General features: G+C 41.2%; 1 protein-coding gene, 1 long non-coding RNA gene and 3 other non-coding genes across 5 annotated transcripts; 2 read left to right on the top strand and 3 right to left on the bottom strand.

The window, feature by feature from the left end:
- Window positions 1-40963: 40963 nt before the first annotated feature.
- On the bottom strand, window positions 40964-101008 carry LOC105726385 (uncharacterized). Its single transcript, XR_010337597.1, has 3 exons — window positions 100530-101008; window positions 70243-70337; window positions 40964-41847 (listed from the first exon to the last, which is right to left on the bottom strand). It is a non-coding gene; the product is annotated as an uncharacterized LOC105726385 (long non-coding RNA).
- A 23368-nt stretch (window positions 101009-124376) lies between these two features.
- TRNAT-CGU (transfer RNA threonine (anticodon CGU)) lies at window positions 124377-124450 on the top strand. Its single transcript has one exon. It is a non-coding gene; the product is annotated as a tRNA-Thr (tRNA).
- A 4594-nt stretch (window positions 124451-129044) lies between these two features.
- On the bottom strand, window positions 129045-129116 carry TRNAA-UGC (transfer RNA alanine (anticodon UGC)). The gene has a single exon. It is a non-coding gene; the product is annotated as a tRNA-Ala (tRNA).
- Window positions 129117-137444: 8328 nt separating this feature from the next.
- TRNAA-UGC (transfer RNA alanine (anticodon UGC)) lies at window positions 137445-137516 on the top strand. Its single transcript has one exon. It is a non-coding gene; the product is annotated as a tRNA-Ala (tRNA).
- A 1653-nt stretch (window positions 137517-139169) lies between these two features.
- Window positions 139170-140267, bottom strand: LOC135269292 (transcription initiation factor TFIID subunit 13-like). The gene has a single exon (XM_064363134.1). It carries the CDS (start codon window positions 140244-140246, stop codon window positions 139872-139874), a length of 375 nt encoding a protein of 124 aa, XP_064219204.1. The 5' UTR covers window positions 140247-140267; the 3' UTR covers window positions 139170-139871.
- Between the last annotated feature and the right edge of the window lie 3912 nt (window positions 140268-144179).

The following is a 144179-nucleotide window of genomic DNA, read 5'->3' as shown; positions in this document are numbered from 1 at the left end:
TCACTCTTTTTGAAGAGGTCCTTCACATCTTTTGTTAGTTGTGTTTCTATGTATTTTATTCTCTTTGTAGCAGTTGTGAATGGGAGTTCATTCATGATGTGGCTCTGTGTCTATTATTGATGTATAGGAATGCTTGTGATTTTTGCACATTGATTTTGTATCCTGAGACTTTGCTGAAGTTGCTTATCAGCTTAAGGAGATTTTGGGCTGAGACAGTGGGGTCTTTTAAATACACAATCATGTCATCTGCAAATAGAGACAATTTGACTTCCTCTTTTCCTAATCGAATAACCCTTATTTCTTTTAGTATTAAAGCAGAGTGAGATGCACGTCTCAGGAAATCAGCTCAGAAATTGCAAAGGCAGAAAAGAATCTCACCTTTTTATATAACAAGCAGATATAACCTTTAACGTACAGCTTCTCAAGGTAAGCAATAACTTGTCCTCAAGGGGACTTTACAGTCCCATTTGTCACACACCCTTCATTTTAAATTTTCTTAGTCATTGGGGTAACCATCTGTGTTAGACAACTGGCTTTATCCAAAGAAAAAATAAGCTTTTATATCTTTATAAAAATAGATTGTCTTGCAACTTGGAGTAAGACACCTGCTGAACTTACCCTCCCAGCCTCCTACTGAACCTGAGAAATGGAGGTGTCATCTTCCTTGATAATTATCAAAGTGATGATTCCCAGGCTTTGAGAACAGCATCCTTGGGTCTTAAAACTAACAAGAGACTAAGTTATCTTTTAAGAATATTTACATACATTTCAAAATGACAAAGATGTACAAGCTTTCTAAAGTAAATGCCCTAAGCAAAAGGTGCTTCTTTTCTTATTTTTAATGTGGAGAATATATTAGTCAGTTAGTCATTATAGGCTTCCTAACAAAACACTACAGATTGGGTAACTTAAACAACAGATATTTATTCCCTCACTGCTCTCGAGGCTGAAAGGCCAAGAAGAAGGTGCCAGTGGGGTTGGCTTTTGGTGAGACTGCTCTTCCTACCTTGGAGACAGTTACCTTTTCACTCTCTCCCACGTGGCCTTTTCCACATGCTCAGGGAGAGAGATCTCTGGTGACTTCCTCCTCTTAGAAGAACACCAGTCCTGTCATCCTGAAGCCCCATCCTTGTCATCTCATCTAACCTCAGTTAACTGTTTAAAGGCCCTTTCTTCCAATAAAGTCACACTGGAGGGTATGACTTTCAAGTAGAAATTTAGTGTGGGGCACAATTCAGTCCTTTACATAGAGTTGAGCTGATTGTTTGTAGTTGGCATTTGTCCTTATGGGAATAACAAGCCAGGCTGAATCCTTCTCATCGTGGGGCATGTGTTAGAAGAAGAGGTGATCATAAGAGAGTCCATGTATCACTTGCAAGTAATAATCAAGGAAAGAAACAGTGATGAGCGAAGGCCCTTGGCTCAAGGATGAGAAGAGACCAGCCAGCTCCTGGTTAACCAGGCAGTAAATTATGATTTGAAAATAATGGAGCTTGAAAAGTAAATTTATGGAAGCAAAATCATCCAGATAATCAGTGATATAACTAAGCTGAACAGACTATAAGCCATCAATCAATAATTTATGAACATTCCATTTACAGATTAATTCACTTATGCACTCAACATTTAATCACCCCTCGATTCATTTTACACACCAATATGGCTAAAAACTACCCAGATAATTTTTTCCTTCCATCAATCACTTACTACCACTGTAGATTTTATGAAACTATTTATTAGGTTTCAACTTAGATTTCAATTTGAACTGTTGTGTCATGTTGATTTTGCACAAATACTTATGAGGGAAATGACAGAATTCTCCTCCTACCAGTACAGTTCACGAAACCCATGAAACATTTATATGGCTTGATGCATCGTATGTGCTCAGTTTATGGTGAGAAAACAGTTATCTGTATTTCTTTTTAGTTCTAAAAAACAACCACCAACTAATTGATATAGTATAACTCACTCAAAATGACTGAAAGACAGTCTGGACAAATTTAAAAGATTATGTAGTCTTATAATTTCCACATATAGATAGTAAACTTGCATCTGAGTAGTTTGGAACCAGTTGTCAGGACCTCAGTACTTCACTCTTCTCAATTTATGGGCATTCTGTTGGTAGTGTGGATTTTCATCACTGGAGGCAGATGTCACACTGCTCCTCCCCTCAGGCAATCTGGCTTAGAGGAAGGCAAGTGAAGGCCAGATGAGACTGAGCCTCCACCCAGCTCCCCATGCCCATCCAAGCCTCTGATTCTCTACCCTGTGCATCGTCTCTACACAAACAGCAAGCATCTTTCTACTTTATTCAGTCAAATAGAGGGTAGACCTCTTCATGTAAGATATTGACATGTTCAGTAATAAAATACTTGAAGTCAGGTTAGACATATTTTAATGACTGAGTCATATTTTAAAGAAATGAAAGAGATGATGATTCATTGTGCATTTGTTATACCAAGTTTCAGACAAGACTAACATTGGCCCTGGGCACCAAGCTTGTGTGAATCATTTTAGTCTCAGGAAGACAGGTTTTGTACTGTATTCTGTATTAGGCAGAATCAGAAAGTAGAGAGATTGGAGGGTCCTAGATAAGATGATAGAGAATGGGTAGGACACCCTTCTCCTGACCAGCAGACTGCTGGTTAACCTCGACTTTGGCCTCACCTAGCTTCGCACATGGTTCATCAACAGCAGTGAGGCACAATGCATTATCTGCTGAAATGCAAAGGAAACGCTGATACATTTTAAATTTATTTCCTCAAGCAAATTGAACTTTCCCTTAAAATATGGTGACATTATTACTTTAAATCTTGGCTCTGCCACTTACTATGTGTAACATTGAGTAAGTAATTTAACTTTTCTATGTCTCATTCCCTCATCTGTAAAATGAGGTTGACAGTAGTGTCCCCTGAGGGTGGTTGGTGAGAACATTAAATCAATCAAGATACGTAAACCTCCTAGAACAATGCCTCGTGCATAACAAATACTTCATAGGAAGATTCTTTGTTATTTTATTTTCCATAAGTGATTGGGGTACAGGTGGTATTTGGTTACATGAGTAAATTCTTTAGTGATTTGTGAAATCCTGGTGCACCCATCCCCTGAGCAGCAAACACTGCGTCGTATTTGTTGCCTTTGTCCCTTGTATCTCCCCCCTCCCTCACGTCACCAAAGTCCACTGTGCCATTCTTAAGTCTTTGCATCCTCACAGCTTAGTTCCCACATATCAGTGAGAATGTGCAATATTTGGTTTTCCATTCTTGAGTTGCCTCACTTGGAATAATAGTCACCAGTCTCATCTAGGTCATGGCAAATGCTGTTAATTTATTTTCTTTTTTTTTTTTTTGCTGATAATACTTAATGCTCACCCACGAATCCCACAAACACTATATAATGCTAGTTATGCACCAAGGGCTAGGGAAGTTCCTGGCACCTGATATACTAAACACTTATTTTATTTATTCATTTTTCTATTGGGTCTATTTTAGCCAGATAAACTCTTTACTGAATAGCTTTCATTAAACAACATCAACAGCAATCTTTAAGGTATGCAATGCATAATAACTTTAGAGCAAATTAATGGACTGCATTGTAAGTTAATATTATGGCAAGTAGAAAGCTGTAATAATTAACAATTTGAGTTCTGTTTGTTACCTGGAATTAGGCAAGTGTGTGTGTGTGTATGCTTGCCTAACATATTTACATATATAAGTGTATGTATATATGTATGTGTGTGTGTGTGTGTGTATATATATGTGTGTATATATATATATATTTTTTTTTTTAAAGGGATGGGGTCTTGCTCTGTCGCCCAGGCTGTAGTGCAGTGGCACAATCATAGCTCAATGCAGCCTATCACCATGAACTCCTGGGCTCAAGTGATCCTCTTGAGCCTCCCAAAGTGTCTGGATTACAGGCATGAGCCGCTGTGCCCTACCTATATTTTGACTTAACGTTTTATAATGTATTTCATTGTAATTATTGAGAACTATAATTCAAGTTATTATGTGATTATATTATACAATTTTGAGCAATATCCTAATATCCCTCAATGTGCAAAATCCTATACTTATTTTGATTATGACAAAGAAGAAAGGGATAGGAAAATGCAATTATCACTAATATTTTTTCTTATTGTTAGAACATCCAGTAAATTCCCAATGCCACTGTGACAAAATTCTATAGCCAATAACATATTTTCTTTTAATTAAAATAAACAGTGATCTTTTTTTTATGCTTTTGTTTTGTTTTGTTTTGTTTTTTTTAAAGAGAAAGAGAGAGAGAGAATAGGAAGGAGGAAAAAGGAAGAGAAAGAGAGAGAGAGAATGGGGAGGAGGGAGAAGGAAAAGAAAGAGGGAGAGAGAATGGGAGTATTGCTTTCTTGCCCAGGCTAGAATGCAATTTAGTAATGGGTATTGAAAACCTCTTTTATACTGATAATTATACTTAATGATGTAGTCAGGAAGGAATAAGGGAAGAAGATAACAAATAAACAGCCAACCAATATTTAATTTAAACCTATGAAATGCTATGCGATTACTGAGGAGTGATTTACTTCCAATTATATAGTCACCTTTGGAATAGGTGTGAGGTGGTAATGTATGTTTTGTGTATTTGAAGTGGAGAGTTCTATAAATGTTTATTAAGTTTACTTGTTCCGGGTCTGAGTTCAAGTTCTGAATATCCTTGTTAATTTTCTATCTCGTTGATCTATAGAATCGTTAGCTCTTCTTGTTGCATTGATCCTTCTGCCATTATGTAATGTCATTCCTCGCCTCTTTTGATCTTTGTTGCTTTAAAGTCTACTTTATCAGAGGCGAGAATTGCATCTCCTGCTTTTTGTTTATTAGTTTATTTTTACTCTCTGTTTGGTTGGTAAATCTTCCTCCTTCTCTCTGAGTCTTTGTGTATTGTTGCATGTAAGATGGGCCCGGAAGCAGCATACCGATGGGTTTTGGCTTTTTATCCAATTAAAATATATATAAGTTTAATACCGGCATTTGATGCTAGCTGGCTGTTTTGCCCATTAGTTGATGTAAATTTTTTATTGTGTTAAAGTTCTTTGCTTTTTGATATATTTTTGGAAAGGCTGATATTGGTTGTTCCTTTATATGTGTAGTGCTTCTTTCAGAAGCTCTTGTAAAGCAGGCCTGGTGGTGGTGAACTCTCTAAGTACTTGTTTGTTCGCAAAAGATTTAATTTTTCCTTCGCTCATAAAGCTTAGTTTGGCTGGATGGGAAATTCTGGGTTGAAAGTTCTTTTCTTTAAGAATGTTAAATATTGGTCCCCACTCTTTTCTGGCTTGTAGGGTTTCTGCTGAGAGATCTGCTGTAAGTCTGATAGGTTTCCCTTTATGGGTAACCTGAACTTTCTCTCTGGCTGCCCTTAGTATTTTCTCCTTCATTTCAACCCTAATAAATCTGGCGATTATGTGCCTTGGGGTTGGTCTTCTTGAAGAATATCTTTGTGGTGTTCTCTGTATTACCTGGAGTTGAATATTACCCTGCCTTGCCAGGTTGGGAAAATTTTCCTGAATGATATCCTGAAGAGTATTTTCCAACTTGGATTCATTCTCTTCATCACATTCAGGTACACCTATCAAACGTAAATTAGGTCTTTTCACATAGTCCCATATTTCCTGGAGACTTTGCTCGTTCCTTTTCATCCTTTTTTCTGCATTCTTGTCTTCTCGTTTCATTTCACTGAGCTGGTCCTCGACTTCTGATATCCTTCCTTCTGCTTGATCAATTCGACTGTTTAAACTTGTGCATGCTTCGCGAAGTTCTCGTGTTGTGTTTTTTAGCTCCATCAATTCACTTATATTCTTCTCTAAATTGTCCATTCTCGTTAACATTTCGTCAAACCTTTTTTCAAGGTTCTTAGTTTCTTTGCATTGGGTTAGAACAAGTTCTTTTAATTCACAGAAGTTTCTTATCACCCACGTTTTGAAACCTGCTTCTGTTATTGGAACACACGTGTAATCTATTAAGCCTTGTTCCGTTACTGATGAGGAATTGCAATCCCCTGTAGAGGGAGAGGCATTCTGATTTTGAGTATTCTCTACCTTTTTACGCTGGTTTCTTCCCTTCATTATATATTTGTCCGTCTGTCGTCTTTATAATTACCGACTTTCTAACTGGGTCTCTGATGTCCAACTTGTTGATTCCCTGTGCCGAAATCTGAGCAATCCACTGAGCCGGCCAAAACAGCGGTGTTAAGATTGATGGTGCTTTTCTGCCCGGGAATCTCCGGACTCTGCACCAAGAACTGGCGTGCTAAGGCACCAGCAAAACCGCCACGCCGGCCACAAGAGTCGCCCTGGCGACCCGTGGAGCTCCTCCACTGGGAATCTCCTGGTCCGTGAGCAACTAATATTCGTCTGAAAGTGTGGCGTCCTCTCATTCTTTGCGCTTTCACTGGGAGGTACGTGCCCGAGCTGCTAATCATCAGCCATCTTGGATCTCTCAATTTATTCCTTTTTTTGGCTGAGTAGTATCCCATCATGGATGTATGCCAGTTTCTTTATCCTCTCATTGATTGATGGGCATTTGGGTTGGTTCCATGATTCTGCAGTTGTGAACTGTGTTGCTATAAACATGCGTGTGCAAATATCTTTTTCAAATAATGACTTCTTTTTTCTGGGTAGATATCCAGTAGTGGTATTGCTTGATGAAATGGTAATTCTACTTTTAGTTCTTTAAGGAACCGCACCCTGTTTTCCGTAGTGGCTGTACTAGTTTACATTTCTTCTAGCCGTGTAGAAGTGTTCCCTGATTGCCGTGACCACGCCAACATCTACTGTTGCTGTTGTTTAAATGCTTTGGTTATGGCCATTCTTGCAGGAGTAAGGTGGTATTGCATGGTAGTTTTGATTTGCATTTCCCACATCATTAGTGACGTCGAGCAGTTTTTTAACTGCTTGCTAGCCATTTGTATATCTTCTTTTGAGAATTGTCTATTTATGTCTTAGCCCACTTTTTCATGGGGTTGGTTGATTTTTTTCTTACTGATTTGAGTTTGTTGTAGATTCTCGATAGGATTCCTTTGTCAGAAGTATATATTGTGAACATTTTCTCTCACTCTGTGGGTTAACTGTTTATTCTGCTGACTATTCTTGTTGCCATGCAAAAGCTCTTTAGTTAGGTCCCAGCTATTTATCTTTGTTAATATTGCAATTGCTTTTGGGTTTTTAGTCATAAAATCTTTGCCTAAGCCAATGCCTAAAAGGGTTTTTCCAGTGTTACCGTCTGGAATTTTTATAGTTTCAGGTCTTAAGTTTAAGTCCTTAATCTGTCCTGAATTGATTTTTGTACAAGGTGAGAGATGAGGACCCAGTTTCATTCTCCTACACGTGGCTAACCAATTATCCCAGCACCATTTGTTGAAAAGGGTGTCCTTTCTCCACTTTATGTTTTTGCTTGCTTTATTGAAGATCAATTGGCTCTAAGTATTTGGGTTTATTTCTGAGTTTTCTATTCTGTTCCATTGATCTATGTGCCTGTTTTTATAGCAGTACCATGCTGTTTTGGAACTATGGCCTTATATTTTGAAATCAGAAAGTGTGATGCCTCCAGATTTGTTCCTTTTACTTAGTCTTGCTTTGGCTATGTGGGCTCTTGATTGTTTCCATATGAATTTTAGAATTCTTTTTTCCAACTATGTGAAGAATGATGGTGAAATTTTGATGGGAATTGATTGTATCTGTACAGTGCATGCATTTGTACATTGCAGTATGCCCATTTTCACAATACTGATTCTACCCAGGCAGGAGCATGGATGTGTTTTCATTTGTTTGTGTCATCTCTGATTTCTTTCATCAGTGTTATGCAGATTTCCTGCTAGAGATCTTTCCACCCTGTTGTTAGATATAGTCCTAAATTTTTTTTTTTTTTTTTTTTTGGCAGCAATTGTAAAAGGGTTTGAGTTCTTGATTTGATTATCTGTTTTGTCACTGCTGGTGTATAGAAGAGGTAATTTGTGTACATTAATCTTCTATTGGGAAACTTTGCTAAATTCTTCTATCAGTTCTATAAACTTTCTGGAGGAGTCCTGTGGATTTTCAAGGTAGATGATCATACTGTTAGCAATCACGGTCAGCTTGACTTCCTCTTTACCTGTTTGGATGCCTTTATTTCTTTCTCTTGTCTGATTGCCCTGGCTAGGATTTCCAGTACTATCTGGAAGAGGAATGGTGACAGTGGCCATCCGTGTCTTCTTTCCATTCTCAGAGGGAATGCTTTCAACTTTTCCCCATTCAGTATTATGTTGGCTGTGGGTATGACACAGATGGCTTTTATTAATTTAAGGTATGTCCCTTGTGTACCGATTTTGCTGAGGTTTTTAATCATAAAAGAATCCTGGAGTCTGTTAAATGCTTTTTCTGCATCTATTGAGATGATCATGTAACTTTTGTCTTTAATTCTGTTAATGTGGTACATCACATTTATTGATTTGCTTATGTTACCCCATCCCTGCATCCCTGGTATGAAAGTCACTTGATCATGGTGGATTATCTGTTTGATATGTTGTTTGATTTGCTTAGCAAGTATTAAGAATTTTAGCATGTGTGTTTATCAAGGACACTGCTCTGTAGTTTTCTTTTTCGGTTGTGCCCTTTCCTGGCTTTGGTAATAGGGTGATGCTGGCTTCACAGAATGAATTAAGGAGGGTTCCTTCTTTCTCTGTCTTGTGGAATAGTGTCAAAAGGATTGCTGCCAATTCTTCTTTGAGTATGTGGTAGGATTCTGATGTGAATCCTTCTGGTCCTGGACTTCTTTTTATTGGTAATTTTTAAATTGCCGTTTCTGTCTTGCTACTTGTTATTAGTTTGTTTGGGGCATCTAATTCTTTCTGCTTGAAGCTAAGAGGGCTGTATTTTTCCAGGATTTTATCCATCTCTTCTAGGTTTTCTAGTTTATTTGTGTAAAGTGTTCATAACAGCCTTGAGTGATCTCTAGTATTTCAGTGGTGTGAGTTGTGATACCTCCTGTTGTGTTTCTCAGTGAGGTTACTGGGATTTTCTCTCTTTTCTTGGGTAATCTTGCTAATGGTCTATCAGTTTACTGATCTTTTCAAAGAACCAGCTTTTTGTTTCATTTATCGTTTGTATTTTTGTTTGTTTCAATTACATTGTCTGGTGTTGGTTATTTCCTTTCTTCTTCTGGGTTTGGGTTTGGCTTGTTATTTTTTTCTCTCGTTCCTCGAGGCACGACCTTAGATTGTCTGTTTGTGCTCTTTCAGACTTTTTGATGTAGGTGTTTAGGGCTATGAACTTTTCTCTTAGCACTTCCTTAGCTGTATCTCAGGGGTTTTGATAGGTTGTGTAATTATTGTCATTGAGTTTGATAAATTTTAAAAATTTGATCTCCATTTCCTTTTTGACCCCACGTTCTTTCGGGAGCAGGTTATTTAATTTCCATGTATTTGTGTGGTGTTGAAGGTTGCTTTTGGAGTTTATTTCCAGTTTTATTCCACTGTTGGTATGAGAGAGTGCTTGATATAATTTCAGTTGTCTGAAACTTACTGTTCATCATTTTATGGCCTATCATGTGGTCTGTATTAGAGAAAGTTCTATACGTTGTTGAATAGAATCTGTGGTTGTTGGATGAAATGTTCCGTATCTATCTGTTAAGTCTCTTTATTCCAAGGTATAGTTTAAATCCATTGTATCGCTCTTGACTTTCTGTTCTGATGGCCTGTCTAGTGCTGTCAGTGGAGTATTGAAGTCCTCCTCTATTATGGTCTTGCTGTCTACCTCATTTCTTAGGTCTGTTAGTGATTGTTTTATAAATTTGGGAACTCCAGTGTTTGCTGCAGATATGTTTAGGATTGTGATATTTTCCTGTTGGACAAGGCCTTTTACCATTATATAATATCTCTCTTTGTCTCTTTTAACTGCTGTTGCTTTAAAGTTTGTTTTGTCTGATCTAAGAATAGATCAGACACCAAAACCCCTGCACAGTTTTGGTGTCCTTTTGTATGAAATGCCTTTTTCCAGCCTTTTACTTTAAGTTTCTGTGAGTCCTTATGTGTTAGGCGAGACTCCTGAGGCAGCAGAGGGTTGGTGAGTTCGTATCCATTTTGCGGTTCTGTATCTTCTGAGTGGCGCATTTAGGCCATTTACATTCAATGTTAGGATTGAAATGGGAGGCACCGTTGCAGTCATTATGCTCTTCGTTGCCTGCATACTTTGTGTGTTTTTGTTTTGTTTTGTTTTTGCTTTTTACCTTGTATTTTTGTTTTATGGGATTTGTGTGATTTATGCTTCTAAGAGATTCTGTTTGGATGTGATTCCAGGATTTTGTTTCAAGATTCAGAGCTCCTATCAGCAGTTCTTGCAGTGGTGGCTTGGTAATGGTGAATTCTGTCAGTGTGTGTTTGTCTGATAATGAGTGTATCTTTCCTTCTTAAGTAATGCTTAGTTTCACTGTATACAAAATTCTTGGCTGATAAGTGTTTTGTTTGAGGAGGCTGAAGATAGGGCACCAATCCCTTCTAGCTTGTAGGGCTTATGCAGATAAATCTGCTGTTAATTAGGTAAGATTTGTTTTAAGGTTACCTAGTGCTTCTGTCTCACAGCTCTTAAGAGTCTTTCTTTCCTCTTAACTTTGGATAACTTGATGGCAACCTGCCTAGTTAAAGACCTTTTTGTGATGAATTTCCCAGGTCTTCTTCATGCATCTAGTATATGCATGTCTAGGTCTCTACCGAGGCCAGGGAAGTTTTCCTCAATTATTTCCCTAAATATGTTTTCCAAAGTTTGGAATTGTCTTCTTCCTCAGGAATACCAATTATTCTTAGGTTTAGTCATTTAAGATAATCCCAAACATTGTGGAGGCTTTGTTCATATTTTCATACTCTTTTTTCTTTGTCTTTGTTGGGTTGGGTTAATTCAAAGTGTAAGGTATATTGCTGAGTCAAAATGAGGAAACTGAGGCCAGTGTGAGAAAATGAGAATCCAATTTATTCAGCTCCCGAGTGAGGTTCTGTGGTCCAGGAAGGGGCCAGAGAAGTCACACTGGGCTTCTCAGTGTGCGGGGTTTTATAGGGAGTGGAGGTAATTGATTGATCTTTAGGGAAACAAAGAGCAGACAGTTTCTTTGGTGAGGAGGGTTGATTGATTATTAGGGAAACAAAGAGCAGACAGTTTCATTGGTGAGTTTCATTGGTGAGGGGGTTTGATTGATCACTAGGGAAACAAAGAGCAGACAGTTTCATTGGTGAGGGGAAGTCAAGGTGCTGATGGGGTGAGCTACCATTGGTTGCCAGGCGGGACTACTGGTGGGTTGACCGGCTGGGGTGGTCAATGTTAAGCTGCTGTTGGACAAATCTTTGGCGGGCTTTTTAAATTTTGAAGGGGTCGAGTGAGGAATGCAGGACTGGGTGTGTGGAGCCTGCATAGAGAGACCAGATAGGAGTGGGTGTGGGGAGCCAGCATAGAGAGGCTGGCACGGGGAGAGATAAGTGTGTCAGCATGGAGAGGCTGGCACAGGGAGAGATAAGTGTGTCCATTTAGCTCCCAGCAAGGCAGCCGGCCTTACATCCCAACCTTTTTGATGATATAGGATGCCGCTTCTTTCTGGCTACTTCCTGCTGAACAGGGGCAGAGTGGTGAGGTTAGTTGGCCAGTGCCTTGGTTGGGAGTTGGACATAGGGGTGAAGTAGCATCTGATTTACAGCCACTCTGGAGATTTTTCATGTGAGCTTGTAAAAACCTAAGAAAGAACGGGGCCAGCAGTAGTAGAGGACAAACCACGATTAGGGGAATGATAACAGGAGCTAGCCAGGTGAATATGGGAGATTGCCACCAGTTAAGAGGAAAGTTTGGCACACTTGGGGTTCTTCGGAGGTCCTCCTTGAGGTAATAGAGAGCATTGACATTTTCTTCTATTAGGCCTGCTTTATTGATGTAATAGCAACACTGTTTTTGGAGAAACAGACTGGTACCTCCTTTTTCTGCTGTTAGTAGGTCAAGGGCCCATCGGTTTTGGAGAGTTACCTGAGCTAGTGACGTCATTTGTCACTGGAGGGAGGCCAGGGAGGCAGCTGATGCTTCAATGGCCACACGGAGTTTGTTTTCCAGTTGAGCGGCTGAAGTGACACTGTAGCTTAAGATGCTGCCTCTAATTCCAGCAGCTGCTAAAGATGATGCTAGGGAGAGGCTGAGTACTACTGGGAGGAAAACAGCTTGTTTGTTTTGGCACTGAGGGGAAGATGGAAGGAGGGATAGGAATTTAACTTGTTTATACACCTTTAGTTGCGGGACTAGGGTGACGGGCACACAGGGGAATGGGGAGGAAGTTTTGATAATTTTGGTTAGGGTTCCATTACACTAAAAGTATTTTTTTTTGGTGGCATGTAGAGGGAGGTTTTTATTTTTATTGTGGTGTTGCAGCTGGGACTGGAGCTGCTGGCTGTCTTATAGCAGAGAGAGAGAAATTTTGAGTGTATTTTGAACAAGGGGATATTTGTTAAGGTGGTGCTAAGCCCTGTAGGTGACTGTGACAGATTGAAGTTGGACCGGAGGGGAACTGCAGCTAAGGGGGGGAGTTGCTGAGAGAGGCGCATAAAAAGGAGTGAGTGAGGTTTATGGTTTTGGTTAAGTTTAACATGTTGGCTCCCTGCTGTACTAGAGTTAACTAGGAGAAAGGATGAGAGGTGTTATTTGAGGGTTTGATTTGGTTGGTTAGGGTGGCTTTATTTTCTAGGATTGTATGGCTTACAGAGCCAAGTTGTTTTATAACTTTAGGGATAATGCAGGTATAGGACTGGAATATTAGCTATGTTTCCTGGGGGTGTCTTTGGCTACCACATACAAGGGCTCAGCCAGAGTAGCGAAGTTAGGAATTCAGTGATGGAAAAATCCCACAAATCTTAGAAAGGAGAGGGTTTTGTTCACTGTTTCCTGGGGGGATGCAGTGCAAGTAGTGCCTTCTGATGGTCTGTTGTTAAGCCCTTAGTTTGGGGAGTAAGGTGAATACCTGAATAGATTACCGAGGTGACTGACAGCTGTGCTTTGGAGGGGGAAATCTGGTATTCCCTACACCCAAGGAAATTAAGGAGAGCGGCAGTATGCTGCCATGACATGGAGAGGGAAGGGCTGCAAAGCAGCAGGTTGTCCACATACTGTAAGAGGAGACTAAGCTGAGGGAGGCAAGAGGTTAGGTTAGCTGCTAATGCTTGTCTAAATATGTGAGGGCTGTCTCTAAAGCCCTGGGGCAGGACTGTTTAGGTTAACTGCTGCGAGAGGTTAGTGTTGGGATCGGTCTAAGTAAAGACAAAGAGGAAATAGGACTTAGGGTGAAGAGGAATGGTAAAGAAGGCGTCCTTGAGGTTAAGGACTGTAAAATAAGTAGTGGAGGGAATGTCTGATAATAGGGTGTGTGGATTGGGAACTATAGGGTGGAGGGGAATTACTGCCTCATTGATAAGGCTCAGGTCCTGAACCAGGTGAAAGCCGCACGGCTTTTGGACTGGCAAGATAGGAGTGTTGCAAGGGGAACTGGTAGGAATAAGGAGTCCCTGTGCTAGGAGTTAGGCGATAATAGGCTTTAGGCCCTGGTGGTGGGTTTTTGAGATGGGAAACTGAGGACGTGAGGGAAGGTGGGTAGGATTTTTAAGAAGTATCTTAGCTGACATGTGATGTCTGGCCACTACAGGCTTAGAGGTATTCCATACTAAGGGATTAACTACATTAGAAGGGATAGGGGGTTGAGACAAGGGGTTGAGCCCAGGCATAGGGTCAGTTAGGAGGGGCAGTAGGAGGTGAGTGGGTGATGGGTTTGAGTATGGGGGCCAGTAAGTTGGAGAGTGGCCCCCACAGGTTGGAGAATATTTTGTTTTAATAGGGGAACTGGGCATGAGGGTATGATTTAAAAAGAGTGAGAAAAGGGGTGTCCTTGGAGGACACAGCCTAAAGGATGAGTTTGATTAGGGCAGGAAGGCTCTTTATTAATTCCCATAACTGAAACTGGGAAGGTGTACTAGGCCCTGAGTAGGAAGGCAATACAGAACAGGCAACCCCCATGTCCATTAAGAAGAAAATGGACTTACCTGCTCCTCGTAGTGTTACCCTGGGCTCAGCAAGGGTGATGGGGGTCTTTGAGTCTGGGTTGCGTTAATCATCCATGAGGCCAAAGAGTTCAAGCAAAGGGACTACATCCTTTGGACTGGCTTGCCCCTCACATGGAGATGCAGGGGGTGAGCCTGTAGTCCAGAATGGGCAGTCTACCTTCTAGTGTCCAGTTTATTTGCAGATCGGACAGGGTCCGGGAGGTGGTCATTGACAGGGGCACTGCCAGTGTCCCTCTTGGCCACATTTGAAGCAGGGCCTGGGCGGGACCTTTGAAGCAGTCTGGGCAGGTCCTAGGGGACCTTTTTGGAGGAACTTTGAGGAGTTTCCCCCACCAGATGCTGGACACGCTGCCAGCCTTAGGGCTGCTATGATAGCTTGGGTTTGGAGGCTTACCTGTTGCTGTAAATGGGCCTGGTGGACGGCCTTAGCCTTTTCCTCCTGGCCATTAAAAACTTTAAATGCCAAGTTTACCAGGTCTCATATGGGAGTTTGGGGGCCCTCCTCTGCTTTCTTTAGTTTTTTTCTAATGTTTGGTGGTGACTGGGAGATAAAATGGGCCACTAGGAGGGTGGTCCCAGCTGGGGAGTTTGAGTCTACTTGGGTATGTAGGACTATAGCGTTGGTTAATTGGTTAAGGAAGGCAGCTGGGTTTTTAGTAGGACCCTCAGTTATTTTATGCAGCTTGTTATAATTAAGTACCTTATGAGCTGTGCCTTGCATGTCCGCTAGGAGTCACTGCAGCATTTGGTCTTGGCGGTGGTGGTTATTTTCATTAGGAGTAAGGGTAGAGGACAGAATTACATAAATGTTGTGCTAGGTTAAGTTATAGGCCTGAGCGAAATAGGGAAATTCCTTAGTATAAACAGTAGGATTGGTGGAGAATGACTTTAGGCATTTCTTAATGGTGGACAAGTTAGAGAAAGGAACGTGTACCCAGACTACACCTTCCATTCCAGCCATCTTGCGGAGAGGACAAAGGAGGGAGTTCTCATTAGTGGACGCGTCATGCAGGTGAATGTGAGCACTAGCGGGTGGGGTTACATTAGGACTCGGGAGGGCAGGAGGTGGCTGTGGTTTTGAAAGGGGAGGAGCAGAAGGGATTTGAGATTTGGTATAGAGGGGACAAAGGGGGGAACCCCCATTGGTGGGAGCACTGTGTGAGTGAGTGTGGGTGCTGACTGGAGAGGTTAAGACCTGGGGAAGCAGGAGGGATTTGGGATTCTGCATAGGGCAGAGGATTATTAGGTTGGGTTGGGGGTAGGGAGAGTTTGTCAGACAAGTCAGGATCAGAGAAGGAGGAGGAGGAGGTTGCCTGTGGGGCTGAAGTCAGTTTGGGTAAGTCCTTTGCTAGGAGCACCTGAGCCGTAGTACAAGAGGAACAGAGGTTGGGGTGGGCATGGAGATACCAGAATGCTTGGATGTAGGGAACCTCAGCCCACTTGCCGTTCCTTTGGCAAAAATTGTTTAAATTAATGAGGACATTAAAGTTAAGCATGCCCTCTGGAGGCCACTTGGACTGATTGTCCAGCGGATATTGTGGCTAGGCTACAGTGGAGAGGAAGAGTAGCTTTTTTTTTTTTTTTTTTTTTGTGAAACAGGAGGATTTTATTAAGGTGGCCACTGGCTCAGCAGATTAGCATCTCAATACTAAGCACCCAACAAAGACAGGGCTTGGCTTTTTATACATGAAGTACACAGTGGCACTAAAACAAGTTTGAAGGCATAGAACAAAGGCAATTCATTAAGCAGTAATAGGTACTCAACTTAGGCTTACGTGTGACAGTTGCTATGTGACCCAGATGTTTGCTATCTGTAGAGCTCAAGGATTTTAGCGCAGGCCTTATCTATTCCCTTTTGCTACAGTTTTCAGAAAGCCATAGTCCTGCCTGCTTGGGCATTTCTCACGACCTTCACTGTAGAAACTTACAGTTATCAGCAATAGAGAACAAGAATACAAGAATTTGTAAACTTATAAAACTTGCAAAGCAGGATACAATTTTACGGGAAGGGAAAAAACTCACTCACACATTCACTCAGGAACAGGAGAAAGTGAAAATATTTAAGCAGGAACTGGCTTGCCAAAGGGTGAGTTTTGAGGTTAGGAGCCAAGGTCTGATCCAGGCCCTAAGTAGGGCCTGGAGGAGTAAACAGGTCTTCTGATTACCCAAGCCTCACTCACTGCTGCGGAGATGACCGGTAGGCATCCTGGACTGCACTAACAAACACTGGAGAGGGTTCAGGAAGATGGGGACATCTCCCTCATGTTCCTGACCCTCAGCAGACCCCTTACGGGGGGAAGACAAGAGCATAGGGATTTCTCCCCTACACTCAGGTCCTCGGAACAGAACCAGGGCCCTGGGCCCATGGCAGGGAGGAGTCCCTGACATGGCCATGGTTATAGACAGGGAGTCCAGAGGCAGGCAGCGGGAGAGGCTATGGGCAACAGAAGTCTTACCTTGTGGTGGAGTGGCTCCCTGGTCCAGCTTCAGGTGGAGAAGTTGGTTTCCCCCTTAGGAGGGGGGGTCTCACAACTCCTCCCGGGTTTCGGCACCAGCCGTAAGGTATATTGCTGAGTCAAAATGAGGAAACTGAGGCCAGTGTGAGAAAATGAGAATCAAATTTATTCAGCTCCTGGGCGAGGTTCTGTGGTCCAGGAAGGGGCCAGAGAAGTCACACTGGGCTTCTCAGGGTGTGGGGTTTTATAGGGAGTGGAGGTAATTGATTGGTCTTTAGGGAAACAAAGAGCAGACAGTTTCATTGGTGAGGAGGGTTGATTCATTATTAGGGAAACAAAGAGCAGACAGTTTCATTGGTGAGTTTCATTGGTGAGGGGGTTTGATTGATCACTAGGGAAACAAAGAGTGGACAGTTTCATTGGTGAGGGGAAGTCAAGGTGCTGATGGGGTGAGCTACCATTGGTTGCCAGGCGGGACTACTGGTGGGTTGACCAGCTGGGAAGGTCAATGTTAAGCTGCCATTGGACAAATCTTTGGTGGGCTTTTTAAATTTTGAAGGGATCAAGTGAGGAATGCAGGAGTGGGTGTGTGGAGCCTGCATAGACAGACCAGATAGGAGTGGGTGTGGGGAGCCAGCATGGAGAGGCCGGCACAGGGAGAGATAAGTGTGTCAGCATGGAGAGGTCAGCATGGGGAGAGATAAGTGTGTCAGCATGGAGAGACCAGCACAGGGAGAGATAAGTGTGTCAGCATGGAGAGGCCAGCACAGGGAGAGATAAGTGTGTCCATTTAGCTCCCGGCAAGGCAACTGGCCTTACACAAAGTCCTTATCTTCGAGCTCTGAATTTCTTTCTTCTACTTGTTCAATTCTATTGCTGAGACTTTTCCAGAGCATTTCATGCTTCTAAAAGTATGAACAAAGTTTCCTGAATTTTGGATTTTTTTTCTTTAAGCTGTCTATTTCCTTTAATATTTCTCCCTTCACTTCTAGTATCATTTTTTAGATTTTTTTTCACAGGGCTTTACCTTTCTCTGGTCCCTCCCTGAGTAGCTTAACTAACCTCCTGAATTCTTTTTCAGGTGAATCAGGGATGTCTTCTTGGTTTGAATCCATTGCTGGTGATCTAGCGTGATTTTTGGGGTTGTTGACAAGCCTTGTTTTGTTATATTACCAGGGTTGCTTTTCTGGTTCTTATTGGGCTGGGCTGTGTTAGAGGTAAGGTCTAGGGCTGAAGGCTGTTCTGATTTTTTGTCTCATGAGGTTCCTGTGGTGCAGTATTCTCCCCATTTTCCTGTGGATGTGGCTTCCTGTGAGCTGAACTGCAGTGATTGTTGTCTCTCTTCTGGGTCTAGCCACCCGGTGAGTCTACCTGGTTCTGGACTAGTACTGGGGATTGTTTGCACAGAGTCCTGTGATGTGAACCATCTTGGGTCTCTTAGCTGTGGATACCAGTGCCTGTTCCAGAGGAGGTGGTGTAGGGTTCAGTGAACCCATGAGGGTTCTTAACTTTGTTGATTTAGAGATCTATTTTTGTGCTGGTTGGCCTCCTGCCAGGTGGTGGCGCATTCCAGAAAGCATCAGCTGTAGTAGTGTGAAGAGAAACCCTTGGTGGGTGGGGCCTTAGAACTCCCAAGATTATATGCCCTTTGTCTTTCCCCACCAGGGCAGGTAGGGAAGGACCATCATGTGGGGCAGGGCTAGGTGTGTGTGAGTTCAGACTCTCCTTGGGCAGGTCTTGCTGTGGCTGCTGTGGTGGGTGGGAATGAGACTCCCAGGTCACTGGAGTTGTGTATCTAGGAGGATTATGGCTGCCTCTGCTGGGTCATGCAGGTTGTCAGGGAAGTGGGGGAAAGCTGGCAGTCACAGGCCTCACCCAGCTCCCAGGAAACCTGAAGGGCCAGTCTCACTCCCTCCATGCCCCCTGCAGCATCCCTCAGTCTTTTTCCAGGTGAATGATGAGTCGGGTTTGAAAACTTGCTTGAGGGTTTCCTTCTTTCAGCTTCAGCTTCTCCAATGGGGATGTGTGTTCCACTTCCACAGCTGGGTCACTCATAGTATTTCAGGTGTCTCCGGGGTCCTGCAGAAGGAGTCTGTTTTCTTCAGAGAGTCTGTGGGTCCTCTCAGGATTGCTGGTTTGTTCTTGGAGTGGATCTGGAGTTAAAATTCACAATGGAAGCCTCCACATGCTGCTCTGACTGGAGCCACCACCTAGTTCTGCCTCTCTTATGCCTTGATCAATAAGTAGATCCCTGATGATGGAATTTGTGATTATTTTAAGTTACCTGAGGCAATTGTGTTCAGATCTTATTTTGCCACTAAAACTGCTTTGGAAATACATTCTCTACCAGTCAAGCTATGAGTGGTTTTAGTGATGCAATTGCATAACAGTTTCTCCAGAAATACTTAAGAATTCTTGGACAGTTTCTATTTGTGTCATTCTTTGGTTTATTTGGACAGATTCCATTTTCCCATGAAATATACTTGATCTTGTATAGAAATGTAACCAAGTAATTGAAAAGTAATTTTCCATTCATTACATTATTTAATCTCTTAAATGATTATATAAAATAGATAACAAATTTCTTCATAGCATAAGAAATGCTACATATAAAAATGCCTTTAAGAACTTGAAAATAAATGTTTTAAATAAGAGTTTTGGTTGTCTTCTTGAGTTTCGTTTATGTGTTTTTACTAAGCTTATTGGTAATTTTGGTCCAAGACCCAGCATGACTGAGTCTAGTTGAATTGGACATGGTTTGAACTACTGAGTCTGAAGGTTAAAACAAAAATACATGTTGAATTCCATCTCAGAGATTATATTTATCACAAAGTTGTATGTTTTTTATGGCATATAAATATGCTTTTCCCAAGTGTGGGTATTCTTTCTACCAAAAGTACTACATTAAAAAGAATAATTTCTATATCCAATGCCAAACATGCTTCCCTGTGAATTGTAGATAGTTTGTTTCCCACAAGGGAGGTGACTATGGAGGCCAGCTTTGTTGTTTTTAGTTTCATGGGATTTTCTTCCAGGAATTGTAATATAGAGTATGACCATGATGCAAACTTAAATGACGATAAGTCCCAGGCTTGCTTTGAGGAGTTACCACTGATATGCATATGCACACACCCCTGTGCAACAAAAACTCCAGAGGCCATGAGAGCACCACCAGGTTTATGTATGACCAAGATTGGAGGCACTGTGGAGGTGGGAGAACTGGGGATATTGTTTGGATGTTTTGTGTTTTCCAACTCTCATGATGACATGTGATTCACCCAGTGTTGGAGGTGGGGTCTAGTGGGAGCTGTTTGTGTTATGGGAGCAGATCTCTCATGAATGGCTTGATGCCCTCCCCATGGAAATGAGTGATTTGTTGATCTATTAGTTTAGCTGGCTAAGAGTCTGGGACCTCCCTCTTCTCTTGCAATGTGAAACACATGCTTCCCCTTTGCCTTCCACCATGAGTAAAAGCTCCCAGAGGTCTGACCACTAGCTGGGCAGGTGGTGGTGCCATGCTTGTATTGCCTGCAGAACTGTGAGCCAAAGAAACCTCTTTTCTTAATAAGTTACCCAGTCTCAGATACTCCTTTACAGCAATACAGAATGGAGTAACACAACTGGGAAGTCCCGTCCTCGGGAGGTGCTGTCACTAATCTTTTTGGCACCAGAGACTGGTTTTCATCTTGGGCAGCTTTATCCCAAAACCAGTTGGGATGGTTTTGGGATAAACTGTTCTGCGTCAGATCATCAAGCATTAGTTAGAATCTCATAAGGAGTGCACAAGCTAGATTCTTCACATGTGCAGTTTATAACAGAGTTTCTGCTCGTGTGAGAATCTAATGCTGGCTGATGTAACAGGAGGGGGTCTCAGGTGGTAATGCTCACTTGCCTGCCACTTACCTCCTGCTGTACAGCCCAGTTCCTAGCAGGCCACAGACCAGTCTCAGTCCATGGCCTGGGGGTTAGGGACTCCTGCTCAGGAAGGTAAGAGCCAAGGGCAATAGCAATGTGCCAGTGAAGAATCCTACCAGGTGCACTAGGAGGTGGCTTAACATGTTTGGAATCCAGGGTCCCCTGGTAGAAAGACATTCCACTGGGTCAGGCACGGTGGCTCATGCCTGTAATCCCAGCACTTTGGGAAGCCGAGGTGGGTTGATCACGAGGTCAAGAGATTGAGACCATCCCGGCCAACATGGTGAAACCGTGTCTCTACTAAAAAATACAAAAATAGCTGGGTGTGGTGGCATGCGCCTGTAGTCCCAGCTACTATGGAGGCTGAGGCAGGAGAATTGCTTGAACCCAGAAGGCAGAGATTGCACTGAGACGAGATCGTGCCACTGTACTCCAGCCTGGTGCCTGGCGACAGAACAAGACTCTGCCTCAAAACAAAAAAATAAACAAACAAACAAATAAAAGACATTCCACTGAACCTGCAGGTCACAGTTTCTGTGCATGTAAGGGTTTTATTTCACATAGCCCAGGGGTTGTGGTCCTCTGCTTATGAACCCCAAATATGTCTGGGGTAAGACATGGAAGGAGAGGGAAGATTGTTGGGCATGGAGAATCGTCTCTGAGACGCTGCAGAGGAGGCAAGAGAGTTACCCCAGTGTAACACATAAGAATTACAATAAAGAATTGAATTTTGATCTTTGTCATGGACTAGTAACCTACATGACACATACTAAGAACTCAAAATATTTGAGTAAATAAATTAGTGAATAATGTATTAACACATACTGTAAGAGATGAGGAGACTACTAACATTAATGATAATTTCAGGTGTTAAAAAACAAATATGTACATATTTTATTCTGAGGGTCTAAAAATACATTATATCTAGCTAATAATGTAAAAATTTTCCCAATTATTCCTAATTTTTATGAAGCACAATAATGACTTTTTTTTAAATTGAGGCATCAAATTTGTTCCAGGGGGATACAGACTTTGTCTTAATATTTTACCAGTGAAATAATCGTTTGAGTTACCTAAGAAAAGAATATGATGCCTTTTTTAGATGATTACATAATAGAAAGTAGTCAAGTTTTAAGATGGGTCAGAACTTTCCAAGCATATTTTACAAGACTCCTACAATGAGTGGAAGATTTTAACCTCTAAGGTCCTTTTGTAATTCTAAAATTCTATGATATTGCTTTGGGATTTAAAAATTGAGTGAAAAGTTGTTCGCATATGGAGAGAGTTCGATGCTCTCCAGAGGCACATCCAGGCACAGCACATGTGATTTGGGTGAATTAAAGATCTGTTGAATCAACTTGAAGGAAGTAACACAGGGAAGGTTTGAAGTTTTCTCAAAAGAATTCAATCGATATTGATTTAGTTCAAGCACTGTAAATTTTAAGTTGTAAAAGCCGAGTCAATTTCTATTAATTTGATGTCATAACTCTTACTAAGCATTCTAAATTTGCTACCATTTTAAAAGAAAACTTGGGGTCTTTCCATATCAGAAAATAGTTTAAGCAAAAAGATTAAGCTCTGAGGGTTTATGTGGAAACATTCATGCACTTGCCGTCTAGTCGGCACTCAGGAATGTTAGCTGTATTGTACTGAGGCACAAACATGTATTTGCCAAGAGTTTGTTTTCCTTCAATAACAGCAGGAGTATTTGTTTTGTTCATTTCTGTACCCTGGGCCCCTGGTGCTCAACAAGTATTAAACGGAAAATCAGCAATTGTGCTGTGGTAAAATAATGTAGTAAAATACTATTCAAATCATATGCTACTTCTCCCCACCAAATTTCCCATAAAAATCACACATTTCAGTAATAGCTCACTTTACTGTAGCAAATATGTTCAAATTCATGATAGTATCTGGTCACACCTATATAGGTAGATAAATATTATCATTCTCATCTTATCAGTGGGGCAAAACAGGTTCAGAGAGATTAAATAATCACATTAGTGACTAGGATACACATCCCTGCTTCAAGATTCCCTGTTCAGAACATTTCTAATAAACATGAGGGTTTATGCCAGCTTCAGAGGTACAGATCAAGGAAAGAGAAAGCCTGAACATTTTCTTTTGCATTTGATGACTTTTTGCTTTATTTTGCTTTGAACTTTGTGTCTTCTGTAAACCTGCAGTGTGATCTCTATTTCTTCAGTATCTGCTTGCAGTCATTGTTACATTTTTATGTTGTCTGTGGATAAAAATGTTAAGAACTAATTCTTTCTGGTAAGAACTGTCCAACTTTGGACTCCGGTAAGACTGTCCAACTTTCTAAATGTAAGATTTTTCCCAAGATACTTATTCATGATGGATCTAGGGCACTGGAGGAGCCTCAAGAAAGCCATTGTTCCTATAGTAGTAAAATGTTCCAGCTACCCAAAACACATGGTTGTCTACAAGATTTTTGAAATTTCCTTTAAGAAGCTTAATTCAGTGGTTAGTTGTGCAGTGAAAAATTATTCCCCACATATAAATAAATTTTCTCTGGGTCTGTGTGAAGCCTATCATGTCACATGTGTCTGTCCTGTATGGAAATGAAGGACATCTGCTTCTTTGCTTCTTGAGTAATACTTAGAACATTAAAATATTACATTCTCCTCACTTGTATTTCCTCCGACCTCTTCTGAAGAATTGCTATTATACTTGAAGAGAACAATAATTATCTAGGCCACTTAAGTTAAAGACATTAGGAAGATTAACTTCTTCTCTTGCTTTTGTAGTAATTCTTTTGAGTAGTTTTGTTTTTTTAGGAAGAAATTTTTTAGGTCTATAATAGCAGGTATATGGCCATTTATTAACCTCTTATTCAACCAGGGAATGTGGAACAAAGAGAATAATGGACACCATTCTTCAGAATAGTTTATGATGTAATTTGGCAGGCTATAATAAATAAGTGTGGTACAGTGAGAGAGTCATTTCATGGTAACACATATTTGTGTGAGAACATGGCAGGCCCTGGACTATTTCTTGATCTTATCAAAGCGAGACCTCTCTAAATTCTGCAAGAATAGTATCATTATCTAGGGAACACTGTGTAGAAAACGTGTATCTAGGGAGGGATTGTAATGAAGGCACATGATTTAGGTATGACAGGATTTTTCCATGAACATCAAATGGTGTCACCAAAGGCAAAGATGTATGAATGAGCGAGCTGTATTCAGAGTATAGGGAAGTGGGCCAGCTTATACATCTTTGGTGATATCATTTGCCTTTGGTGATACCATTTGAATGAGCCAGCTTATCTGGGCCAGCTCAGCTGGCTCATTCAAATGGTATCACCAAAGGCAAATGGTATTACCAGATGAGCTATCTCATGTGACTGGTATCACCAAAGGCAAAGGTGTATGAACGAGCAAGCAGTATTCAGAGTATAGGGAAGTGGGCCAGATAAGCTGGAGCAGAAGGTCCAATTCAAGAACAAAGATGAGCTCAGCTAGTTTATGTTAGATTATAGGGGGCCTTTGAGATTCCTTTGTCCCTGTGGTACTGTCCTATTTCTAAATGCACAAAAATTGTCAGATCTGAATACTCAGTTTAACTCACTTTTTTATACCTTATTTTTCAGATATTTATCGATCAATAACATGTCTGCATTATGGATTATTCTCACCAATCAGTGTTTGGTTTATATCTCTTCTACAAAAAAAGTATTTTATTTTTGAAAACAAATCTTTGTTTTTTTCTGTGTTGATTCCTTTATTTTTTTTATTGTACTTTAAGTTCTGGGGTAAATGTGCAGATCTTGCAGGATTGTTGCAAAGGAACACACATGTCGTGGTGGTTTGCTGCCTGCATCCTCCAGTCACCCACATCAGGCAGTTCTCTCAATGTTATCCCTACCCAACCTCCCCACTCCCCACTGACCATTCCCTAGCTCCCCACCCCCCAACAGAAACCAGTGTGTGGTGTTCTCCTCCTGTGCCCATGTGTTCTCATTGTTCAATACCCAGCTATGAGTGAGAACATGTGGTGTTTGGTTTTCTGTACTTCTGTCAGTTTGCTGAGAATGATGGTTTCCAGATTCATCCATGTCCCTGCAAAGAACAGGAACTCATCCTTCTTTATGGCTGCATAGTATTCCATGGTGTATATGTGCCACATTTTCTTTATCCAGTCATCATTAATGGGCATTTGGGTTGAGTTGAGTCTTTGCTATTGTAAACAGTGCCACAATGAATGTATGTATGCATGTGTATTTATAATAGAATGATTTACAATCCTTTGGGTATATACTCAAAAATGGGATTGCTGGGTCAAATGGAATTTCTATTTCTAGATCCTTGAGGAATTGACACACTGTCTTCCACAATGGTTGAACTAATTTACACTCCCAGTAACAATGTAAAAGTGTTCCCATTTCTCCACATCATCTCCAGCCTCTGTTGTCTCCAGCATTTTTAATGATCACCATTCTAACTGGCGTGAGATGGTATCTTGTTGTGGTTTTGATTTGCATTTCTCTAATGACCAAAGATAATGAGATTTTTTCACATATTTGCTAGTCTTATAAATGTCTTCTTTTGCAAAGTGTCTGTTCAGATCATTTGCCCACTTTTGAATGGGTTTCTTTCTTTTTTTCTTGTAAATCTGTTTTAGTTCATTGTAGATTCTGGATTTTAGCCCTTTGTCAGATGGGTAGATTGCAAAAACTTTTTCCCATTCTGTTGGTTGTCAGTTCACTCTAGTGATTGTTTCCTTTGCTGTGCAGAAACTCTTAAGTTTAATTAGATCCCATTTGTCTATTTTGGCTTTTGTTCCCATTGCTTTTGGTGTTTTAGTCATAAAGTCCTTGGCTATGCCTATGTCCTGAATGGTATTGCCTAAGTTTTCTTCTAGGGTTTTATGGTATTAGGTCTTATGTTTAAATTTTTAATCCATCTGGAGTTAATTTTTGTATAAGGTGTAAGTAAAGTGTCCAGTTTCAACTTTCTTCACATGGCTAGCCAGTTTTCCCAACACCATTTATTAAACAGGGAATCCTTTCCCTATTGCTTGTAGGGCTAAGGGCCCCACAGGGTCATGGGGTGTTCCTTATGCTGTGCTGAGGTGCAAGATCTGAGAATCAAAGAGACAGGACACAGAAGTACAAGGAAAATTGGCTCAGGGGAGCCACACCACCTATAAGCAGAGACAGGCGAGACCCTGAATATCCAGAAGCATCTGTATTTATTGTGTATAGGTTAGGGGGCAGGGTAGTGAGTGAAGTCATCTTTAAGGATAGTGATAGGGTTGTGAGCAATAAAACAAGGGGTCCACCCCCATTAGGTCACCTAGGCTAGGAGATGGACAGTGCACAGCAAGGGGTCCATTCTCATTAGGTCATTGAGGTAAGGAAGTGGGCCATGTGCACTAAGGGGTCCACCCCCATTAGGTCACCGAGGCATGGAGGTGGGCTGTGTGCAATATATCTGTCTATGGCATGCTACTTCTCAGAAGATTTATAGGAGGATGCTTAAGTCACACAGCAGTGACAGAGCTGTCAGGATCTACCCCCACCTGCTGGCAGCTCCCAGTGAATTCTATAGGAGGATGCTTTTTGAGCCAGCACAGTAACAAGAGCTGATAAAGTTCACAGTCACCAAGGTGCAATTATCCGGAGGGGTTTTGAGCCCTAGAATGCTCAAGGGATTGCTGGTCTGAGGGCATCCCTCCACAAGAACTGGAGCAAGGTCCTACAACTCCTTTATCAGGAGGAGTGACTCTTGCCCCAAGCCTGCCATAGAGCGGGTATCTTTGTGATACTGAACGCTGCCACCTGGGCCATGGATTCTTGTCCTGGTTTAACTGTTTTTCCCTAAATCATGCTCTGCACTGTGTGTGCTCCAGACACTCCTCCGACTATAAGCTGCTTATTCCTTAATTCATGCTCTGTATTGTGTCTACTCTAGGCATTCCTCTGATTATGAACTAATATATATATATATATATATATATATATATATATATGGAAATAACTGAGTGGTAAGATACTCTGTAGGCACTCATTCTATGAACTAATGTATGATTATATGATTATATATAGAAGATTATATAAAAGGAAATAACTGAGTAATAACACTATAAATTGAGATATTCTTCAAGCCCTAATTCTATGAACTAATATATGATTATATACAGAGGATTATATAAAGGAAATAACTGAGTACTAACACTGTAAACTGAGATATTCTTCAGGCCCTAATTCTATGAACTAATATATGATTATATAGAGAGGATTATATAAAAGGAAATAACTGAGTACTAACACTATAAACTGAGATATTCTTCAGGCCCTAATTCTATAAACTAATATATAATTATATACAGAGGATTATATAAAGGAAATAACTGAGTAGTAACACTATAAACTGAGATATTCTTCAGGCCCTAATTCTATGAACTAATATATGATTATATATAGAGGATTATATAAAAGGAAATAACTGAGTACTAACACTATAAACTGAGATATTCTTCAGGCCCTAATTCTATAAACTAATATATAATTATATACAGAGGATTATATAAAGGAAATAACTGAGTAGTAACACTATAAACTGAGATATTCTTCAGGCCCTAATTCTATGAACTAATATATGATTATATACAGAGGATTATATAAAGGAAATAACTGAGTACTAACACTGTAAACTGAGATATTCTTCAGGCCCTAATTCTATGAACTAATATATGATTATATAGAGAGGATTATATAAAAGGAAATAACTGAGTACTAACACTATAAACTGAGATATTCTTCAGGCCCTAATTCTATAAACTAATATATAATTATATACAGAGGATTATATAAAGGAAATAACTGAGTAGTGACACTATAAACTGAGATATTCTTCAGGCCCTAATTCTATGAACTAATACATGATTATATATAGAGGATTATATAAAAGGAAATAACTGAGTAGTAACACTATAAACTGAGATATTCTTCAGGCCCTAATTCTATGAACTAATACATGATTATATATAGAGGATTATATAAAGGAAATAACTGAGTAGTAACACTATAAACTGAGATATTCTTCAGGCCCTAATTCTATGAACTAATATATGATTATATATAGAGGATTACATAAAGGAAATAACTGAGTAGTGACACTATAAACTGAGATATTCTTCAGGCCTTAATTGTGCCAGGATTCTGCTTAGCTCTCCTTCCTCAGTACCTATATTGGGGGTTACCCACAGTTGCTTGTTTTTGTCAGATTTGTCAAAGATCAGATTGTTGTAGATGTGTGTCATTACTCAGAGGTCTCTGTTTTGTTCCATTGGTCTAGATCTCTGTTTTGGTACCAGTACCTTGTTGTTTTGATTACTGTAGCTTTCAATACCCTTTATGTCTTTTTCTTGCCTGATTGCTCTGGCTAGAAGTTCCAATACTATATTGAAGAGGAATGATGAGACAGAGAGGGCACCCTTGTCTAGTGCCTGTTTTCAAAGGGAATGCTTCCCGTTTTTCCCATTCAGTATGATACTGGCTGTGGGTTTGTCATAAATAGCTTTTATTATTTTGAGATACATTCCATAGACACCTAGTTTATTAAGCCTTTGGCTTCTTAAAGAAGGTGGAGACGGCCAGTGCTCTGCCCAGGGTATGACAGTCAGCTCTAGTTTATTTTTCCCATTTGCAAAGACTTGTCACCCATAGTTGCAGGTAGCACTGGCCTTATGTCCATGAATGATGTTTATACTGAGAGGAAATGTTCATAATTTTGCTGTTATGAAGGAGAAGGAGGAACAGCATATTGCAAGCAAAATATTTAAGCCATCAAATGTAGAGGCTAGATCCCACAAGCCCTGAGGCAGGAACAAAAAGCCTCAGATGATTTCCATATACATAATGCAGAAGAAAGTAACTAGAAATGTAACTGTAGTAGTTATTAGTTATTCATATGTGATCTTATTATACATAGGTGATCTTAATTCTTTTACTAATGCCTCTCAGGTTGGAAGTGTGAACCTGGGGTGACATTGTGAAATGAATGACACTAAGGCAAGATGCTCTAAGTTCTCTATCACACCCACATAAGGGCTGCTGGAGGGTGCGTTGGCTGGTCAGCAGTGCCAGCACTGGGAAAGCACCCACTGTTTAGCCAGCTAGGGAAGGAGATGTTCAAAACAGCTGAGATGTCTCCTTCCCCGGAGGAGTCAAGAGAAAACTTCACTTCTCCAAGCTGTTGTGGTAAGGCCTGATGGCTGTCAATTAGGCCCACAGATATCCTATGGTATAGCTAGAATTCAAATGCCAATCTTTCAGATCACAAAGTATCTTCCAGTAGAGTCATTTATGTATATATTATATTTACTTCTCTGGAAGTAAAGGATGTGATGCACTCATTTTCTTTTTTCACTTTTTTGTTTATATTTCTCAACAGGCAGCAAACCGGCAGGTTTTATGTGTTAAATGATGAAATGTTTATTTTTAGTCTATATTTTTTATATATTTCAGATAGCAAAGTCTTATTCAGGACTGCACAATGATAAAAAACAGAATACACTCAGGAAGAAAAGGAAACTGAGGGTTTACTGCATTACATCCTCTGCTTTTTGTATTTGCTGAAAAATGAAACTATATTCTCTATTTCTCTTCTGACAAATGTGATTTATTCTGTTCATTACAGTTCCTTATCTTGCTATGCTGTCCTTGGTAAATTATGTTAGATTAGACCAATTCTTGATTTAAAAGGTCAGAACAGTACATTACCAAGCCCTGTGGCCTTTTCTGTAGAATAGTTGATTTGTGTACGCCTGCTTCCTGCAGAGTGTCTGCCTCAAAGTGATGGTGAGAGTTACATTTTACTATTTCAACAGTAGCTTCTGATGTTTCTGGGGCACTTTTTTTTTCTCTCACAATGAAGTCTCTGGTGTTAAATGAGTTCTCAGCCAAATGTCCTGGACCCTGGGAACTACCGCTGATAATTGTCGTCATCTCTTAGGTGTATTTGCATTGTTGTCCATAACGAAGCTGATTTCTTTTAATTTTTTTAAATGACTTTCTTACTGCTGCTTCCTGAGTATTTTGCTGGGTGAGCATTCTTGATTGATTACTGGAATGAAGTCAGTCCTGTCTTCTGCTGTCACCCAGGTACCAATTACTGGATCACTGTGGACAGTGCTCCATCAATGCACATTACCAATTTTCCTCTCAACACTGTTCAGTTACTCACTCACATGCTCACAAACTCAGCAATTTGTTCATAATAGCTATTTGGCGGGGTGGATAACATCCTGGTCAAAATGACTGGGCCACATCAGTGATGTATATATTCTCCAGATAGAGAAAGAGCAGGGTTTTAAATCAATGAACTGAATTTGTCATCTATATTTTCCTGAGACTATCTGGTTCTTGTTTATATGTTTAAACATTTTAATTAACAAGCGCTACATGTTTCTTGGAAGCAATTCAGATAATGAGAGTGTATGATAGCAAAGCTAATACACTCAGTCAACACCATCTCTGCGTGCATTGTTTATTCTTCCAGACCTTCAATCATACATACATAATACTTCCTTCTTCCCCAGAAAATTGTGTAATATACATGTATTAGTCCAGTCTCATGCTGCTAATAACGACCTATCTGGGTCTGGGTAATTTATAAAGAAAAAAGGTTTAATTGACTCACAGTTCAGCATAGCTGAAGAGGCCTCAGGAAATTTACAATCATGACAGAAGAGGAAGCAAACATGTCCTCTTCATATGGTGACAGGAAAGAGAAGTGCCGAGCATCAGATCTTGTGATAACTCACTCACTGTCATTAGAGCAGCATGGCGGTAACAGCCCTCGATTGAATTACCTCCTACCAGGTCCCTCCCATGACATGAGGAGATTATGGGAACTACAATTCAAGATGAGATTTGGGAGGGGACACAACCCAACCGTATCAGTGCATATTGAATCACCTTAAAATAGATCTTCATATTTTATACAGAAGAGTTCCTTCACTCTTTAGTGAGGAATCTAAGAGTATGTGATGTCACACTGAGAGACTGTGAATTCACATCATATCATACAGTATATGATGATGTGCTATTTTACTAATAGATATATAGATTGTCTTTAATTTTTTTTTTTTTTTTTGAGATGGAGTCTAACTCTGTTGCCAAGGCTGGAGTCCAGTGGAATGATCTTAACTCACTGCAGCCTCCACCTCCAGGGTTCAAGAAATTCTCCTGTTTCCACCTCCCGAGTAACTGGAATTACAGGCATGCACCACCATGCCCAACTAATTTTTTGTATTTTTAGTAGAGATGGGGTTTCATGATGTTGGCTAGGCTGGTCTTGAACTCCTGAACTCAGGTGATCCAGCCGCCTCTAAAAATGTTAGTCATATGTGTCTTTGTTCAAGTGTTTCTGTAACACAGGTTTATAGAAAAGAAATTGCTAGGTAAAAGGGGTGAATAGCTTAATATTTTAATAAACAACCACCAAAATAATAATAGCTAGCAACTGGACTTTTTACATTCTTTACAAATGATAACACATTTAATGTTTACAACAATTGAATTAGGTAAGTACTATTACTCCTACTTTACAGATGTGGGAATTGAGATTAAGTAACTTGCTCAAGGTCACCTAGCTGATATGTAGCAAAGCCTGGATTCAAACCCAGGCAGTATGGCCCAGAGACCATCATGTACCTGCTACATACACTGCATCACAATTAGGTTTCATCTCCAAAACTGGCATTTCAATGTCCAGTTTTTTTTATCAGTTATTTCATCAATTTGACCAATAGTAAGTATTATTAAAAATTTTAGGTTTGATCTGCAGAAAATCACAGAACACACAATGAGGTGGCGTATTAGGTGACAAAATGGCTGGGATGGAGAGAATAGAGTAGCTACAAGTGGCTATCAGTAGTTTTGGTTGGAGTGATTGGGGAAGCTATGAGAGATGGCAGAGCTTGGAAGTGGAATAGTATTTGTGTATGTGGAAGGAAGGCTTGTAAAAAGGGATATTGTTGAGTGCGGTAAGAGGTAAATTTAGTTATAATTGATAGGGGAACAATTTCTAAAGCTTAGGCTTAAATTGAAAATTTTACTCAAATCAGCAAGAGCCCTTAGGTTTAGAAGGAGGTGTTAACAGGATGTAATTTGTATATTGGGAACCTTTGTCCTGCTACACTAAATAAAATGAAATAAACACAGACTAAAACTATGAAAAGAACAATGGACATGATTTAGGTTCTGGTTAAGGTCAGCAAATAAAAACAAGATAAATCCCATGGAGTTTCCAATGAGTTGAGCTTGAATAGTAGGAAAATAATGTTACCGAGGTTGAAAATGAGGAAGGTAAGCACTTGGAGGTATTTTGAGAATATGAAAAACTAACTTTGAGGTTCTGTTAAGATGAAAACATGCAAGGATTTTCCTTAGGCTATTAGAAATGGAGTTCAATCAAAAGATCAGGGTAGGGACTAAGAATACACACATTAAAAAGGTGAAAGTTTGAGAATAGAGAAAGAAGAGTAGAAAGCCGAGAGCCCACATGAGTGGATGGCACATAACAAAAAGCTAAAAGAAGAGAAAGAGGAAGCCACAGTAAGTAATGGAAAGAAGGAGATAGGGAAGCCCAGGAGAAAAAGACTGCAAGAAAGTAATCGACCACATGCAGGCCAAAGACACAGCAAATACCAAGGACCTGAAATAACACATCTAGCTGACTGAAAAGGAGGTCACTAGACTCCCAATTTTCAGGAAAATTATGCTTGAAGAGAAGAGATAGGTGAGCAGAGATGGACAGCACATTAAAGAAATCTGATTAAGGTAACATCTAAAGGACTCAGAAGGTCCATGCATAGGTTGGTTGAGTTCTTATTTGTGAAATGATCTCTGGGGGAACTTCTAAGAATCCTGAAAGATTCAACTACTTTAAACTCTTCTGGAAAATTATATGCATATATTGTTTGAAACCCCTATGATTGTGAGTTACACATCCCTATTTCTTGATAACTGTCATGCTTTAGCCATTATTAAATCAGGCTCTCTTAATACAAGTTTTGAAATGGTTTAACTACATTTATTTTATTTTTATTAAAAAAGTAACATGCAATTGGGAAACAATAGAAAATAGAATATCAAGATAATACTCAAAAAATTAAGCTTTTATTATATTTTCTTGTAGTTTAACCTTTAAATGCTTCAACAGGCTTATACACAATTACATATCCATTTACATTACCTTGCAACATAAGGATTTTACATAATATTAACTCATGAATGACATGTTACAATTGTTGCATTGATCACATGGATATCTCATTTAATAATTTACTCAGCAATTACAAAATAAGTTTCTCATTTTCAACCAGACTTTTATAAAACACCATCTTTCACGTGTGTTTTGAATAGAATTTCAGAACTGAAATTACTAAAGTTAAATATGCAGGACGCATTAAACCTAAGTTACTTTCCACCTTGAGTCATTGTTTTAATTTCTCTTCCCATCAGTAGTGCACTTGAGAGTTACGTTTTTCACCAAATCTTTAGCATTAGGTGGTTGTATTTGTTTAAAATATATGCTAATGTGATAGGCAATACTAGATAGCTTATTTAAATGTTACAAAGTTTTTAACCACTTAAATTTCTTTCTGTGAATTGTCTGTTTATTACTTCATTTATGCTGGCAACTTAGAGTTTATCTATTTGTATAACTTCTTTATACATTAAGGATAGTAACCCTCTGTCTGTAACACCTCTTGCAAACATTTTCCCAGTGGACAAATTGATCTACAAATGTTTTCTGTTTTAAAGTTTGCATTTTGATTTCAAGCTGCAAAAGATTTTCCATATATAGATATCAAATGATTCTTCCATATTGCCTTTTTCACAGTTCCATTTTGCAAGTTTACCTTTTTCCCTGGTAGTGAAAAATTCTCCTAGAACATTTAATTGAATAATTGCACTCTTTCTCACTGACTCTGTTGCCACTGCTATCTTAAACATGCTGGATTTCTGTGCCACTCATTCTAGTCTGTCTGGCTATTCAAGTCCAGGATTAGATGAATTTAATCACTGTTGCTTAACAAAATGCTTAAATATTTTATAGAATAAGTTCTTAGTTATTGTCATTGCATTTCTTAATGAGCTTTGGATGTTTTGGAGGAAATTCTGATGAGAACTCAATAAAACAACAACTAAATACACAAATAAATGACATCCATGAGGTATTTTTTAAGTGATACATTGATTTCTTTCTTAATTATTCTTTTATGTCTAAACCAAATTTCAGTGTCTTACCACATTCTTGATCCATACTTTTTGTAACTTAAACTTGTTTTTCCATTTTTAATATAAGCATATTGTCACAAAACTGTCTCTATTTGTAAGAATTATATCAATTTTTATTATTGCCTTTATATTTTCAGACCAATTTATTCTATTTTTACATATTCTTATTTTGGTTGCTTTAAAGTGCAATTTTTAATGATTTACATGTGGATATAAAATAGGTTGTTGTTGCAAAAGAAGTGGATATTTTTGAAAAATCACATTTAAAAACTATCTTCTAAATAGAAATAATCTAAGTTTTGAACATGAATGAGCATTGAATTTTATCAAATCCTTTATTATAATGTGAGATATTTATTAGGGTAATAGTTTAAACCAACCTTTTCTTGTTATTCTAAGTTTTGATCAGCTTTATTTGTTCAAAGGCTTGCATGTTTTTTATTATAATTTAAGTTTGGGGTACATGTATAGAACATGCAGGTTTGTTACATAGGTATACACATGCCATGGTGCTTTGCTGCATCCATCACCCCATCATCTACATTAGTTGTTTATTCTAATATTATTCCTCCCCGTCCTCACCAAACCCCTGGTATCCCTCCCCGATCCCCTCATCTCCCAACAGTCCCTGGTGTGTGATGTTCCCCTCCCTGTGTCCATGTGTTCTCACTGTTCAAGGCCCACTTATGAGTGAGAACATGCGGTGTTTCGTCTTCTGTTCTTGTGTCAATTTGCTGAGAATGATGGTTTCCAGCTTCATCCGTGTCCCTGCAAAGGACATGAATTCATCTTTTTTATGGCTGCATAGTATTCCATGATGTACATGTGCCACATTGTCTTTATCCAGTCTGTCATTGCTGGGCATTTAGGTTGGTTCCAAGTCTTTGCTATTGTGAAGAGTGCCATAGTAAACATATATGTGCATGTGTCCTTATAATAGAATGATTTATAATCCTTTGAGTATACACCCAGTAATAGAATTGCTGGGTGAAATGGTACTTCTGTTTCTAGGTCCTTTAGGAATCATCACACTGTCTTAGGATTTTTGCACCTCTATGAATTGGCTCAGTGGGGCCCTAATTTCATGCTCTCCATGTGACTTCTCTTTAAATGTTATATTCACATAAAATAGGGGATTATTACTTTCTCTCTACATAAAACAAGACAATTTAAAAAAATTGTAGAAGCAGACAACATAATTATCCACATAGAAAACATAAATAGATGAAACCACCTTGTCATGTAAGTACCTATGCAACAACTCTGCATGATCTGCGCATGTACCCCAGAACCTAAAGTACAAAAAACAAACAAAAAAAAGCAACCATTAGGAGAGTGTTTACTCACTACAAAACAAACAGCTTTTTTTTCCCTTCATAATAGCAAATTCATATATAATGTTATTCTATAAGTGTTCCGACTGCTACTTCAGCATAATCTCATTTGTTTAAAGTGTTGCATAAGAGAAAAAGTCTTACGCCTTCTGGGATAAGAGCTCTGTGATGATGAGTGTCATTTCAGAGATATCAAGGGGACCTGAATTAGATGATAATGATGTAGCAAAAGGAGAATGGTGGCACGATTTTTTGTCCTATCTTGCATTGATCGAATTGCATTATTCCAATTGAACTTCTCTATTATAGTAATAAATTTCTTCCTCCAATACTTCTTTTTAAATGCCTCTGCTTATTTTTTTTCTATGAAGCAATACTTTCATGCAGGAGAAAATGGCCTGAAAAAGACTTTCTTGGAGAAAAGCCCGGATCTTTAGTTTCTGAAATGTGCTCTCAGTCTTTATACCCAAACTAAACCTGGTATTTTGGTTTTAGTTCTGTTCATGTGATGAGTCATAGTTATTGATTTGAATATGTTGAACCAACCTTGCATTCTACAGATAAAGAGTATTTGATCTTTATAATTAGTGATTTGATGTGTTTTTGGATTCAGTTTGCCAATATTTTGTTGAGAATTTTAGCATTAACATTCATCAAAGATTTCAAGCTGAAGTTCTCTTTTTTTGTGTGTCTCTGCTAGGTTTTTGTATCAGGATGATGCTGGCCTTATAAAACGACTTAGGGAGAAGTCCCTCCTCCTCAGTTTTTTGGAAGAGGTTCAGTAGCAGTGGTTCTAGCTCTTCTTTGTACATTTGGGAGATTTTGTCTGTGAACCCAACTGGTTCTGGGCTTTTTTGGTTGGTAGGCCTTTTATTACTGATTCAGTTTTAGAACTCATTATTGGTCTGTTCCTTTGCTTGTCTAAAATGGATCTTTTTTTTTTTCTTTTGTTAATGAAAAATGAAATGGATCTTCTCTTTCACTGATGAAGCTTCATGTGGCTGGATAAAAAATTATCGGATGCAAATTCTTCTCTTTAAGAATGCTGATCGTAGGACACCCATTACTTCTGGCTTGTGGGGTTTCTGCTGAAAGGCTTGCTGTTTGCCTGATGGGTTTCCCTGCCTAGGTGACATATCCCTTCTCTCCAGCTGTCCTCAGTATTTTTTATTTTGACCTTGGAGAATGTGATGAATATGTGTTTTGGGGATGGGCTTCTTATGCAGTATTTTGCATGGATTTTATGCATTTTTTGCATTTGAATTTGGCCTCCAATAAGGCTGAGGAAACTTTCATGAAAGATATCCTGAAATATATTTTCCAAATGGCTTTCTTTCTTGGCTTCTCTTTCAGGGATGCCACTGAGTCATAAGCCTGGTCTCTTTATATAATCCCATATTTCTCAGAGGTTTTGTTAATTCTTCTTTGTTATTTTCCCTTTATTTTTTCTGACTGAATTAGAGAACTGGTCTTTGAGCTCCAAGATTCTTTTCTCAGCTCGATCAATTCTGCTCTTAATACCTGCAGTTGTGTTATGAAATTCTTGACAGGAAGTTTTCAGCTATATCAGATCAGTTTGGTCCTTCTTAAAATAACCATGTCACCTTTATCTCCTGGATTGTTTTATTCTATTCCTTAGGATTTTTGGCTCGTGTTTTGACTTTCTCCTGAATCTTGATGATCTTCATTCCTACCCATATCTGAATTCTATTTTTGTCATTTCGGCCTGGTTAAGAACCATTGCTGGGGAAGTAGTACAGTTGTTTGGAGGTAAGAAGACATCCACCTCTTGGAGTTGCCTAAATTCTTGTGCTAGTTCTTTTTCATTATTGTGGGCTTATGTTCCTTTAACCTTTGACATTGCTGTCCTTTGGATTTTGTTTTCCTTTTATCTTTTTGATGTTCTTGGGGGTTTAATTGTGTTGTATGGAAGGTTCAGTGCTGGAGGCACTCTGGTTGGGCATCCAAAGATATACTATAAGAACACACAGCCAGGCTGGGGTCCTGGAATAGGCCAGCTGACAAGGGGGATCTCAAGTTGGACTGCTTCATCTCACAGGCAAGGCCATCTTGCTCTGTTCAGGCCTAACAGTTCCTCTAAGGCTAAAGTCTCCTAAGGGCACATGGTGAGCCTTGGGATATAAGCATTCCTGGTCATACCCCACTGAAGACATTTCTGCACCAAACCCCCTGGGCAATGCTTAGGCTGGAGCCCTACCCCAGCCTTCTCTAAGCAGCTCACCCTGCTAGCTCAAGAGTCTGTAGGCATCATGGGATCTGTTGCTGCCATGATTCCAGGGGTCCATATCAAGAGGAGGTCATTCCTTGACTGTTCAATTCACCCATTCCCCAGTAGTCACTGGGGCCCAGGAAGGAATCCTGGTGTGTGGTAGCCCCAGGCAGAGTTTTCAGCTTCCTCTTCCTTCAGCCCAGCATCTGTGTTCTCCCTCTATTCTCAATGCCTTCCCTCTGAAGATCTGCTCAGACTGCACCAGTGTTTCCTATGTCTTAGTCTCTCCATGGGGTATGTTCTTGCTGGCTGTAACTATTCAGCCATCTCTATTTTGTCCAGGAAACATTTTGGTTGGTTGTTCGCTTGTTTTAAGTCAGGGTCTCACTCTGTCCCTAGGCTGGAGTCCAGTAGCAAGATCATAGTTCACTGCAGTCTCAGCCTCAAACCCCTGGACTTATGTAATTCTCCTGTCCCAGCCTCTGGAGTAGCAGGAACTACAGGCACACAATACCACTCTGGGGTATTTTTTTTTTTTTTTTTTTTGAGATATTGTCTCCTTACATTGCCCAGTTTGGTCTCAAACTCCTGACTGGAAGCAATTCTCATGTGTTGACCTTCCAAAGCACTGAGATTATAGGCATGATCCAGGGTACTTAGCTCCATTCTTTTGAGTTAAGCATTTATTTTTATTTTATTTATATGAGTACATGAGGATATATATTTTTTAGCCAATAAGTACCGATGTAGAGTGTTTTCATTATTAATTTTAGAAATTGTGCATGTTGTCATTAGTCTATTCAAATTGTTTAATAGAGAGGCTTTTACTTTTGAAGTGAGAGTTTTACAATTAAAATTAATTGCTAGTTTTAGTGCAATGTGTTAAGATAATGTTTCCATCATTTTTATTTTGTAGAACTAATTGACTTTTCTTTGTTATTCATTTTTCATGAATGTTTCATATGTGGTTAAGAACAAATGGTGATGGATTGTTAATTTGATTGTGATAATCATTACAGAATATGTCTATCAAATCATAACATTGTACATCTTGAATATGTACAATCTCTGGCAATTAATTACTTTAAAATACTTATTTTTTTAAGGTTATATATTTGAAATATATATATATAGATTCGATCTACCTTGTTCTTTTATATATTTATTTATATTTTCTTAAATTTACCTGTGTTAGACTAAGAGTGGTGTTCTGAGTGTGTTTCTATGAGTTTCTCTTTGTATGTTTGTCATTTCTACTTGATGTATGCCATTGCTGCGGGATTTTAGTGTATAGAATAATAACCAATACTTTTATTATAAATTTTCCTTCTTAGTATTACAAAGGATTTTTTTGGGTTTTTTTTTTGCATAAATTGCACTGTATGTCTGATATCAGTATTGCAAATCCTGTTTTCTCCATGTTTGCATTTGTTTCACATGTTTGTGTATTGTCTTTTATTCATAATATTTCTGGATTATTTTGTTTTAGTTGTATATATATGTCGTGCATAGAGGGTAGATTTTTATTTTGCTTTGAGGATGAATCTGAAATTTTTTTGTGTGTGGTAAGTTGTGGCATACTTGTATAGATCATGCGGGATTGTTACATAGGTATATACAGGCCATGGTGGTTTGCTGCATCCATCCCCCTATCATCTACATTAGGTATTTCCCCTAATGTTATCCCTCCCCAGAATGTCGTGTTTTCTTCCCCTTCCCCCATTATTGTAAGTTTCCTGTGGCCTCCCCAACCATACTGAACTGTGAGTCAATTAAACCCTTTTTCTTTATAAACGACCCAGTCTCAGGTGTGTCTTTATCAGCAGCATGAGAATGGACTAATATGCCTTACGTCTAGGTGGATGCAATATTACAGTCTCCATGTATTTCTCAGCTGTAGTCCATCTAGGGATGATGTCGAATGTGTCAGTGGCCCAAGCTAAGAAAATCTGTGGTAGTGGTCATTCTGCTTTGCCAGAGGTGGGCTTGCCACGTTGCTTCTCAGGTCAGAGGTGTGTGTGTTTATAAGGTGAGTTAACCAACTCGCAGTCTACTTCACTGTGGTTAGTACCACAGGATTGTTAGTCTGGCCAGGGGCATGGATATACATTTACCTGGCCAGCCTTGGGGTGTGACTGCCAGAAGGCCTTTGGAGCTGTTTCATAAGCTCCAGAAGTAGCTGTACTGGTACTCAGTGGGACAGGGGTCAGGCTCGGTATCAGAGGACCTTGGGTTTGTTTTTGAGGCCCAGGATGCAGCTGAATGGTGTCTCTGCTAGCCTGGGGGTGTGTTGAGCATGAACATCCTGTGGGGCTCTTTCTCAGACCTGGCACATGAGTACACAGCTGCTCAGTCAGCTTGGGGTCATTTCATCCAGGGGCAGGCTATTGGCCTGTGTATCAGGCCCAGCACACAGGCACACAGCTGCTTAGTTGTCCTGGGGGTTCAGATGGGGATGATTCTCAGGCTCAGAACATGATTGTACAACTTCTTGGCTGGCTTGGGAATATACCTGATGGAGGTGGACCACAAGGCTTTTTCTGAGGCCTGTGACACAGGCACAGAGATGCCCAGCCATACCTTATAGGGTGGCCTGCAGGGATATTTTTCAATCATGGAATGTGGGGTTACAGCTGCAAGGCTGGCCTGGAGGTGTGTCTCCCAGGGACAGCCTGTGGGGCTGCTTTTTATGTCTGAGATTTAGGTGCCCAGCTCTTGATTAGCCTGGGCATGTGTTTGTGAGAAGTGGTCCAGCAGATTCCTCCTGAAGCCCTCAGCATGTGTGTACAGTTGCTGTGCTCTCCCAGAGGTATGTCAGCTTCTAGATGACTCACAGGCTTTTCCTCCTTTGGGAAAGACATGCAATAGTTTGGCTGCTTCAAGGAAGGTTTGCCCTGGGCAAGACTGCCAGACTCTTCTTCCAGTAGACACGATGGCAGTGGGAGTTGGTTCCTCTGCTGTGAAGGACAGAGTTCCAGGCAATCCTGGGCTCAGGCTCTGCACAGCTAGGGTTGTGTTATTTAGCCACCTGTGTGGGCTTGGAATAATGAAAATGAAGCCCCAGTGCTGAAGAGGTGCAGTGGCTACTGGACCCCAGACCAGAATACACTCCAGAGGTAGCCCTTGTCTTAAGATGGTGCTCTGCTACAGCAGCTTGGCTTACAAAGGGTGGTTGGGCAGGGGAAAGTATATATTTTATGCTGCTAATCCAGAACAGTGCAGCTGTGTGAATTCCTGTTAGCACTCCAAACTGGACTCAGGGCTTGCAGGGACTGTGGGATTCTCCTGTGGTAAGAACTGTAGGTATTTGTGGTGGCCATGAAGGCCGATAGGATTCTTCTGCTTACATTTTCCCATAGAGAATTCCCTCCTGTCTCTGGGACAATCCAATCCAGGTGGAGGGGATGGGGCTACAGAGGGTAAGTGTCTACATTGACACCCTCCTGGGCTTCCAGTCACCATGCTCTTTTCTTGTAGGAGAGATGAGTGTCAAATATCACTAGTCAGCCATCTTGCTAATTGTCATTCTGTGTATTAATTTTGTATTCTGCAACTTCACTTAATTAGAATAGATGAATTAGAATAGAATTATTAGAATAACCATTCTGATGTCTAGACTTTTAATGAAATCTTAGAGCCAAATATTATGAAGAGTATTATATATGATCAAAAGAGCTTAGAGATTTTATTTCTAAATAATGATGTTGCATAAAGGAAATAAAAAGGCAGAAGCTACAATACAATGCTGCATGTGCTCAATATACATCCATTTATTAAAGCATATGCCAGAGGATTGCATCACTCCATGCATTTAAAGAAGTCATTAACAAAGCAATGGCCTAACAGTTTAACATGAATTAGCCAACCTCACTGGTCTGTGATTTTACACTCAGTAGCAGAATGGTTCTGACAGTCATGATACTAATCACTTCTGTTCTTAACATATTAGATCAGCTTGTTCAGAAAGCACAATCATTATAACAGTTTCTTGTTTCTGCTTTTCTAAGTAGTCTCTAAGAGTTATGACCATAAGTTATTAGAAACTACTTGTTTTACAGCCATATATTTTGGCATAGATTCTAAAAAGTCAAATCAGAATGTAACTGGGTGTTCCAGGTTCTTGGTCCCGCCGCCCCAGGAATGGAGGAAGAGGCCCTGGAGGAAAGAGAAGTAGGGAGAGGGAGAGAGAGGGAACTCCCATGCTGCCGTGGGAGGGGATCCAGAGATGGAGTCCATACAGGTAAGGGGCAGTGGGACTTTTAATCTCGGAGTTACTCCCGCCCCATTCAAGTCCTAGTCCAGTGAGAGAAGTTCTTCCAAATTCCTCTGAAGTGACTGATTTTTGACTCTGATGCTGGATTGGTTGCCCAGCCCACGGTCCTCCCATAGCTTTTTGTGGGCTTTCTAAACAAAGGAAGCTCACCTGAGAAGTCTGCCTTTCTTGTGCCAGTGAAAGTTAGACAAAGAACTCTAGGCTCCAGGATGGAGACGTAAAAGAAGGAGGGTCAGGCATGTCACTGGGAGGTTCTTGTCTTTGAAACCATGCCCCGTGTGGACCTGGGAAGAGAAGTTAATACATTCCCTCAATAAGAATACAGAAAATGCAAATATTAACAAACTGTTCTATATTCAAAATGCTTTAATAGCATTTCTTCACAGTGATGTTTCAGAAAGGTTGGAAACTGGTCAGCAGAAAATATTTTCCACCATTTCTATTTTAATTTGTATGCAAAATCACAATATATCTGCAACTAGAAAATTACAAATGGTTTCTAGACATGACTGCCTCTCCAGATATGGTAGTATGGGTATTTGTAAGATATCTATGATGAGGTAAATAAATGGAAATTGAGTAACAAATGTTTTCTAATCTGTGGACAACATAAACTAATTTAACAAAGACAACTGATGGGAAAACTCAAAAGACTAGTTTTTAAAATTAATGTGAAATTGGTAAAGATATGAAATAAACATTTTAAAAGGTGTTCTTCATATTTTACTTTACATCATCATTTTGGCACTTCATGGAACATTTATTTCCCAAAGACCAGAGCTGGTATAAAAGTTCAGAAGTTTTTTCACATACCTCGTAGACATTGTACATGAGTACTGGCAAACACTGAAATGTAGTGAAATAAACATTGCCCTGTATTTGCATAGGCATGCTGTAGTCAAACAGTTATAGTTATGCATTTAGCTTGCAGTGTTTGTTTCAAGCACTCCTTTCAGTAGATCTTGCTTCAGATTTATGTCTCACGAATTTTTTAGCCACACCATCACTGGTCCTCAGAGTATTCTAAGGATAGTCAAACCAGTTTCACCCGTAGAGAGATTTTTCAGAAGAGTATATACCCTGCCCCATAGCTTCCCTTTTCTGCTGTTCTGTAGCTGAATGACCATCATTCCGATAATTTGATCTTCTCTGCCAAAGCAGTAATCCTTAACTGATAGATGAAGTTCAAAAGCCCCTGGTCGATTTTCCCTTCCCAGAATTCTGTGTGGATTAAAAATACAAATTTTGAGCAAAAATTTTACTTCTTCTAGGCATCAATATGGTTCTAAAATACTGCTGAGAATTGTATACATTGGATCTGATTATTATGTTGGCAAATAGAATATCAGTGTATTTTAACACCTTAAATTTGACTTAGAAGGCTAATTTTAAAATGACATTTGCCCTATGCAAAAAAAAAAAAAAAAGGAAATTAAGATACTATGTTGCACTTAATCACTAGAGGCCGGGTCTCCTAATTGCAGCTACAATGGAGTTGGGCAGGGGTCGTGGGTACTAGGCCCGAGTAATGGGTTCCTATTGGTAGAATTTCTATGCCATTTCACTATCAGTTACTACTATCACTTTACCTCCAAATCCTGGAGAAGCTATTAATATCTAGGGGCCTTTTCTCAGAAAAATACACTGCATAGCCTATCAAGCACTATTCACAAGATGCTAACTTGGATACAAATCTCCAGAGTAAATAAGTTCCAGCAGAGCCTGGTGATTCAATGCCAGTTCTTTGCTTTGCCAACAGTTAGACCTGTCAAGTGTGTGGCGTCTCTAACAACCACCCAAGACAGCTTGTCGGTGTAGAACTGAACATAATAAAGAAGGCCCAGTGCCAACAGGGCAGACATAGTCTCCCACCACCCCTTATTTTTGTCCATTCTCATATTCTTGACTTTCTAATGAATGTACATCTATTTCTTAGCAGTACCAGTTTTCGAATTCCTTCCTTTTATAGGCGATTTTCTTCTGATGACACATTTTGCAGAGTCAAACTTTCATTTCCAGGCAACATTGGTAACTAACCTTTGTACTTTAGGGAAAATCTGAAATAGTGTGAAAGAAAAAATGGAAGTCCAGGGATAAGAGTAGAAGAGCAAAATATGATAGGAACCAGATCTCCTGAATTTAAAATGCTGCCTTTAAGTAGATCACTGTGTTATATCTAAGAAGAAACTTTAGTTGGGTCAAGGTTTTTGTGTAGGTTGGAGAAGTAGATAATGAAATGTTGTACGCTGATTTATTAGCAGGCAGTGTGATCTATTAGGACCCTTTGGATTGATAGTGTAGGATACTCCAGTTTTCATAAGTAATACGAGAGTGAAGTATTCAGAGCAGAGTGCTGAAAGGACTATGGGAAATCACGAACACACATCCTGACTTCTAAGGGACTGTTTTGGTGTGTAAATTCTTGGGGCTTTTTCCTAGGCTAGATTATTTATAGAATTAAATGACATCTCTAGAGAGTCTGACAGGCATCTCCAAATTAACAGATTTGAAACACTGTTATTTTTTCTTCCATCTTGGTAAATTATGATCTTCCCAACTACACATGGCAAAACTGAGGGTTCTTCCTTGACTCTATTCAGTGCCTGGTGTCTCCCACTTGCTCCTGTGGATCAACCCTGCTTTTTGCACTTTGCAATAGAAAACTCATCTGTTGGGACTGTCTCAGTAGGGTTTCTTCTTACTTCCAGTAGATTTTGGCCAAAAGGGAACCCCATCAAGAGGTCAGCAGTGCAGAGTGAGGTCAGGGTCTTTATTTCGCTGGCTCTTTGCCTGTGAGCCTGCTTTCCTCCATGGAATATCACTGCCGCTTCTAAGGTGGCTGAGGACTGAGTATACATCAAGTTCTGTTTCCAATTTTAGTAATGACTCTTCCTCTCTTCTTTTCAGGCCTAAGAGTGCTAATGGCCTGGTTACTGTTAGCCCCAGGTCCCATTATTACTTAAATTTCCCTGCAGTTACCACTTTGTAAATTTCTCTGTAAGTAAGCTCATTTTGAATTACTCTAAATTGAGCATTCGTGGGAATTCTCTTTCATGTTCTACCTCCAGCCTATGGCAAGAATCTACTTTCAACACATTATACAGAATCTTCCACATCTGTTTCCCTACTACGATCTGGGTAGTCATGAATAGCTATTGCCTGGACTATGGCAATAGCCTTCTAACTGATCTTTACATGTTTGGTTGTACTGCCGTATAATTATTTCTGTACACAACAAACAAAGATGTAAATCATGTTGTTCATCTCTTCGTTAGAAAACCCTTCAGTGGAGCACCTATTAAATTTAGAATTGCAAAGCCCTGTGTGATAGGGCATCAGTACCTTGACTTCCTGTCCAAAGTAATTGGATGTCACTCTTTTATGATGTGATGCTTCTCAAATACGCCAGGCTTGCTCTTGCCTTAGAGTCCTTGTACTAACTATTTCACTTCTCTGAAATGTTCTGCTCTTCCATGCTTGGCTGACTTTTAATTTTTACAGGTTTCAGTTTAAAAGTCAACATGCTCAGAGAGGCTTCCCTGACCACCCAGGCAAAGCAGCTAGTCATAGTACTTACCACATAGTTCTGCATGTGGTATTTAATAACATATGATGAACTTTTGTGACTTATCGTACATTCCTCATTAGTAGAAAGTAACATGCATGAGTGCACTGCAAAAGATCCATTCAGAGATCTCCTGTGATACATACAGCTAATGACTATAACATTGGCTAATATGTGGTAGGCACTGAACAGATAATGCATGGAAGGGAACTGAAACCACAGCCTTCTTCATTTTCCTTAGCCTTTCCCATTCTGAATCCCTCAATAAGGCAGCTGTACAATAACTGTTGCCTGGTGGAATAAGTAAGGAGGGTTTATGACTTAAAACTGAAGTGTTTTATTGTATTTTGGTGATCATGTGTTGTTTTTTCTTTTTATGCCTTGTTTTCTCTTCTTGTCTCCAAGATTGGGTCCCAGTATACAAAAATCCATGAAGGGACAGAGCATTGCTGTGGTCTGCCAGTTGAGGTCATTAATAGCAATCACTATAAAAGGAAAGGAAATATCACATTTTACAAACAAACGTGGAAACAGTGAATTTTTTTAAATTATACTTTAAGTTCTGGGGTACATGTGAAGATCTTGCAGGATTGTTACATAGGTACACACATGCCATAGTGGTTTCCTGCATCCATCCCCCTGTCACCTACATTCGGTATTTCTCCTAATGTTATCCCTCCCCAAACTCCCCGCTCACTGCTATTCCTCCCCGAGCCTCCCAGCCCTCATCAGATCCCAGTATGTGATGTTCCCTCCCTGTGTCCATGTGTTCTCTTTGTTCAACACCCACTTAGAAGTGAGAACATGCATTGTTTGGTTTTCTGTTCTTGTGTCAGTTTGCTGAGAATGATGGTTTTCAGTTTCATCCATGTTGCTGTAAAGGACATTAAGTCTTCATTTTTTATGGCTGCATAGTATTCCATAGTGTATATGTGCCACATGTTCTTTATCAAGTCTACCACTGACAGGCATTTGGGTTGGTTCCAAGTCTCTGCTATTGTAAACAGTGATGCAGTGAACATAAGCGTGCATGTGTCTTTATAGTAGAATGATTTATAATCCTTTGGGTATATACCCATTAATGAGATTTCTGGGTCAAATGCTATTTCAGTTTCCAGATCCTTGAGGAATCGTCACACTGTCTTCACAATGGTTGCACTAATTTACATTCCCATCAACATTGTAAAAACATTCCTATATCTCCACATTCTCTCCAGCATCTGTTGTCTCCAGATTTTTTTAATGATCGCTGTCCTAACTGGTGTGAGATGGTATCTCAATGTGGTTTTGATTTGCATTTCTCTAATGACCAGTGAAGATGAGCATTTTTAAATCTTTTTTGGCCACATAAATGTCTTCTTTTGAAAAATGTGCATATCCTTCACCCACTTTTTGGTGGGATTGTTTTTTTCTTGTAAATATGTTGTAGTTTTTTGTACATTCCAGATATTAGCCCTTTGTCAGATGGGTAGCTTGCAAAAATTTTTTCCCATTCTGTTGATTGCCAGTTTATTCTCATACGTGTTTCTTTTGCTGTGCAGAAGCTCTTAAGATTAATTAGGTCCCATTTGTCTATTTTGGCTTTTGTTACCACTGCTTTTGGTGTTTTAGTAATGAAATCTTTGCCTATGCCTATGTCCTGAATGGTATTGCCTAGGTTTTCTTCTAGGGTTTTTATGGTGTTAAGTCTTATGTTTAAATCTTTAATATGTCTGGAGTTAATTTTTGTGTAAGGTGTAAGGAAGGGGTCTAATTTCAGCTTTCTGAAAACAACCAGTTTCCCCAACACCTGTTATTAAACAGGGAATCCTTTCCCCATTGCTTGTTTTTGTCAGGTTTGTCAAAGATCAGATGGTTGTAGATATGTGGCGTCACTTCCAAGACTCTGTTCTGTTCCATGTGTCTATATATCTGTGTGGGTACCAGTACCATGATGTTTTGATTAGTGTAGCCTTGTAGTATAGTTTGAAATCAGTTATCATGATGCCTCCAGCTTTTTTTTTTTTCCTTAGGATTGCCTTGGCTATGCGAGTTCCTTTTTGGTTCCAGATGAAGTTTAAGGTTCTTTTTTTCCAGTTCTGTGAAGAAGTTCACTGGTAGCTTGATGTGGATAGAATAGAAACTACAAATTACTTTGGGCGATATGGCCATTTTCACAGTAGTGATTCTTTCTAACCATGAGCATTGAATGTTTTTCCATCTGTTTGTGTCCTCTCTTATTTTCTTGAGCAGTGGTTTGTAGTTTTCCTTCAAGATGTCCTTCCCGTCCTTTGTTGTATTCCTAGATATTTTATTCTCTTTGTAACAATTGTGAATGGTAGTACACTCATAATTTTGCCTTCTATTTGTCTGTTATTGGTGTGTAGGAATGCTTGTGATTTTTGCACATTGATTTTGTATCATGAGACTTTGCTAAAGTTGCTTAAGGAGATTTTGGGCTGCGATGATGGCATCTTCTAAATATAAAATCATGTCATTTGCAAATAGAGACAATTTGACTTCCTCTTTTCCTAATTGAATACCTTTATTACTTTTTCTTGCCTGATTGCTCTGGCCAGAACTTACAATCCTATGTTACATAAAAATGGTGAGAGAGGGTACCATTGTCTAGTGCCAGTTTTCAAAGGGAATGTTTTCAGTTTTCGCCCATTTCAGTATGATATTGACTGTGGGTTTGTTGTAAACAGCTTTTATTTTGAGATATGTTCCATTGATAACTAGTTTATTGAGAGTTTTTACCATAGAATGCTGTTGAACTTTGTCGAAGGCCTTCTCTGCATCAATTGAGATAATCAGGTGGTTCTCGTCTTTGGTTCTGTTTATCTGATGGATTACTTTTATAGATTTGCATATGTTGAACCAGGCTTGCATCCCCGGGATGAAGCCTACTTGATCGTGATGGATAAGCTTTTTGACATGCTGTTGCATTTGGTTTGCAGGTATTTTAACTGAAGATGTTTGCACCAATGTTCATTATTGATATTGGTTTGAAATTTTCTTTTTTAGTTGTATGTCTGCCAGTTTTTGGTATCAGGATGATGTTGATCTCATAAAATGTATTAGAAAGAATTCCCTCTTTTTGTATTGCTTGGAATGGTTTCAGAAGAAAAGGTATGAGCTCCTCTTTTAAGTCTGGTGGAATTTGGCTGTGAACCCGTCTGGACCTGGACTTTTTTTTGGTTAGCAGGCTATTAATTGCTGCCTCAACTTCAGACTTTGTTATTGGTCTATTCAGGGATTTAACTTCTTCTTGGTATAGTTTTGAGAGGGTGTAACTGTCTAGGAATTTATCCATTTCTTCTAGATTTACTGGTTTGTATGCATAGAGTTGTTTGTAGTAATCTCTGATGGTAGTTTGTATTTCTGTGGAATATGTGGTGATATCCCCTTTATCATTTTATATTGCATCTATTCAATTTTTCTCTTTTTTTATTATTAGCCTAGCTTGTGGTCTATTTTGTTGATGTTTTTAAAAACTAGCTCATGGATTTACTGATTTTTTTGAAGGATTTTTATGTCTCTATCTCCTTCAGTTCTGCCCTGATCTTAGTTATTTCTTGTCTTTTGCTAGCTTTTGATATTCTCTGATCTTGCTTCTCTAGCTCTTTTAATTTCGATGGTAGGGTGTTGATTTTAGATCTTTCCTTGCTTCTCATGTGGGCATTTATTGCTATAAATTTCCCTCTAGACTCTGTTTCAAATGTGTGTCAGATACTCTCGTATGTTGTGTCTTCATTCTCACTGGTTTTGAAGAACATCTTTATTTCTGCCTTCATTTCATTATTTTTCCAGAAGTCATTCTGGAGCAGTTTGTTCAGTTTCCATGTAGTTGTATCATTTTGAGTGAGTTTCTTAATCCTGAGTTCTAATTTGACTGCACTGTGGTCTGAGAGACTGGTTGTTATGATTTCCGTTCTTTTGCATTTGCTGAGAAGTGATTTTATGTGGTCAATTTTAAAGTACAATGTGGTGCTGAGAAGAATGTATATTCTATGGATTTGGGGTGGAGAGTTGTTTAGATGTCTTTTTGGTCTGTTTGGTTGAGATCTGAGGCTGTTTTTACATATAAACCCAACAAAGTAAGCCACTCATTATTTTAAAAAAACTCTAAGCCAGTTGTTAGAAATCACATGAAAAAAGAAATATATTGTGTGAACTGTAAGAACATGCTGACTTAATAGGTAAAGTATGATTGTTCAATGAATATCATGGTAACAACTACAAAATGTCCGACACAGTAAGTATTGAAATTTAATCAGTGTATTTATATATTGTGAATAATGCAGACTAAACATTAGTGCCATTCATAATTTTCTATTTCAAACCAAAAGTTTGGGTTTCATTAGGAAATTCTGAGCATGCCCTAAAATAATTATGCATATTTTTAAAAAGGCAAGAAAGTTACATTGCTGATATCAGTATTCATGCAGAAATTTAGTGTAAGGCCGGTGCCTCCTTGGGAGCCAAATGGACACGCCCTTCTCTCTCCGTGCCTAAAAACTACGTCATCATTCTGAGCACATTGCTCAGCATTTGCCCTCTCCACACAGGCTCCTCTTGACCATTTCCGCATTCCAATCTCAGCCCTGCACCCGACATAAATTTTGAAAAGGCCTGCCAAGAGCCTGCCCTATGGTAGCTCCCCTGTATGTCCTCGGCCAGCCCCTCATCTGTGCTCACTCCCTTCATACCCAATGGAAATGCCCCCACTTTGTTCACCTCGCCTGTCCCCATTCTTTTAATACCCAATAGAACTACCTTGTCTTTGTTTCCCCCATAGTCAATCAGCCACTTCTACTCCCTATAAAACCCCACACCCCAAGAAGAGAAGCGCAACTTCTTCGGCCCCTCCTGTCGGACCGTAGAACCTCGCCCAGGAGCTGATTAAATTTCCTTATTCCAATAACTGGCCTCAGTTGCCTCATTTAAATCTCAGTTGCTTCATTCAAACCTTACAAGTTGTAAGACCCCTCCCCTCCTGGGGGAAACTGACTCCTGCACTCAAAGCCGAACAGGGGAGCCTCTCACCTTGAGGTAAGACTGCTGTTACCCACAACTTTTCCTGCTGGCTGCTCCTTGGACTCCCTGCTCGAAAACGCGACCACGTCAGGGACTCCCCCTCCCCTCTTTCGCTGCAGGCCGGGGCCCTGGCCTCATTTTGAGGACTTGAGCATGGCAGAGACATCCCTACGCTCTTGTCTTCTCCCCGTAAGGGGTCACCTAGGGTCAGAAATCTGCGGGAGACGTCCCCTCATTTCTGCACCCTCTCGTACTCACACTGGGCAGTCCTACCGATCATCTTCACAGCAGTGGCTAATGTTTGGATAATCAGAAGCCCTGTTTACAACTTCAGGCCCTGCCCAGAAGCAGGACCAAACCCCTGGTTTACACCACTAAAACGTCTATCTATCTTTCCCGCTAATTGAGTAACTGCCACTTTCAGTTTCTCTTCCTAACCTCAGCACAAGTAAGCGGATAATTAAGTAAATTATAAGCGGCAAATCCAGATTCGGCTGTATTCTCAGCTCCTGTTTCTGCTATCTCCTAACTCTCTCTCTCTCTCTCTCTCTCTCTCTCTCTCTCTCTCTCGATGGCTGCTGGCGGCCGTTTCCCACTTCTAACTCTTTATCTCCCTCTCTCTCTCTCTCTCTAAATAATGGCTGTTTCCTGCTTTATGGAGTAACTGTACTTTCAGTTTCTCTTCCTACCCCCAGCACGAGTGAGTGGGTGAGTTTATGTGTAGTCCCACAGCCTAACAGCTACGGGGCTTGTGTGGGCCTCCTCTTTCAAGCTGCTCCCAACCCCCCTCCTCCTCCTCCTCTTTCAGGCTGCTCCCAACCCCCCCCTCCTCCTCCTCTTTCAAGCTGCTCCCAACCCCCTCTGCTCCTCCCAACCCCCTCGGCTCCTCCTCCTCCTTCTAACATGGCCTCTCCTGTTAGTGCCCACACTCGCTCACACAGCACTCCCACCAATGGGAGTTCCCCTCTTTGTTCCCTCTACACAAAATCCCCAATCCCTCCTGCCCCACCTCTTTCAAAACCCCAACCTCCTTCTGCTCTCCCAGGTCCTAACATAGCCTCTCCTGCTAGTGCTCACACTCACCTACACAGCGCTCCCACCAATGAGAACTCTCTCCTTTGTCCCCTCTGCAAAGTGGCTACAACAAAAGGTGTCATCCAAGTACACGGTTCCTTCTCTCTAATTTAACCACCATTAAAAATGCCTGGGGTCATTCTCCACCAATCCTACTGTTTACACTAAAAATTCCCCTATCTCACTCAGGCCTATAACTTAACCCAGCTGCCTTCCTTAACCAATTAACCAACGCTATAGTCCTACATACCTGAGTAAACCCAAACTCCCATACGAGACCTGGTAAACATGGCATTTAAAGTTTTAATAGCTGAGAGGAAAAGGCTGAGCCCATCCGCCAGGCCCATTTACAGCAACAGGTAAGCCTCCAAACCCAAGCCATTGTAGCACCCCTAAGGCCAGCAGCTCGCCCAGCGTCTAGTATAAGGAACTCCTCCAAGTTCCTCCAAAAAGGTCCCCCAAGACCTGTCCAGACTGCTTCAAAGGTCCCACCCAGGCCCTGCTTCAAATGCGGCCAGGAGGGGCACTAGGCCTAACTGTGCCCCCATCCAGGTCCAGCCCCTGGACCCTGTCCTATCTGCAAACAGACTAAACACTAGAAGGTAGACTGCCCATTCCGGACTACAGGCTCACCCCCTGCATCTCCATGTGAGGGGCAGGCTGGTCCAAAAATGCAGTCCCTTCGTTTAAACTCCTAGGCCTCATGGACAATTGATGCAGCCCAGACTCGAGGACCCCCATCACCCTTGTCAAGCCTAGGAAAATCCTGCAAGTAGTGGGTAAGTCCATTTTCTTCTTAATGGACATGGGGGTTGCCTGTTCTGTATTGCCTTCCTACTCAGGGCCTAGTATACCTTCCCAGGTTTCAGTTATGGGAATTAATGGAGAGCCTTCCTACCCTAATCAAACTCATCCTTTAGCCTGTGTCCTCCAAAGACACCCCTTTTCTCACTCTTTTCTAATCATACCCTCATGCCCAGTTCCCCTATTAGGATGAGATATTTTCCAAACTGTGGGGGCCACTCTCCAACTTACTGGCCCCCATACTCAAACCCATCACCCACTCGCCTCCTACTGCCCCTCCTAACCAACCCTATGCCCGGGCTCAACCCCTTGTCTCAACCCCCTATCCCTCCTAATGTGGTTAATCCCTTAATATGGAATACCTCTAAGCCTGTAATGGCCAGACATCACATGCCAGTTAAAATACTTCTTAAAAATCCTACCCGCTTTCCCTCACATCCTCAGTTTCCCATCTCAAAAACCCACCACCAGGGCCTAAAGCCTATTATCACCTAACTCCTAGCACAGAGACTCCTTATTCCTACCAGTTCCCCTTGCAACACTCCTATCTTGCCAGTCCAAAAGCCGTGCGGCTTTCACCTGGTTCAGGACCTGAGCCTTATCAATGAGGCAGTAATTCCCCTCCACCCTGTAGTTCCCAATCCACACACCCTATTATCAAACATTCCCTCCACCACTTCTCATTTTACAGTCCTTAACCTCAAGGATGCTTTTTTTTTAGCATTCCCCTACACCCAAATTAAATTAATATTTCCTCTTTGCCTTTACTTAAACCAATCCAAACACCAACCTCTCGCAGCAGTTAACCTGGGCAGTCCTGCCCCAGGGCTTTAGAGACAGCCCTCACATATTTAGACAAGCATTAGCAGCTAACCTAACCTCTTGCCCCCCTCAGCCTAGTCTCCTTTTACAGTACGTGAACAACCTGCTGCTTTACAGCCCTTCCCTCTCCATGTCACAGCAGCATACTGCCACTCTCCTGAATTTCCTTAAGTCTAGGGAATATCGGGTTTCCCCCACCAAAGCACAGCTACCAGTCACCTCAGTAATCTATTTAAGTATTCACCTTACTCCCCAAACTAAGGGCTTATGACAGACAATTGAGCAAGTACACAAAGCATGTGCCACTTACTCTAAAGTCTCGTCTCAGGGTGGCTTAAGGCTACAGTTCCCTACTCACAGATGCAGGGCAAATTACCAGCCCAAGACTAGCAAATTAACTTTACCCATATGCCCTCTCATGGCAGGCCTTTTTTAGTTTCTCACAATCTCCCAGTACAACCACCTCCTCTAGCTTCCTACCTCCCCTACCTCTCTCTCCTCCGCCACTTACTCAGGGAACATGTGGACTGCACTCTTCCCGCAGTTCCAGGACTGGAGGACTCCCATCTAGCATTACCTCTCCGGCCAGGTAACAGCGTTCTCCTCCAGGAACTCAAACCAGAGTCTCTGCAGCCCAGCTGGTCAGGACCCCACATCATTGTCCTGACCACCCCAAGTACCGCCAAACTTTTAGGCCACACCCCTTGGTATCATGTGTCCCACCTCAAATTGGCCCCCAAGAATCACCAGTGGAGGTCCAAACCCTTAGGTGCCACTCGCCTTCGCCTCACACAAGGCCCTTGCTCATTACCCTCTAACCCTCCAAACCTTTCTCATCACAATCGTTCTAGTCCTTCCCCTTAATGCCAGTCCTTACTACGTCTGGTGGTTCTACCTTCAAGGGTCCTAAACAAATAGCCCCATCACTAAAACTCATTACCTCGCCCGCAGACTGCCAACCCACAGGGTGCCAGTCAGCTATAAAGCCCAAATTCCCGCAATCCAAGTCCAACACTATTAGGAGTTCTAAAGATGCCTTTACCCTCTGTTTTCTATATCAGCAAACCCAGGACCGCTGTAGTTTATAGAATCAGACCTATGGTGGATGCCCGTACACTAATTGTGTTATACGCAAGCCCTTTCATACTGAAGGCTCCCCACCTAGTAATATGCTCCTTCTCAACAATCAAGGTAGAGTGTCTCTTGTTATCCGCAACCCCTGGAACATCCGCTGGGAAAAGGGCACTGCAAACAAAATCTACTCCTAGTTTCAAAATAGCCACCCCAGTGGCACGTGGCTAATATATTAAATCTATACCTACACTCTGCCCCATAAAAATAAACCAACTTAACTCATTCAGCAACACCATCCAACAAAATGAAGGAAGCCACCTTAACTAACCAAATCAAGCCCTCGAGCAACACTCCCCAGCCTTTCTCATGGATAACACTAGTACGGCAAGGTGCTAACATGTTAAGCTTAACTAAAGCCAAAAACTTCACAAATTGTTTTCTATGTGCATCCCATAACCAACCACCACTTAGCCGCAGTTCCCCTCCAGACCAAATTCAACCTGTCACAAACGCCCAGAGGACCTACCACCACCTTAACGGAAATCCCATTATTCAAAATACACTCCCCCTCTCTCTCTCTCTCTATGTTATGGAACAGCTAACAACCCCAGCCTCAAGTGCAACACCACAGTGAATGTAAAATCTTCCCTTTATGCGCCCCCAGGAGGATACTTTTGGTATAATGGAACCCTAACCTAAGTTATCAAAACGTCCTTCACGTTCCCCTGTGTGCCCGTCGCCCTAGTCCCACAGTTAAAAGTGTATGGGCAAGCTGAGTTCCTGTCCCTCATCGTACCATCCCCTAATCACCAGGACAAATGAGCAGTCTTCCTCCCAATAGTAATAGGCCTCTCTTTAGCATCCTCTCTAGCAGCAGCTGGAATAAAAAGTGAAGCCATAGGTTACAGCGTCACTTCGGCCGCTCAACTGGAGGACAATTTCCGGGTGGCCATTAAAGCATCAGCCACCTCTCTGGCATCTCTCCAGCGACAGATAACATCACTGGCTCAGGTAACTCTCCAAAACTGGCAGGCCCTAGACCTGCTAATGGCAGAAAAAGGGGGTACCTGTCTGTTTCTCCAGGAACAGTGTTGCTATTACATCAATGAAACAGGCCTAGTAGAAGAAAACGTCAATACTCTCTACCACCTCCAAGAAGACCTCTGAAAGAAACAGAATATACAGGGGCTCTTCCTTTAACTGGTGGCGATCTCTCATATTTACCTGGCTGGCTCCCATTGTCATTCCCTTAATCATAGTTTGTCTTCTACTAATGTTAGCCCCGTTCTTTCTCAGGTTTTTACAAGGACGCATAAGGGAAATTTCCAGGGTAGCCATAAACCAGATGTTACTTCACCCCTATGTCCGAATCCTGACTGAGGCACCAGCCAACTGACCCCCCCACATTGCCCCTGTTCAGCAGGAAGTAGCCAGAAAAGAAGCGACATCCTATATCATCAAAAAGGTCGGAATGTAAGGCCGGTGCCTCCTTAGGAGCCGAATGGGCACGCCCTTCTCTCTCCGTGCCTAAAAACTATGTCATCATACTGAGCACATTGCTCAGCATTTGCCCTCTCCACGCGGGCTCCCCTTGCCCATTTCCACATTCCAATCTCAGCCCTGCACCCGACATAAATTTTGAAAAGGCCTGCCAAGAACCTGCCCTATGGTAGCTCCCCCGTATGTCCTCAGCCAGCCCCTCATCCGTGCTCACTCCCTTCATACCCAATGGAAATGCCCCCGCTTTGTTCACCTCGCCCATCCCCAGTCTTTTAATACCCAATAGAACTACCTTGTCTTTGTTTCCCCCGTAGTCAATCAGCCACTTCTACTCCCTATAAAACCCCACACCCCAAGAAGAGAAGCGCGACTTCTCCGGCCCCTCCTGTCGGACCTAGAACCTCGCCCAGGAGCTGATTAAATTTCTTTATTCCAATAACTGGCCTCAGTTGCCTCATTTAAATCTCAGTTGCTTCATTCAAACCTTACATTTAGTAGGCTGTTTATCTAGACCTGAAGTATACCTTTTACAGTGACTTTATGATCGCCTGTTCCTGGGGCAGCAGTGATGTCACATGAACAGTTATCTGACCCACTGTACTTTGTAGGAATGACCTGAAAATAAGCAGAAGTTTACTAGCCTGAACTTTCAGATGAATTAATAATGGACAATTTCATGCTATGCATAAGACTTAAAATTTATTATTGGCAATGAATAGTTTTTTCCATTAACAGCACAGAACAGGTGATGATAAATACTCCCTAAAGTTTGATATGCAAGTTTGAGGCTTGAATGTAATAATTAGCCCATTAAACTAAAATTTCATTGGGCCTGCAGAAATCATAAGACACTCTGTTACTCTTGTGATGGTTCGAAGAGCTAGTGATTGATTTATTCACCACTTAATGAAGTTATATGCATTGCTTGTGCACAAAAATGCAGCATTGCTTTTTATTACTTTAAAAACTTTTCTACAGTGTGCCATACCAGAGCACTGGGGACAGAAAGGTAGCTTTGTAGGGTACCTGCCTTCATGAAACTCACAAATAAATTGTATTATGTTTCCAAGGTCTACCAATAGTATTTAAAAAATTCAACTCTATCCTGGATAAGATTAATCAGGGGTTAAATGTATTGTATTGGAAAAGGCTTGTGATTTTCAGATAAACAAATTGAAATCACAGTATGCCACCACTGATTCTGTGATTCTATTTTCTTAAGCTTCTTAAACGTCTATTTTCTTATTTGTAAAATGAGGTAACACACACCTCTTACTATATACACATTAACATATCATTTATGGGCCGGGCGCGGTGGCTCACACCTGTAATCCCAGCACTTTGGGACGCCGACGTGGGTGGATCATGAGGTCACGAGCTCGAGACCATCCTGGTCAACATGGTGAAACCTCATCTCTACTAAAAATACAAAAAAAATTAGCTGGGCATGGTGGCGCGTGCCTATAGTCCCAGCTACTCAGGAGGCTGAGGCAGGACAATTGTCTGAACCCAGGAGGCAGAGGTTGCGGTGAGCCGAGATCACGCCATTGCACTCCCACCTGGGTAACAAGAGCAAAACTCCGTCTCAAAAATATATATATATCATTTATGAACATACAAAATTTTCCCCAAACTGAAGCACATGCTCTAGCTATTTTGCCTACAAATATATCATGGAAGTCATTCCAGTTCAGTGTAGATAAAGCTGCCACTTTCTTTTCAATGGCCTGGAATATCACAGAACTAACTACAAAGTAAATGTTCAGCGACAACATGCTTGGAAAATAAAACATTATTTGACCTTTCATTATATGAATTTATAATTTCACCATATTGCAATTGTTTTTAATTCCTTGCTATTATAAACTATAAGGAATCATTATCATGTTACAAGTTGGTCTATGGTATAGTTTTTAAAAGCATAGTATTTTTGTCAAAGTTATGTGAAATTTTAATTTCTACCCATAGAGATTTTAACTTTTGCAATCTCAATTGCAATGCATGAGATTAATAGGATGTTATTTTCATTAAAATGAAGGGTAATGCTGATAAGCCCAGAATAAAAGATTCTGAAAGACTTTCAGTTTCTATCTTGAGAGAATCAAGATTTGGGCCAGAACCTTTCAAGAGAACCTGCTGAGATGAGCCATTTCACCAGAGGGGCCTCTCTCCTTGCCACAGCCATATGATGATAAAAGGACCGGAAGATAGCAAGTGGTCACTTTGGACATAAGAATTAAAATAGCAACAGCTCTTCACACTAACAAAGTATATAGTGAGCCCTCACCACTAAAGGTCACCATTGAAGTACAAATGGAGTCATCTTTTTTCTTTCCTTCCTCCTCCACACCAGGGAGACTACCACCAGGAGAAAGAGGGCAACTGTACGTGAAAGGAGGTCACACCTTTCTCATTTACCCTTTTTACTACTGAAGGCACAATTATAGGCTGCTTTTAGGAGAGAGGTTTTTTTTATTTTTTTGAGACAGGGTCTCCCTCTGTTGCCCAAGCTAGAGTGCAGTGATGTGATCATTGCTTACTCCAGCCTCGACCTTTAGGGCTCAGGTGATTCTCCCACCTCAACCTCCCAAGTACCTGGGACTAGAAATGTGCACTACTATGCCTAGGCCTCCCAAAGTGCTGGAATTACAGGTGTGAGCTGCCATTTCCAGCCAAGAATAGAGCTTTGGACAAAAGCTTTAATGTGAGCACAATGAAACCTTAAGAAATGAGTAATGTTCTAGCAGCACAAGTAACTAATACAGTATGAACCTGTATTGTGATATCCAAAGTGCTGCACCTGGGCAAAACATTCTAAGACACACAAGATGTGAGTTTCAGTTTGCTGCCCTTCGTTATGGAGAAAGACTATTCTATTTTAAAACAAGTAACATCTAAAGAAATGTGCCTAAAATCTTTAAAAAGGGACTCTTTAAATGTTTACAATGTAAGTCTTTCCTTTCTCAAATTGCTTGTCTGTGGTCTTCCACTTATACACCCTACCTGTGTGTGTTTTTAAAAATAAGATATTGAGGGTTGTATTGACATCAGAGGAGGAGGATTTAAAAATCTTGCTTACATAGTCAGCAGTGCCTGAACACTTTTCTGAAACCTCCTGGGGGAAAATATTTACTAGACTCTCAAAATACATTATTTCCTTTTCTAAGACAAAATGTGAAATTGACTCTTCAATTAGGTCAAACATAGTCTTGAGAACTGACTTTGTGAGGTAATACAACCCTAAAAAAGTGCAATTAGGAACATAACTTTTCTGACAGTTATGGGTAGAAACAAGCTAGAAAGTGTTGATTAGCAGGGCTCTTACTGCTTAACTGTCATGCTGTTTAGATTTTTAGTTTGGAACTACAGGATTGTGCTTTCGTGGCCCTGTGTTTATACCATTCGCTAGTACTCATGCTGTATCTAGTATTATAGTTAATTATGCAGATTTTTCTCCTTAGCTGTATCTGTAACAGAATGACTTTTTATTAATAATCCACACTTCTCATTCATACAATACAATCCTTTGATGTGCATTACATGGATAATTAAATATTTGTTGATTACATAGGCTGACAGTAGTTGCTTCCACAATTTAAACAACGTTAGTATCCCTCTAACCAGTTCAAATTTCAGTTATTATGGTATATGAAAGGACAGACTTCACAGGCTAATTCTGTAGACCACTCATCACTCTGTGGATTGCATATACATATCATTAGTGACCAATCCCTTCTTTCAAATTAGGTGATTGGTCACTGTGTATCTGTTCACACAGACAAAAGTGTGGTCACCTTGTCTCCCAGTTATAAACCCGTGTGATTGTTTTACAGACCTGGAAAATCAAAAGATGAAATTGGCCAGGAAAGAGGAAAAGCGATAATGCTAGAGTAAACCATGCAAAAAGTGCACATGGGTTGACTGAAGAAATTACTGACCGTTGGAATACTGACACTACTGCCATTGGAGAGACTCTAGGTAAGCATCCAGGAGATTACTGAAGCTGGGGTTTTAACATCAGTGAGGAAAAAGATACAGATATCCTAGCAAAATCTGCATGGAGAAAAACTCACATTTAAGGAACTGAGAGATAGGTGATGACATTAGAAGCTGAAAGGATTACAGTGTTGGTGGATCGTCAGAGTCCTAAGTTTGGATCCGTTTCCGAGGCATAGAAAACATGCTCACCACTTACATTACCAGGAGAAGTAAAAGGCAAACGCTGTTCAAACTACTCTTAAAAAGACTTTTACAATAAAACACTCTAATTCTAATGTACTAAACAAATATTTTCCTGTATTTTAAATTTCCATATACATTTATAAATGGAAGTAAGTTTTTTTGTTTTGTTTTTTGAAAAACTGTATGTAAAGGTCACAGAATTTTAAGTTTTTTCATAAGTTATCAGGATTGCTTTGCACAGCTTGTCTGCAGCTATTTTCATAGTCCTGTATTACTGTGAAAAGAACCATACATATACTTCAGTTGATTCATTTACTGCTTTTGTTGATACTGAAAGTGTAAACGCTGCTTCATTCAGTCCCATATGTGTTATACTGTGCGGTATCTTTTACCTCGCATCTGGAAGGTTTGCTTCACTATATCCTTGAATGTATGTGTGGTGAAATTTGTCAATTCCAGGATAAAAATAACTGAACCAAAGCATTTTGAAGCTGAACACAGGATATCTCAATCAACTAGTTATTTGCCCAAAAGAGCAAAAAAGCAGCCTCTATTTTCATATTAATATTTTATGGAATATGGAAATAATCTAACATCATACTCTTTATTCAATAAAGTTTTAGTGAGTAGTTGAGAAACATTTAATGAGAGGCTATGCCTGTTGCATAGTCTTGCTTATTCTAAATCAATAGCAGTTGGGCTACATCTCAAGTCACCATCTGTGTGTCTACAACATGCCCTTCATCACTAACATTATTGGGTCATGAATACTTCAAGAATGAGTAGTGCCCACGTGAGTATACACTGACAAAGGGCAGGAAGCTGAAAGAACTGATTATCTGCTTTATTTCAACTTCTCTTTGGAAGAGCAGCTTTTAAGGATTAAAAATTCCTGCTTACTGTCATTATAACATGGGATTAATAAGCACTTTGTGTCTCTCACCTACCATACTCTTAATATGCTATGTGAGGGAATGAACAGTCTCACACATTTAATAAAGACTACTCATATAATTCTTTTGATTGGTAATGACCTACAAAACATGAGATGGAAAAAAATCACAGCTTTTCAAATGATCCCTGTAGGTTAACCAATTGCTTAAGTTTCTGACAAGTCATAATCTGCCCCATGCACCTTTGCTGGGCCCACAAAGCAAGGAGGTGGACTGTTTTCCTGGCTGCCTCCAAGAACACAGAGTTGTCTCTTCCCCCGGCTCCCTCTGCTTCCTTCCTGTGAGGAGCAGGATATCAGCATTTCTCATCTTGCCCCCAACTACCTGTTACTGAGGCAGAGTTCCAGGCAAGTGCAGGTGAGGGGTGAGGGCTCCCTTCTTCTGCTCAGCCTGTGTTATGCAACAGAGGAAACTGAAAATACTAAGGCCATCATCACTCTTCTCCCAGCACAGCTGGTGGGGTGATGGTTCCATGTCAGAAGAGGTAAACCAAGAAGACCCCAGTCTGATGTCACACCCCTGCTCCCCTAACTGCACTAAGGACTTAGCTAGAGCAGAGAGAAGCTTGGCATCATTCTCACCTCCAGCTCCAGAGCTGTCTCAGAGATTCTGCCCAGGGGAGATGCAGGCCATATGACAGGTAGCTTCTAATCTCTTCCTGAAAGAACTGACTTCATTTGCAATAGAGAGCGGAGAAGTTCCAACCTAAGGGTCCTCTCTGCTGAAAGGCAATTGATTCATGGGTCTAGGTCTAAGGACAATACTTTCTACATGGTAAACTGGCCAGCTTGTCTTCAGGAGAGGACAGGAGAATAAAAGAGCTGGGAGAAGTCCTGCTGGGGTCAGAACAAATCTCAAACATGAACCTCAGAAACTGTCTCCAAAGGAGTCACAGTTTGATTGGATTAGTTTATAAAAACCTTTATGCCTCAGGGAATTGTTGAAAACAACAGAATGATTGGCAGCCAATTAGCAGAGTTAAACATCTAGGAGTCAACAGGGAAAGAAAGAGAACTGTCCCAATACTGTTCATCCCAGTCATCCAGGGTGACTGTGGTCATACCCAAACCTGTGCCTCCCTAAGGAGCAACATCAGAGGCTTAACACTGTGGGGTAGGGGTAGGGAGTAGCGGGTGGGAGAAATAGACCTCACTAATCACTGAAAAATAAGCAAGTAACAAAAACAAGTCTTAGAGGGAATGCCAGTACCTGGTGCTGATAACAACATATTACTAAAATGTCCAGTTTCAAAAAAGTATTGCAAGCCATATGAAGAAACAGCAAAGTATGACCGATACACTGAAGAGAAGAAGGCAGTAGAAACTGCTTGTGAGAGTAACCAGATACCATATTTAATAACAATATATTTTATGATGGCCATTATACAAATATGTTCACAGAACTAAAGGAAACAGTGATTTAAGAGGTAAAGGAAGGTGGGATGACAATGTGGCATCAAATAGAGACTGTTAATAAACAGTAATTATAAAACGGAACCAAGTGGAAATTCTGGGATTGAAAAGTACATAACTGAAATAAAGCATTTACCAGAGTGGCTCAAAGTGCATTTGAGGTAGTGAAAAAAAAACAACTTGAAAATAGATTGATAGAGGGTATCCAGATGAAGAATAGAGAGAAAAAATAATACAAATCAATACAAAACTGAACAGAATCTCAGAAAGAAAATGTGGGAGATTATCAAATACATTAACATAGACATAATGGGAGTATCAGAAGGGGAGGAGAGAGAAAGGAGGAGAATAAATATTTAAAGAAACAATGGCTGAAAAGGTATGTAAAATCATATTGAAATATACAGATTTATAAAGTAAATGCTCATAAACTCTCACCCAGTACTGTGCTCATCACCCACTGTGAGGTAACCAGTGTCACAGTTTGGCATGTACTTTCCACTATGCTCATGCAAAAATAAGCAAATATACATATATTTAGTTTTATATATAAAATAAATAATATTTCATCATTTGGATACAGCACAATTTATTTAGCTATTTCCCTATGTAACCATTTCCCTGCCATATTTTTAACAACTACAGTTCTGTTTATCTAACTGACATTATTATGTTACATTTATTCTCAACCACATTCAGCACTATTTTTGAAGACCACAGCAAGACTTGCATTGGAACAGGTTTAATAGACTACACTGTCATTTGTAGGACATGGACCAACCCAATTTGAATATTTATGTGTGTGGGATTATAGTGAGAAAGTAAGAAGCATGAAAAAGATTTTTTCAGTATGTCATTTGGTTCAGCCTGATTGTCCATGTATCAAGTGTGATTCTGAAAAAGTTTTAGACTTTGATTGTATGGTCCAGAAAAATAGACAATGGATTTTCAGGTCTGGGGTTGACTTCTAACTTAGTCACTTTTCAGTTAACCTTGGCCAGAACATAGTGCTAGGCAGTAACCAATCCCAAAATTTCAGTGGCATACAACAGTAAGGAGCAGTTTAGCTCACATGTTGGTGGGGCAGCCTGTGTGTTTGTTGAATGGGTGATAGATTGATCTAGGCTTGGCTCAGTGGTGGTGGGGCAGCCTGTGTGTTTGTTGAATGGGGGATAGCTCTAGGCATGGCTCAGTGGCAATGGCTCTGTTTTATGTGTCTTTTTGGGACCAGAAGGCTAGACTGGTGATGGCAGAGGGCCAAGAGAGCAAGTCCAGTGCAAAAGCACATTCTAAGCCTCTGTTTGCATCTCATCTGCTAACATGCCATCAGCAGAAACAAGTCACACAGCTAAACCCATAGTCAAAGGGCCACTGCAAATTTACATGGCAAAGAGGATACACAGATGATTCTATTACTGGGGAGGGAGTAAAGATTTGGAACCATATCACAGTCTATTGTAGTCAACTACTAGCAAGTTATTTTGTGTTATGTGAAAGAAGGAGATGATACTATCTACCTTGTAATTTTTTTTGTGAGGGTTAATTGCAATATTTTATGTACATCCCTTGACATGTTATACATAATCAATGGCTGTCAATTTTATTCCTTTACAAAAGCTATAATGGATATTATAATTCTTTTATGTTCAACATCTTATATGATGCTGGCCAAACTGATAACATTTAAAAGTATTAAATAATTAAAAATTCTTTTCCTAACACACTAGTAAAATAATGGATATTTTTCTTTTATGTTCCACTTGCAAAAATATTTTTGCAAGTTGAATCCAGAGTGTATGGCCATTTTGGATACTGCTATTTTAAATTTTCTTCTATCAAAACATTATCTGAAGTTTCTACCTGCTTTTCCATGGATCCCTTCCTGTGGTTGTGTGATAGTTTGTCATTTGTTGGACCATAATGAGGCAAACTGTTTCATGGTGAGGTTTCAAGGCCTCTTTTTTTTCCTGTGGATTTTGGGTTCTCTATTTACAAGTCCTGCCTGTAATAAACAAGTCAAACTGTAATAAATAACCTTGATCTAAGAGAATGGTGGCTGAGGTTGACAAATTGACTGAATCAGGATTCAGAAAGTGGGTAATAACAAACTTCTCTGAACTAAAAGAACATGTGCTAACCCAATGCAAAGAAAATAAGAACCTTGAGGAAAGGTTAGACAAAATGCTAACTAGAATAACCAGCTTAGAAAAAAACAAACAACTTGATGGGGCTGAAAAACACAGCATGAGAACTTCACAAAGCATACACAAGTTTCAATAGCCAAATCGATCAAGCAGAAGAAAGGATATCAGAGATTGAAGACCAACTCAATGAAATAAAAGGAGATGGCAAGATTAGAGAAAAAAGTGAAAATAAATGAACAAAGCCTCCAACAAATACAGGATTATGTGAAAAGACCTAATCTATATTTGATCAGTGTACCTGAATGTGATGAGAAAAATGAAATGAAGCTGGAAAACACTTTTCAGGATATTATCCAGAAGATCTTCGCCAACCTAGCAAGGCAGGCCAACATTCAAATCCAGGAAATACAGTGAACAGCACAAAGATATTCCTCAAGAAGAGCAACCCCGAGGCACATAATCATCAGATTCACCAGGGTTAAAATCAAGACAAAAATGCTAAGGACAGACAGAGAGAGTTTGGGTTATCCACAAAGGAAAGCCCACCAGAATCCCAGCTGATTTCTCAGCAGAAACCCTACAAACAAGAAGAGTCGGGGCCAATATTTAACATCCTTAAAGAAAATAACTTTCAAACCAGAATTTTGTATCCAGCCAAACTAAGCTTCATAAGTGAAGGGGGAAAAAATCCTTTACAGACAAGCAACTGCTGAGAGATTTGAGCACCACCAGGCCTGCCTTACAAGAGCTCCTGAAGAAAGCACTAAATATGAAAAGAAACGACTGGTACCAGCCACTGCAAAAGTGTGCCAAATGGTAAAGAGCATCGATACAATGAAGAAACTGAGGCAACTAATGGGTAAAACAACCAGCTGGCATCAAAATGGCAGGATCAAATTCACACATAACAATATTAACCTTAAATGCAAAAGGGCAAAATGCCCCAATCAAAGTACACAGATTGGCAAATTGGATAAAAAGTCAAGACCTATTGGTGTGCTGTATTCAGGAGACCAATCTCACTAACAGAGACACACACAGACTCAAATAAATGAAGGAACATTTACTAAGCAAATGGAGAGCAAAAAAAATCAGGGGCTACAATCTCTAGTCTGATGAATGGACTTTACACCACAAAGATCAAAATAGATGAAGAAGGACATTACATAATGTTAAAGGGATCAATGCAACAAGAAGGGCTAACTATCTTAAATATAAATGCACCCAATACAGGAGCACCCAGATACATAAAGCAAGTACTTAACGACCTACAAAAACACTTAGATTCCCACACAATAATAGTGGAAGGCTTTGATACTCCACTGTCAATGTTAGATCCCCAAGACAGAATATTAACAAGGATATCCAGGATGTGAACTCAGATCTAGACCAAGCGGACCTAATAGACATCCACAGAAGTCTCCACCCCAAATCCACAGAATATACTCTAAAATTGACCATATAATTGTAAGTAAATCACTCCTCAGAAAATGCAAAAGAAGAGAAATCAGTTTATCAGACCACAGTGCAATCAAATTAGAACTCAGGATTAAGAAACTCACTCAAAACCCCATAACTCAATGGAAACTGAAAAAAATGGTCCTGAATAGCTACTGGAAAAAATAATGAAATGAAGGTAGAAATAAAGATGTTTTCAAAACCAATAAGAATGAAGACAAAACATACCAGAGTATCTGACACACATTTAAAGAAGTGTCTAGAGTGAAATTTATAGCAATAAATGCCCACATGAGTTGCAAGGAAACATCTAAACTCAACACCCTATCATCAAAATTAGATTAGCATCCTCTAGCTCTAGAGGAGCAAGATCAAAAAACTTTGAAAGCTAGCAAAAGACAAGCAATATCTAAGATCAGTGCAGGACTGAAGGAGATAGAGACACAAAAAGACTCAAAATACCAATAAATCCAGTAGCTAGTTTTTGAAAATATCAACAAAATAGACCACAAGCTAGTCTGATAAAAAAGAAGAGAGAGAAAAATAGAATAGATGCAATAAAAAAATAGATGCAATAAAAAAATTAAAAAATTACATGCCCCACAACCCTAGGGCATTTTCCTACAATGGAAAGTGGATAGGGTGAGGAGGCCAGGGTCCTGAGGGCATTGATTCCAGCCTTGGCACGTGGCCCCACCTTCTTTGAATTGTGGGCTCAGAGGTACCTCCCTGCAAGTTTATACTCCTAGGTTAGCTTTATAATCAGGCCTATATTAATGGAACTCTTGCTAGGGAATATTGATGCCCATCACCCAAATCTCACTGACCTGGCTCAGAGACTCGCTGGTATGAACCACCCTTCCTGGAAATCCACATGTCTTTATGGTGGTCACTAAAGGCATGCAGACAGTGAGCTTGAGTACCCATGATGCTAGTAAGAGTGATTAAGCCCAGCACATGGGAGGCCCCAAACAGATGATCATGCATCTTGGGCACAAGGAAATTATGAGGTGCTGTAATGGGGATGCCCCAGGGCTTGCACCATAAAATGGGGGATGCCCGAGACTTAGCAACTGCAATTAATAACCAGGGATGTGGGTGTTCCTGTATTTGATTTCAGATGGGTGCTACTCTTCCCAAGATAAAGTCTCCTTTAAAATGCATCCTGGGGAACTGGAATCAATTTGACACACAATCTTTGAAGAAGAAACGGTTCATTTTTCTCTGCTGAACAGCATGGCCAAGATATCCCCTGCCAAGTAGAGAAACCTGGCCTCCTAAGGGAAGTATCCATTATGACACCGTTCTACAATTAGACCTGTTTTGTAAGAGCGAAGGTAAATGGTTTGAGGTCCCCTATGTGCAAGTTTTCTTTTCTCTAAGGAATAATCCTCAGTTATGTAAGGGCCTGTTCCCCATACCCTACTAACCCCTTCTCAGGGCTACCCCCACATTTGGGATTCCCTGTGGCTCCACCCTCAGCCTCTATTCCCTGGAGGCTGTCCAGACCTCCTTAGCTCCAATAATCCAAAAGGAACTGGAGAGGCCGAAACAGCCAAGGCCTCTTAGGCTACTAGGATGCCCAGACTCTGCCCCCTACAGGCAGTAGGAGGAGAATTCGGTCCAACTAATGTGCACACTCCCTTTTCACTTTCTGACTTAAAGCAAATCAAGTGGATTTAGGAAAATTTTCAGATGACCCAGACTAGTACATAGATATTTTGCAGAGCCTGCATCAGTCCTTCGAATTAGATTGAAAAAATATGTTATTGCTTAATCAAACCCTGAACCAGCAATGAGACAGAGGCTGCTTTAGCAGCAGCTCAAGAGTTTAGGGACATCTGGTACTTTAGTCAAGTACATGATCAAATTACACCAGAGGAAAATGATAGATTTCACACAGGTAGACACGTAATCCCTAGCATGGACCCTCGCTGGGATCCTGACTCAGAATGGGGGGCCTGGAGTCGTGGGCACCTCTTGACCTGCATATTTGAGAGATTAAGGTGAACTAGGAAGAAGTCCATGAACTATGCAATGTTATCCACCATAACTCAGGGAAAGAAAACCCCACAGCTTTCCTTGAATGAATGCAGGAGGCCTTGAGAAAGTATACTCCCCTGTCACCAGACTCCATCAAGGGTCAGTTAATACTAAAGGACAAGTTTATTCTGCAGTCAGCAGCAGACACTTGGAGGAAGCTCCAGAAGCTGGCCCTGGGGCCAGAACAGAATCTAGAATGATTAATAAACCTAGCAACCTCGGTGTTTTACAATAGACACCAGGAGGAACAGGCTAAAAGGAACAGGAGAGATCAGAGAAAAGCCACGGCACTAGTCATGGCCCTGAGGCAAGCAGGCCCAAGGGGCTCAAATGAGGCAAAGGCTTGGGTTAGCCACCAGTCTGGCAGAGCTTGGTACTATGGCCTAATGGGACACTTTATAAGGAATTGTCCCCAGAGAAATGGACACCTCATCCTTGCCCACTGTGCCAAGGGGATCACTGGAAAGCCCACTTTCCCAGGGCCTGAGGTGGCTAAGCAGATGACCCAACAGCAGGAATGAGGATGCCCGGGGCAAGTGCCAGCCCAAGTCCTTATCCTCACAGAGCCACAGGTAAAGCTGACCATAGAGGGCCAGGAAGTTCATCTCCTCCTGGACACTGGTGCGGCCTTCTCCATTTTACTCTCCTGCCCTGGACAGCTGTCCTCCAAGTCTGTAACTTTCCGAGAAGTCCTAGGACAAGCAGTCTCCTGATACTTCCCCCAGCCCCTAAGCTGTAATTGGGGAGATATACTCTTCTCTCATGCCTTCCTCATCATGCCAGAAAGTCCCACTCTCTTACTAGGGTGGGACCTATTAGAGCAGGAGCCATTTTCTATATGAACATCATCAGGGAGGAAATCCCCCTCTGCCACCCATTATTTCAAGATGGGATTAATGGTGAGGTTTGGGCAATGGACAGACAATTCAGACAGCCAAATAATGCATGCCCAATTTGAGTAAGGCTAAAGGATCCCACCTCTTTTTTTTTTTAAACCAAAGACAGTACCCCTTAAGAAGAGAAGCCAAAAAGTGGCTACAGGATATTATAAACGACTTAAAAGCTTACAGTCTAGTAAAGTCCTGCAACAGCCCTTTTAATACTCCAGTTTTAGGAGTACAGAAACCTAATGGACAATGGAGGCTTGTGGAAGATCTCAGGCTTATTAATGAAGCTGTAATTCCTTTATACACGGCTGTACCTAACCCTTACACCTTGCTCCCTTAAATACCAGGAGAGGCATAGTGGTTTACAGTCCCAGACCTTAAGGGTGACTTTTTCTGTGTACCATTACATTCTGACTCCCATTTTCTGTTTGCCTTTGAAGACTGTTTAGACCAGAGTTCTCAGCTTACCTGGACAGTGTTATCCCAGGGCTTTCGAGATAGCCCCCACCTGTTTAGCCAGGCTCTAGCCCAGGACCTTAGTAACTTTTTATATCCAGGTACTGTGGTTCTTCAATATCTGGATGACTTACTTTTAACTGCAAACTCAGAAACCCAGGGTCAGCAGGCCACCCAGGACCTCCTAAACTTCCTTGCCACCTGCGAATATAAGGTTTCCAAACCACAAGCCCAGCTTTCTAGGGCTTATCTTGTCTAAGGGCACTTGTGCCCTTGATAAAGAATGTCTCCAACCCATACTGGCCTTCCCCTTCCAAAGACCTTAAAACAGTTGTGGGAATTCTCGGGATTAACTGGTTTTTGTCAATTTCCCAGATGTGGTGAAATAGCAAAACCCCTACACACACTGATTAAAGAAACCCAAAAAGCTAACACCCATATAATACAATGAGACCCTATAGCTGAGGCAGCCTTTCAGACTCTAACGCAGGCACTACTGCAGATTTCAGCTCTAAGCCTCCCTACAGGAAACAACCTCTCCCTAAATGTTTCAGAAAAGTCAGGAGTGGCACTGGGGGTTCTCACTCTGACTCAGGGGACCACGCCACAACTGGTGGCCTGCCAAAGTAAGGAAATCGATGCAGTAGCCAAAGGCTGGCCACACTGCTTGTGAGTTGTAGCCATGGTGGCTATACTGGTCTCAGAAGCGGTTAAAATCATGCAAGGGAAAGATCTAACTGTATGGACTTCACACAATGTGACTGAAATTCTGGCCCCTAAAGGAGGCTTATGGCTGTCTGACAATGGCTAACTCAAATATCAGGTCTTAACGCTCGAAGGGCCTCTACTTCAGCTGCGCACATTTGCAACCCTTAACCCAGCTACTTTTCTTCCTGAGGAAAAAGACACAGAACATGGCTGTCAGCAGGTTACAGCTCAGAACTATGTGTCTCAAGAAGATCTCTTAGAAACTCCTCTAGCCAATCCTGACCTTAACCTATACACTGACAGAAGTACATTTACAGAAAATGAAGTTCAAAAAGTAGTCAATGATCAAACAGTGCTTACAAGTAATTCCCTTCCTCCCAGAACCAGTGCCCAGCTGGCAGAACTGGTAGCCCTCACTCAAGCTTTAAAATTAGGAAGAGGAAAGAGAATAAACGTGTACACAGATCCCAAATGTGCTTACCTGACTCTGCATGCCCATGCTGCCATACGGAAGGAAAGAGAGTTCCTAACCTCGGCAGGAACCCCCATTAAATATCATAAGGAAATTTTAGACTTACTAAAAGCTGTCCAAGAACCCAAAGAGGTAGCAGTCTTACACTGCCGGGCTCACCGGAAAGGAGATAAGGATGCAGAGGACAGTCACCAAGCTGACCTAGAAGCAAAAAGGGCAGTTAGACAGGAATTTACAGAGAAACTTTAATGTGGGAAAATCCTTTCCAGGAAATGAAACCTCAGTACTCATCAGAAGAGGTAGAGTGGGCAATCTCCCAGGACATAATCTTCTTCCTTCAGGGTGTCTAGCTACTGAGGAGGGAAAGGTGTTCCTACCTGCTGCCAGCTGGTGGAAAGTACTTAAAACCCCACATCAAACCTTCCATATGGGTATAGAGAATACAGATCAGATGGCCAAATCTATATTTATAGAAAAAGGTCTCTTCATGGCTGTCCAACAAATAGTCAAAGTATGTGAAATATGCCAGAAAAACAATCCTTTAGCATATTGCAAAGCTCCTCCTGGGGAACAGTGAGCCAGTCATTACCCAGGTGAAGACTGCAAATGCACTTTACCCATATGCCTAATTCTGGGGGATACCAATGTCTACTAGTATGTGTAGATACTATACAAACTGGGTTGAGGCTTTCCCCTGAAGAACAGAAAAGGCCCAAAAGGTAATAAAAGTCCTGATTAATGAAATAATCTCTATATTTGGACTCCCTCACTGTCTTTGAATCATTAATGACCCTGCCTTCAAAGCTGCAGTGACCCAAGGAATTTCCAGGGCGTTAGGAATACAGTATCATCTCCACTGTGCTTGGAGGCCTCAGTCCTCAGGGAAAGGGGAAAAGATGAATGAAATTCTTAAGAGACACCTAAAGAAATGGGCACGGGAAACCCACCTCTTGTGGCCTTCTCTATTACCAATAGCACTGTTAAGGGCTTGAAGCTCCCCTCAGAAAATGGGGCTCAGCCCCTATAAGATGCTTTATGGATGGCCCTTTCTTACTAATGATCTTGTATTAGACAAGGAAACAGCAGATCTAATAAAAGATATAACCTCCTTGGCTAAGTACCAACATGCCTTAAACCCTTACCTGAAGGACACCCTAGGGAAAAAGGGAGAGTTGTTCTGCCCTGGAGACTTAATGCTTGTTAAGTCTTTCTCTTCAGAGTCTCCGTCTTTAGGCCCATTTTGGGAAGGATCTTTTTTGGTTATTCTGTCTACTCCAATGGCAGTTAAGGTGGTGGGGATTGACCCATTGATTCATCATACTAGACTGAAGCCTTGGACACTTCCTAAGGAAAATCATAGGCCCTCCACTCCACAGTCTCGAGTTCCAGGAGACAACCCTTTGTATACCTGCAACTCATTAGAAAATATACGTTTGCTCTTCCAACAAAATCTCCAGGAAAGTAACTACTCATGAGTCTAATTTACATCCTGGCATTACCAGAACTATCACTCTTAACTTTGCTCTCTCAAACTCCAATAGTACTTTTCATAGTGGGGGGAAAGCCAGAGTTATAGGAAAACTTAGTACTGGCATTAGAAAAGTTACTACCTTTACTCAGTTTTAATATAAGCTATCTCAAGAGTCCAATAACAACATGGAGAAGGTTGCTAATTCTCTCTGCAAAGGCAGCTGACTCTGCAAAAACAGCTTAACTCTTTAACTGCCATAGCTCTTCAAAGTAAAAGGGCCCTAAATCTCCTAACAGCTGAGAGAGAGTGAAACTGTCTCTTTCTAGGAAATATGCTGCTACTTTGTAAACCAATTAAGTGTTGTCTTAAAGAACTCAGGGATCAATCAAACACAGGGCTAAAGACCTTCAAAAAACTGTATCATAAAGCTTGTTTAACAACTGGCTGTCCTGACTCCATCCTCTCCTAGGCCTGTTTATAACCATTCTATATTTGTTGGCCTCTGGGCATTTCATCTTTAACTTTCTTGTCACATTCATTTCTTCTAGAATTAAAACCATATGGCCACAAATAACTCTGCAACTAGAACCCCAAATGTCCTTGGCTCATGAGCTCTATCGTGGACCTCTGGACTCACCTGCACCCCTGAAAGATTCCCCTCTGGAGGAAACCTCAAATGCAGGGCCCCCTCTACCCCCAGTTCAGCAGAAAGTAGTTAAAGAGTGATCCACACCCATGTCCCAACAGAAGTTGGACTTTCCTGTTCAGAGTGGGGACTGAGGAAATGTATTAACTTCTTTTCCCAGGTCCACACGGGGCATGGTTTCACAGGCAAGAACTTCACAGTGACATGCCTGACCCACCTTCTTTTACGTCTCCATCCTGGAGCCTAGAGTTCTTTGTCTAACTTTCACTGGCACAGGAAAGGCAGACTTCCCAGGTGAGCTTCCTTTGTTTAGAAAGCCCACAAAAAGCTATGGGAGGACTGTGGGCTGGGCAACCAATCCAGCATCACGGTTAAAAATCAATCACTCCGAGGATGTTTGCAAGAACTTCTCTCATTGAACGAGGACTTAAATGGAGAGGAAGTAACTCTCAGATTAAAAGTCCCCCTGCCCCTTACCTGTGTGGATTCCATCTCTGGATCCCCTCCCATGACAGTGTGGGAGTTCCCTCTCTCTCCCTCTCCCTGCTTCTCTTTCTCTTTCTCTCTCATTCTCTCTCTCTCTCTCTGCCTAATAAATCACTTTTCTGCAAAAACACTTTAGGTTCAATATTTACTTGAACAAGCCCACCACACATACAGGACCTCTTCCATCATTCCTAGGGTCAGGGGAGGGGAGAACCAGGAACGTGGAATACTCGGTTACATTACAATTTGACTTTTTAGAGTCTATGCCAAAATATATGACTGTAAAACAAGTACTTTGTAATTAAAACTTGTGGTCACAACTCTTAGTGACTACTTACAAAAGCAGAAATAAGAAACTGTTATAATGATTGTGCTTTCTGAACAAGCTGATCTAATATGTTAAGAACAGAAGTGATTAGTATCATGACTGTCAGAGCCATTCTGCTACTGAGTGTAAAATCACACAACAGTGAGGTTGGCTAATTGATGTTAAACTGTTAGGTCATTGCTTTGTTAATGACTTCTCTAAATGCATGGTGTGATGCAATCCTCTGGCATATGCTTTAATGAATGGATGTATATTGAGTACATGCAGAATTGTATTGTATCTTGTGCCTTTTTATTTCATTTATGCAACATCATATCATTATTTAGAAATAAAATCTCCAGGCTCTTTTGACCACACATAATATTCTTCATAATATTTGGCTCTAACATTTCATTAAAAGCTTAGATATCAGAATGGTTATTCTATTTTAATAATTCTATTCCAATTCATCTATTCTAATTAAGTGAAGTTGCAGAATACAAAATTAATACACAGAACAATAATTAGCAAGATGGCTGACTAGTGATATTTGACACTCATCTCTCCCACAAAAAGACTGTGGTGACTGGAAGCCCAGGAGGGTGTCAATGTAGACACTCACCCTCTGTAGCCCCATCCCCTCCACGTGGATTGGATTGGCCCAAAGACAGGAGGGAATTCTCTGTGGGAAAAAAGTAAGCAGAAGAAGCCGAACATCTTTCATGGCCACCACGAATACCTACAGACCTTAATATAGGAGAATCCCACAGTCCCTGCAAGCCCTGAGTCCAGTTTGGAGTGCTAACAGGAATTCACACAGCTGCACTGTTCTGGATTAGCAGCATAAAATGTATACTTTCCACTGCCCAACCACCCCTTGTAAGCCAAGCTGCTGTAGCAGAGCACCATCTTAAGACAAGGGCTACCTCTGGAGTGTATTCTGGTCTGGGGTCCAGTAGCCACTGCACCTCTTCAGCACTGGGGCTTCATTTTCATTATTCCAAGCCCACACAGGTGGCTAAATAACACAACCCTAGCTGAGCCCAGGATTGCCTGGAACTCTGTCCTTCACAGCAGAGGAACCAACTCCCACTGCCATCGTGTCTACTGGAAGAAGAGTCTGGCAGTCTTGCCGAGGGCAAATCTGTCCTTGAAGCAGCCAAACTACTGCATGCCTTTCCCAAAGGAGGAAAAGCCTGTGAGTCATCTAGAAGCTGACATACCTCTGGGAGAGCACAGCAACTGTACACACATGCTGAGGGCTTCAGGAGGAATCTGCTGGACCACCTCTCACAAACACATGCCCAGGCTAATCAAGAGCTGGGCACCTAAATCTCAGACATAAAAAGCAGCCCCACAGGCTGTCCCTGGGAGACACACCTCCAGGCCAGCCTTGCAGCTGTAACCCCACATTTCATGATTGAAAAACATCCCTGCAGGCCACCCTATAAGGTATGGCTGGGCATCTCTGTGCCTGTGTCACAGGCCTCAGAAAAAGCCTTGTGGTCCACCTCCATCAGGTATATTCCCAAGCCAGCCAAGAAGTTGTACAATCATGTTCTGAGCCTGAGAATCATCCCCATCTGAACCCCCAGGACAACTAAGCAGCTGTGTGCCTGTGTGCTGGGCCTGATACACAGGCCAATAGGCTCCCCCTGGATGAAATGACCCCAAGCTGACTGAGCAGCTGTGTACTCATGTGCCAGGTCTGAGAAAGAGCCCCACAGGATGTTCATGCTCAACACACCCCCAGGCTAGCAGAGACACCATTCAGCTGCATCCTGGGCCTCAAAAACCCAAGGTCCTCTGATACCAAGCCTGACCCCTGTCCCACTGAGTACCAGTACAGCTACTTCTGGAGCTTATGAAACATCTCCAAAGGCCTTCTGGCAGTCACACCCCAAGGCTGGCCAGGTAAATGTATATCCATGCCCCTGGCCAGACTAACAATCCTGTGGTACTAACCACAGTGAAGTAGACTGCGAGTTGGTTAACTCACCTTATAAACACACACACCTCTGACCTGAGAAGCAACGTGGCAAGCCCACCTCTGGCAAAGCAGAACGACCACTACCACAGATTTTCTTAGCTTGGGCCACTGACACACTCGACATCATCCCTAGATGGACTACAGCTGAGAAATACATGGAGACTGTAATACTGCATCCACCTAGACGTAAGGCATATTAGTCCATTCTCATGCTGCTGATAAAGACACACCTGAGACTGGGTCGTTTATAAAGAAAAGGGGTTTAATTGACTCACAGTTCAGTATGGTTGGGGAGGCCACAGGAAACTTACAATAATGGGGGAAGGGGAAGAAAACATGACCTGGGGAGGGATAACATTAGGGGAAACACCTAATGTAGATGATGGGGGGATGGATGCAGCAAACCACCATGGCCTGTATATACCTATGTAACAATCCTGCAGGATCTGTACAAGTACCCCAGAACTTGAAATATAACAACAAAAAAAATTTAGATTCATTCTCAAAGCAAAATAAAAGTCTACACTATATGCAAGACATATAGATACAACTAAAAGTAATCCAGAAATATTTTGAATAAAAGACAATACACAGGCAAACATGTAAAACAAATGCAAACACGGAGAAAAAAGGATTTGCAATACTGATATCAGACATACAGTGCAATTCATGACAAAAAATTTAAACAAAAAAATCCTTTGTAATACTAAGAAAGAAAATTTATAATAAAAGTATCAGTTATTAATCCATACACCAAAATCCCACAGCAATGACATACATCAAGCAGAAATGACAAACATGCAAAGAGAAACTGATAGAAACACACTCATAACAGAACACCACTCTTAGTCTAACACAGGTAAAATAAAGAAAATACAAATAAATATATAAAAGAAACAGGTAGATTGAATATATACATATATATATAGAATATATAAGCTTAAAAAGAAAAATATGTATTTTAAAGTAATTAATTGGCAAACAGATTGCATATATTCGAGATGTACAATGTTATGATTTGATATACATATTCTATAATGATTATCACAATCAAGTTAACAATCCATCATTTGTTCCTAACCACATATGAAATATTCATGAAAAATGAATCACAAAGAAAAGTCAATTAGTACCTAACACCATTAAAACCCTAGAAGAAAACTGAGGCAAAACCATTTAGGACATAGGCATAGGCAAGGACTTCATGACCAAAACACCAAAAGCCAAATTTGTCTATTTTGTCAAATTTTGGCAACAAAAGCCAAAATAGACAAATGGGATCTAATTAAACTCCAGAGCTTCTGTACCCCAAAAGAAACAATCATTAGAGTGAATTGGTAACCAACAGAATGGGAAAAATTTTTTGCAATCTACCCATCTGACAAAGTGCTAATATCCAGAATCTACAAAGAACTAAAACAGATTTACAAGAAAAAAACAAAAAACCCATCCAAAAGTGGGAGAAGGATATAAACACTTTTCAAAAGAAGACATATATGAGGCCAACAAACATATGAAAAAATGCTCATCATCACTGATTATTAGAGAAATGCAAATCAAAATCACATTGAGATGCCACCTCATGCCAGTTAGAATGGCAATCATTAAAAAATCTGGAGACAACAGATGCTGGAGAGGATGTGGAGAAATAGGAACACTTTTACACTTTTACACTGTGGGTGGGAGTATAAACTACCTCAACCATTGTGAAAGACAGTCTGGTGCTTCCTCAAGGACCTAGAAATAAAAATTCCATTTGACCCAGCAATCCCATTACTGCATATATACCCAAAGGATTATAAATCGTTCTATTATAAGGACACATGCACACATATGTTCATAGTGGCACTGTTTACAATAGCAAAGACCTGGAACCAACCCAAATGCCCATCAATGATAGATTGGACAAGGAAAATGTGGCACATATACACCATGGAATACTATGCAGCCATAAGAAATGATGAATTCATGTCCTTTGTAGGGACATGGATGAATCTGGAAACCATCATTCTCAGCAAACTGACACAAGAACAGAAAACCAAACACCACATGTTCTCACTCACAGGCAGGTGTTGAATAATGAGAACACACAGACACAGGGAGGGGAGTATCACATACTGGGGTCTGTTGGAGGGGCCAAGGGAATGACAGCTTGGTGGGTGGGGAAGTCAGGGAGGGATAACATGGGGAGAAGTGCCAGATGTAGGTGATGGGGGGATGGAGGCAGCAAACCACATTGCCATGTGTGTACCTATGCAACAATCCTGCATAATCTGCACATGTACCCCAGAACCTAAAGTACAATAAAAAAAAAGAAAAGTCAATTAGTTCTACAAAATAGAAATGATGGAAACACTATCTTAACACATTGCAATAAAACTAGAAATTTTTTTGTTTGTAAAACTTTCCCTTTAAAAGTAAAAGCCTCTCTATTAAACAATTTGTGGAATAGAGTAATGACAACATGTAGAATTTCAAAAATTAATAATGGGAACACTCCACATAAGTACCTATTGGATAAAATATAAACAATGATAAGAGAAAAATGTATATCCTCAAGTACTTATATAAATAAAAAATAAAAATAAATTCTGAACTCAAAAGAATGAAGCTAAGTATCCTGGATCATGCCTATAATCTCAGTGCTTTGGAAGGTCAATGCATGAGAATTGCTTCCAGCCAGGAGTTTGAAACCAAACAGGGCAACATAAGGAGACAATGTCTCAAAAAAAAAAAAATTGTCCAGAGTGGTATCGTGTGCCTGTAGTTCCTGCTACTCCAGAGGCTGGGATGGGAGAATTACACAAGCCCAGGGATTTGAGGCTGAGACTGCAGTGAACTATGATCTCACTACTGGACTCCAGCCTAGGGACAGAGCAAGACCCTGACTTAAAACAAACAAGCAAACAAACAAACAAAAATGGACAAAACAGAGATGGCTGAATAGTCACAACCAGCAAGAACATACCCCATGGAGAGACTAAGACATAGAAAACACTGGTGCAGTCTGAGCAGATCTTCAGAGGGAAGGCATTGAGAATAGAGGGAGAACACAGATGCTGGGCTGAAGGAAGAGGAAGCTGAAAACTGTACCTGGGGCTACCACACACCAGGATTCCTTCCTGGGCCCCAATGACTACTGGAGAATGAGTGAATTGAACAGGCAAGGAATGACTTCCTCTTGCTATAGACCTCTGTAATCATGGCAGCAACAGATCCCATGATGCCTACAGACACTTGAGCTAGCAGGGTGAGCTGCTTAGAGAGGGGCCGGGGTTAGGGCTCCAGCCTCTGCATTGCCCAGGGGGTTTCCTACAGAAATGTCTTCAGTGGAGTATGACCAGGAATGCCTATCCCCAAAGCCTTGCCATGTGCCCTTAGGAGACTTTAGCCTTAGAGGAACTGTTAGGCCTAAAAAGAGCAAGATGGCCTTGCCTGTGAGATGAAGCAGTCCAACTTGAGATCCCCCTTGTCAGCTGGCCTATTCCAGGGCCCCAGCCTGGCTATGCGTGCTCACAGTACATCCTTAGATGCCCAACCAGAGTGCCTCCAGCACTGAACCTACCATATAATACAATTAACCCCCAAGAACATCAAAAAGGTAAAAGAAAAACAAAATCCAAAGGACAGCAACTTCAAAGATTAAAGGAACATCAGCCCACAATAATGAAAAAGAACTAGCAGAAGAATTTAGGCAACTCCAAGAGCTGGATGTCTTCTTACCTCCAAACAACTGTACTACTTCCCCAGCAATGGTTCTTAACCAGGCTGAAATGACAAAAATAGAATTCAGATATGGGTAGGAATGAAGATCATCAAGATTCAGGAGAAAGTCAAAACACAAGCCAAGAATCTTAAGGAATAGAATAAAACAATCCAGGAGATAAAGGTGACATGGTTATTTTAAGAAGGACCAGGCCAGGCATGGTGGCTCACGCCTGTAATCCAAGCACTTTGGAGGCCAAGGCGGGTGGATCACCTGAGGTCGGGAGTTCAAGAAGGACCAAACTGATCTGATATACCTGAGAAACTCCTGTTGATAATTTCACAACACAACTTCAAGTATTAACTGCAGAATAGACCAAGCTGAGAAAAGAATATTGGAGCTCAAAGACCAGTTCTTTGAGATAATTCAGTCAGAAAAAGAAAAAAATAATAAAGAAGAATTAACAAAGCCTCTGAGAAATATGGGATTATATAATGAGACCAAGCTTATGACTCAGTGGCATCCCTGAAAGAGAAGGCAAGAAAGAAAGTAATTTGGAAAATATATTTCAGGATATCTTTCATGAAAGTTTCCTCAGCCTTGTTGGAGGCCAACATTCAAATGCAAAAAATGCGCAAAATTCATGCAAAATACTACATAATAAACCAATCTCCAAAACAAATATTCATCACATTCTCCAAGGTCAAAACCAAAGAAAAAATGTTGAGGACAGCTGGAAGAAGGGATATTTCACCTAGGCAGGGAAACCCATCAGGCAAACAGCAAACCTTTCAGCAGAAACCCCACAAGCCAGAAGTCATGGGTGTCCTATGTTCAGCATTCTTAAAATAATTTGCATCCAAGAATTTTGTATCCAGCCATACTAAGCTTCATCAGTGAAAGAGAAGATCCATTTCATTTTTCATTAACAACCAAAACAGTAAACAAAGAAAACAAGATCCATTTCAGACAAGCAAATGAACAGACCAATAATGAGTTCTAAAACTGAATCAGTAATAAAAGGCCTACCAACCAGAAAAAGCCCAGAACCAGTTGGGTTCACAGACAAAATCTCCCAAATATACAAAGAAGAGCTAGTACCATTGCTACTGAAACTATTCCAAAAACTTGAGGAGGAGGGACTGCTCCCTAAGTCATTTTATAAGGCCAGCATCATCCTGATACAAAAACCTGGCAGAGACACACAAAAAAAGAAAACTTCAGCTTGAAATCTTTGATGAATGTTAATGCTAAAATTCTCAACAAAATATTGGCAAACAATCAAACAACACATTAAACCACTAATTAATAAAGATCAAATATTCTTTATTTGTAGAATGCAAGGTTAGTTCAACATATTCAAATCAGTAACTGTGACTCATCACATGAACAGAACTAAAAAATACCAGGTTTAGTTTGGGTATAAAGACTGAGAGCACATTTCAGAGACTACAGATCTGGGCTTTTCTCCAAGAAATTCTTTTTCAGGCCATTTTCTCTTGCATGAAAGTATTGCTACATAGAAAAAAAATAAGAGGCATTTAAAAAGAAGTACTGGAGGAAGAAATTTATAATAGAGAAGTTCAATTGGAATAATACAGTTTAATCAATGCAAGATGATAGGTACAAAAAATGGTGCCACCATTCTCCTATTGCTACATTATTATCATCTAATTCAGGTCCTCTTGATATCTCTGAAATGACACTCATCATCACAGAGCTCATATCCCAGAAGGCCTAAGCCTTTTTCTCTTATGCAACACTTTAAACAAATGAGATTATGCTGATGTAGAAGTTGGAACACTTATAGAATAACATTATATACAAATTTGATATTATGAAAAAAAGCTATTTGTTTTGTAGTGAGTAAACACTACTAATTTTTTTTTGTACTTTAGGTTCTGGGGTACATGTGCAGATCATGTGGAGTTGTTGCATAGGTACTTACATGGCAAGGTGGTTTCATCTATTTATGCTTTCTATGTGGATAATTATGTTGTCTGCTTCTATAATTTTTTTAAAACTTCTATTTGTTTTCATGTAGAGAGAAAGTAATAATCCCCTATTTTATGTGAATATAACAGTTAAAGTGACATGGAAAGCATGAAATTAGGACCCCACTGAGCTAATTCATAGAAGTGCAAAAATCCTAAGTGAAATACTGATAAAATTCAAGCTTTTGTGGAAGACAGTGTGATGATTCCTTAAGGACCTAGAAACAGAAGTACCATTTCACCCAGCAATCTCATTACTGGGTATATACTCAAAGGATTATAAATCATTCTATTGTAAGGACACATGCACACATATGTTTACGATGGCACTCTTCACAATAGCAAAGACTTGGAACCAACCTAAATGCCCAGCAATGACAGACTGGATAAAGACAATGTGGCACATGTACATCATGGAATACTATGCAGACATAAAAAAGGATGAGTTCATGTCCTTTGCAGGGACATGGATGAAGCTGGAAACCATCATTCTCAGCAAACTGACCCAAGAACAGAAAACCAAACACTTCATGTTCTCACTCATAAGTGGGTGCTGAACCCGTGAGAACACATGGACACAGGGAGGGGAACATCACACACCAGGGCCTGTTGGGGGATGAGGAGATTGGGGAGGGATAACAGAGTTGTTGTGGGGGGGCTCAGGGAGGAATAATATTAGAAGAAATACCTAATGTAGATGACGCAGTGATGGATGCAGCAAAGCACCATGACATGTGTATACCTATGTAACAAACCTGAATGTTCTATACGTGTACCCCAGAACTTAAAAGTATGATGAAAAAACATGCAAGCCATTGAACAAATAAAGCTTATCAAAATTTACAGTAACAAGAAAAGGCTGGTTTAAACTATTACCCTAATAAATATTGCACATTGTAATAAAGCATTCGATAAAATTCGATGCTCATTCATGTTCAAAACTTAGATTATTTCTATTTGGAGGGTGGCTTTTAAATGCGATTTTCAAAAATTTCCGCTTCTTCTGCAACAACAACGAATTTTATATCCATATGCAAATAATTAAAAATTGCACTTTAAAACAAACAAAATAAGACTGTGAAAATAGAAAAAATTGGTCTGAAAATATATATAAAGGCAAAAATAAAAATTGATATAATTCTTGCAAATAGCAACGGTTTTGTGACAATATGCTTACATTAAAAAATGGAAAACCAGAGTTTAAGTTACAAAAAGTGAGGATCAAGAATGTGATAAGCCACTGAAATTTGGTTTAGACTAAAAGGATCATTAAGAAACAAATCTATGTATCATTTAAAAAATACCTTATGGATGTCATTTATTTGTGTATTTAGTTGTTTTATTGAGTTCTCATCAGAATTTCCTCTAAAACGTCCAAAGCTCATTAAGAAATGCAATAACAATAACTAAGAACTTATTCTATAAAATATTTAAGCATTTTGTTAAGGAACAATGATTAAATTTGTCTAATCCTGGACTTAAATAGCCAGACTAGAATGAGTGGCACAAAAATCCAGCATGTTTAAGATAGCAGTGGCAACAGAGTCAGTGAGAAAGAGTGCAATTATTCAATTAAATGTTCTAGGAGAATTTTTCACTACCAGGGAAAAAGGTAAACTTGCAAAATGGAACTGTGAAAAAGGCGATATAGAAGAATCATTTGATATCTGTATATGGAAAATCTTTTGCAGCTTGAAATCAAAATGCAAACTTTAAAACAGAAAACATTTGTAGATCAATTTGTCCACTAGGAAAATGTTTGCAACAGATGTTACAGACAGAGGGTTACTATCCTTAATGTATAAAGAGGTCATACAAATAGATAAACTCTAAATTGCCAGCATAAATGAAGTAATAAACAGACAATTCACAGAAAGAATTTTAAATGGTTAATAAATGGGTAATATGGGAGGGACCTGTAGGAGGTAATTGAATCGAGGGCAGTTACCGCCATGCTGCTCTAATGACAGTGAGTGAGTTATCACAAGATCTGATGCTCAGCACTTCTCTTTCCTGTAACCTTATGAAGAAGGCCATGTTTGCTTCCTCTTCCATCATGATTGTAAATTTCCTGAGGCTTCTTCAGCTTATGCTGAACTGTGAGTCAATTAAACCTTTTTTCTTTATAAATTACACAGTCTCAGATAGGTCGTTATTAGCAGCATGAGACTGGACTAATACGTGTATATTTCACAATTTTCTGGGGAAGAAGGAAGTATTATATATGCATGATTGGAGGTCTGGAAGAATAAACAATGCATGCAGAGATGGTGTTGACTGAGCGTATTAGCTTTGCTATCATACACTCTCATTATCTGAATTGCTTCCAAGAAACATCTAGCACTTGTTAATTACAATGTTTAAACATATAAACAAGAACCAGATAGTCTCAGGAAAATATAGATGACAAATTCAGTTCATTGATTTAAAACCCTGCTCTTTCTCTATCTGGAGAATATATACATCACTGATGTGGCCCAGTCATTTTGACCAGGATATTATCCACCCCGCCAAATAGCTATTATGAACAAATTGCTGAGTTTGTGAGCATGTGAGTGAGTAACTGAACAGTGTTGAGAGGAAAATTGGTAATGTGCATCGATGGAGCACTGTCCACAGTGATCCAGTAATTGGTACCTGGGTGACAGCAGAAGACAGGACTGACTTCATTCTAGTAATCAATCAAGAATGCTCACCCAGCAAAATACTCAGGAAGCAGCAGTAAGAAAGTCATTTTAAAAAATTAAAAGAAATCAGCTTCGTTATGGACAACAATGCAAATACACCTAAGAGATGATGACAATTATCAGTGGTAGTTCCCAGGGTCCAGGACATTTGGCTGAGAACTCATTTAACACCAGAGACTTCATTGTGAGAAAAAAAAGTGCCCCAGAAACATCAGAAGCTAATGTTGAAATAGTAAAATGTAACTCTCACCATCACTTTGAGGCAGACACTCTGCAGGAAGCAGGCATACACAAATCAACTATTCTACAGAAAAGGCCACAGGGCTTGGTAATGTACTGTTCTGACCTTTTAAATCAAGAATTGGTCTAATCTAACATAATTTACCAAGGACAGCATAGCAAGATAAGGAACTGTAATGAACAGAATAAATCACATTTGTCAGAAGAGAAATAGAGAATATAGTTTCATTTTTCAGCAAATACAAAAAGCAGAGGATGTAATGCAGTAAACCCTCAGAGTTTCCTTTTCTTCCTGAGTGTATTATGTTTTTTATCATTATGCAGTCCTGAATAAGACTTTGCTATCTGAAATATATAAAAAATATAGACTAAAAATAAACATTTCATCATTTAACACATAAAACCTGCCGGTCTGCTACCTGTTGAGAAATATAAACAAAAAAAGTAAAAAAAGAAAATGAGTGCATCACATCCTTTACTTCCAGAGAAGTAAATAAAATACACACATAAGTGACTCTACTGGAAGATACTTTTGTGATCTGAAAGATTGGCATTTGAATTCTAGCTATACCATAGGATATCTGTGGGCCTACTTGACAGCCATCAGGCCTTACCACAACAGCTTGGAGAAGTGGAGTTTTCTCCTGACTTCTCCGGGGAAGAAGAAGATGTCAGTTTTGGACATCTCCTTCCCTAGCTGGCTAAACAGTGGGTGCTTTCCCAGTGCTGGCACTGCTGCCCAGCCAACGCGCCCTCCAGCAGCCCTTCTGTGGGTGTGATAGAGAACTTAGAGCATCTTGCCTTAGTGTCATTCATTTCACAATGTCACCCCAGGTTCACACTTCCAACCTGAGAGGCATTAGTAAAAGAATTAAGATCACCTATGTATAATAAGATCACATATGAATAACTAATAACGACTACAGTTACATTTCTAGTTACTTTCTTCTGCATTATGTATATGGAAATCATCTGAGGCTTTTTGCTCCTGCCTCAGGGCTTGTGGGATCTAGCCTCTACATTTGATGGCTTAAATATTTTGCTTGCAATATGCTGTTCCTCCTTCTCCTTCATAACAGCGAAATTATGAACATTTCCTCTCAGTATAAACATCATTCATGGACATAAGGCCAGTGCTACCTGCAACTATGGGTGACAAGTCTTTGCAAACGGGAAAAATAAACTAGAGCTGACTGTCATACCCTGGGCAGAGAACTGGCTGTCTCCGCCTTCTTTAAGAAGCCAAAGGCTTAATAAACTAGGTGTCTATGGAACATATCTCAAAATAATAAAAGCTATTTATGACAAACCCACAACCAGTATCATACTGAATGGGAAAAACGGGAAGCATTCCCTTTGAAAACAGGCACTAGACAAGGGTGCCCTCTCTGTCTCATCATTCCTCTTCAATATAGTATTGGAACTTCTAGCCAGAGTAATCAGGCAAGAAAAAGACATAAAGCTACAGTAATCAAAACAAGGTACTGGTACCAAAACAGAGATCTAGACCAATGGAACAAAACAGAGACCTCTGAGTAATGACACACATCTACAACAATCTGATCTTTGACAAATCTGACAAAAACAAGCAACTGTGGGTAACCCCCAATATAGGTACTGAGTAAGGAGAGCTAAGCAGAATCCTGGCACAATTAAGGCCTGAAGAATATCTCAGTTTATAGTGTCACTACTCAGTTATTTCCTTTATATAATCCTCTCTATATAATTATATATTAGTTCATAGAATTAGGGCCTGAAGAATATCTCAGTTTATAGTGTTACTACTCAGTTATTTCCTTTATATAATCCTCTGTATATAATCATATATTAGTTTATAGAATTAGTGCCTGAAGAATATCTCAGTTTATAGTGTTACTTCTCAGTTATTTCCTTTATATAATCCTCTATATATAATCATATATTAGTTCACAGAATTAGGGCTTGAAGAATATCTCAGTTTATAGTGTTAGTACTCAGTTATTTCCTTTTATATAATCCTCTATATATAATCATATATTAGTTCATAGAATTAGGGCTTGAAGAATATCTCAGTTTATGATGTTACTACTCAGTTATTTTGCTTTATATAATCCTCTATATATAATCATACATTAGTTCATAGAATGAGTGCCTACAGAGTATCTTACCACTCAGTTATTTCCATATATATATATATATATATATATATATATGTTCATAATCAGAGGAATGCCTAGAGTAGACATGATACAGAGCATGAATTAAGGAATAAGCAGCTTATAGTCGGAGGAGTGTCTGGAGCACACACAGTGCAGAGCATGATTTAGGTAAAAACTGTTAAACCAGGACAAGAATCCATGGCCCAGGTGGCAGCGTTCAGTATCACAAAGATACCCGCTCTATGGCAGGCTTGGGGCAAGAGCCACTCCTCCGGAAAAGGAGTTGTAGGACCTTGCTCCAGTTCTTGTGGAAGGCTGCCCTCAGACCAGCAATCCCTTGAGCATCTGAAGGCTCAAAACCCCTCTGGATAATCACACCTTGGTGACTGTGAACTTTATCAGCTCTTGTTACTGTGTTAGATCCAAAAGCATTCTCCTATAGAACTCATTGGGAGCTGCCGGCAGGTGGGGGTATATCCTGACAGCTCTGTCACTGCTGTGTGACTTAGCATCCTCCTTTAAATCTTCTGAGAAGTAGCATGCCATAGACAGATATATTGCACACAGCCCACCTCCATGCCTCGGTGACCTAATGGGGGTGGACCCCTTACTGCACCTGGCCCACTTTCTTGCCTCAATGACCTAATGGGAATGGACCCCTTGCTGTGCACTGTCCATCTCCTAGCCTAGGTGACCAAATGGGGGTGGACTCCTTGTTTTATTGCTCACGACCCTATCACTATCCTTAAAGATGACTTCACTCACTACCCTGCCCCCTAACCTATACACAATAAATACAGATGCTTCTGGATATTCAGGGTCTCGCCTGTCTCTGCTTATAGGTGGTGTGGCCCCCCTGAGCCCATTTTCCTTGTACTTCTGTGTCCTGTCTCTTTGATTCTCGGATCTTGCACCTCAGCACAGCATAAGGGACACCCCATGACCCTATGGGGCCCTTAGCCCTACAAGCAATGGAGAAAGGATTCCCTGTTTAATAAATGGTGTCGGGAAAACTGGCTAGCCATGTGAAGAAAGTTGAAACTGGACACTTTACTTACACCTTATACAAAAATTAACTCCAGATGGATTAAAAATTTAAACATAAGACCTAATACCATAAAACCCTGGAAGAAAACCTAGGCAATACCATTCAGGACATAGGCATAGCCAAGGACTTTATGACTAAAACACCAAAAGCACTGGCAACAAAAGCCAAAATAGACAAATGGGATCTAATTAAACTTAAGAGTTTCTGCACAGCAAAGGAAACAATCACTAGAGTGAACTGACAACCACCAGAATGGGAAAAAGTTTTTGCAATCTACCCATCTGACAAAGGGCTAAAATCCAGAATCTACACTGAACTAAAACAGATTTACAAGAAAAAAAGAAAGAAAGCCATTCAAAAGTGGGCAAAGGATCTGAACAGACACTTTGCAAAAGAAGACCTTTATAAGACTAGCAAATATGTGAAAACATCTCATTATCTTTGATCATTAGAGAAATGCAAATCAAAACCACAATGAGATACCATCTCCCGCCAGTTAGAATGGTGATCATTAAAAATGCTGGAGACAACAGATGCTGGAGATGATGTGGAGAAATGAGAACACTTTTACATTGTTACTGGGAGTGTAAATTAGTTCAACCATTGTGGAAGACAGTGTGTCAATTCCTGAAGGATCTAGAAATAGAAATAGCATTTGTCCCAGCAATCCCATTTTTGAGTATATACCCAAAGGATTATAAATCATTCTATTATAAATACACATGCATACATACGTTCACTGTGGCACTGTTTACAATAGCAAAGACTCAACTCAACCCAAATGCCCATTAATGATGACTGGATAAAGAAAATGTGGCACATATACACCATGGAATACTACGCAGCCATAAAGAAGGATGAGTTCCTGTTCTTTGCAGGGACATGGATGAATCTGGAAACCATCATTCTCAGCAAACTGACAGAAGTACAGAAAACCAAATACCACATGTTCTCACTCATAACTGGGTATTGAACAATGAGAACACATGGGCGCAGGAGGAGAACATCACACACTGGGTTCTGTTGGGGCATGGGGAGCTAGGGAATGGTCAGTGGGGAGTGGGGAGGTTGGGTAGGGATAACATTGAGAGAACTGCCTGATGTGGGTGACTGGGGGATGCAGGCAGCAAACCACCACGACATGTGTGTTCCTTTGCAACAATCCTGCAAGATCTGCACATTTACCCCAGAACTTAAAGTACAATAAAAAAAATAAAATAAAATAAAGGAATCAATACAGAAAAAATAAAGATTTGTTTTCAAAAATAAAATACTTTTTTTGTAGAAGAGATATAAACCAAACACTGATTGGTGAGAATAATCCATAATGCAGACATGTTATTGATCGATAAATATCTGAAAAATAAGGTATAAAAAAGTGAGTTAAACTGAGTATTCAGATCTGACAATTTTTGTGCATTTAGAAATAGGACAGTACCACAGGGACAAAGGAATCTCAAAGGCCCCCTATAATCTAACATAAGCTAGCTGAGCTCATCTTGTTCTTGAATTGGACCTTCTGCTCCAGCTTATCTGGCCCACTTCCCTATACTCTGAATACTGCTTGCTCATTCATACACCTTTGCCTTTGGTGATACCATTCACATGAGACAGCTCATCTGGTAATACCATTTGCCTTTGGTGATACCATTTGAATGAGCCAGCTGAGCTGGCCCAGATAAGCTGGCTCATTCGAATGGTATCACCAAAGGCAAATGATATCACCAAAGATGTATAAGCTGGCCCACTTCCCTATACTCTGAATACAGCTCGCTCATTCATACATCTTTGCCTTTGTTGATACCATCTGAATGAGCAAGCTGTATTTTTCATGGAAAAATCCTGTTATCCCTAAATCATGTGCCTCCATTACAATCCCTCCCTAGATACACCTTTTCTACACAGTGTTCCCTAGATAACGATACTATTCTTGCAGAATTTAGAGAGGTCTCACTTTGATAAGATCAAGAAACAGTCCAGGGCCTGCCACGTTCTCACACAAATATGTGTTACCATGAAATGACTCTCTAACTGTACCACACTTATTTATTATAGCCTGCCAAATTACATCATAAACTATTCTGAAGAATGGTGTCCATTATTCTCTTTGTTCCACATCACCTGGTTGAATAAGGGTTAATAAATGGTCATATACCTGCTATTATAGACCTAAAAAATTTCTTCCTAAAAAAACAAAACTACTCAAAAGAATTACTACAAAAGCAAGAGAAGAAGTTAATCTTCCTAATGTCTTTAACTTAAGTGGCCTAGATAATTACTGTTCTCTTCAAGTTTAATAGCAATTCTTTGGAAGAGGTCGGAGGAAAGACGAGTGAGGAGAATGTAAGTTTTTAATGTTCTAAGTACTACTCAAGAAGCAAAGAAGCAGATGTCCTTCATTTCCATACAGGACAGACACATGTTATATGACAGGCTTCACACAGACCCAGAGAAAATTTATTTATATGTGGAGAAGAATTTTTCACTGCACAACTAACCACTGAAGTAAGCTTCTTAAAGGAAATTTCAAAAACCATGTAGACAAACATGTGTTCTGTGTAGCTGGAACATTTTACTACTATAGGAACAATGGCTTTCTTGAGGCTCCTCCAGTGCCCTAGATCCATCATGAATAAGTATCTTGGGAAAAATCTTACATTTAGAAAGTTGGACAGTCTTACCGGAGTCCAAAGTTGGACAGTTCTTACCAGAAAGAATTAGTTCTTAACATTTTTATCCACAGACAACGTAAAAATGTAACAATGACTGCAAGCAGATACTGAAGAAATAGAGGTCACACTGCAGGTTTACAGAAGACACAAAATCTAAGCAAAATAAAGCAAAAAGTCATCAAATGCAGAAGAAAATGTTGCTTTCTCTTTCCTTGATCTGTACCTCTGAAGCTGGCATAAACCCTCATGTTTATTAGAAATGTTCTGAACAGGGAATCTTGAAGCAGGGATGTGTATCCTAGTCACTAATGTGATTATTTAATCTCTCTGAACCTGTTTTTCCCCCACCGATAAGATGAGAATGATAATATTTATCTACCTATATAGGTGTGACCAGATACTATCATGAATTTGAACATATTTGCTACAGTAAAGTGAGCTATCACTGAAATGTGTGATTTTTATGGGAAATTTGGTGGGGAGAAGTAGCATATGATTTGAATAGTATTTTACTACATTATTTTACCACAGCACAATTGCTGATTTTCCATTTAATACTTGTTGAGCACCAGGGGCCCAGGGTACAGAAATGAACAAAACAAATACTCCTGATGTTATTGGAGGAAAACAAACTCTTGTCAAATACATGTTTGTGCCTCAGTACAATACAGCTAACATTTCCTGAGTGCCAACAGAACTTTAATCCACCCAAATCATATGCACTGTGCCTGGATGTGCCTCTGGAGAGCATCGAACTCTCTCCGTATGTGAACAACTTTTCACTCAATTTTTAAATCCCAAAGCAATATCATAGAATTTTAGAATTACAAAAGGACCTTAGAGGTTAAAATCTTACACTCATTGTAGGAGTCTTGTAAAATATGCTTGGAAAGTTCTCACTCATCTTAAAACTTGACTACTTTCTATTATGTAAACATCTAAAAAAGGCATCATATTCTTTTCTTAGGTAGCTCAAACGATTATTTCACTGGTAAAATATTAAGACAAAGTCTGTATCCCCCTGGAACACATTTAATGCCTCAATTTTGAAAAAAGTCATTATTGTGCTTCATAAAAATTAGGAATAATTGGGAAAATTTTTACATTATTAGCTAGATATAATGTATTTTTAGACCCTCAGAATAAAATATGTACATATTTGTTTTTTAACACCTGAAATTATCATTAATGTTAGTAGTCTCCTCATCTCTTACAGTATGTATTAATACATTATTCACTAATTTATTTACTCAAATATTTTGAGTTCTTAGTATGTGTCATGTAGGTTACTAGTCCATGACAAAGATCAAAATTCAATTCTTTATTGTAATTCTTATGTGTTACACTGGGGTGACTCTCTTGCCTCCTCTGCAGCGTCTCAGAGATGATTCTCCATGCTCAACAATCTTCCCTCTCCTTCCATGTCTTACCCCAGACATCTTTGGGGTTCATAAGCAGAGGACCACAACCCCTGGGCTATGTAAAATAAAACCCTTACATGCACAGAAACTGTGACCTGCAGGTTCAGTGGAATGTCTTTTATTTGTTTGTTTGTTTGTTTTTTTGTTTTGAGGCAGAGTCTTATTCTGTCGCCAGGCACCAGGCTGGAGTACAGTGGCACGATCTCGTCTCAGTGCAATCTCCGCCTTCTGGGTTCAAGCAATTCTCCTGCCTCAGCCTCCATAGTAGCTGGGACTACAGGCGCATGCCACCACACCCAGCTAATTTTTGTATTTTTTAGTAGAGACACGGTTTCACCATGTTGGCCGGGATGGTCTCAATCTCTTGACCTCGTGATCAACCCACCTTGGCCTCCCAAAGTGCTGGGATTACAGGTGTGAGCCACCATGCCTGGCCCAGTGGAATGTCTTTCTACCAGGGGACCCTGGATTCCAATCATGTTAAGCCACCTCCTAGTGCACCTGGTAGGATTCTTCACTGGCACATTGCTATTGCCCTTGGCTCTTACCTTCCTGAGCAGGGGTCCTTAACCCCCAGGCTGTGGACTGAGACTGGTCTGTGGCCTGCTAGGAACTGGGCTGTACAGCAGGAGTTAAGTGGCAGGCAAGTAAATATTACCACCTGAGACCCCCTCCTGTTACATCAGCCAGCATTAGATTCTCACAGCAGCATAAACCCTGTTGTAAACTGCACATGTGAAGAATCTAGCTTGTGCACTCCTTATGAGATTCTAACTAATGCTTGATGATCTGACGTAGAACAGTTTATCCCAAAACCATCCCAACTGCCAGCACCTCCCGAGGACGGGACTTCCCAGTTGTGTTACTCCATTCTGTATTGCTGTAAAGGAGTATCTGAGACTGGGTAACTTATTAAGAAAAGAGGTTTCTTTGGCTCACAGTTCTGCAGGTGATACAAGCATGGCACCACCACCTGCCCAGCTAGTGGTCAGACCTCTGGGAGCTTTTACTCATGGTGGAAGGCAAAGGGGAAGCATGTGTTTCACATTGCAAGAGAAGAGGGAGGTCCCAGACTCTTAGCCAGCTAAACTAATAGATCAACAAATCACTCATTTCCATGGGGAGGGCATCAAGCCATTCATGAGAGATCTGCTCCCATAACACAAACAGCTCCCACTAGACCCCACCTCCAACACTGGGTGAATCACATGTCATCATGAGAGTTGGAAAACACAAAACATCCAAACAATATCCCCAGTTCTCCCACCTCCACAGTGCCTCCAATCTTGGTCATACATAAACCTGGTGGTGCTCTCATGGCCTCTGGAGTTTTTGTTGCACAGGGGTGTGTGCATATGCATATCAGTGGTAACTCCTCAAAGTAAGCCTGGGACTTATCGTCATTTAAGTTTGCATCATGGTCATACTCTATATTACAATTCCTGGAAGAAAATCCCATGAAACTAAAAACAACAAAGCTGGCCTCCATAGTCACCTCCCTTGTGGGAAATGGACTATCTACAATTCACAGGGAGGTATGTTTGGCATTGGATATAGAAATTATTCTTTTTAATGTAGTACTTTTGGTAGAAAGAATACCCACACTTGGGAAAAGCATATTTATATGCCATAAAAAACATACAACTTTGTGGTAAATATAATCTCTGAGATGGAATTCAACATGTATTTTTCATTTTAACCTTCAGACTCAGTAGCTCAAACCATGTCCAATTCAACTAGACTCAGTCATGCTGGGTCTTGGACCAAAATTACCAATGAGCTTAGTAAAAACACACAAACCAAGCTCAAGAAGACAACCAAAACTCCTATTTAAAACATTTATTTTCAAGTTCTTAAAGGCATTTTTATATGTAGTATTTCTTATGCTATGAAGAAATTTGTTATCTATTTTACATAATCATTTAAGAGATTAAATAATATAATGAATGGAAAATTACTTTTCAATTATTTGGTTACATTTCTATACAAGATCAAGTATATTTCATGGGAAAATGGAATCTGTCCAAATAAACCAAAGAATGACACAAATAGAAACTGTCCAAGAATTCTTAAGTATTTCTGGAGAAACTGTTATGCAATTGCATCACTAAAACCACTCATAGCTTGACTGGTAGAGAATGTATTTCCAAAGCAGTTTTAGTGGCAAAATAAGATCTGAACACAATTGCCTTAGGTAACTTAAAATAATCGCAAATTCCATCATCAGGGATCTATTTATGGATCAAGGCATAAGAGAGGCAGGACTAGGTGGCGGCTCCAGTCAAAGCAGCATGTGGAGGCTTCCATTGTGAATTTTAACTCCAGATCCACTCCAAGAACAAACCAGCAATCCTGAGAGGACCCACAGACCCTCTGAAGAAAACAGACTCCTTCTGCAGGACCCCGGAGACACCTGAAATACTATGAGTGACCCAGCTGTGGAAGTGGAACACACATCCCCATTGGAGAAGCTGAAGCTGCAAGAAGGAAACCCTCAAGCAAGTTTTCAAGCCCGACTCATCATTCACCTGGAAAAAGACTGAGGGATGCTGCAGGGGGCATGGAGGGAGTGAGACTGGCCCTTCAGGTTTCCTGGGAGCTGGGTGAGGCCTGTGACTTCCAGCTTTCCCCCACTTCCCTGACAACCTGCATGACCCAGCAGAGGCAGCCATAATCCTCCTAGATACACAACTCCAGTGACCTGGGAGTCTCATCCCCACCCACCACAGCAGCCACAGCAAGACCTGCCCAAGGAGAGTCTGAACTCACACACACCTAGCCCTGCCCCACATGATGGTCCTTCCCTACCTGCCCTGGTGGGGAAAGACAAAGGCATATAATCTTGGGAGTTCTAAGGCCCCACCCACCAAGGGTTTCTCTTCACACTACTACAGCTGATGCTTTCTGGAATGCACCACCTCCTGGCAGGACGCCAACCAGCACAAAAATAGATCTCTAAATCAACAAAGAACCCTCATGGGTTCACTGCACCCTACGCCACCTCCTCCAGAACAGGCACTGGTATCCACAGCTAAGAGACCCAAGATGGTTCACATCACAGGACTCTGTGCAAACAATCCCCAGTACTAGTCCAGAACCAGGTAGACTCACCAGGTGGCTAGACCCAGAAGAGAGACAACAATCACTGCAGTTCAGCTCACAGGAAGCCACATCCACAGGAAAATGGGGAGAATACTGCACCACAGGAACCTCATGAGACAAAAAATCAGAACAGCCTTCAGCCCTAGACCTTACCTCTAACACAGCCCAGCCCAATAAGAACCAGAAAAGCAACCCTGGTAATATAACAAAACAAGGCTTGTCAACAACCCCCAAAAATCACACTAGTTCACCAGCAATGGATTCAAACCAAGAAGACATCCCTGATTCACCTGAAAAAGAATTCAGGAGACTAGTTAAGCTACTCAGGGAGGGACCAGAGAAAGGTAAAGCCCTGTGGAAAAAAATCCAAAAAATGATACTAGAAGTGAAGGGAGAAATATTAAAGGAAATAGATAGCTTAAAGAAAAAAAATCCAAAATTCAGGAAGCTTCATACATACTTTTAGAAACATGAAATGCTCTGGAAAGTCTCAGCAATAGAATTGAACAAGTAGAAGAAAGAAATTCAGAGCTCAAAGATAAGGACTTTGTGTAAGGCCGGCTGCCTTGCTGGGAGCTAAATGGACACACTTATCTCTCCCCGTGCCAGCCTCTCCATGCTGACACACTTATCTCTCCCTGTGCTGGCCTCTCCATGCTGACACACTTATCTCTCCCCATGCCAGCCTCTCCATGCTGACACACTTATCTCTCCCCGTGCCGGCCTCTCTATGCTGGCTCCCCACACCCACTCCTATCTGGTCTCTCTATGCAGGCTCCACACACCCACTCCTGCATTCCTCACTCGACCCCTTCAAAATTCAAAAAGCCCACCAAAGATTTGTCCAACAGCAGCTTAACATTGACCTCCCCAGCTGGTCAGCCCACCAGTAGTCCCGCCTGGCAACCAATGGTAGCTCACCCCATCAGCACCTTGACTTCCCCTCACCAATGAAACTGTCTGCTCTTTGTTTCCCTAAAGACCAATCAATTACCTCCACTCCCTATAAAACCTCACACCCTGAGAAGCCCAGTGTGACTTCTCTGGCCCCTTCCCGGACCACAGAACCTCGCCCGGGAGGTGAATAAATTGGATTCTCATTTTCTCACACTGACCTCAGTTTCCTCATTTTGACTCAGCAATATACCTTACTGCTGGTGCCAAAACCCGGGAGGAGTTGTGAGACCCCCCTCCTAAGGGGGAAACTGACTCCTCCACCTGAAGCCGGACCAGGGAGCCACTCCCCTGCAAGGTAAGACTTCTGTTGCCCATAGCCTCTCCCGCTGCCTGCCTCTGGACTCCCTGTCTGTAACCGTGGCCATGCAGGGACTCCTCCCTGCCGGGGGCCCAGGGTCCCAGTTCCATTCCAAGGACCTGAGTGTAGAGGAGACATCCCTATGCTCTTGTCTTCCCCCTGTAAGGGGTCTGCTGAGGGTCAGGAACCTGAGGGAAATGTCCCCATCTTCCTGAACCCTCTCCGGTGTTCAGTAGTGCAGTCCAGGATGCCTACTGGTCATCACCGCAGCAGCAAGTGAGGCTTGGGTAATCAAAGACCTGCTTACTCCTCCAGGCCCTACAGACCTCGGCTCCTAAACTCAAAACTCGCCCTTTGGCAAGCCAGCTCCTGCTTAAATATTTTCAGTTTCTCTTTCTGTTTCTCCTGTTCCCGAGAGAATGTGTGAGTGAGTTTTTTCCCTTCCAGTAAAATTGTATCCTGCTTTGCAAGTTTTATAAGTTTACAAATTCTTGTATTCTTGTTCTCTATTGCTGATAACTGTAAGTTTCTACAGTGAAGGTCATGAGAAATGCCCAAGCAGGCAGGACTATGGCTTTCTGAAAACTGTAGCAAAAGGGAATAGATAAGGCCTGTGCTAAAATCCTTGAGCTCTACAGATAGCAAACATCTGGGTCACATAGCAACTGTCACATGTAAGCCTATGTTAAGTACCTATTACTGCTTAATGAATTGCCTTTGCTCTATGCCTTCGAACTTGTTTTAGTGCCACTGTGTACTTCATGTATAAAAAGCCAAGCCCTGTCTTTGTTAGGTGCTTAGTATTGAGATGCTAATCTGCTGAGCCAGTGGCCACCTTAATAAAATCCTCCTGTTTCACAAAAAAAAAAAAAAAAAAAAAAAAAGCTACTCTTCCTCTCCACTGTAGCCTAGCCACAATATCTGCTGGACAATCAGTCCAAGTGGCCTCCAGAGGGCATGCTTAACTTTAATGTCCTCACTAATTTAAACAATTTTTGCCAAAGGAACGGCAAGTGGGCTGAGGTTCCCTACATCCAAGCATTCTGGTATCTCCACACCCACCCCAACCTCTGTTCCTCTTGTACTACGGCTCAGGTGCTTTTAACAAAGGACTTACCCAAACAGCCTTCAGCCCCACAGGCAACCTCCTCCTCCTCCTTCTCTGATCCTGACTTGCCTGAAAAACTCTCCCTACCCCCAACCCAACCTAATAATCCTCCACCCTATGTGGAAACCCAAACCCCTCCTGCTTCCCCAGGTCTTAACCTCTCCGGTCAGCACCCACACTCGCTCACACAGCACTCCCACCAATGGGGGTTCCCCCCTTTGTCCCCTCTATACCAAATCTCAAATCCCTTCTGCTCCTCCCCTTTCAAAACCCCAGCCACCTCCTGCCCTCCCGAGTCCTGATGTAACCCCACCCGCTAGTGCTCACATTCACTTGCATGACACATCCACTAATGAGAACTCCCTCCTTTGTCCTCTCCACAAGATGGCTGGAATGGAGGGTGTAGTCTGGGTACATGTTTCTTTCTCTCTAACTTGTCCACCATTAAGAAATGCCTAAGGTGGCCAGGCGCGGTGGCTCAAGCCTGTAATCCCAGCACTTTGGGAGGCCGAGGCGGGTGGATCACGAGGTCAAGAGATCGAGACCATCCTGGTCAACATGGTGAAACCCCGTCTCTACTAATACAAAAAAATTAGCTGGGCATGGTGGCGCGTGCCTTTAATCCCAGCTACTCAGGAAGCTGAGGCAGGAGAATTGCCTGAACCCAGGAGGCAGAGGTTGCGGTGAGCCAAGATCGCGCCATTGCACTCCAGCCTGGGTAACAAGAGCAAAACTCCATCTCAAAAAAAAAAAAAAAAAAAGAAATGCCTAAGGTCATTCTCTACCAATCCTACTGTTTATACTAAAGAATTTCCCTATTTCGCTCAGGCCTATAACTTAACCTAGCACAACATTTATGTAATTCTGTCCTCTACCCTTACTCCTAATGAAAATAACCACCGCCGCCAAGACCAAATGCTGCAGTGACTCGTAGCAAACATGCAAGGCACAGCTCATAAGGTACTTAATTGTAATAAGCTGCATAAAATAACTCAGGGTCCTACTAAAAACCCAGCTGCCTTCCTTAACCAATTAACCAACGCTATAGTCCTACATACCCAAGTAGACTCAAACTCCCCAGCTGGGACCACCCTCCTAGTGGCCCATTTTATCTTCCAGTCACCACCAAACATTAGAAAAAAACTAAAGAAAGCAGAGGAGGGCCCCCAAACTCCCATACGAGACCTGGTAAACTTGGCATTTAAAGTTTTTAATGGCCAGGAGGAAAAGGCTAAGGCCGTCCGCCAGGCCCATTTACAGCAACAGGTAAGCCTCCAAACCCAAGCTATCATGGCAGCCCTAAAGCCGGCAGCGTGCCCAGCATCTGGTGGGGAAAACTCCTCAAAGTTCCTCCAAAAAGGTCCCCTAGGACCCGCCCAGACTGCTTCAAAGGTCCCGCCCGGGCCCTGCTTCAAATGTGGCCAAGAGGGACCCTGGGCTCAGCAGTGCCCCTGTCAACGTCCATCTCCCGGACCCTGTCCGATCTGCAAATAAACTGGACACTAGAAGGTAGACTGCCCATTCCAGACTACAGGCTCACCCCCTGCATCTCCATGTGAGGGGCAAGCCAGTCCAAAGGATGCAGTCCCTTCACTTGAACTCCTTGGCCTCATGGATGATTAATGCAACCCAGACTCGAAGACCCCCATCACCCTTGCCGAGCCCAGGGTAATGCTACGAGGAGTGGGTAAGTCCATTTCCTTCTTAATGGATATGGAGGTTGCCTGTTCTGTGTTGCCTTCCTACTCAGGGCCTAGTATACCTTCCCAGTTTCAGTTATGGGAATTAATAAAGAGCCTTCCTACCCTAATCAAACACATCCTTTAGCCTGTGTCCTCCAAAGACACCCCTTTTCTCACTCTTTTCTAATCATACCCTCATGCCCAGTTCCCCTATTAGGATGAGGTATTCTCCAAACTGTGGGGGCCACTCTCCAACTTACTGGCCCCCATACTCAAACCCATCACCCACTCACCTCCTACTGCCCCTCCTAACGGACACTATGCCCAGGCTCAACCCCTTGTCTCAACCCCCTATCCCTCCTAATGTAGTTAATCCCTTAGTATGAAATACCTCTAAGCCTGTAGTGGCCAGACATCACACGTCAGCTAAGATACTTCTTAAAAATCCAACCCACTTTCCCTCACGTCCTCAGTTTCCCATCTCAAAAACCCACCACCAGGGCCTAAAGCCTATTATCGCCTAACTCCTAGCACAAAGACTCCTTATTCCTACCAGTTCCCCTTGCAACACTCCTATCTTGCCAGTCCAAAAGCCGTGCGGCTTTCACCTGGTTCAGGACCTGAGCCTTATCAATGAGGCAGTAATTCCCCTCCACCCTGTAGTTCCCAATCCATACACCCTATTATCAAACATTCCCTCCACTACTTATTTTACAGTCCTTAACCTCAAGGACGCCTTCTTTACCATTCCTCTTCACCCTAAGTCCTACTTCCTCTTTGCCTTTACTTAGACCGATCCAGACACTAACCTCTCACAGCAGTTAACCTAAACAGTCCTGTCCCAGGGCTTTAGAGACAGCCCTCACATATTTAGACAAGCATTAGCAGCTAACCTAACCTCTTGCCTCCCTCAGCTTAGTCTCCTCTTACAGTACGTGGACAACCTGCTGCTTTGCAGCCCTTCCCTCTCCATGTCATGGCAGCATACTGCCGCTCTCCTTAATTTCCTTGGGTGTAGGGAATACTGGGTTTCCCCCTCCAAAGCACAGCTGTCAGTCACCTCGGTAATCTATTTAGGTATTCACCTTACTCCCCAAACTAAGGGCTTAACAACAGACAATCAGAAGGCACTACTTGCACTGCAGCCCCCTGGAAACAGCTAACAAAACCCTCTCCTTTCTAAGATTTGTGGGAGTTTTCCATCACTGAATTCCTAACTTCGCTACTCTGGCTGAGCCCTTGTATGTGGTAGCCAAAGATACCCCCAGGAAACATAGCTAATATTCCAGTCCTATACCTGCATTATCCCTAAAGTTATAAAACAACTTGGCTCTGTAAGCCATACAATCCTAGAAAATAAAGCCACCCTAACCAACCAAATCAAACCCTCAAATAACACCTCTCATCCTTTCTCCTAGTTAACTCTAGTACAGCAGGGAGCCAACATGTTAAACTTAACCAAAACCATAAACCTCGCTCACTCCTTTTTATGCGCCTCTCTCAGCAACTCCCCCCCTTAGCCGCAGTTCCCCTCTGGTACAACTTCAATTTGTCACAGTCACCTATAGGGCTTAGCAGCACCTTAACAAATATCCCCTTGTTCAAAATACACTCAAAATTTCTCTCTCTCTGCTATAAGACAGCCAGCAGCTCCAGTCCCAGCTGCAACACCACAATAAAAATAAAAACCTCCCTCTACATGCCACCAAAAAAAATACTTTTAGTGTAATGGAACCCTAACCAAAATTATCAAAACTTCCTCCCCATTCCCCTGTGTGCCCGTCACCCTAGTCCCGCAACTAAAGGTGTATAAACAAGCTAAATTCCTATCCCTCCTTCCATCTTCCCCTCAGTGCCAAAACAAACATGCTGTCTTCCTCCCGATAGTAGTCAGCTTCTCCCTAGCATCCTCTTTAGCAGCTGCTGGAATTAGAGGTGGCACCTTAAGCTACAGTGTCACTTCAGCCGCTCAACTGGAAAACAAACTCTGTGTGGCCATTGAAGCATCAGCTGCCTCCCTGGCCTCCCTCCAGCAACAAACCACGTCACTAGCTCAGGTAACTCTCCAAAACCGATGGGCCCTTGACCTACTAATGGCGGAAAAAAGAGGTACCTGTCTGTTTCTCCAAAAACAGTATTGCTATTACATCAATAAAGCAGGCCTAATAGAAGAAAATGTCAATGCTCTCTATCACCTCAAGGAGGACCTCCGAAGAACCCCAAGTGTGCCAAACTTTCCTCTTAACTGGTGGCAATCTCCCATATTCACCTGGCTAGCTCCTGTTATCATTCCCCTAATCGTGGTTTGTCCTCTACTAATGCTGGCCCCGTTCTTTCTTAGGTTTTTACAAGCTCGCATGAAAAATCTCCAGAGTGGCTGTAAATCAGATGCTACTTCACCCCTATGTCCAACTCCCAGACAAGGCACAGGCCAACTAACCTCACCACTCTGCCCCTGTTCAGCAGGAAGTAGCCAGAAAGAAGCGGCATCCTATATCATCAAAAAGGTTGAGATGTTAGGCCGGCTGCCTCGCCGGGAGCTAAATGGACACACTTATCTCTCCCCGTGCTGGCCTCTCTATGCTGACACACTTATCTCTCCCTGTGCCGGCCTCTCCATGCTGACACACTTATCTCTCCCCGTGCCGGCCTCTCTATGCTGGCTCCCCACACCCACTCCTATCTGGTCTCTCTATGCAGGCTCCACACACCCACTCCTGCATTCCTCACTCGACCCCTTCAAAATTTAAAAAGTCCACCAAAGATTTGTCCAACGGCAGCTTAACATTGACCTCCTCAGCCAGTCAACCCACCAGTAGTCCCGCCTGGCAACCAATGGTGCTCACGCCATCAGCACCTTAACTTCCCCTCACCAATGAAACTGTCTGCTCTTTGTTTCCCTAAAGACTAATCAATTACCTCCACTCCCTATAAAACACCTCATGCTGAGAAGCCCAGTGTGACTTCTCTGGCCCCTTCCCGGACCACAGAACCTCGCCCGGGAGGTGAATAAATTGGATTCTCATTTTCTCACACTGGCCTCAGTTTCCTCATTTTGACTCGGCAATATACCTTACACTTTGAATTAACCCAACCCAACAAAGACAAAGAAAAAAGAGTAAGAAAATATGAACAAAGCCTCCACAACATTTGGGATTATCTTAAATGACTAAACCTAAGAATAATTGGTATTCCTGAGGAAGAAGACAATTCTAAAACTTTGGAAAACATATTTAGGGAAATAATTGAGGAAAACTTCCCTGGCCTTGGTAGAGACCTAGACATGCAAATACAAGAAGCATGAAGAAGACCTGGGAAATTCATCACAAAAAGGTCTTTAACTAGGCACGTTGCCATCAAGTTATCCAAAGTTAAGAGGAAAGAAAGACTCTTAAGAGCTGTGAGACAGAAGCACCAGTTAACCTTAAAATAAAACTAACCTAATTAATAGCAGATTTATCTACATAAGCCCTACAAGCTGGAAGGGATTGGTGCCCTATCTTCAGCCTCCTCAAAGAAAACAGCAGGTAAGAATTTTGTATCCAGTGAAAATAAGCATTACTTAAGAAGGAAAGATACAGTCGTTATCAGACAAACACACATTGACAGAATTGACCATTACCAAGCCACCACTATAAGAACTGCCAAAAGGAGCTCTGAATCTTGAAACAAAATCCTGGAATCACATCCAAACAGAATCTCTTTAAAGCATGAATCACACAAAACCCATAAAACAAAAATACAAGGTAAAAAGCAAAAACAAAACAAAACAAAAAAACACAAAGTATGCAGGCAATAAAGAGCATGATGACTGCAATGGTACCTCCCATTTCAATCCTAACATTGAATGTAAATGGCCTAAATATGCCACTTAGAAGATACAGAACCACAAAATAGATACGAACTCACCAACCGTCTGCTGCCTCAGGAGTCTCGCCTAACACATAAGGACTCACAGAAACTTAAAGTAAAAGAATGGAAAAAGCCATTTCATACAAAAGGACACCAAAACTGAGCAGAAGTAGTTATTCTTAGATCAGACAAAACAAACTTTAAAGCAACAGCAGTTAAAAGAGACACAGAGATATTATATAATGGTAAAAGGCCTTGTCCAACAGGAAAATATCACAATCCTAAACATATATGTGGCTAACACTGGAGTTCCCAAATTTATAAAACAATGACTAACAGACCTAAGAAATGAGGTAGACAGAACATCATAATAGAGGAGGACTTCAATACTCCACTGATAGCACTAGACAGGCCATCGGGACAGAAAGTCAAGAACGATACAATGGATTTAAACTACACCTTGGAATAAATGGACTTAACAGATAGATACGGAACATTTCATCCAACAACCGCAGATTCTATTCAACAATGCATGGAACTTTCTCTAATACAGACCATGTGATAGGCCATAAAATGACCCTCAGTACGTTTCAGACAACTGAAATTATATCAAGCACTCTCTCATACCAACAGTGGAATAAAACTGGAAATAAACTCCAAAAGGAACCTTCAACACCACACGAATACATGGAAATTAAATAACCTGCTCCCGAAAGAACGTGGGGTCAAAAAGGAAATGGAGATCAAATTTTTAAAATTTATCAAACTCAATGACAATAATTACACAACCTATCAAAACCCCTGAGATACAGCTAAGGAGGTGCTAAGAGAAAAGTTCATAGCCCTAAACACCTACATCAAAAAGTCTGAAAGAGCACAAACTGACAATCTAAGGTCATGCCTCGAGGAACGAGAGAAAAAAATAACAAGCCAAACCCAAACCCAGAAGAAGAAAGGAAATAACCAACACCAGACAATGTAATTGAAACAAACAAAAATACAAACGATAAATGAAACAAAAAGCTGGTTCTTTGAAAAGATCAGTAAACTGATAGACCATTAGCAAGATTACCCAAGAAAAGAGAGAAAATCCCAGTAACCTCACTGAGAAACACAACAGGAGGTATCACAACTCACACCACTGAAATACTAGAGATCACTCAAGGCTGTTATGAACACTTTACACAAATAAACTAGAAAACCTAGAAGAGATGGATAAAATCCTGGAAAAATACAGCCCTCTTAGCTTCAAGCAGAAAGAATTAGATGCCCCAAACAAACTAATAACAAGTAGCAAGACTGAAATGGTAATTTAAAAATTACCAATAAAAAGAAGTCCAGGACCAGAAGGATTCACATCAGAATCCTACCACATACTCAAAGAAGAATTGGCAGCAATCCTTTTGACACTATTCCACAAGACAGAGAAAGAAGGAACCCTCCTTAATTCATTCTGTGAAGCCAGCATCACCCTATTACCAAAGCCAGGAAAGGGCACAACCGAAAAAGAAAACTACAGAGCAGTGTCCTTGATAAACACACATGCTAAAATTCTTAATACTTGCTAAGCAAATCAAACAACATATCAAACAGATAATCCACCATGATCAAGTGACTTTCATACCAGGGATGCAGGGATGGGGTAACATAAGCAAATCAATAAATGTGATGCACCACATTAACAGAATTAAAGACAAAAATTACACGATCATCTCAATAGATGCGGAAAAAGCATTTAACAAAATTCAGCATCCTTTTATGATTAAAACCCTCAGCAAAATCGGTACACAAGGGAAATACCTTAAATTAATAAAAGCCATCTATGTCATACCCACAGCCAACATAATACTGAATGGGGAAAAGTTGAAAGCATTCCCTCTGAGAGTGGAAAGAAGACACGGATGACCACTCTCACCATTCCCCTTCCAGATAGTACTGGAAATCCTAGCCAGGGCAATCAGACAAGAGAAAGAAATAAAGGCATCCAAACGGGTAAAGAGGAAGTCAAGCTGACCGTGATTGCTAACAGTATGATCATCTACCTTGAAAATCCACAGGACTCCTCCAGAAAGTTTATAGAACTGATAGAAGAATTTAGCAAAGTTTCCCAATAGAAGATTAATGTACACGAATCACCTCTTCTATACACCAGCAGCGACAAAACAGATAATCAAATCAAGAACTCAAATCCTTTTACAATTGCTGCAAAAAAAAAAAAAAAAACCACTTAGGAATATGTCTAACGACAGGGTGGAAAGATCTCCAGTAGGAAATCTGCATAACACTGATGAAAGAAATCAGAGATGACACAAACAAATGAAAACACATCCATGCTCCTGCCTGGGTAGAATCAGTATTGTGAAAATGGGCATACTGCAATGTACAAATGCATGCACTGTACAGATACAATCAATTCCCATCAAAATTTCACCATCATTCTTCACAGAGTTGGAAAAAAGAATTCTAAAATTCATATGGAAACAATCAAGAGCCCACATAACAAAAGCAAGACTAAGTAAAAGGAACAAATCTGGAGGCATCACACTCCCTGATTTCAAACTGTAAGGCCATGGTCACCAAAACAGCATGGTACTGGTATAAAAACAGGCACATAGATCAATGGAACAGAATAGAAAACTCAGAAATAAACCCAAATACTTACAGCCAACTGATTTTCAATAAAGCAAGCAAAGACATAAAGTGGAGAAAGGACACCCTTTTCAACAAATGGTGCTGGGATAATTGGCTAGCCACGTGTAGGAGAATGAAACTGGGTCCTCATCTCTCACCTTAGACAAAAATCAACTCAGGACAGATTAAGGACTTAAACCTAAGACATGAAACTATAAAAATTCCAGACGATAACACTGGAAAAACCCTTTTAGGCATTGGCTTAGGGAAAGATTTTATGACTAAAAACCCAAAAGCAATTGCAATATGAACAAAGATAAATAGCTGGGACATAACTAAAGAGCTTTTGCATGGCAACAAGAATAGTCAGCAGAATAAACAGTTAACCCACAGAGTGAGAGAAAATGTTCACAATATATACTTCTGACAAAGGAGTCCTATCCAGAATCTACAACAAACTCAAATCAGTAAGAAAAAAATCAACCAACCCCATGAAAAAGTGGGCTAAGACATAGACAATTCTCAAAAGAAGATATACAAATGGCTAGCAAGCAGTTAAAAAACTGATCGACATCACTAATGATGTAGGAAATGCAAATCGAAACTACCATGCAATACCACCTTACTCCTGCAAGAATGGCCATAACCAAAGCATTTAAACAACAGCAACAGTAGATGTTGGCGTGGTTGCGGCAATCAGGGAACACTTCTACACGGCTAGAAGAAATGTAAACTAGTATAGCCACTACGGAAAACAGGGTGGAGTTCCTTAAAGAACTAAAAGTAGAATTACCATTGCATCAAGCAATACCACTACTGGATATCTACCCAGAAAAAAGAAGTCATTATTTGAAAAAGATACTTGCACACACATGTTTATAGCAACACAGTTCACAACTGCAGAATCATGGAACCAACCCAAATGCCCATCAATCAATGAGAGAATAAAGAAACTGGCATACATCCATGATGGAATACTACGCAGTCAAAAAAAGCAATAAATTAACAGCAATATATACACAATGGAATACTACTCAGCCATAGAAAGGAATAAATTAACAGCATTTGCCGTGACCTAGATGACAACTGGTGACTATTATTCTAAGTGAAGCAACTAAGGAATGGAAAACCAAATATTGCACATTCTCACTGATATGTGGGAACTAAGCTGTGAGGACGCAAAGGCTTAAGAATGACACAGTGGACTTTGGTGACGTGGGGGAGGGGGGAGATACAAGGGACAAAGGCAACAAATACGACGCAGTGTTTACTGCTCAGGGGATGGGTGCACCAGGATCTCACAAATCACTAAAGAATTTACTCATGTAACCAAATACCACCTGTACCCCAATCACTTATGGAAAATAAAATAACAAAGAATCTTCCTATGAAGTATTTGTTATGCACGAGGCATTGTTCCAGGAGGTTTACATATCTTGATTGATTTAATGTTCTCACCAACCACCCTCAGGGGACAGTACTGTCAACCTCATTTTACAGATGAGGGAATGAGACATAGAAAAGTTAAATTACTTACTCAATGTTACACATAGTAAGTGGCAGAGCCAAGATTTAAAGTAATAATGTGACCATATTTTAAGGGAAAGTTCAATTTGCTTGAGGAAATAAATTTAAAATGTATCAGCGTTTCCTTTGCATTTCAGCAGATAATGCATTGTGCCTCACTGCTGTTGATGAACCATGTGCGAAGCTAGGTGAGGCCAAAGTCGAGGTTAACCAGCAGTCTGCTGGTCAGGAGAAGGGTGTCCTACCCATTCTCTATCATCTTATCTAGCACTCTCCAATCTCTCTACTTTCTCATTCTGCCTAATACAGAATACAGTATTACTCAAAATACAAAACCTGTCTTCCTGAGACTGAAATGCTTCACCCATGCTTGGTGCCCAGGGTCAATGTTAGTCTTGTCTGAAACTTGGTATAACAAGTGCACAATGAATCATCATCTGTTTTATTTCTTTAAAATATGACTCAGTCATTAAAACATGTCTAACCTGACTTCAAGTATTTTATTACTGAACATGTCAATATCTTACATGAAGAGGTCTACCCTCTATTTGACTGAATAAAGTAGAAAGATGCTTGCTGTTTGTGTAGAGACAATGCACAGGGTAGAGAATCAGAGGGTTGGATGGGCATGGGGAGCTGGATGGAGGCTCAGTCTCATCTGACCTTCACTTGCCTTCCTCTAAGCCAGATTGCCTGAGGGGAGGAGCAGCGTAACATCTGCCTCCAGTGATGAAAATCCACCCTACCAATAGAATGACCATAAATTGAGAAGAGTGAAGTACTGAGGTCCTGACAACTGGTTCCAAACTCCTTAGATGCAAGTTTACTATCTATATGTGGAAATTATAAGACTACATAATCTTTTAAATTTGTCCAGACTGTCTTTCAGTCATTTTGAGTGAGTTATACTATATCAATTAGTTGATAGTTGTTTTTTAAAACTGGGAAGAAATGCAGATAACTGTTTTCTGATCAAAAATGAGCACATATGATGCTTCAAGCCATATAAATGTTTCATGGGTTTTGTGAACTGTACTGGTAGGAGGAGAATGCTGTCATTTCACTTCATAAGTATTTGTGTAAAATCAACATGACAACAGTTTGAAATTGAAATCTAAGCTGAAACCTAATGAATAGTTTCATAAAATCTACAGTGGTTGTAAGTGATTGCAGGAAGGAAAAAATTATCTGGGTAGTTTTCAGCCATACTGGTGTGTACAATGAATCCAGGGGTGATTAAATGTTGAGTGCATGAATAAATGAATTAATGTGTAAGTGAAATGTTGATAAATTATTGATTGATGGCCTAATAGTCTGTACAGCTATATCACTGACTATCTAGATGATTCTGCTTCCATGAATTGGTTTTTCTAGCTCCATTCTTTCCAAATCATCAGAAATGCTCGATTTACCGCCTGGCTAACCAGGAGCTGGCTGGTCTCTTCTCACCCTTGAGCCAAGGGCCTTCACTCATCACTGTTTCTTTTCTTATTACTTGCAAGTGATACATGGACTCTCTCATGATCACCTCTTCTTCTAACACATGCGCCACGATGAGAGGGACTCAGCCTGGCTTGTTATTCCCATAAGGACAAATGCCAACTACAAACAATCAGCTCAACTCTATGTAAAGGACTGAATTGTGCCCCACACTAAATTTCTGTGTGAAAGTCCTACCCTCCAGTGTGACTTTATTGGCAGAGAGGGCCTTTAAAGAGTTAACTGAAGTTAGATGAGATGATAAGGATGGGGCTTCAGGATGATGGGACTGGTGTTCTTCTAAGAGGAGGAAGAGTCACCAGAGATCTCTCTCCCTGAGCATGTGGAAAAGGCCACGTGGGATAGAGTGAAAAGGTAACTGTCTCCAAGGTAGGAAGAGCAGTCTCACCAAAAGCCAACACCACTGGCACCTTCCTCTTGGCCTTTCAGCCTCGAGAGAAGTGAGGGAATAAATATCTGTTGTTTGTTACCCAATCCGTAGTGTTTTGTTAGGAAGCCTATAATGACTAACTGACTAATATATTCTCCACATTAAAAATAAGAAAAGAAGCACCTTTTGCTTAGGGCATTTACTTTAGAAAGCTTGTACATCTTTGTCATTTTGAAATGTATGTAAATATTCTTAAAAGATAACTTAGTCTTTTGTCAGTTTTAAGACCCAAGGATGCTGTTCTCAAAGCCTGGGAATCATCACTTTGAAAATTATCAAGGAAGATGACACCTCCATCTCTCAGGTTCAGTCGGAGGCTGGGAGGGTAAGTTCAGCAGGTGTCTTACTCCAAGTTGCAAGACAACCTACTTTGATAAAGACATAAGAAGCTTATTTTTTCTTTAGATAAAGCCAGTTGTCTAACACAGATGGTTACCCCAATTACTAAGAACATTTAAAATGAAAGGTGTGTGACAAATGGGACTGTAAAGTCCCCTTGAGGACAAGTTATTGCTTACCTTGAGAATCTGTATGTTCAATGTTATATCTCCTTGTTATATAAAAAGGTGAGATTCTTTTCTGCCTTTGCAATTTCTGAGCTGATTTCCTGAGATGTGCATCTGACTCTGCTTTAATGCTAAAAGAAATAAAGATTATTCAATTAGGAAAAGAGGAAGTCAAATTGTCTCTATTTGCAGATGACATGATTGTATATTTAAAAGACCCCACTGTCTCAGCGCAAAATCTCCTTAAGCTGATAAGCAACTACAGCAAAGTCTCAGGATACAAAATCAATGTGCAAAAATCACAAGCATTCCTATACATCAATAATAGACACAGAGCCACATCATGAGTGAACTCCCATTCACAACTGCTACAAAGGGAATAAAATACATAGAAACACAACTAACAAACGATGTGAAGGATCTCTTCAAAAAGAGTGACAAACCACTGCTCAATAAAATGAGAGAGGACACAAACAGATAGAAAAACATTTCATGCTCATGGTTAGGAGGAATCGATATTGTCAAAATGGCCATACTACCCAAAATAATTTACATATTCAGTGCTATCCCCAGCAAGCTACCAATGACTTTCTTCACAGAATTGGAAAAAAACACCTTAAGCTTCATATGGAACCAAAAGAGAACCAACATAGCCAAGACAATCCTAAGGACACAATTATGGAGGCATCATACTACCTGACTTCAAACTATGCTACAAGGCTACAGGAATCAAAACAGCATGGTACTGGTACCAAAACAGATATATAGACCAATGGGACAGAACAGAGGCCTCGAAAGTAACACCACACAGCTACAACTGTCTGATCTTTGACAAACGTGACAAAAACAAGCAATGGGGAAAGATACCCTATTTAACAAATGGTGTTGGGAAAACTGGCTAGCCATATGCAGAAAGCTGAAACTGGATCCCTTCCTTGCACCTTATACAAAAACTAACTGCAGATGGATTAAAGATTTAAACATAGGACCTAACCCCATAAAAACCCTAGAAGAAAACCTAGGCAATACCATTCTGGACATAAGCATAGGCAAGGACTTCATGACTAAAACACCAAAAGCAATGGCAACAAAAGCCAAAATAGACAAATGGGACCTAATTAAACTTAAGAACTTCTGCACAGGAAAATAAACTATCATTAGATTGAACTGGCAACCAAAAGAATGGGAAAAAGTTTTTGCAATCTACCCATCTGACAAAGGGCCAATATCCAGAGTCTACAAAGAACTTCAACAAATTTACAAGAAAAAAACAACCCCATCAAAAAGTGGGTGACAGAGATCAACAGACATTTTTCAAAAGAAGACATTTATGCAGCCAACAAACATACAAAAAAAAAGCTCATCATCACTGGTCATTAGAGAAATGCAAATCAAAACCACTTTGAGACCATCTCATGCCAGTTAGAATGATGATCATTAAAAAATCTGGAGACAGATGCTGGAGACGATGTGGGGAAATAGGAACACTTTCACACTGCTGTTGACAGTGTAAATTAGTTCACACATTGTGGAAAACAGTGTGGTGATTCCTCGAGGATCTAGAAGTAGAAATACTGTTTGATCCAGGAATCCCATTATTGGGTATATACCCAAAGGATTATAAAACATTCAATTATAAAGACACATGTACATGTATGTTTATTGTGGCACTGTTTACAATAGCAAAGACTTTGAACCAACCCAAATGCCCATCACAGATAGACTGGACAAGGAAAATATGTCACATATACACCATGGAATACTATGCAGCCATAAAAAATGACTTCATGTCCTTTACTGGAACGTGGATGAAGCTGAAAACCATTATTCTCAGCAAACTGACACAAGAACAGAAAACCCAACATTGCATGTTCTCACTCATAAGTGGGTGGTGAATAATGAGAAAACACAGACACAGTTGGGGGAACATCACACACTGGTTCTTGGGGGGTGAGGGGCTAGGGGAGGAAGAAGAGGGGGTGGGTGAATTCGGGAGGGACAGCATTAGGAGAAATACCTAATGTAGATGATGGGGTGATGGATGCAGTAACCACCACCATGGCATGTGTATACCTATCTAACAAACCTGCACGATCTGCACATGTATTGCAGAACTTAAAATATAATAAATAAATTTTTCTAAAAAATAAGTGGATGGTGAAAAATGAGAACACATGGACATAGGGAGGGGAAAATCACACACTGGGGCCTGTCAGAGGGGAGGGGTGGGGAGGGCTAGGGGAGGAATAGCCAGGGGTGGGGGGATTGGGAAGGGATAACAGGAGAAATACCTAGTGTAGATGATGGGAGGATCAGATGCAGCAAAGCACCAAGACACGTGTATACTTATGTAACAAACCTGTATGTTCTGCACATGTACCCTGGAAATTTAAGTATAATAATAATATTTCTTTCTCTTCTACCTTCGTGGAGAAGTTTTCTTGGTTAGGAGGAGATTTTGTTTTCAATTATATGTCTCTAACACCTCCCAGTCTCAGTGAGAATGTTAGGCAGTATATAAACACGTTTTAAATTAACATCTATATGTCCCCATCTGCATTAGTCCAATTTGCATTGCTGTAATAAAGGGATACCTGAGGCTGGGTAATTTATAAGGAAATGAGGGTGATTAGACTCATGGTTGTACAGACTGCCCAAGAAGCATGGCACCAGCATCTGCTTCTTCTGAGGCCTCAGGGAGCTTACGATCATGGCAGAAGGCAAAGGGGAGCTGGCACCTAACACGGTGAGAAAGGAAGCAAGAGAGAGACGGGGGCAGCACCACACTTTAACAACCAGATCTCAGTGAGTGAAGAGAGCAAGAATTCAGCCATTACCGAGAGGAGGGCGCCAAGCCATTCATGAGGGATCTGCCCCATGGGCCAACACCTCCCTCCCAGCAGGCCCTACCTCCAACACTGGGGATCACATTTCAGCATGAGATTTGGAGGGGCCAAACATCCAGACTATATCACCATCTCTGTTACTACTGTATCTACACAAATAATGAGGCGTTCTGTTAGACATCATTACATCTTAATGCTGCTGCCCATATCAGATCAACAATGGTAGGCTGGTAATGAGGAATCAGAAGTATAGGCCAAAACCGGTTTTACTCAAATGGCCATAGCATCATTTTAAATGTTTGGATAAATTAGGTTTCTTTGGTTAGTGGGCTGATTAGTGGAAAATGCCCTGTGGTTACAGTTGGAAGAATTTGGATCTGAATTCATTTCCACCACTTACTCTCTATGTGAGTCTTACCAGTCTCCTAATTTCACCCTGAAGCCCAATCTCCTCATCTGAAAATGTCTCATGTTTCTTACAGGGTCACCGAGAGGACCTGATGAAATATCACAGGTGTGCTTTGCACGATGAACATTTGTACCGTAGTGTTTTGTTAGTATTCACTAACCTTGCCATCTAAAGGGACTGTGACATTTACCAGCGAGTTTCCAAAGTGGCTCACTCCTAACGGAAAGGAAAACTGACTTTTTCCATTTCCAGTTCATCTGTCTATTCTTCTACTCCTTTAAACTTCTTCATAAGGACTTTCCTGCCTTTCAGCATTATTTTCTTTCTTTAATAACGTAGGACATGGTGCTCACAGTTTTGCACGTTTAATTTGTTCCTCACTGGGGGTTATGGGTCCTAAGGGGGATGCCCTATCAAGTTACCTTGTCTTTTCAGAAAAGAATTCAAGGTGTTTATAAACTGAGGGATTATAAAGACTTCAAGTGGAAAATGAAATGAGGAATAACTGCATACTACAAGACAGCAGTGCAATTTAGAGCTAGGTCTAGTGTGTTCTAAATCTATCATAAACACATTTTACGTTATAAATATATACTGTAAGTAAATCACCAAGCTTTCTGTTGTGACTTATTTATTTAGGTTTCTCTCTAATTTGGTTTTGAGGTCTCTCTTTAAAGGAGGCCAGAAACCAGCCCGTCTCCAGGAGAGCCCTGGCCGGGGGAAAGGTAGGCTCTGGGGTGTCAGTCAGGCAAGGCACAAGGAGGAGGCAAGACCAAAACGCAGGAACAGAAGAAATCTCTAACTTACACATCCCGGAAAGGTTAGGGGAGCGTCTGGAGCCCGAGGGGCAGTCTGGAGGCCACGAGGAACCAGAGAGCAGAGGGAGGGCCTGAAGCTTTGTTCTCGGGCTTTCCCGTGAGGCTGTGGCTTCGCTGATTTAAGAGAACACGTGCGAAGCGGGGCTTACTTACAGGACTCCGGTGTTGACCATTAGGTTTTATCATGATTGGCAGCTGTGTGATGTGTGGGTTCTGGCTCAGTGGGATGAAGAACAAATGGGCCACATCACAACCACTCAGGGAGGGGAAGTGTTACCCAGACCAGAGGGGATACAGTGAGACCGGGCTTCAGACAACTTAGGTCAGGCCTGAAAATGGATGCTGAGGCAGCAACTATTAAACACATTTACGACAGCTTCCCCCAAAACCTGGCTTTTAAATCATTTATATTACACATGAACAAAAACTAAACTGCAAACATTTGGAAATAACCCCTTCGGTTTGCACTAATAAGCAGGAATCAAGTTTCTAGGTTCTCCTATTATAAGTAAAATGACAATGTCATTTAAGTGAAAGCTAAAATATGAAAAAAATCCAGGGAAATATGTAGCCCTTTACCTGAGGTGTCAGAGTGTTTCTGTTCATAAAGGCTGTTTTAGGTTTTAGTGTCAGGTTTATCTTGTTATTTTAGTGCAGTCTATGTGAAAATATCCTTTTGAGGCTGTACAACACATGTTCTCATTTGGAAAAAAACATATTTGATTGACCGTATATTTTTCTATTGTGACTTTTGAGTGTTTCTTTTATCTAGAGGTTTATATTGCTAAAGAAGTTGCCTGTGGTTATAGTTTGCAGCCAGCAAGTTACCCTGAATTACAAAGGTGGCTCTCGTTATAGGAATGCTGTGGCGTGAGGCTTAACCATGGTTCTCATATTGTGGTTCCTGAACCAGCAGCATCAGTTCTGTCTGAGAACTTATTATAAATGCAAATTCTCCAACCCCACCGAGACCTACTGAATAAGAAACTCTGAGTGGAAACCAGCAATTTGTGGTCCAACAAGCACACAGGTGATTCTGGACTGCACTAGAGAGCCATCAGTTTACTGTTACAGAAACCCCTTTAGGATTTATATAGCACAATACTTCAGTAATATAAATGTTGACTATTATTTTACTGAATGGCATATGTAATATAAATGGTATATTAATGTAATATAAATGACTATAAGTGGTACCACATTACTTAAGTAACATAAATGGTCAACATTTTAAAGTTCTTTTAGCTGGTACTGAAAACCACTATCCTGTTTAACAAGGGGTCAGGCTAACAATAGTGGTGGTCATCACAATTCACAGTTTGGGCCAGTTGGCCTGTTCATAGGCACAGTGATTCACCCACAGGACTCACAATGAGTTGCAAACACGTCCCTTCTGCAGAGCTCAGACTGAGAGGACTTTTGAGGTGCTAACTAGCAAAAATTTTTAAATGTCATTGATACTTACCCTGCCCTCATCTTCACCCTCATTCTGGGTCTTTGCTTTCCTTGAAACAGTCACTTTCTCTGTAACTTTATTGATTCTCTCTCACTGTGAGCCCTTCGTCAGAACTTGCAGAGAATCCACGGGATTCAGTGATCACCTCCTGAAAGCAGTTTCAGAACTAACTGCTCTGTTTACTGTATCTCTATCTTAGCAAACACAGTCACTTAGGTGTCCTCCTGTTAACACCCGCACAAATAAATAAAACTGAGTGTGTGCCTCACATCAGCTCCCCATCTGAGCATTCACATTTTTGTCAGTGGCAGGTTGCACAGATCTACAAGTTACCCTAAGTCCCCTTTCTCCTTTGCTGGCTTCACCCTGGAATGAGCTGTAGATTTTCATAATATATCGTATTCATCCTTTTTCTCCATTCCTGCTATTACTGTATTTAGAATGTAAACACCTGAACTGGGAAACTGTTTTCCAAAAAGCCTTCTTCTGTCCCTTTCTCATTCCCTCCCTCACTTTCTCCTTTCTTCCCTTGCTCTTAAGTCCTTCCTTTTTTCCCTTCTCTCCTCCTTTCTTTCCTCTCCTTCCTCCCACAAACAGATGGCAAAATAAATGATTCACCTCCTCTCCTTCTAGGTGACTAAGTCCCACTGACTAAGAGCAGCCTTTGCATTCTTCACCTCAACGTTCTCCAAGTTCTGATGACAATCTGCTTCTTTCATCTCCCCCATCCACTTCCCCTATTGACTCTTATTGGTTCTCAAACTCAGACACACCGAAAAGCCTGATTGAAAGAGATATTTGAGGCTGAATCCTAGGGTTTCTGACTCAGTCATTTCAGGGTAAAGGCCAAGATTTAACATTTCTGAAAAGTTTCCATGTGCTACAGATAGAATGTTGGTATCTCCCACAAATTCATATGTCCAAGTCCTTACCCCTGGTGTGGCTGTATTTAGAGATGGGGCCGCTAAGGAAATAACTAAGGTTAAATGAAGTAATAGGATGGGGCCCTGGCCTGATGGGATTAGTGTCCTTATAAAATAAAGCACCAGAGAATGTAGGATCTCCCCAGCCTTCACAACTGACAAAGCAAATTTCTGTGTTTAAGCCACTCAGTCTTTGTATTTTTATGACAGCCTGATCTGACTGATGCTCCAGGTAACCCTGAGGCTGCTGTTCCGGGACTATATTGAGAGCACCTCACTGCTCCACTCTGATTGGTCTCCTTGTCGACTTGATCTCTGTGTCTTTCTGACAGGCCTGCTCTTCTTTCTTTACTTGAACCCCACATCTTCTTGAAAACCCCCTTTGAACCATATGTCTTCCCTGAAGGCTCCCAACTCTCCCACCACAGTCACCTCTCTGCTCTTCATCTTTAGATTCACTTGGCATCTCACATAAACTACCTTGGATGATTCCTTTTTCTCTTCACACAGTTGTTTGGTCTTCATCATGAGCTCCTTGGAGCACAGAATCTATCCCTGGTGTCGCATACCTGGCACAGTGCTTTGTGCACAGCACAGGTTCAATAAATACATGATTATTTGACAACCGTGGAGGGTATGGAGAAGGGGTTCCTGGATAGTGCAGGTGTGAATCATTCAGGTGTCACAGATCTCTCAGTGGCTCTGAGAGCCTCTTAGGAAGGTGGGGGTATAGCTCACAGGGCAACATGTGATTATTGGCTTAGTTGCTTAGGGAGCAGCATCCTGAATGGGTCCCTCTTAATGTTTTGTAAATGAAAGAGTCAACTCTGAGAAAGAGTACATCTAATGATAATGATGATGCCGTAAGAACGAACGTGTGTTGAGATTTCTCTGTGCAAAGTGTTTCACAGGTATTTCCACTTGTACTTCTCCCAGTAACTCCACACAGTATGAATTATTATGCTTTCCATTTTCACAGATGACAAAATTGAGGCTTGGAGAGGATAAGGACCTATCCCAGGTCTTAGAGCCAGGCAGAAGTAGAGCGCATGCTTGGGCCACGCCTGCATGACTCTCCATTCCCCTATTTTCACATTTCTTGCCTTCCCTCTATAAATAGCAGAGAGTTTTACACCAGAGGTTTATACGAGGCTGGCTTCCAACCTTTAAAGATTTCGGTTGACTATTGTTATGCCATTTAACATAGTTTATAGTTCTGTTTCCAGGATAGATTAAGCACGTAATAACAAGGCTTAACTTCTAGTGCCAAAGGATAACTGAAGGAGAAAACATCCCATCTTCTCTCAGAAATCAGCTGCGAAGGACACGTGCAGGTTGTGAGGCAGCAGTCTGCAGTTCCCAATTAATGCCACTGACCCCATTGGTCACCAAACCTGTTCTCAGTGAACAAAATCAGGCGTCATGGCTCAGTGGGTCCAGAGAAATTGAATTGCATTTTGCTTTCTTGACTCGGTGATTTGAAGAGTATTTTTCTGACATGTCAGCATTTCCATGAGATTCCCCAACAACTTATTCTAAGTTTTACTTTCTAACCAGAACTAAAACAAAACAAACAGCAGTAACAAAAATATCGGAGTATCATAGCTACCCATAATACAAAGTTATTACACAATTTTCAAAATACCTGCTTTATCACTAACTCAGCACTTGATTTTAATCAGTGCATTATACAGTCACTCTGGTAAATGTTTTCATTAAAATAAGTGTTATAAGTTGAATGTACATATGTAATGTCTATATGCATGTACATATAACATGTGGGGCTCACTCCAGGCAATTATGCTACACACAGAGCAATTATGAGATTCTTTGAATCCTAAAGAGAAAGTTTAATTGAACATTTTATTCCAGCTCAGATTTAAATCCAAGACCTTAAAAGACTTCAAAATCTACCACTCTGAATAAATCGCACTTTGGCAATCAATTAAACTAATTTACTTTGCATAAGAAAGTGTATTTTTTATATTTTTAAATAAAAATTATAATTCAAAAATAAATAGCTAGACATTTTGGGAGAATTTGAAAGTATATAAAACAATGAGCAGGCAGAGAAAAAAGTCAACCACACTTTCATCACACAGAAGTATGGAATCCTGTGGAAGAAATTGAGTATCACAACTTTTATTAACTGAAGATTTATTTCACTAACACTTGCCTACGTTCCTGCTGAGCTACACGTTGAGTCTGCCCGTATCTCTTTGTCACATTGCACCATCCAAGCCCATGCATGTCTCACCTGGATTTTTCCTGGAGCCTGGAGCTTGTCTGTCTGCTCCTGTCCTGTGTCTCTTCAGTCTGTTACCCATGATGCACTCTGGCTTAAATCGCTTCAGTGACATTCATTGCTCTCGGGTGAGATGACTGTCACAAAAGGGCACCGCGGAGCACTTGGGAATATTAGACCAATAATCTGAGTATCTCTGACTTTATTTTTATTTGTATTTATTGTTTTGAGATGGAGTTTCACTCTTGTCCCCCAGGCTGGAGTGCAATGGCGTGATCTCAGCTCACTGCAACCTCCGCCTCTCAAGTTCAAGTGATTCTCCAGCCTCAGCCTCCCGAGTAGCTGGGATTACAGGCATGCACCACCATGCCCGGCTAATTTTTGTATTTATAGTAGAAACAGGGTTTCACCAGGTTGGCCAGCCTGGTCACGATCTCCTAACCTCAAGCGATCCACCCGCCTCAACCTCGCAAAGTATTAGGATGAAAAACCTGAGCCACCATGCCCGGCCCTCTCTGACTTTAGATTGTTGTTCTGAGGCTCAACTGAGAAAAGTACTTGAAGGTGCTTGTAAACGGGAGTAAACTGCAGCATGAGTGGCTACTACTTAGAACTTTATGTATGAACAAATGTCAGGTGTTTTTATTTTAAAATATATATATATATATATATATGTTACTTTCATAACTATTTAAACCAGTCTGAGTCTTCGAGAGGCAAGGAACAGAGAACAGTTGAAGTCCAAACAGGGATTCTAACCACTGAACATTTGGCATAACCTTGGAATGAGATCTGGCTCTCACCAAATTGAGAAATAAAGAAACGCATCACACACACAGTTGTTGATTGAAAATGTGCAGTGCTATAAAAATAGGTAACCTTTCAAGTATTCATGACAAAAAAAGAATGAAGAAACATTAGAAGCACGCCTATTCTGGCTATAAGTATGTATATTTTAGTCTACCAGTATGTTAAAAATGATAATTTCCCCATGGCATGACATGCAATAAACGTGCTTATGGTATGCTATGAGATGCTTAAATTTTACAAATGACTTTACAAATGATTTCCAGTTGTCTTAAGCTGATTTCAGATTTCTAAAAAAGATAAAATGCTGGGCAAAATCAACTGTATTATGAGAAATTGGGATTTGGGTTTTTGATGTCCTGCACAGACTATAATGGAAATATTCCTGTGGAAAGCTCTCTTGTTCATTCTGGACAAAGGTGTCATCACAATTTGATGTTTTTCCTCATTCCAAAGAGCATTATTCTGACACTTGAAATACTTATTCCAACATGTTAATCTTTGACCCAAATGAAAGAGTTGCCATGGAAGAAAACCTGACAAAACCGAAAAGAGTTTTCTTGTATCAGAGTATAAATAGCAAACAGATGGAAACTAACACTTGAGGAATTTTAGGACGGTTTGAGTAGGACTTTTTATGCGGGTTTCAGTGGGATCTAGGAGAACTGCTAGGCAAAGCAGAGCTGCTAACAGCCCTCGTCCATAAAGCATGAGGGAGGAAGAAGTTACTGGAACCCGGAAAAAGAGAGTTTTCTGGGAAAGACATTGACAGGCTTAGAGTCAAAGGACAGAGCCAGGCTGAGAAGACCTTGTCCAGAGGGAGCCTGGAGAAGGAATATCCAACCTTCCTCTTCCCTCTAGGAGGGGCTCCTTGCTGTCTGAACCACGTGGGAAACGGGGTAAGATGGCCCAAAAGTGCGGCCCACACAGCTCAGCCTCCTGTGAGGTGGGGAAAGTGGATTAGGAGGGGCAAATGGAGAGATTCGGCACAGACTTGCATGGTAATTTACCTAGCACAAAGCCTGGCACGTGACAAATGCTCCAAAAACAAAGTCACGTGAAAGGATAAGTGACTCTCTCAGTGACTAAACTGTGCACAGTGGCACACTTCAGTTTCTTCCTGGTCATTTTTTGAGTTCCGTGTAACAGAGTGAATAAAACATCAAGATTTCAAGAGTTTGCTTTAAAAAAAAGTAGTGTTATTCTCTCCAGCTATGTTTACATTTCTCCAATGGCTCTTCTATCTTTTATCTTGTATAACAATTAGTGAGTAGTATCAGTCGTAGGATTACAAGCTTTTTCTCTCTAAGGATGCACACACACTCATACATGCTTTGGATGTTCCACAGTGTCTAGAACAGGACCACAAACATAGTTGCTTCAATAAAAGTCTGTAATCACAAACATTCAAATATGAGAACTATGTTATATTACACAATTAGAAATTTTCTGCATTGAATTTAATAGCATTCATTTGTTCTAAAACTCACTAAGCACCAGCTTTGCATCCAGTACTGTACTGAGCACTTAGATTTCAAAGACAAACAAGCAAGCTGCCTGTCCTCCTAGGGCTTACGTTGTGAGAGGAGAGGATTGCCAATTATCAATCACGAAATGACTCACTGTGCTAGGGAAGCGTCACAAGATGAATCCTTGTGCTGCGGGGGACAAGAGTGGCAAAGAGTAGGACAGGGAGGAAAGAGCAACGCATCAGCGTCCTGCACGCACAGAGGAGACTCCAGGCGAATAACACCAGGCTATGCTAGGAAGCGTTTTCTGGAAGCAGGATGTATTTTCTTACATTTAGCTTGGATTTCTACAATGTCAGTTCCTTCTTTTATTACTTAAAAGTTGTCCTGGCTACTGAGCCTACCCAGTAACTGTAGCCAGAATGAAGGGAAACTGCAGAGCAGAGGAAAAAATGAGAAGTTTGAGGAGGGAGTTTATTGCCAAAATGAAAACCAGGTATTAGCTTAAAGATAATCTCCTGAGCAGAAGAGATACTTAGTGATACTAACATGTAGAGTGCAGAGGAGGAAGTACACCCAATTATCTAAAGCTAGGGACAAGAAAGCATGGCTGTGGGAAGAAATAATGATACGCTGATTTCTTTCTGATGAAAGCGAGTGTGAGACAGTGGGAGGGGCATTGTCTCTGTCACTTGTCTACTTGACCAACTACCTTAGCAAGTTTTACAATCTATTTTAGAGTAAAATCTTTACTCATTGTGTCTTAATCTAAAAAGTGTGGAGAATGTTACTGGTCCTGCAGGATTTGGGAGAGGAATAGCACAGAGGTAGACAACTTGGTTAGTGCACACGATGTTTGCTTATCATCACCATAACCTGATTTAATCCTTGCCATTTCTACTTTGGGAGTCAAAGAGAGAGACCTTGTATCTACCATGTGCTGTAATATCTGTACTTTGTTAGAAAGACAAATTCTCAGACAAAACTCATGCCTATTTTGAAATTCTCAGAACAAATTCATGCCTATTTTTATCAAAATATAGATTTTTAATAAACATACAGAAAAAAAAAACAGCCCCATCAAATAGTGGTCAAAGGATAGGAATAGATACTTCTCAAAAGAAGACATTTATGTGGCCAAAAAACATACGAAGAAAAGTTCATCATCACTGGTCATTAGAAATGCAAATCAGAACGACAATGAGATACCATCTAACACCACTTAGAATAGCAGTCATTAAAATATCTGGAAACAACAGATTCTGATGAGGATGTGGAGAAATAGGAACACTTTTACACTGTTGGTTGGAGTGTAAATTAGTTCAACCATTGTGGAAGACAGTGTGGCGATTTCTCAAGGATCTAGAACCAGAAAAACCATTTGACCCAGCAATCCCATGACTGGGTATATGCCCACAGGATTATAAATCATTCTACTATAAAGACACGTACACATATATGTTTATTGCAGCAAAGACTTGGAACCAAACCAAATGCCCATGAATAATAGGCTAGATAAAGAAAATGTGGCACATAATACACCATGGAATACTATGCAGCCATAAAAAAGAATGAGTTCATGTCCTTTGCAGGGACATGGATGAAGCTGGAAACCATCATTCTCATCAAACTAACACAGGAACAGAAAACCAAACATTGCATATTCTCACTCATAAGTGGGAGTTGAACAATGAGAACACATGGACACAGGGAGGGAAACATTACACACTGGGGCCTGTCAGAGGGTGGGGGAAAGGGGAAGAAGAGCATTAGGACAAATACCTAATGCATGCGGGGTTTAAAACCTAGATGACAGGTTGATAGGTGCAGTAAACCACCATGGCACATGTATACCTGTGTAACTAACCTGCACATTCTGCACATGTATCCCAGAACCTAAAGTCAAATAAAATAAAGTAAAATATTTTACTAAATGATGTCTACAACGGATACAGAATTATAAGTTTTCAAAAATTACTTTCAAATCACAAAAGAATTTTGCTCACACAAAGATAATAGAGATTTCTCAATAAACACGTTATGAAATTAAGTGTATTTTTATGACTTCTCACCTGAACAGGATAAAGCAACCTTTGATACCAGCCAAGAAATAAGAAAAAAATACACAAAGAAATATAAAAGCATGCCATTCTCATGGATAGGAATAATCAATATCATTAAAATGCCCATACTGCCCAAAGTAACTTACAGATTCAATGTTATTCCCATTAAAGCACCATTAACTTTCTTCACAGAACTAGAAAAAAACTATTTTAAAATACACGTGGAACCAAAATCAATCCCAAATAGGCAAGGCAATCCTATGAAAATAGAACAAAGCTAGAGTCATTACGCTACCCGACCTCAAACTGTGATACAGAGCTACAGTAGCTGAAGGGCGTGTTAGACCAAGGGGACAGAATAGAAAACCCAGAAATAAGACTGCACTCCTACAACTATCTGATCTTCAACAAACTGGACAGAAACAAGCAATGAGGAAAAGATCACCTATTCAATAAATGATGCTGGGATAACAGGATAGCCATATGCAGAATATTGAAACTGGACACCTTCCTTATACCATGTACAAAAATTAACTTGAGATAAAGACCTAAGTATAAAACCCCCAAGCTGTAAAAACCCTGGAAGACCACCTAGGCAATATTATTCAGGACATAGACACAGGCAAAAATTTATGACGAAGATGCCAAAAGCAATTGTAACAAAGATAAAATAGCAAATGGTATCAAATTAAACTAAAATGCTTCTGCACAGCAAAAAAAAAAAAAAAAAAAAAAAAACAGCGTCAAACATACAATCTGCAGAATGAAGAAAAATTTTTATGAACTATGCATCTGACAAGGGTCTAATATCTAACATCTATAAGTAGCTTAAACAAGTTTATAAGAAAAAAACCCTATTAAAAAGTGGGCATGGAACGTGAGCAGACACTTCTCAAAAGAAGACATACATATGGCCAATAATCACACGTAAAAAACCTCAACATTATGATGATTAGAGAAATGCAAATTAAAACCACAGTGTGATACCATCTCACACCTGTCAGAAAGGCTTCTATTAAAAAGTCAAAAATTGATAGATGCTGATGAGATTGAGGAGAAAAAGAAACGCTCACACGCTGTTGGTGGGAGCATAAATTAATTCAGCCATGTGAAAGACACTGCAGCGATTCCTCAAAGACCTAAAGACAAAAATACCATTCAACTCAGGATCTCATTACTGAGTCTACACCCAAAGGAATACAAATCATTGCATTGTAAAGACACAAGCAAATGTGTGGTTACTGCAGCACTATTTATAATAGCGAAGACACGGAATCAATCTAAATGTCCATCAATAATAGACTGGATAAAGAAAATGTGGTACATAGACGCCATGAAATACTACGCAGCCACAGAAAGAATGAGATCATGACCTTTGCATGGACATGGAGTTGGAGGCGTTTATCCTTAACAAACTAATGCAGGAACAGAAAACCTAATACAGCATGTTCTCACTTATAAGTGGGACCTAAATTATGAGAACACACAGACACATAGAGGAGAATAACACACACTGCGGCCTATCAGAGGGTGGTAGCTGGAAGGAGGAGGAGGATGGGGAGAAATAATGAATGGGTGCTAGGCTTAATACCTGGGTGGTGAAATAGCACAGCAAATTCCCATGCACGTTTACTTATGTAACATACCTGCACATATACCTCCAAACTTAAAAATTTATATACACACATAAGGAATATATTAGGAAACATCTAATTGAAACTCGAAGGACCGAAATGAGGAAGGCGGAATTAGGAATTGCCCTACCCGGCGAGGCCTCCCCATCTGGTTCCCATCTGAGTTTGAGCCCCTCCCCGGGGCCGTGGGAACACCGGCCTCAAGCAGGCAAAGGCTCTTTGAATTTGAAATACAGAACCGTGAGGTGAGCTCCGCCCAAGCCGCCTCCCCTCTCCAGAGCGGTGAGATCTGGCGGCTGGCTGGAGGGTCTAAACGCGTTAAGAGTTTTTGCTTTTCTGCGCGTCCGTGTGCGATCTTCTAACGGCCAGAAAAGCCATTAATATGATGACAGTTCTTTTTTTTTTTTTTTTTTTTTTTTTTTTTTTTTTTTGAGACGGAGTTTCGCTCTTGTTACCCAGGCTGGAGTGCAATGGCGCGATCTCGGCTCACCGCAACCTCCGCCTCCTGGGTTCAGGCAATTCTCCTGCCTCAGCCTCCTGAGTAGCTGGGATTACAGGCACGCGCCACCATGCCCAGCTAATTTTTTGTATTAGAGACGGGGTTTCACCATGTTGACCAGGATGGTCTCGATCTCTTGACCTCGTGATCCACCCGCCTTGGCCTCCCAAAGTGCTGGGATTACAGGCTTGAGCCACCGCGCCCGGCCTGATGACAGTTCTGAATGATCTGTTTGCTAGGAAAGCTTTTCACTCCCCTTTGAAAATCCCATCACTTGGTGGGAAAGCTTTTCACTCCCCTTTGAAAATCCCATCACTTGGTGATTGGAAATCACCCAGTGCCTGAGGATGTAGACACAGCCCTCGCCACCTCTGCAGACAGACGCCTCTCTCTCCGCGGGGACCGCGTTCCTCTCCACGCTCCTATTTCACGGCTTTATTTGCCTCTGGGACGCGCTGACATTGTTCTAAGCACATTTTCCAAGTGATTGTGTGAGTTTGGGTGTGTTTTGTTGGACTCGAAGGGAGTCTAATTTCTGTAAGTTCTTTCAGCAGTCTGCTTTTACCACTAAGTCCATGTATTCGAATACACAGTAACTCTAATTGGCAACACAACTTTTCGCCTAATTAAGGATAATTCGGTCATAAAAGAAGCCACAGGGGCTGCGCAGCTGGCTCTGTGGCTTAGTTGGCTAAAGCGCCTGTCTCGTAAACAGGAGATCCTGGGTTCGAATCCCAGCGGGGCCTCGGGGTTTTTTTTTTCCCCTTTCCCCTTTCAAAAAGGGCCATCTGATTTTGTCAATTTATCACAATTTTATAGTCTATAGTCCTTAATCACAATGTTAAATTCACTGCAGAGAGCTTTAATCTCTCCAGTCTCTACTCGTTCCACCTGCATCCTCAAAGACTATTAGTTTTTGATGATCTATCAGTTACGTTGGAATTTAACCAGACTAGGGGGTTCAAGTTCCATTACGGATTTAAAAATCTCTAAAATAAAATTGTAAAACTTTTAATTCAAAACATTAAAAAAATATATTCTTCTGGTTTTTCAAACTCCAAGTAATCTTACTTAAGTTCTACATGGACGAAAAATGGTTGCCATTTATGGAACATTTACTAAGTTGCACTTTATGTATTTTCTCACATACTTTTAATTCTAGAATACTCACTGAAGTAAATATTATTATGCACATTTTACAGATTAAAAAATGACATATCAGAAAGAAATAAAATAACTTGCCCAAATCTTATAGCCGATAAATAATCAACCTAAGATTTAAATCCAATATTTCTCAGTTACTTAAGTCAAAGTCTCAAGTAACAGATAATCTTATTTATAAAAATGAACAATATCCAGTGTGATTTAGAATAATAGTTCTTAAAAATTGTATGGCACATGAACTCATTAGATTATCTTATAAAACCTTTTATCTATAAACACACAGACACACACACACATACTTATGGACAATGTTTGCATATTCTTTTGAGATTTTCCCTGACCTCCTTAAGTTCTTGGATATCCATGTGCCACTGAAAAGAAATCCATGACTTTCATAAATCAATAAACATTAAGTCATAAATGAATGTTCAGAAAAAAAAGCTGTTTTAGGGAAAGGGGACATATTTTATTTCTTGACATTGACTTTCATAAGACTAACACTCCCTCTCCTTGATTGATTTAGCTTCCAGTTCATCCAATACAGAATGTCAACCAAAAGGAAGTGGGAATGTTTGCTGAATACACACCTGACAAAGGCAGACTTCTGCTTTCCCTGGGACGTGAAGAGAATAGAAAACAAAATGAATGAACTGCTTTTTCCAACAGTAACATGTATTATTTTCAAAATTACTTCCTGGATTGCATTGGGGATTGTATTAGTTTATTAGGACGGTCATAATATAGTACCACAGACTGGGTGGTTTAAACAACAGAAATGCATTTTCTCACAATTCTGGAGGCTAGAAATCTGAGATCACAGTGTCATCAGAGGGAATGTCTTCTAAAGCCTCGCTCCTCGACTTGTAGTTGGCTTTCTTCTTGGTGTTTTTGCCTTCATGTGTCTCTCCTAACCTCTTCTTTTTATAATGACATCAGTCACATTGCATAAGAGCACACCCTAAGGACCTCATTTTAATTTAATTGCCTCTTTAAGGATCTTACCTTGAAATAGAGTCACATTCTGAGGTACTGGGGGTTACGATTTAACAGATGAATTTTGTGGAGATTTCAGACCATAATAAGGCTTAAACAACTATGAAATTTTCTTCAAACAAGTTTGTTCATTTGTTCATCCACTTGCTATTTTGTTTATTCATTGGCCCTTCCTCCCTCCCTTCCTTCCTTCTTCAGAAACAAATTCCAATCATCCAAATAAAAAATTATTAACAAACTGGATGATGAAATTATGTTTTATATAAAGCCTGACTTAAGAAAGCCTCAATGACAGAAAAATTTCATTTGGAGTTTCCCAGTGGAAAATACAGAGTAAAACATTGTGATTATATAACGGACATTGCAGAGTAGAAGCCTGATAGAGCTTAGAGAAAGAGAAAGAAGAACTCTTCTGCCTCTGAAGTTTGAGACATATTTGGCTTCTTTCCTCTCTGTCCTTCATTGCTTCTCTTCCTGCTTCTCTCTGTGCTTCCTTTCTTCCTTCCTCCCTTATTCATTTCCTTCTGTCCTTCCTTCTTTTCTTTCCTTCTTTCAGTTGAAGTATAAATCTATATATAATACTATGATTTATGAGTGAATTCAGATCAAGTGCCATCAGCTAATGAGTTTCAGACAAAATATATTGTTTTCTCATTCAAAATATTTTAAGTCAAAATAAATGGCACTTGCAATTTATTTTTTATTGACACACCACCTGTCATTTACCCAGTTACATACTCCCTGTGGGTTAATGTATTCAACAGTCAGAGTTGTCTGATACAAGTTCCACCTTCATCCAACTTTTTGGTTAAATTTAAAAAACGGCCGGGTGCAGTGGCTCATTCCTGTAATCCCAGCACTTTGGGAGGCCAAGGCGAGTGGATCACCTGAGGTCAGGGGTTCGAGACCAAACTGACAAACATGGAGAAATCCCGTCTTTACTAAAAATACAAAAAATTAGCTGGGTGTGGTGGTGTGCGCCTGTAATCCTAGCTACTCGGGAGGCTGAGGCAGGAGAATCACTTGGACCCAGGAGTCAGAGGTTGCAGTGAACTGAGATTGTGCCAGTGTGCTCCAGCTTGGGCAACAATACCAAAATTCAGTCTCAAAACAAAGAAACAAAAGACACTTGTACTTACTTTCTAATTTTTTTTTTTTTGCAAATTGATTAATAAATAAGGAGCTCCTTATTTATTTTTAATAACAATTTTTATTTTTATATACGCTGAAGATATGTTTCCAGTTTATTCCTGGTTTTTCAGTTTGTCAAAAGATTATATTAAATTTGACCTAGGCAAATGAATTAACATGTTTATTCATCAAGTTTTTTTGTGTGCCTTAAAAAGGCCTTCCCTATACTAACTTCAAAAACTTTAATTTTAATTTATTTTTATCAAAAAACCAGCTCCTGTTTCTTAGCCTCTTAACCTCACAGTATTCATATTTAGCTTCTATATTCAAAATACTAAATAGATGTCGATTGTTCAATCTTAACACATAAAAATTTAATTTAATCCTTGCTTAGGCCAGGGAGAAATGTAAATAGAAGTGCAAACTTGGCTGGTTGAGGTGGCTCGTGCCTGTAATCCCAGCACTTTGGGAGGCCAAGGCCGACAGATCACGAGGTCAGGAGTTTGAGACCAGCCTGACCAACACGGTGAAATTGTGTCTCTACTACAAATACAAAAAATTAGCCAAGCATGGTGGCATGCACCTGTATTCCCAGCTACTCAGGAGGCTGAGGCAGGAGAATCAGTTGAACCCGGAGGCAGAGGTTACAGTGAGCCGAGATCGAGCCATTGCACACCAGCCTGGGAGACAGAGTAAGACTCCGTCTAAAAAATAAATAAATAAATAAAAGTGCAGACTTTCACTAAACAAAGCAAGACCCAGAATTATTATAGAATTTGGGAGAGAGTGGCCTTTAGTTTGGTTTGATTCAATTCAAAGGAAGCAGCGTCTTGATGGAATCAAAGCAAAGCAGGACCATGAGTACAGCAGTTAACGTCAGGCCTGAGCTGAGAAGAGGATTCAGATCCTGTGTTCTTGAAACTACAGAGTTAAGATTAATATCGACAGATGTGCCTGAAGACCCTTAATGAAATTTTGGACTTGGTTGGAAATTAAGTCTGAGGTTTTATGTCAAGGTCGTAGTCAAAGTGAGTGTCAAAGTCAAATTTATCAGACCACGGGGCTCATATAATCTAGGCAATAATGTAATGGTCCATTCTTACTGATATGATATGATGCTGATAAGATGTCCAAGAGCAAATTTTCTCAGCGTATCATTTTAGAGAACATCACTTCTTGGCCTGTGTTTATTGCAGGTGTTTTCTATTTTACAAAAAGAACTAAGAAGAAGCTAATAAAAGCTTTGACTTTCCCCCTCTTCATAAACATTCCTAACCAACTTCCTCCAGTTAGCTAAATACCCTTCTTTGCCTACAATTTCTCCTGGTCACCTTGTTAGTTGCAGACAGCCACCCACTTAGAAATGTGTCATACTGGCTGGTCGCCGTGGCTCACACCTGTAATCCCAGCATTTGGGAGGCAGAGGTGGGCAGATTGCCTGAGGTCAGGAGTTCAAGAGCAGTCTGGCCAAGGTGGTGAAATCCTGTCTCTACTAAAAACACACACACAAAAAAAAAAAAAAACTGGCTGGGCGTGGTGGTGGGTGTCTCTAATCCCAGCTACTCAGGAGGCTGAGGCAGGGGAATTGCTTGAACCAGGGAGGTAAAGGTAACATTGAGCAGAGATCACGCCACTGTACTCCAGCCTGGGCGACAGAGCTAGACTCTGTCTCCAAAGAAAAAAAAGAAAAAGAAAAAGAAATTAGTCATATTTTTTACCCACTTTTACCAGTAATGTTCTTTCTATTTAACAGTTCTCTTTAAATGCGATCACTTTTAAAATAGAAGGAATTAAAAATAAAATACTTGGTTTTAGGCTGGAAACCTAGAAGCAATGTGAAAAAAGATCAAAGAGCTGTTGAAAAAACAAAGGGCAGAGTGGAAACAAACTCATCATTTTTTTCTGCCTAACCTCCTTTCTTACCCCTCCCACTTTCCAGAAAAGGAGTTACTGCACCAGGGCCTGAGAGACCTTAGCAATAATTGTGAGCAAAAGCTTTGCTCGATAGCACATCCGTTGAGCAAGAATCAGCACTAAAATCACAACACCTAGTGGAGATGCCAGGGATCGAACCCAGGACCTCATACATGCAAAGCATGTGCTCTACCACTGAGCTACATCCCCAGATATGTCAAGATGTGGTACCAAAAAATGTTTTTGTAAAATATACTGTATTCGACTCCCCCCCCCCCCCGCAAAGTAAGTTATAAATAGTTTGTTGTACAAGAATTGTGTGAATTTTGCAGGTCGGGAATGTCAGAAAGAAGATTTATGTAAATCAATGTCACTAGGTCCTTTAGAGTAATTGGAAACTCTCCAGGCCCCACACAGAACAAGTGGTTGCAAAACTGGCTTTTATCCGAGCAGGATTATGTATATGAGTCATTCAGATCCAGAGTCATTTGAAATGGCCAGAATAAAAAAAGTAGAGCCATAGATGGTTACAGCAAAGCACTGGGAAATTTCCTGATGTATTATACAAAGTCTAAGTGTAATCAGGAGCCAGTTCAGTGGGGTAAAGGACTGGGACAGATTCATCTTGTAAGAAGTATCCAGTCTCTGGCCGAGCGCGGTGGCTCACGCCTGTAACCCAGCACTTTGGGAGGCTGAGGCGGGAGCGTCACGAGGTCAAGAAATCGAGACCATCCTGGCCAACATGGTGAAACCCCGTCTCTACTAAAAATACAAAAGTTAGCTGGGCATGATGGTGGGTGCCTGTAGTCCCAGCTACTCGGGAGGTTGAGGCAGGAGAATCGCTTGAACCTGGAAGGCAGAAGTTGAAGTGAGCTGAGATCGTGCCACTGCACTCCAGCCTGGGCGACAGAGCCAGACTCCATCAAAAAACAAACAAACAAACAACAACAAAAACCCAGTCTCGGGTTTCGGGCTTGGAATTATCCACAGACCAACTCTCGGCCTGATCTAAGAAGAAGAATCCCACTCAGAAGATTGGGTGAGTAAATCTGTATCCTGTTGAATAAAAAGTATGAGAGAAACGTGAATCTCGAAGTATAAATCTGGGTTACAAATGTGAGAAACAGATTTCAGTGTCAGGCAGTGGATCTCAAAATGTGGTCCTCAGAACAGCACCAGCATCACCTAAGATCCCACTAAAAATGCAAATTCTCTGGGCCTACTCCAGACCTATGAGTCAGCGACTGTGAGGTAGGGCTCAATAATCTGTGCTTTATAAACCTGAGGGTAGTTCTGCTTCATGCTTAAGTTTGAGAACTGCTATTAAGGTGTTGATGAATATGACATTACTCTTCCTTTGCTTTCTTTTCTTTTTTTGAGATGGAGTCTCAATCTGTCGCCCAGGCTAGAGTGCAGTGACTCCATCTTGGCTCACTGCAACCTCTGCCTCCCGAGTTCAAGCAATTCTCTGCCTCAGCCTCCACAGTAGCTGGGATTACAGGTGCACATCACCACACCTGGCTAATTTTTTGTATTTTTAGTAGAGATGGGGGTTTCACCATCTTGGCCAGGCTGGTCTTGAACACCTTACGTCGTGATCCACCTGCCTCGGCCTCTCAAAGTGCTGGGATTACAGGCATGAGCCACTGCATCTGGCCCTGCTGTTTCATTTTCTAACGATAACACAGTAATAAGGTGTTTCTAGCACTTAAAACTAAAATAATTTGACATCTTAGACCTGAATTTTTATGTGTGTGTATTAAAATAAATACTTAAATGTGTGAGGAAAATAAAGGTGATTTTTAATATATTGTGAAAACAGTATGTGACTACTTTTTAAATTACTTGCATATTAGACAAAGCACAAACAGAAGCAGCTATTTCTGTTTGTATTTGAAAGCCTTTGTACATTAAAGAATGTATCCACCATATTAATAGGAGAAGAGGAGTCAGAAGAGACAGAATATGTTTCTGGACTTCAGTTATCTTCCCAATTTTGGTTGTTTTGAAGCAGCAACGTTTGTCTCAGTGCACATGCAATTTGGGCTCTAGAGAGCATGGCCACCGGCTGGCTTCCTAGAGAGTTTAAACTTACGTTTCTTTAGTGTGCTGTCCACGGCTCAGTTTATGGAGCAGTACATGGGTTTAGGAACCACAAAATATTTTACTAATAAACTGTTTAAAAAATAAATTTGCACTGTTAATTTTTCTGGCTCTGTTTTTCTCCATAGAGTAAGGACAAAAATCATAAAATAATCCTGATTTTTAAAACATTATGCAACATAACATGTCCTGTCTTTGAAAGAAGTCTTGTGAGTGCTTGGGATCTGTGTCCCAGCCCAAAGCTCACCTGCACTGGAGCAGGGGCCTGCTGGGAGGTTACTGGATCTTGGGTGAAGTTTCCCCCTTCCTGTTCTCCTGACAGTGATGTCAGATCTGGAGATCTGGTCGTTTAAATGTGTGTGGCACCTCCTCCACCCCTCTCTCCTCGTCTGTCATGGTAAAATGTGCTGGCTTCCCCATCGTCTTCTGCTATGATTGTGGGTTACCTGAGGCCTCCCAGTCATTCTTCCTGTTAAGCATGTGGGACTGTGAGTCAATTTAAACCTCTTTTCTTCATAAATCACCCAATCTCAGGTAGTTCTTTGTTCCATTGTGAAAACAGACTAATACATCTTAGCTCCTGTGTACATGGGAGACCTCATTTGAGATCAGCCTGCTAGCATTGCAAGAAAGTGCTTTGTATGAGGAAAGTGGATAAGAGGGAGAATACGCGAATTCACTTTCAGCAGTGAATTAAGGTAGAGAACAAGAAAGGGTGCAGATATTTTGAAAAAGAACAGAAGTTGAAAAAATTTCACACTGGGGCAGTTTGAGAGCTAGGAATTAGTGTGAAGACACAGTCCCACAACTCAAAACTGTGACTAAGCAGGATTAACTGGGAATGGAACCTGTGATTTTCAGAAGCAGGATTAACTGGGAATGGAACCCACCAGACTTGGCCAGGTGGAGAGGTAAGTGGAAGATGGTAGGAGCTCATTCTTTCTGAACATGTAGTTCTCTGGGTCAGCCCAGTGCAGGTGCAGCAGGATACGGGCTTAACTCCCTTTCTCCCCAAACCTCCCACCCTTGCTAGTAAGCCAGGACATCACCCAGTTTGGCTGCCAGAGAGGCTGCAGGAACCAGGAGGGAGACAACAGAACCGTGCTACTGAACACTCTGGTTGCTTACACCCTGATCTTCCCTTTAATCATTAAGCAAACTGAGCTGTCCTGTTTCCAGCTGGGGAAAAAACAACCGAACAACCAAACAGCCCCACTGCCCAAAACCTCCTAAACGTGTTCATGTCCTAACACAAACAAAACTGTCTTCTTAAAAAAGGAAAACGTGACATAAAGCAGATCTACGGGTATTGGCCCTGCAATGCAAACACACCGGGGATTGGGCTTAAGACCACATGCCTGCGAACCATATGCTCTAGACCAAGTCACATTGAAAAAAGGGAGAAAGGGATGAAAGGAGAAAGGAGGCAGAAAGGAAGATTTGTTCTCTAATCTTTACGAAAGTCTCTCTCAAAATATTAACTGAGAGGGCTGGGCATGGTGGCTCATGCCTATAATCCAAGCACTTTGGGAGGCCCGGGTGGGTGGGTCATTTGAGGTCAGGAGTTCGAGACCAGCCTGGCCAACATGGTGAAACCCCATCTCTACTAAAAATACAAAAATCAGCCAGGCATGGTGGTGGGTGCCTGTAGTTCCAGGTACTTGTGAGGCTGAGGCAGGAGAATCGCTTGAACCTGGGAGGTGGAGGTTGCAGTGAGCTGAGATTATGCCACTACTCTGCCCCCGCTCCCTCCCAAAAAAAAAAAGTTAACTGAGGGTATGAGGGTATTTAGGCTTGCCTAATTCTGGGAACACTTTTCTTAGACTGAAGTCCGGTTAGTTACATAAATACATATAAAGTGCCACTAACCACAGACTCTCATTGCTTCTTTTTTTCTTCGCTCTTGGCACAGTTTCTACCACAGTCCTCTCGCTGCTCCCAGGCTCTAAGCTGAACTGTCCAGTACAAGACTCCACTCAAACATCCAATCGCTAGTAGCCATGGCACAAAGGGCATGGTCTAAATCAGTAAGTTTATAAACCGCCCCCCTTGGAAGGAACTCCTTATATGTGGGGAATAATTGGAATTCAAGATTCTCACCCTGAATGGAATTCAAAGGCCTAAAGGTAAGCAGCTCCCAGGTGGGTCAGTGTAGTGCACATGCTGATGGGCATTTAGACCTGGCAGTGCTCAAGCCTGGGGGCAGGAGGGATGCTGGTTCACTAAGAATTTGGAAATAGCGACCATTTGGGGGTCAATGAGGATAATGTAATTGTTTTTATGTCCTAGTCTTGTTCCTTATCAGAATTCATAAAAAAATCGCTTCCACCACTAAAAATTGCCAGATATTACCACACACAGATTGGAGAAAGAGGTACCAGCACATTCATTTTTTCCATGTCAGGGCCTCATGTCCAACAAAGCCACAGGCTTCACTCCTGGGGTGCGCTCTGATCCTCTCTTACTGGAACCCAAAGACTGCTTTCTCAGAAAGGGCTAGGAGAACGAGGCCTCAGTGCACCAGTCAAGATCCACTTCCAGTGCTAAGGGAGTTTGATGCTCTTTGGTTCTCTGTGCTCCGGCTTCATTACTGAACACATTCTTGAGGTTTGTTCTTATCTGCCTTACCCTGTCCCAAAAACATCACTCTGGCAGCATTCTAGGAACACTCAAGCCTGTTTCTCTTAATCATGTCCTCAGTTAAAAAACCAGTAAGGAAGAATCAGGAACTCCTCTGAAGCTGCTGTATCCAGGCCACCGAGGCCTGCTCCGAACACCTCCCAAGATCCAACTACTAATTTCTTTAGCTCCGGCAACTTTAATGTATAGTTTGAAGGCAGTATGAAGGCTGTATTACTGACTGCTAGCGCCTGGCTTGCCCTCCGGGGATCTTAGTCGAAGGATTTAAAGTGTGCTTTGCTCCAATTACAGGGCCAAGGAAGTCTCCGCTTGTAATTTTCCCCTCACTCCCTGGTGTCCGGGTGGGGAGAAGGTCCTTTGCACTCTTAGTGCCTTCACTGGATGTGCCAGTCCGTGTGTAAGCTTATTTTCTGGAATCGAACCTTGGTTACGGTGAAAATTTTACTGTCACAAATTTCGTAAATGTACACAGGTGAACACATGAACATATCGCCTGGGAGCCTTCCCGGGATCTTGGATGAGGCCGGCACCAGCCAACAGGGTCGTTAGCATCGGGTTATATCTAAGCTGGTTTCCTCTAGGGGTAAAACAAAGCAAAACAAAACCTCTTGACCCCCTCACCCTCACCTGTCGGGACACTTTAGTTCGGAATGAATACGGTGGTCTGAGTAGGAGAGGAGCAAGAGACTCCAGGAGCCATTCGCATTTTCACTGTTCGCCCCAGGTGTCCCCAATCGTGAAGGTTTCATCTTTGAGATAAGCCTGTGACCCAAAAGGATCAATCAGTCAAAGACTTGTCGGCAGGGAGAAGAGGGAGGGACACACGCGGCTGACAGTTGACCCAGCATCAAAGGTGCCCCAGCTACAGAGGAACAGAAGCCGGGAGAATGTTCAGCGCCACCGCAAACGCGCGCCCAAGGCGCGGCCTTTGCCTCTGGGTTCCAGAAGGATCCCTCCCCTTTGGCGGAGGAGGAGGTGTCTTGCGTTCGGATGCCAAAATTTCAACCGAGCTTATCCCAAAAGATGTTCGCGGGTCGGGCGCGGTGGCTCACGCCTGTAATCCCAGCACTTTAGGAGGCCGAGGCGGGTGGATCACGAGGTCAAGAAATCGAGACCATCCTGGTCAACATGGTGAAACCCCGTCTCTACTAAAAATACAAAAAATTAGCTGGGCATGGTGGCGCGTGCCTGTAATCCCAGCTACTCAGGAGGCTGAAGCAGGAGAATTGCCTGAACCCAGGAGGCGGAGGTTGTGGTGAGCCGAGATTGCGCCATTGCACTCCAGCCTGGGTAACAACAGCGAAACTCCGTCTCAAAAAAAAAAAAACAAACAAAAAAAAGATGTTCGCAACGCCTTTCAAGCCCAACCACTACCCCACATCAGAGCCAAGCGACCTCGAGCACCTGCCCCCTGAGAGCCCCGGCGCCAGATGCACCCGCTGGCAGGATGTCCCCGGGAGCAGTGAGTGACCCGGGACCGAGGCGGGAGAGAAGCAGGCAGGGAAGCGGTGGCTCCATTGGACGAGGTGACTACGGCCCCCAAGGCGAACTGCGGCCGCACATCCTCTTCCCCCCGCTACAGAAGAGCGAGCGGAGCGAAGGGCCTCCCAATCATGGGCGTTCCTCCTCTCTTGAGGTTTCTGAGATACGTTTTCCTCCCCGGCGGGAACCGGGAAGGTGGAATTTGGATGAAGAGGAAGAGGCAGCTGTGGTCTGGCCGCTGCCGCGGACACCGCGGAGGGCTCCTGGCCCTCAGAAGCGCACCCCGACACCCCGCTGGGGCGGGCGGAGCTCACCCATGGGCGTGTTAGCTTCCCGGCCCGACGGCAGCCGTCCCGCTCCCCATCCCCGGAGGAGAGACCAGCCTATTTCAGGAGAATCAGGGACGACTCCAGGTGCGAGGCGACTTTCACTAACCACGCAGATCCGCGCAGTGGACGGGGATTGACATCCTGAGATCCTGCGTGGGCCTCTGGGTTACCAGCGTGTCCCGCGGTCCAGACCGGCGGGTGGACGCCCGAGTCGGGTCACCCAGAGCACTCCGCCCCCGTCGCGGTCTGTTAAGGAATCGCTTGCGGGCGCGAGGAGAGGTGGGTGGGGGTGGAAGGGAGTCAGCCTGAGATGCAGCCGCGCGCGGCCAGGGAAATAAACAAAGAGCCAAAGGTTGCATTCTCCAGTTCGGCTCTGTTTGCTTATCTCTAGAGATTTATATTTATTTATGTTGTGGTTTCATCCTGGCTTTTGCCTCTTTTTCATATTGGTTTTCTATTCTCCCTTCCCCTCCTCGACATGGCTGCGGCCAGGGGTGTACGGGAACGGGCAGGGCACCCAGCGCTGCTCTCTTGTGCTTTCTCGGAGATTTCGAGTGCTCCAGGGGACCTGGGAACACCCACACTGACGACAGACCGAGGCTGGTTCCAATAACCGGAAGAGAAGGGCCTCCTCCGGGAGGTGAACGGGCGAGGACCGGTAGTCCGCGAGGTGGAGGAAGGCGCGGATGAAAGGCGGGGAATAGTATCCCTGCCAGCCACGCTTGAGCGGGCAGGAAAGAGAACGGGAGTGAGGAGGGCGGGGCGCAGGCTGGAGACGTGAGGCGGCCGCAAACGCTGGGAGCTCCCGGGGAAGTCCACTGACCACCCAGGCTGAATCCTAAGGCAGAGACGAAGTTTGTTCCGCGAGGAACGTTAGTCCGCTGCAACCGCGATCTGCAGGTGGAAACGAACCCCTCGCCCCCAGAGAGCGGGGAGAAAGGGCCACGTTTTTGAAATCCATCTGAGCTGGTGAGCGGTTCCGGAAAGTACTCCACGGTCCCCTCGGGCGAGCGCGGTGGGCGTCCGACCAGGGGGAGGCGGTCCTGCAGCACGGAGGTCAGCGCGCAAAGGTGGTGGTTGCCCTTCCCTATCCTTACCCATTCTGTAGCCAGCCGGATTATCAAACAAATCACACCAGCCCCGCGTCTATATCAGTGTCCCTGGGAGGTCAGAGCTGTTCCCTCCAGCGGCGAGCTGACCTCATTTTTCTGTACATCTCGCTCAGCGTAAATTCGGTAAAAACCAGGGAACGCGTTCTAGGCCCACAAGCTCCCGCCTGACGCCCGCGGTCCGCAAAGCCCCAAGGTTAGCCGGACACATGGCTGCTGGGTGTTCATTTCGAATAACGAAGCGCCACCGGAGCAGAGAACTTTGGCCTGAATCCCAGAAGCACAACCCACATGGGTCCTCGTGCGTACCTCTCGCCCTTTACTTACGTGGTCAAGTCTTTCAAAATTCGTGAAATCGTCCATTTTTGCTCAAGAATGTGGCAGACTTTCTGCTTCATGCCGCAGTTATACAAGCGTATCTTTGCCGAGCGCTTGTCAGCGATTGGAATGGCCTGTTTATATAATGGTGAATCCTCCCTCCTCCACCTCCGCACTTCATTGCAAGTCTCTGTATTGTGGAATACTCCTGAATGGAGGACGCCTGTCATTTATTTCTCACTGCGCTGTGAGCGACTGCTATTCTCCACCTCTATACTGAAGACGTGGGAAGCCTGACAGAAGAAAAACAGTCTTTGCTTTCCGGAAGCTACCTTAATAGAGAAGGGAGCAAACTTAACATAAATCTACACTTACAAACTGTGGTAAATGAGATTCAGGGAAAGTCCAAGGAAGTTAGGTATTAATAAGAATTTGTTGAACCCCATCTTGATTTTCTATGAATACAAATTGAAAACGCCGGCGGAATTGTGTAGCGCTACTCCATATTGTTACGCGCTATATGGGTAAACAAAGGAAAAAGATAGCTATATATGTGTGGGGATGTAGCTCAGTGGTAGAGCGCGTGCTTTGCATGTACGAGGTCCCGGGTTCGACCCCCGGCGTCTCCACTTTAGTAAGCTTAAGAAATTGGGATCCTAGTTTGTGAGTCCCCTTTCTTTAGTCAGGGGCAAAACTTCCGGAGGTCTTCAAATACTTGAAAATGGGCTATTGGTCGGTGGCTTTAGAAGTCAGATGTATTTAACACTTCAACACTGCCACACTTCCTCCAGATCCTGCGGCTGCTAACTGCTTTAGAGCACCTTTAAATCTCATCACTCATTAACAAAATTGGAAATATTGTTAAACGTCCTCCAGCTATCAAAATCCTGTGGCTGCTAACTGCTTTAGAGTACCTTTAAATCTCATCACTCATTAACAAAATTGGATACATTGTTATGACTGAAGCTACATAATTTGTAACCAGAAATATAGTTCTTTGGAGTACAGTTGAAGATGACTCTACCTTTTCTCAGCCACGGGCATTTTTTTTTTTTTTTTTTTTTTTTTTTTTTCTGAGACAGTCTCGCTCTGTCGTCCAGACTGGAGTGCAGTGGCATGATCTCGGCTCACTACACCCTTCACCTCCCGGGTTCAAGCGATTCTTCTGCCTCAGTCTCCTGAGTAGCTGGGGTTACAGGCGCGTGCCACCATGCCCAGCAAATTTGTGGTACTTTTAGTAAAGACGGGGTTTCACCATGTTGGTTAGGATGGTCTCGAACTCCCGATCTCTTGATGCGCCCACCTCGGCCACCCAAAGTGTTGGGATTATAGGCGTGAGCCACTGTGCCCGGCCTGGGGATCATCTTTTAAGAGTTAGTTTTTTTTTTGTTTTGTTTTTTGTTTTTTTTTTTTCCTGTTTAATTGTTCATACTTTATTCTTGTATCAGTAGGTTAAGAAAGTAAACTTTTCCCAAGCACTGATTTATAGATCATGTTTATAAGTGGCACACAAAAGTAAGTTTCATAAACAATAACATTCAATGATCTACTTAAATGCAACTGTAATCCTTACTTTAAGCTAAGGGCAATAATTTAATACAATAGACTAAATACACACAGAACCTGTATATCCAGAACTACAAACATGGTTTCCATAGCCACATATGGTTTAGCCACAAAGGACACATTTCCACAATGAACAAGTACTAACAAATATGTAAATAAAACAGTAACCCAAATGCTTATCCCGCCATCAGCCTTTTAAGCAATGCCATTCCTGCTACTGAAAGCATTTATTTTTAGAAGCTTGAATCTGATCTGGGAAAACAAGTTCTCCTAAAACTTAACAGGTTGTTATAAGTCTGAAAAGATTTTAACTCAGAAAGCCTTTCAACACAGCATTATTTATGTGAAACTTAGTTTCTTAAATAAAAATAATAACATTATCTGAAGAAAATTAAAACAAATTATCTTTTAAGAGATAAACATTCTTACAAAAAACTGTATTTTGTCTATCATCTCTTTAAAAGAAATGCAAACCAGTTCATTATCTGTATTTATTTGTTTGAGACAGAGTCATTCACGTTCTATTGCCCAGGCTGAAGTGCAGTGATGCCATCTCAGCTCGCTGCAATCTCCACCTCCTGGGTTCAAGCAATTCTGCCTAAGCCTCCCAAATGGCTGGGATTACAGGTGCGTGCCACCATGTCTGGCTAATTTTTGAATTTTTAGTAGAGGCGGAGTTTTGCTATATTGGCCAGGCTGGTCTAGAACTCCTGACCTCAAGTGATCCACCCGCCTCAGCGTCCCAAAGTGCTGGGATTACAGGCGTGAGCCACCGTGGCCGGCCCAGTTAATTATCTTTAGTAATAATTATATTTAATAATGCTTAATAATAAACTAGACAGTAAACTAATTGTTGTCTAAAAACTTCCAAATACATAAAGTACATATCTGAGCTGTCAAGTCAAAAATGCCATTTAGATTTCGCATATGAAACAGCTACAGTATAGCTTACAAAGGCATAAACATACCTAATACATAAATACTGCTTTATCCTTTAGATAGTCAAAAGTCAGAAGGAACTGCATGGTTTGCAAGGTACTGTGACTTATGAGTGATCATTAAAACCCACTAAGTAATTCAAGTATGGTAATACAAAGGCAGGTAATTAAATGCACCAATATCACTCTAAAATCAAAGGCATAAAAATAAAGGCTGAGGCTGGGCCCAGTGGCTCATGCCTGTAATCCCAGCACTTTGGGAGGCTGAGGCGGGTGGATCACCCGAGGTCAGGAGTTCGAGACCAGCCTGGCCAACATGGTGAAACAGGTCTCTAAAAAATAAAAATAAATAAAGGCTGAAAACTTTGTGTTTCTCCATCTTTCATTTACATGGCTAGATATCAGAATCTTACTTTAGAAGATATACAGTTATTATATATGATATCCCCAGATGGTAATTTTCAGAAACTACGAAAAGTGTCAAGATCCATAGTTTGCTTCATCAAATGCTTTTCTAGCTCGTTTCAATTCTTCATTCATAGTAAGCAAGTCTTTAACCCTGGCGAACTTCCTTGGGTCCTTTCGAATCAAGAAGACGATATCTTCAACTTGTACTCGACCTTGTCTTCCAATGGACATTGCCTTGTGAGTCATTTCAGTGATAAACTCTATGACAAGATCCTCAAGAATATCCACTGACTCAGTATAAGGATTCTGGTCATCCCCAAAGCCATACATCATACATTGCAATTCTTTAGAAAAAAGTCTCTTTCTTTTACCCTGTCCACCTTCTGCACCTCCTCCAATTTCTTCATTTTCTTCCTCAAAGGTAGGGTCCTCTTCCTCATCTGCCATCCCACTAGCTCGCCAACCCACCGCGCCAAGAGTTAGTTTTGAGGCAGAAGGGTTGGGCAGGGGCGAGGGCAGAGCAGGCTTCCCCTCGTGGCTGGGCTCCAGCGCAAACCAGCTGCCAGACCAGCCCTGGAGCTCGCGCGCCGCCTCCCGCTGGCGTCCCTGGCTTTGTCTCACCTGACGCCCCGTGCCTCGGCTACCCGGGCTGTATCCTCACTTCTGCCACCGCCGCCACGTGGCCCTGTTCCCCCTGCAGCCCGCACCCCCGCCTTGCCCACTCGGAGCCCCTGCTCCAGCAGCCCATGTATGCCAAGGAAATATGGCTGCTGGAATTGTGGTGTTTTACGACCTTCTTAACACCGTCTGCGTATGTGTTAAACAGTCTGAGCCAGTTCGGAAAGGAGTAGATAGAAGTAGATAGAAGATGCTGAGCGCCTGTTAACGACCAAATAACTTCCAGAGAGAAAAACCGTCTTCATAAACTGTAATACCTCATTACAACCACTGTCTCAGTTTCAGAACCATCGTATGATATTTATTTATCATAAAAGTTTTGGACTTTTTAAGTGCTGGGCATTACAGAGATATATAGTAAAAAATGTTTTGCTTAAGTGTTAAATACAACTGAAACACTTTAAAAAGTTAGCTTTGGCTGGGCTTGTTGGCTCATATGTGTAATTCCAGAACTTGGGGAGGCCAAGGTGGGTGAACACCTGAGGTCGGAAGTTCGAGACCAGCCTGACCAACATGGAGAAACTCCTTCTCTACTAAAAATACAGAATTAGCCAGGCGTGGTGGTGCATGACTGTAATCCCAGCTACTCGGGAGGCCGAGGCAGGAGAATAGCTTGAACCCGTCGGTGAATGAAGACGGTGCCACTGCACTCCAGTCTGGTCAACAAGAGTGAAACTCCGTCTAAAAAAAAGAAAAAAAAAGAAAAAAAAAGCCGGGCGCGGTGGCTCACGCCTGTAATCCCGGCACTTTGGGAGGCCGAGGCGGGTGGATCACGAGGCCAGGAAATCGAGACCATCCTGGTCAACATGGTGAAACCCCATCTCTACTAAAAATACAAAAAATTAGCTGGGCACGCTGGCGCGTGCCTGTAATCCCAACTACTCAGGAGGCTGAGGTAGGATAATTGCCTGAACCCAGGAGGTGGAGGTTGCGGTGAGCCGAGATCGCGCCATTGCGCTCCAGCCGGGGTAACAAGAGCGAAACTCCGTCTCCAAAAAAAAAAAAAAAACACAAAAAACAAAACAAAACAAAAAAACAAAGTTAACTTTGAGGTTTATATCAGGAACTGTCTGAACTATTTGCCTTAAGATACCTTTTCTGCCGTTACGCTGGTCTTTTCACCAATATGCTACTTTGGGGTGGGGGGTGCTGTCATATTTACAACCTATTGTATTGGTTTGTATGGCATATGTTGTATTGCAAGCCATTTTTCAGTTGCTTGTTCAATGAGACCTGGTCTGGTTCAACTGAATTTAAGGTCATTTGAACGACCTAAAGAGTAACTTTTTCTCCTAAAAAATAAGACCTGGGCCGGGTGCAGTGGCTCACACCTGTAATCCCAGCACTTTGGGAGGGTGAGGTGGGTGGATCACCTGAGGTCAGGAGTTTGAGTCCAACCTGGCCAACACAGTGCAAACCCATTTCCACTAAAAATACCAAAATTAGCCGGGCTTAGTGGTGGGCACCAGTAATCCCAGCTACTCAGGAGGCTGAGACAGGAGAATCACTGTAACCTGGAAGGCAGAGGTTGCAGTGAGCCAGGATCGTGCCACTGCACTCCAGCCTGGGTGACAGAATGAAACTGGCTGGCTCAGTAGGTCAGATGCTGATACTGAGTGGATTTTGATCTTTGCAAGGACCTCCTTTTTTGTGTGGTGAATTTAACTGATTCTTTTGCAAAGCTCCCAACATCTCTTTATGTACTGTCTAATATCACATGGTGAATGCTTTCTCCCTTTTGGTTCCAGCAAATACATTTCTCTGTTTTCAGTTATTGTCCTATTATTCTATTTTCAATATGGCACACTTGCTCTGGTGTACCAGCTGTTGACCTAAGGGATGAGAACTTGACAAATTACTGATACCACACTAATCATATATGCCTGCGAGTTCTTGTGTACTATGGCATGTAAACATTGAACATTTCCAAGTGATTTAAATGTAAAACAACTAAGTCACTACCACCTTTCCTTATCTTAGTTTGAAGTAGGAGTGCATGCAGATGCTGAAATAAAGCCACATTGCTTCCAATGCTGGGACCTCTGGCTCTATCAATTTTTGGGGGAGCAGGGTAGGGGAGGATAATGCATGGGTGTGTATCCCACTCAGCCATTTGTCTTTCAGTAGCATGATCATTGCCACTGTGTCATGAACTCTAGCTTCTCTTCTTCCTGGTTTCCCATTGAAGCCAACTGCTTTCAAAAAATATTTACCATGAAACACACATAAGCTGAAGTAAAATGGATATTCATGATAGGTTAGAACAGAACTTTAATGAAGAGAACTGGTTCTGAAGGAAAAAAAAAAAGCTGCTCATATGAAAGGTAACTGAATATATGTATTAGTCTGTTCTCATGCTGCTAAGAAAGACATACCGAGACTGGGTAATTTATCAAGGGAAGAGGTTTAATGGACTCATAGTTCCACATGGCTGGAGAAGCCTCACAATCATGGCAGAAGGCAAAGGAGAAGCAAAGGCACGTCTTACATGGTGGCAGGCAAGAAGGTGTGTGCAGGGAACTACCTTTTCTAAAAATGTCAGATCTCATGAGACTTATTCACTATCATGAGAACAGCATGGGAAAAACCCTTCCCCATGATTCAGTTACCTCCCAGCAGGCACCTCCCATGACCTGTGGGGATTATTAGAAGTCAACGTGAGATTTGGGTGGTGACAGAGCTGAATCATGTCAATATATAAACTAGCTTTCCATATTCACTCCACTCTGGTTGCCCTATCAGTAGTCAAAGGAGTTAGTATATTGCTTTTTGTCATTTTTGTTTCTTAAATTTTAGAGATGTGGTCTTGCCATGTCACCCAGGCTGGCCTCCAACTCTTAGGCTCAAGTGATCCTCATACCTTAGCCTCCTGAGAAGCAGGGACTACAGACATGAGCTGCCACTGTATGTCTGGCTGTTACTGTATTGTTGTGATTAATAGTTTGGTTCTGTTTCTTCATAATAACTACTAATAATAACCTAGTTTTATTTTTATTTTTATTTTTTAGTTTTGAGATGGAGTCTCACTCTTTCGCCCAGGCTGGAGTGCAATGATGCAAACTCAGCTCACTGCAACCTCCACCTCCCAGGTTCAAGCGATTCTCCTGCCTCAGTCTCCCTAGTAGCTGGGATTACAGATTTGTGTCACCATGCTAATTTTTTTATTTTTAGTAGAGATGGGGTTTCACCATGTTGGCCAGGATGGTCTCTAGCTTCTGACCTCAAGTAATCCACCTATCCTGGCTTCCCAAAGTGCTGAGATTACAGGTGTGAACCACCAGGCCTGGCCAACTCAGTTTTAATAAGAAATAGTAAGAAAGAATTTTAAAAGAAATAAGAAATTTAATAAGGAATAATAATCAAAAATTCTTTCTGCCCTATTATGCACACAGTAAATTACCTGCCATCAAGATGATCATTTTTGTCATTATCATAGTTTTTGTTATTATTATTATCCATTGGCATGCAACACTCTGTCAAGCACAATCCCTAAGGTCAAAAGAAGGGAAAGAGAAATTTGATTACATCAAAATTAAAAATTTTAATTTTAGCCTTTAGTTTTAAAGAAATTGGAGTTTGTTAAAGATTTTGAATACTTTAGAAACAAAGAATACCTTAGAACAAAATTAACACATTGATGAATCTGATAATTTTATGGGTCAACTTGACAGGGGCCACAGGATGCTCAGACATCTGATTAAA

Source organism: Aotus nancymaae, unplaced genomic scaffold (assembly GCF_030222135.1).
Source record: "Aotus nancymaae isolate 86718 unplaced genomic scaffold, 86718_ANA_hifiasm-v0.15.2.pri h1tg000051l, whole genome shotgun sequence".
Lineage (NCBI taxonomy): Eukaryota > Metazoa > Chordata > Mammalia > Primates > Aotidae > Aotus > Aotus nancymaae.
Note: the sequence above shows the minus strand (reverse complement) of the source record. Positions and strands in the feature narration are given on the sequence as shown.

What these genes read in the sequence shown, in the direction of transcription:
- LOC135269292 (XM_064363134.1), bottom strand. Translation starts at nt 140,246, where the DNA reads ATGGCAGATGAGGAAGAGGACCCTACCTTTGAGGAAGAAAATGAAGAA.